The 112,454-nt window shown below is 35.6% G+C and overlaps 8 protein-coding genes and 2 long non-coding RNA genes across 14 annotated transcripts; 3 read left to right on the top strand and 7 right to left on the bottom strand.

The window, feature by feature from the left end:
* The first annotated feature begins 13,953 nt into the window (after positions 1–13,953).
* On the top strand, positions 13,954–21,255 carry LOC110797903 (beta-galactosidase 8). Its single transcript, XM_022003031.2, has 19 exons — positions 13,954–14,762; positions 14,844–14,939; positions 15,187–15,299; positions 15,417–15,483; positions 15,610–15,702; positions 15,907–16,050; positions 16,155–16,243; positions 16,470–16,575; positions 16,676–16,763; positions 17,002–17,120; positions 17,685–17,849; positions 18,196–18,398; positions 18,539–18,648; positions 19,022–19,131; positions 19,223–19,336; positions 19,655–19,753; positions 20,278–20,489; positions 20,571–20,904; positions 20,993–21,255. Exons 1-19 carry the CDS (start codon positions 14,583–14,585, stop codon positions 21,098–21,100), a joined length of 2,550 nt encoding a protein of 849 aa, XP_021858723.1. The 5' UTR covers positions 13,954–14,582; the 3' UTR covers positions 21,101–21,255.
* A 667-nt stretch (positions 21,256–21,922) lies between these two features.
* On the bottom strand, positions 21,923–28,609 carry LOC110797904 (probable pyridoxal 5'-phosphate synthase subunit PDX2). Its single transcript, XM_022003033.2, has 7 exons — positions 28,451–28,609; positions 28,223–28,350; positions 27,878–27,965; positions 27,476–27,549; positions 26,678–26,866; positions 22,370–22,467; positions 21,923–22,287 (listed from the first exon to the last, which is right to left on the bottom strand). The coding sequence occupies exons 1-7, from the start codon at positions 28,500–28,502 to the stop codon at positions 22,134–22,136; spliced, it is 783 nt and encodes a 260-aa protein (XP_021858725.1). The 5' UTR covers positions 28,503–28,609; the 3' UTR covers positions 21,923–22,133.
* Positions 28,610–32,452: 3,843 nt separating this feature from the next.
* LOC110797905 (lycopene beta cyclase, chloroplastic) lies at positions 32,453–34,438 on the bottom strand. The gene has a single exon (XM_022003034.2). It carries the CDS (start codon positions 34,062–34,064, stop codon positions 32,568–32,570), a length of 1,497 nt encoding a protein of 498 aa, XP_021858726.1. The 5' UTR covers positions 34,065–34,438; the 3' UTR covers positions 32,453–32,567.
* Positions 34,439–40,088: 5,650 nt separating this feature from the next.
* On the bottom strand, positions 40,089–43,573 carry LOC130468004 (uncharacterized). The gene is made up of 3 exons (XR_008928242.1): positions 42,029–43,573; positions 41,310–41,373; positions 40,089–40,313 (listed from the first exon to the last, which is right to left on the bottom strand). It is a non-coding gene; the product is annotated as an uncharacterized lncRNA (long non-coding RNA).
* A 3,974-nt stretch (positions 43,574–47,547) lies between these two features.
* Positions 47,548–50,204, bottom strand: LOC130468003 (uncharacterized). Of its 2 annotated transcripts, XR_008928241.1 has the most exons (4): positions 49,827–50,196; positions 49,476–49,699; positions 48,757–48,820; positions 47,564–47,760 (listed from the first exon to the last, which is right to left on the bottom strand). It is a non-coding gene; the product is annotated as an uncharacterized lncRNA (long non-coding RNA). The 2 variants fall into 2 exon arrangements; XR_008928240.1 differs by having other exon boundaries at positions 47,548–47,760; positions 49,476–50,204.
* Positions 50,205–52,015: 1,811 nt separating this feature from the next.
* LOC110797907 (4-hydroxy-3-methylbut-2-en-1-yl diphosphate synthase (ferredoxin), chloroplastic) lies at positions 52,016–64,074 on the top strand. Of its 2 annotated transcripts, none has more exons than XM_022003037.2 (20): positions 52,016–52,280; positions 52,692–52,921; positions 53,603–53,760; positions 54,602–54,708; positions 54,870–54,970; positions 55,052–55,128; positions 57,057–57,176; positions 57,306–57,536; positions 58,015–58,131; positions 58,227–58,301; positions 58,389–58,466; positions 59,238–59,297; positions 59,410–59,472; positions 59,608–59,752; positions 59,834–59,972; positions 60,395–60,472; positions 60,566–60,725; positions 60,827–60,925; positions 61,029–61,133; positions 63,687–64,074. In XM_022003037.2, exons 2-20 carry the CDS (start codon positions 52,714–52,716, stop codon positions 63,786–63,788), a joined length of 2,223 nt encoding a protein of 740 aa, XP_021858729.1. In that variant the 5' UTR covers positions 52,016–52,280; positions 52,692–52,713; the 3' UTR covers positions 63,789–64,074. The 2 variants fall into 2 exon arrangements, with proteins under 2 accessions (XP_021858729.1, XP_021858730.1); XM_022003038.2 differs by lacking the exon at positions 52,016–52,280 and adding an exon at positions 52,308–52,464.
* LOC110797906 (ABC transporter A family member 7-like) lies at positions 63,942–75,636 on the bottom strand. 2 transcript variants are annotated; one of them, XM_022003036.2, is made up of 18 exons: positions 75,353–75,636; positions 74,565–74,928; positions 74,393–74,472; positions 74,168–74,312; positions 72,045–72,164; positions 71,849–71,973; positions 70,769–70,927; positions 69,776–69,938; positions 69,556–69,681; positions 69,384–69,467; positions 67,908–68,275; positions 67,169–67,369; positions 66,748–66,857; positions 66,550–66,634; positions 65,545–65,673; positions 65,366–65,471; positions 65,158–65,246; positions 63,942–64,449 (listed from the first exon to the last, which is right to left on the bottom strand). In XM_022003036.2, the coding sequence occupies exons 1-18, from the start codon at positions 75,428–75,430 to the stop codon at positions 64,150–64,152; spliced, it is 2,832 nt and encodes a 943-aa protein (XP_021858728.1). In that variant the 5' UTR covers positions 75,431–75,636; the 3' UTR covers positions 63,942–64,149. The 2 variants fall into 2 exon arrangements, with proteins under 2 accessions (XP_021858728.1, XP_056693270.1); XM_056837292.1 differs by having other exon boundaries at positions 74,565–74,622; positions 75,353–75,615.
* Positions 75,637–78,767: 3,131 nt separating this feature from the next.
* LOC110797908 (ABC transporter A family member 2-like) lies at positions 78,768–84,391 on the top strand. 2 transcript variants are annotated; one of them, XM_022003040.2, is made up of 17 exons: positions 78,997–79,136; positions 79,231–79,267; positions 79,819–80,050; positions 80,161–80,330; positions 80,410–80,595; positions 80,703–80,798; positions 80,887–81,087; positions 81,267–81,426; positions 81,538–81,764; positions 82,217–82,334; positions 82,426–82,502; positions 82,597–82,686; positions 82,802–82,945; positions 83,037–83,345; positions 83,441–83,521; positions 83,613–83,792; positions 83,880–84,391. In XM_022003040.2, coding segments are annotated over exons 1-17 (2,583 nt in total). In that variant the 5' UTR covers positions 78,997–79,134; the 3' UTR covers positions 84,153–84,391. The 2 variants fall into 2 exon arrangements, with proteins under 2 accessions (XP_021858731.1, XP_021858732.1); XM_022003039.2 differs by having other exon boundaries at positions 78,768–79,267.
* A 5,441-nt stretch (positions 84,392–89,832) lies between these two features.
* LOC110797898 (early nodulin-20-like) lies at positions 89,833–90,917 on the bottom strand. The gene has a single exon (XM_022003024.2). It carries the CDS (start codon positions 90,555–90,557, stop codon positions 90,030–90,032), a length of 528 nt encoding a protein of 175 aa, XP_021858716.1. The 5' UTR covers positions 90,558–90,917; the 3' UTR covers positions 89,833–90,029.
* A 3,681-nt stretch (positions 90,918–94,598) lies between these two features.
* Positions 94,599–100,887, bottom strand: LOC110797909 (protein disulfide isomerase-like 1-4). Its single transcript, XM_022003041.2, has 12 exons — positions 100,137–100,887; positions 99,124–99,253; positions 97,542–97,707; positions 97,291–97,409; positions 97,111–97,191; positions 96,202–96,288; positions 95,986–96,060; positions 95,763–95,831; positions 95,584–95,664; positions 95,350–95,484; positions 95,113–95,169; positions 94,599–95,001 (listed from the first exon to the last, which is right to left on the bottom strand). The coding sequence occupies exons 1-12, from the start codon at positions 100,715–100,717 to the stop codon at positions 94,840–94,842; spliced, it is 1,743 nt and encodes a 580-aa protein (XP_021858733.2). The 5' UTR covers positions 100,718–100,887; the 3' UTR covers positions 94,599–94,839.
* Positions 100,888–112,454: the final 11,567 nt, after the last annotated feature.

The raw sequence follows: 112,454 nt of genomic DNA, 5'->3' as shown, positions 1-112,454 counted from the left end.
TCATACATAAATGGTAAATAGAAAAGGATAGAAAATATAAAAGCAGAGATATTTTAGGACAAAAGTTTTTGGACGGGAAAATTTCGCATCAAAAAGTGACATGTGTTACTTCTGATGTCTGTTTTAATATAATGTAATAAATAGATTGCAATTATGCAGCTGTAACCAGCAAGCGTAACTCCAATCCGGTTTGCGGTTCAGGTTCGAATTTGGTTATATGGGTTAGATCTTGTCAAGTCTATGTATAATGTGTTCATTGGGGTAGGTTGGGGCCCGTTAGGACTTTATAAGTAAGTATAATACCCGTAGGAAGAATTCTAAACCTCAAATGGCTTGTGTCTAGACACAACTGATCCAACACAACAATCTTTAGTACCAACACCGAATATGTCAGTACCAAACGCAAAGTTGTTAGGAAGTATCAATACAAGTCATTTGCGTTATTGGTACTGATATAACATGTGTTGGTACTAAAGATGGTTGTATTTGAGTCACTTGTGTTTATATAGACACAAGTCATTATAGACTTAGACTTCCATACTCGTAGAATTTATACATAAGTTATTTTTAAAGTATATCATATAATAATTATATCATATTGTCTTAAGGAAGGGATTTAATTGAATTTAATATTTATTAAATGTATTTTAGAAAAGAGAAATCATTTACATATTTCTAAAAGAAGTGGGATTTAATTTTTACAGGGCTCTTCTCCCGTGGCGGTACGGGAATTATGGAGAAAGCTCGAGATTTGATCCACATTTTTTCTTTTTTGTTGTGGACATTCCATAGCCAAAAAGGAAGCTCGAGGAAGTCCTTTTGTATCATATGTAGTAGTAGATGACAAAACATATAACATGATAAAAGAAAAAGGAAAATAGTAAAATAAATCGGTTTTGGTGAAATGAAAATGAGCAGTAAATGAAGGAAATGTGTCATTCACTGTGATACTCCGTATTTTGCTATCATCAAAGGATCACACGAAGAAGGAGAAGTATGGTTGAAAATCTTCCACCAAGTCGAGTCTTTGGCTTGAAGAGTACATGACATTTATGCATGGGATAAGAGTAGAAAGAGAAGTGAAGTAGCTAGAGCATGGTCCTTGCACGGACCGTGCAACCCTTGCATCTCCTTGAATCATCCACCATAGATAGCAGCGATGCATAGACCGTGAACATTTGGCATGGGTCGTGCAATACTTGATGCATGATCCGTTGCACGGACCATGAAGCAAGTCAAGCAAATGATATGCCACTTTATGCGATTTCGCGGGACGACCTCGATTCACGGGTTATGCAGCTCTGATGAGCTCTGTGCGGACATGACTGCTACCTCACTTCTTGGGCACATGTTCTCCCTTAGTATAAATAGAATGTTTCCCTAAAGACCATAGGTGAGGAGTGTGTAGTAGTGTATTTTCTTTGAATTTTTTTGTTTCTTAGGTTGCATACTCTCACCACTTTATTGCTTTCCCATTTTAACTCTTAATTATCCATAATTGCTTTTATTGTCTTTTGAATCCTGCACTTTAAGGAGCAAGATCTCCTCATTCGATTCAAGTATTTCGTTATTCCATAGCTTAATCTTGCTATTGCTTTTATTTATAGTTTTCTTGCAAATTTTTGGGTTTTTAATGCATGATTTTTGGTTGAGTTTCTTTACCCAAGATAGAGAGTCATATTTTCATGTATGGTTTGCTTAGATCTTCTAGGCTTAGTTTTATTATGTGTGAGTTTCTTAGTCTCAGGGGTTGGGTGACCCCTAATAGAATTATGGCATGAAACTTATTTCTCTTTACTTTTGTATGTAACCTTGATGTTTGTTAGGCTTTGCTAGTTGTTGTGGGATTATGTCCTTGCTTGAGATGGGTGTATGAGCATGCTAGATGGACTTAGGTTGATCTTATTTTTTTAGTTGTTCCAAACCCCAAAGAAAAGTTGTGATTCATGTTTTATAGTTGTTCTCTTAGATAGGCATTGAGCTAGCACAGAGCCGTTGACACCGAAAACGCTCCCTTTGATACGGGAAAGCGCCAGTTCTTTTTGTAGACCATAAGGCAGTTATTATAATTTTGGTGTTGAGCCTCATTTCTATTTACTTAGTTGTCACCGTGACCATCGGGAGCCTAGGTAGGAAATCAGCAACACAACTTTAACTCTCAAGCCACACCGTGACCATTGGGTGGGAATGGTTTGTAGTAGTGCACAATGTTCCCTAGACTAACTTGTAATTCACCATATGGTCTGTTGGAATTTAAAGATGGAAAAGCGCTCAAAACCTGCCTGCCAGGTTTTGGAAAACCGGCAGGTTTCTCAAAACCTGCCTGCCAGGTTTTCCGAAACCGGCAGGTTTCGAGTGTAAGTTGAAAATCGGACTTAAAAGGCATTTTTTGAAGTGAACCGAAAACCGGCCGGTTTTGGAAAACCGGCAGGTTTCGAGATCGGTTCTTGGTGTTGTCCGTTTTTTATCTTCTCTTTGGATTCCTCCTTTATGATAACCTTTTAAGTATTATTTATGGACAATTATCATTCTGATTATGGTGATTAAGTTGGTCCATTATTTCTCTTGATTATGGGGGTTATCAACTCTTCATTATCATGGGTTTATGGTTGATTAATATCATTGAATTCCTTTGAAACCTTTGATTTCTTTGGATTGTTTTGTCTCCTCCACACATCCTATAAGTACTCTTCATTTTCTGAGTTGTTGGTACACACATATATTGATCTCTTCCTCTCCTCCTCCTTTCCCTTTTGTTTTGGATGGAAGAATTTTGGTTCATGATTAAGTCATGAATATTTGTATCTCTTCAAACCTTTTCCTTCTTATTCTTTTGGGCATAAGTTTATGTGGCTCCATCTCATCACCCAAAAGTGCCTTTGTGTGTTGAGAGTTGTGTAAACCTTGGGGAACGAATCGGTGGATACAATTGTGCACCCCGGTTGCACCGAATCTCGTTTTCAAGGCAGTGGTTTGGTTACCACGGCGCAACGATTTCCTAAACTCGTTCTTATTCTTATTCTAGTATTTGCCTTGAAAACCCAATTATTACAACAATTTGAAAACGAGATATATTTCAATGGCTAAATACTTCTTATGATTTTTGAGGAAATTTATATTTGTGAGTTTGAGTGAAAGATAAAGGGAATTTAGAGGGTTTCCAAAGATGTTTTTCATTCACGTTTTTCTGGGAGAAGTCTCAAAGATTGATCCGGATCGAGGGTCATCCGTGGTCCGATTGTCCTGAAATTTTGACACAATATCCGGGACATCTTGGGCTTGATTTTCAACGGTCGGATTGTCATTGGATGATCGAGATCTTCAGTTACAACTTCAACAACGAACCTGATTTTTCTGGATACGGAAAGTCAAAAGTAACGTCTTGGAAGAAGATGATTGATGAATGGTGGTCATGATATCGTGATGGAGGATTGATTGAAGATTTTGGAATGTCTTACAATACACATACTTGATTTAATATCAAGGGAGGTTCATTCTAAACTACTTCTTTTAATAAGATATTATTCTAACATGTTCATTTCTAATAGTCATTTCAACAAATTATATTTTGTGAAGATGACAATATTAAAATTGATTTTTATATTGTCAAATGATGTTTGTTGGAATGATTACTAGAAAGTAGAGTATTTGAATTATTTATGATGTATGAACATGTTATTGCACTCTACAGTTTACTTTGGTTTCATGCATGTTTAATTTCATGAGGAGACCTTAGTTTTATTAAAGTTATGTTTTTAATCTTTCAAAGACTAATGTGAATTATTTGTGCATTGTCATATTTTCCTTGGTAGAGGAATTTTGGGCTTGTGACTTTGTGTACTTGCTTTACTAAGGGTATTTAATAAGTAGTTTTATTCTAATAGTGATTAGATTATTAGCCTTGTACGTTGTCATTTCAAGCGCTAACTTGTCATAGTAATATTGGTGTATACGTATGATTCCAAGTTCTTGTTTATCACCATGAATATTGGGTATGTAACTTCATAATCAATGGTTTCTTATGCATTGTTGGAAATATGCATATTTAATTCCTTAGAGTTTTTTGTGTACCCATTGGAGCAAGTTATTATAAGCTTGTGATGACCCCCTAGAACATAAGTGTTTGAGTTTGTGGAAGCAAACTATGTTAACCCTTTTCCTTGGAATATGTTGAGTGAGTTTTTACGTATAATATTTTCCTTGGATGTATACCTGATTATTCGAGTCACTACACTTTTTGGAATTTGACCATTAATCTTGTCATGATTGGTATGGTGTTGTTTAATGAATTTTCTATGGTTGAGACTAAATAGCCTTTTTATTTGTGTTGGTGTTGGAATTTCATTAAAGTTGGCCAAAAGTTTTGAGACTTGAGTTTTAAGGGTTTATTGATCTTAAAATGGTTTTATGGGAATTGTTGAGTACATAATTTTATTATGGCATTTCTCATAGTTTAACCTTGTTGAGTGATCATTTTATGATCTTAATTTTTGGGCTTATTATTTCCATGTTGGGTTTAAAGTGTCTCTTGCTTGATTGTTCTATTTTCTTCTAATTCTTTTGTTAGTAGTGAACAAGTTGAATTTAGAAGAGACTTGAAGTCAGAGTTTTCAAGGCATGAGAATTGCCCGTTATGCTAAAGGACGTTTTTATGTATGCCTTGAATTTGTGTTGTGTTTTCAATTCCTATGAGTAAGACCTTAATTCCGTGATTTGTCAATGGAGACTTTTTGTCGTTAACCTTTGAGGGAAAGATTTTGGGAGTAAGTTAAGCTTACTTGTGAGTTTCGCAACCTACCTAAGGAATATGAATATCTAGATGTTTTCTTGAAAGGGTTTGATGACTATTCACCGGATGGTTATTAGGAGTTTCAAGGCTATACTTGAATTGGGAGAACCTTATCAACGTAAGGGAGTGAGATTTTTTTTATTCTTATTATTTTGTGAACAAGTTTTATATCACTTAGATTTTTGAGCAGTTTAATTTTCATTCCTATATTGCATGCTCTTTTATCATAGGTATGTAAAGTGATTGTTCTAAGTGGTAAAACCATGAGTGATGAGTTCCCATGCTTGAGGATAAGAATTATGTGTTTATGGAATTCATTATTTGTATTGAGGTTATCACCTTTGTAATGGTACATGTACCTTATCAATATCTTGATGCATATTGATCGTGTAGAATTTTAATTCTCATAGTTTTTTGAGTAGTGACTTGTGTGGAGAATTCCAATTCTTAGTTTTCCAAGGTGATAATATATTTGGTTGTTTTACTCTATATGTTGGTGATGTGCTCCAATTAGTTTTACATCACATGTTGAATATTGAGTTTCAAACCTTCATTGAATTCCATGTCTTCTCCCTTGAAAGTTGAAAGTGTTATTTAATTAAATGGTTTTGATTAATATATGAAAACAAATGTTTGGTTTTCATAGTAAGCCATTTTCTTAAATTTTTGAGAAGTTTTGTGAAATATAAAATCATATCATTTGTGGGTGTGTGGAATGTACTATTTAGCACCAACCTTTAAAAGGACCTAAAACGTTATTTAGGTAGTGATGCTAATATGTTTTCCACTATGATAATGATATGCATTGTTGGTATTTTGACATAGCAAGTATTTGTGAAATTTCTTTGAAATAATTGACTTGGTTTTATTTTCACAAATTTTATAGTGAACGTGAGTTTACTTCATTTTTCCAAAGTACCATGGATAAGGTATAGCGGTCTTCATTTGCATTATTTTCAAGGTATGTTACTTTGAAGTTTTCGATGCGAATTATAGAGGTTGATATTGATGAAGTACTTTCACTAAGAGATGCTATGTTGATCTTGAGGATCATACTTTAATTTTTGTAAAAGAGGGTTATACAAAAGTGTCCCATCAATTTTAATTTGTTTAACCAAGAACAAATTGTTTTATGATTTCTAAACCATGTGTGCTTTTGAGTAATCATATATTATCCTTGCTTGTGGTTATATTTCTAACGGAAATTGAAATGCAAGGTACGCACTATGGTAAGAATATTTAATTGGGACTTATGATGATCCTTGAAGATTGAAATGTCGAGGGGGATAGGCTTTATGCCCATTTGAGTAAATTAACAAGCATTACTTGTTTATCCCTATGACATGTGTTGTAATGCTTGGATGAGGTTGAGTCTTTGAACTCTTAATGGTAAGGTGCTAGTAGAGATGCACTTTAAAGAGAACCACCGTTTGTATGAGGGTTGAGTTGTATAAACTCTTAATGAATCTAACATATTGAAATGGACGCATTCAACTTGTGGATTCACCAACTAAAATTATTGAGAGGTTGAACATTATATTATGTTCTTAATGAATTTATGGTCTTGTGGGGGTTGATATAGCTACGAGGTAGCTCTTGATGGTTCACTACAAGTGAACATATTTCAACCCCATTGACTAAGTGCTATTTTGAGAAGCACTTGAAGATTCACCTACATGGTTGTGAAGACTCGCCATCTTCTATGGAAACTTGGGCGGTTTCCTAGAGCTTCCATGAGAACTAAGGTAAACGCATGGCTTAAAACGCGTACACTTTGCGGAGTCCACATAATCTTTGGAGTGAGGTATGTGTTGTGGGGGCGTGACTTAAATCTTAGAGTTTCAAGGTTAGTCCACTCTTTGATCAAGGACTTAAGGGTTTCAAGGTTCGTCCACCCTTGGGTTTGTAAGTCATAATTCACTTCACTAAGCATTTGGTTTCAATTTACTTTATGTAACACCAAGTGTTATGTATTAAGCTCCTCTTATGCCCAATATCTTCCTCTTTCATTTGGTATCTTTTCTCATCTTTAGTGGGGGATTGTTGGAATTTAAAGATGGAAAAGCGCTCAAAACCTGCCTGCCAGGTTTGGAAAACCGGCAGGTTTCTCAAAACCTGCCTGCCAGGTTTTCCGAAACCGGCAGGTTTCGAGTGTAAGTTGAAAATCGGACTTAAAAGGCATTTTTTGAAGTGAACCGAAAACCGGCAGGTTTTGGAAAACCGGCAGGTTTCGAGATCGGTTCTTGGTGTTGTCCGTTTTTTATCTTCTCTTTGGATTCCTCCTTTATGATAACCTTTTAAGTATTATTTATGGACAATTATCATTCTGATTATGGTGATTAAGTTGGTCCATTATTTCTCTTGATTATGGGGGTTATCAACTCTTCATTATCATGGGTTTATGGTTGATTAATATCATTGAATTCCTTTGAAACCTTTGATTTCTTTGGATTGTTTTGTCTCCTCCACACATCCTATAAGTACTCTTCATTTTCTGAGTTGTTGGTACACACATATATTGATCTCTTCCTCTCCTCCTCCTTTCCCTTTTGTTTTGGATGGAAGAATTTTGGTTCATGATTAAGTCATGAATATTTGTATCTCTTCAAACCTTTTCCTTCTTATTCTTTTGGGCATAAGTTTATGTGGCTCCATCTCATCACCCAAAAGTGCCTTTGTGTGTTGAGAGTTGTGTAAACCTTAGGGAACGAATCGGTGGATACAATTGTGCACCCCGGTTGCACCGAATCTCGTTTTCAAGGCAGTGGTTTGGTTACCACGGCGCAACGATTTCCTAAACTCGTTCTTATTCTTATTCTAGTATTTGCCTTGAAAACCCAATTATTACAACATGGTCATGCTCGAGTGGAGTAAGAGAGACCTTTGTTTTCATAGCTATACTAGTTGAAATCCTTCTTTCCTAGTTCTATCCTTTAGTATAAATTACCCCGTTTGTGCAATTCATAACAAGATGTGCAAATAACCCAATCATCGATATGATTGTGTTTTAAGTGAAGTATGGTAGAGATTACATGTGTCTTGCTAGTGTAGAAAACTCCTTGATCCCTGAGAGTTCGACCCCTTACTTACCCCTTATCTAATATACTTGTTGTAGTGTTATAAGATTGAGTCAAGGACAAAATTGTGTTACTTGCTTGGAGCTCTTAGTGGAACGACCACTTTGGGCCTCATCAAGTTTTTGGCGCCGTTTTCGTAGATCAATGGATGTTTGTGGTAGCTTATGTGTATTGTTAGTTGTGGATTTGTTTTTGTTTCTAGTATTGTTGTGATTGTGTGCCTTACTTCTTTCCCTTTTTGGACTAATCTTTGCTTAAGTTTCATGTTGTGCATGGACTTAAATGAGCAAGGGTGAGGAACATCACGAAAATTAATGGACCAAGCAACAAGGAGAGACATGAAATGAGGCTTCGAGTTGAGGTTCTATTTTGTGAAGTGGCTAAGGATTAATATGTTTGGAGGTAGTCCCGTAGAAGAGATCTCGGGGCACATTGAAACATTTCTCTTGAAATAGAGACGGGAAACTAAGAAGGAGGCCCCGAGGACTCTTTGAGACTGGAGGAATTTCTATAACCTTGAAGGGCCAAGCTAGAGAATGGTACGAGAGAATTGGGCCACAACTATCAAGGCTTGAGAGTTAATGAATTCTACCTTTAGGATTCGTTACACTCCATTTGAAGTTGTTCAAGCTTTCAAGAACGATGATGAGATTTTCTCAAGGAGACAACGAGCCATATCCAAAGGCTTGGCAGAGATACAAGGCTCTCAAGGACAAGTGTCCTTACGGGATCCTGGAGTAGCTCTTTGTGAGAACCTTTTATCATGGCGTCAACCCAAGTGAGAAGGAAACCATGAATGTGGTCGCGGGAGGCCCAATGCTATGTATCCCTCTCGAAGCGGTGAAGACCATCTTTGAAGGAATGACCAACAATCCTAGCCATTACAAGAGAGCTCACAAGGCTGAGCAAAGGTAGGGGTAAAAACATTTTGCTTCAAGGTAGAAGGATCCACCATCAACCTCAAAGTCAACCTTATGAATAGGGAATCTCCTTTCACACTCGAGCAAGCACGCAACAGCAGCGCGCATGCGCTGTGCAACGCAGACACAATGCGCCTATGCTTGGGAGACAAGTTACTTGTCACGCAAGTAAGTTGGGCGCAAGATAACCCTTACCTTGTGCACGGGGCGTGTGGGCGGTTGTCTTATTTTTGGATATATTTCCTAAAACCTACTTCAATCAGAAGGATTTTGGTTTTCCTACTCTTATAAATATATACTTAGGGCTCTATATAATTTAATAAATGAATTAATACACAATGGCAATTGACAAGAGTATTTTCTTTTATGCTTCGACAATTTCTTTTTAGCCTTTCCTTTTCTGCTCTTTCTCCTTCTTTCCTCTTCAACTGATTAAGATGAATCAGACAAACACCCTTTACTACTCTCTCATGATATTTCATTTTCACTAACATCTACTACAACACAATCTTCATCTACCTTATAAACTCTCTTTCTCTTCCCACCCTTCTTCACTTTTACACTTGGTTTCTACCCAGGTATCATCCCCAATATTAACTATATGCTACTCTTCAATTGGAAACATAAACACGAAACAAATAGTATCTTACACCAATTTACTTGCACGCAAACAATAATATGTAACACCAATTATAGTTTGAAACCTAACCCCACAATTCTTGGTAGCAACCGCGCATTTCTTCGCCTTGCGCTCCATTCAAATTCACCCTACAAGACAAGATCATTACATTCCATATTAAGTACATTACTAAAACAAATGATTTTTGACCATTATTCATATTGCATTGGCATATAATATTCAAAATTTGCCAGTACAATGTTCTTACTTTAATTACTTCTATTTTTGCTCTATTTACTTCAATTTTATTTCTTATTTAAACAACCCTACTTCGACGTAGATTCAACACTACATCCTTCAATTACTTACAAAATTTCAACAATTTACTCGAGGAATTCTTCTATGAATTTAATTTCCCAAAAACACCACCCTTCAAAAGTTTTAATTCGAGGAATTATTATATAAATTTAATTTCAAGAAATTTACATGCAATTTATAATTTCTAGTTTATATTCAATTTTCTTCTATCAAATTCATGCTAAATCACTCCTATGTTAAATAGCATAATTAAATTAATTGAATCTGTGGTATAAATTCGTATGTTAATGGAATCACATACAAATCTTGGTTTAAGGTTTACACAATGATTATTGGGAAACCTAAGAGTTATGGCCACCATCACGAATATCCACAAATAACTACCTAAATTTAACAATTTAACAAATTCAAAGTTTGGTATTTACTCACCTCTTCAACAAGTAGTAACTTTCCACCACCACCTTCGACTCAAAGCACGTTGATGAAAACAAAGTAGATTGAATACATGAGGTTTTCGTGACGAACAACAAATTCAAGGTATCCGGCGACAACGAATATCAACGAAATAAATTGAGGGGGAGAGAGAGAGAGAGAGAGAGAGAGAAAGCATAGGAGAACTTGAGGGGCGGAGTGGTAAGCTCGAGTACACCGTGGAACTCCAATTCCATGCGGATGGACGTGACTAAGACACATGAGATTTTTCAAAATCCATGCGCAATTACCTAATTGTCCCTGTTATAAGTGGTGGAACCAAGGGGGGATGGCGGAGGCCATGACCCCCCTATGCTTTGGATATATATTAATTTCTACAAGAAGCTAAGATAGATTAGTAAATGGTAGTTGAGATGGTTTATGAAGCTGTTTTTGCGATCTTGGGATCCATTGGTCTTGAGTTCAAACCCTCTAGTCTGATTTTTATTTAAACTTTAGCATCTTTTTGTGTTTTATTAAGTGAATCTAAATGTCTTTGTATCAATTTAATGATTCTTATTTTCTTTCAATAACATTCTTTTTATCCTTCCTCAAACTTTTCCATTGAAATTACTATAACTTGCGTTTTAACAAAGTTAATCATGAGCTTTGTCATATTTGAACTCCCTTACGACAAAGTACTGCTCTTGAATTTAAGATTTTTTTAAAAAAAAGTTTAAGATTTTATTTTGTTTATAGTTGTGGATTATTATTCTTAACATTTTTTTATTCACGATGTTCCTTTTACTTCGTAATATTTTAATTTTCGTTTATAAAATTTTGGGAATTTCATGCTCATTTTAAATACAAAAAAAAAAATACTCAAAGTTTAGTCAATGTTAATGCTCGAGATGTATTAGTTTGGCCACTTATTTTAAAATTTTAGCTCTGCCACTACATGTTACGCAACGCGCGGATGGTGCAGGGGCCTGCACGTAGATCTACGTGCACCTGCACCAAAACGCAAAAACATTAAAAGAAAACGAAAAAGAACATAACAAACTAAACAGAAAGAACATAATAAAGTAAACGAAAAGAACATTAACTAAAACCTGAAAAGAACACTAATGCTAAAAAACTAAAGAAAATATACAAAAATGAAAATAACATATTCTCTCTCCTGATAAACTATAAAAAGAACAATTATTTTTCAAAAAGAACATCGTGTGAAAAATACAACAGAAAAACAAAAAAAAAAATATTATCGATAATGTTATTAAATATTAAAAAACATAAATAAGTTAAAAAGAACACAAAATAATTAAAAAAAGAACAACAACTTTTTTACAAAACAGAAGAAAAAAGAACAAAACACATGGAAAAGAACAACATTTTCTTTTTCCTTATCAAACAAAAGAACAGAATGAAAGGGACGAAAAGAACAACAAATCTATGTTATTTTATTAGTTGTATTTGTTCTTTTCAAACCACTTAGTGTTCTAATTAAAAAGACGAAAACGACGATATTTTGATGCATTTAAAACTAGATCTATATTTTTATTTAAATGTATTTTTGTTCTTATCCCACGCATCAGAACTATGTTCTTTTATTAAGTGTTATTTGTTCTATTCAAACGATTTTATGTTCTAATTAAAAAGACGAAACGAAGATTTTTTGATGCACTTAAAACTAAATCGATATTTTTTTTAAAAGTATTTTTTGTTCTTTTACCACAAATCGGACTATGTTCTTTTTTAAGTGTTATTTGTTCTTTTCAAACCATTATATGTTCTTTTTTAACAATCTATGTACGTTGATATAAAAGAACAAACTATGTTGATTTAAAGAACAAACTATGTTGATGACACAGTAAAAGTAAAGTTGTGAAAAGAACATAACAACTTGAAAAAGAACATTAGAGGAAAGAACAAGGAAACGTACCTTAATCACTTGATCAACATGTATCAGGAACATCAATATCTTTTAATAAATCTTAAAAAACTGATCTCAATCCTCGGAAAATATCACGCTCTCCAGAGATTCTCTTGCTTCGAAAACTAACCAAATTGAACTAGTATTTTTTCTTAATTCACTCATTTTCAACAAACAAGAAACATTCAGAAGGAATTTTAGAGAGAGAATAAGGAGAAAATGTTTTTTTACTCTATCACTCACCATCTAACTCTTTCTCTTTCAAAAAATCTCTCTTATGTTGAGAGAATATAAATCATCTTCTCTTTCTCTCTCTAAAATGTATTTATAAAATGACTAATGGTTATGACTCATATGTACAATTATTATATATATAGTTGCTGAAAAATAGAAAATGAACAAATAGGAAGTAGAATCAAATAATTGAAGAACAAAGAAGGAGAAAGAAAAAATTGTTAAAGAGTGCATAATGAGAACTGTGCACGTGTTTTTATTTTGTTATTTTAACAGAGTATTATAAAAAGAACAAATGAAAAGACTAAAAGAACAAATATAGAGACTAAAAGGAACAAGTCAAGTACTTTGTCCCACAATAACATATGATTCGGAATCATCATTTTCATCATTCTGTTATGAATTATCAAGCACATTATTCTTAATATCTGAAAAAAATAATAGGTTAACATGTATAAAAACAAGAAAAAGAACGCAATCAAAGAAACAAAGGATAAATAAAAAGTAACAAGAAAAATAACACAATAAAATAAAAAGAACAAGTTATGAAACGCAAATAAAATTGAAAATAATAAAAAAGAAGAACACAGTAAAATAAAAGAACAAATTATGAAACGCAAATGGTCTATTTTTCTACTATAATGAAACTGTTCTTTTAATACGAGCATAGTGAAACTGTTCTTTTAATACGAACATATGTTCCTTTAATAGGTAAAAATGTTCTTTTCTGGGAAAAAAATCGTAAGTACGTAATCAAAATCTTCAAAATCAACGATTTCAACAAAATCAGCGTGTTATTACATAATTTGATTCATTAAAATCATCAAATTCATCAAAACACGATTATTACACAATCAAAATCATCAACATAGTCAAAATCATCAAAAACACAATTATTACAAAATCAAAATCATCAAAACATACCATTTATTATTACAAAATTGAAAAATTACCTCCCAAAATCAGATTACCAGCTGCAGAATTCAGGTTTGAGGAAGAAAAATCAATTTAATTTGATGTTGAAGCAGAAAAATCAACGAATTTTTGGGGATTTTCATTACTTTCTCTCTCTAAAACCCATTTAAGAAAACCTAGTTCACACTTTCTCTCTCCTCTTCATAGTTTGAATTCAAAATATAAAACCCAGAAGAATATATATCGCAAAAATAACAACGAATCAAATAAAAACGCGATAAACATAGCTGAAAAGAACAGAGCCTTTAATGTTCTTTTGTCTAGGGGAATTGTTCTTTTGTTCAAGGGCATTGTTCTTTTTTCTGGGAATTTAATAAAAACGCGCGTTTTATGTTTAATGTTGGTCGTTTTGATCCCGGTGCACCTAGAGCTACGTGCACACGCCTGTACCATCCAATTTGCGCATGTTACGTGCGACATTTTCTAAAACGAAATACCACCTCGCCAACCTCAGGCAAGAAAGCTAATGGCATAATTACATTCCCCACCTCAAGCTCAAGGTGGTTGGTTACCAACACACAACAGACAACACCCATTGAAAAATCATCTCCCATCAATCTTCATCGTTTAGTTGCGGGACCACTCTATATTAATGTGTACCCTCAACCACTTGATACTTCCCTCAGCTCCTTACTTCCACTTAGCTTCCCTAACCTCACTTCCCATATTCCCCTCAAAAAAAAAACCCTCACTTCCCATATCTAAACAAAATTAGTGCAGCAGCTTGCCAGCTTCATTTACATGACTCACCCGTCACCACGTACTATATTCATTCTCCATTATCATTTTACTTTTATGTTTCTTAAATTTAATTTAACCGATGACAAAATGATATTATTATTATTATTATTTGTAAAATACTTCCGATTTGATTTTGTTAGCATTTGATTCATAATAATAAAAATAATAATAATAAAGCAGTAGATAGTATACTCCTCACTTCTTCAGTCCTCAATCCTCAATCCTCATCTATCTACCTAATAAGTAATAACCTGTCATTTTCAAAGAAGCAAAAGATTTAACATATAGCAAAGCCTAAAAACAGAAACCCAAAACAAGTTTATCTTCTTTCCTTGATCACATTTATAAATTCTCCTTTTCAGTTGTCTTTTAATCTGAGTTTTGTTTAACAAAGCGGCCAAGCAACTATTTGCTTTCCTTTAATTTATCCCTGTTACCTTAGCTTTAAACTCAACATTATGATTTCTTAAGTGTTTTTTGTGGGTTTTTCTATTACACTCCACATTTTTCTTTAAATATCAATCAAAAATTAAAAAGAGTAGAATTTTGGGTTATTGTAAAAAAGATGATTACGATGAAAAAGAAGATATCGATATCATTAATGGTGGTTTATTTGGGTATTGTTGCAACGACGTCGGTAGTTGTTGCGAGTAATGTGACGTATGATCATCGTGCTATTGTCATTGATGGAAAACGCCGTGTTCTTGTCTCTGGCTCTATTCATTACCCTCGCAGCACTCCCGAGGTATATATCAATGTGTCATTAATTCACCATTCACACGCTTCATTTTTTCAGTTAATTTTTATTTTACTTTTTGGTTAACAGATGTGGCCTGATCTCATTCAAAAATCTAAAGATGGAGGATTAGATATAATTGAGACTTATGTTTTCTGGAATTCGCATGAACCACTTCGAGCCCAGGTTTTATTTTTTATTTTCTTCGGTCTAAATATAGTTCTCATTTTGCTTTATTTTATTCTTATTATAGTTTGGATTAACATAATTTATGTAGAAAATGATAAAATCTCACCTGGGTTTTATCTTCTTCTCATTTTTAGAAACTTTACCTTAATTAACTTCTTTCTCAATGACAATTCACAGGAGTGTTTCCTTAATAATTGTTTTTTTTAATTCTTTTGTTAATTTTTATAATTGGTAATGAATGCAGTATGATTTTTCTGGTAGAAAAGATTTAGTCAAGTTTGTCAAATTAGTTGGTGAAGCTGGGCTTTATGTTCATCTTCGGATTGGTCCGTATGTTTGCGCTGAATGGAATTATGGGTAATTTTTCTCATGTAAATTTGCTATTTATAGTGATCATTACAAATTTTGTCATGATATTGTTTTTTGGACATTTTGAGGACTAGTGAGTGTAATTTAGATGTTATGTTAATGCAGTGGGTTTCCTCTCTGGTTGCATTTTATTCCTGGAATTAAATTTCGGACCGATAATGAGCCATTCAAGGTCCTCCCTCTTTACCCTTGTTATTTCTGATTTTGGATTCATAGCTTCCAAAAATATATTGTATAAAGAAAATGAAATTAGAAAAATCCTGTTACTGATTTTTTTTTGTAAATGATGATGTTTTAGGATGAAATGCAACGATTCACCACCTATATTGTGGATTTGATGAAGAAAAATGACCTTTATGCGTCACAAGGAGGACCCATAATCTTGTCTCAGGTTAGTTCCATAATTTAATAGCACTATTTATGATGAATGTTAAAAAATCTTTGGTAGTTGGAAGTACATCTCATAATTATACATATCTAATAATAAAATTTGTATGTCCTTGACTAATTTAAGTTCTGATGACATGGGTCAATGATGAGTTGATGAGTATTTGGTGATACTTGATAAGGATAAATTTTATTATGGCAATTACAGATTGAAAATGAGTACGGAAATATTGATGTAGCATATGGGTCAGCTGCAAAATCATACATTAAGTGGGCAGCAAACATGGCTGTGTCGTTGGATACCGGGGTGCCATGGGTTATGTGCCAGCAGGCAGATGCTCCTGCTCCCATTGTAAGCCGGCATATCTGAAATATGTAAGGTATCTCTTTTTTCATAATACAAGAAAATAGTTCTCTAATCTTGCTTCTTGTTTCTGTTATTGTCTTTATGTGCAGATCAATACGTGTAATGGATTTTACTGTGATCAATTTACACCGACCTCCAATAATTCGCCAAAATTATGGACAGAGAATTGGAGTGGATGGTGAGGTTTACGAGCTGAGTCTGTCTCATTTTCTTAAACTATGATTCTTTTTGGTGTTTGTACTCTGCATTTTAACTGGAATAATATCTAATCACATGATTAAACAATAAATAAATCGGCAATTATTCGCTTCTGATTATTTTATTCCTCATTAGCACATCAAGAAAGAGAATTCTGTTTCAGTGCATTTTATGGCTTTTGATGGTTAGTCTTTCTGGGGTGTTAGGTTTACTTCCTTCGGCGGTAACATACCTTATCGACCTGTTGAAGACCTGGCTTTTGCAGTAGCACGCTTTTATCAACGAGGGGGTACAATGCAAAACTATTACATGGTAGTAGTCTGCTCCTTTTTGATATATTAGGGAATAATCACTGCAAAAATATTGAAAAATACTGATGTATGAACTTATATGTCTCATTCGTACCATACAGTACCATGGAGGAACCAACTTTGACCGCACCTCTGGTGGACCGTTCATCTCTACAACTTACGATTATGATGCTCCAATTGATGAGTATGGTATGCTCATGCATGATCTATTGAATGCAATACTTTATCATTAAAGGGTCAATTCATGTTACATTACTAAAATCAGTAGTGTAGAAGAAATATTTATGCCATTGCAGAAATATAACTTCTCAAACGTCTATTTAAGTTACAAGATGCTCAATCTTATACGTACAATTTAAAAATAATCCTTTGAAAGGTTATTTTTGACATCTTTCTTTTTCTTTTTAAAAAATAAAATAAAATTCAGGCATTATCAGGCAACCAAAATGGGGCCACCTAAAAGATGTGCATAAGGCAATAAAGCTCTGTGAGGCAGCAATGGTGGCAACTGATCCGACGTACCCTTCTCTAGGTCCAAATTTGGAGGTACGATACATGAATCCGTCATTACAGATTCTCCAGCAATATTTGGTCTCTTTTTCTATCTTTGTGTATAATGATACTCTTCTTTTGCTTAAGCTCTCTCCTCCCTATTTCCAATCCTTTCCAAGTTCTAGAAGCTTGACCATCTACTTATCCTCTGCAGACAGCTAAAAATAAAATCCGAATTTTTTTTTAATTTTTGGAACTCAAGGACTATGGCCACTGATTCATGGCATGCTTTGAAAGAATTTACTATTCAAAGAATATAAATACCAGGACAAATATATTATTCTTATCATATTAGCTTGTGTTTATTTCCGAGCAAATTCCTTTCTGTTCCTTTTTCTTATGTTATTAACCAAAGTAAATACTTTTTCCTGTAAGTGTTATTAACCAAAATATAGGTCATGTGTTAATGTGTTATGGTGTTCATCTTTTTTAACCAGGGTAGTTTCTCATAGTAACAGATACCTTCTTGAACATATTCAAATTTGGTTGTGTTTTGCAGTTCTAAGATACCCTATTGAACATATTCTCATACTTATCAGATTTAGTTTCTATTTTCAGGCCACAGTGTACAAAACAGAATCAGGATTATGTTCTGCATTTCTGGCAAATTTGGGTACAAATGCCGATGCAACAGTGAAATTCAATGGCAACTCATATCAGTTGCCTGCATGGTCCGTTAGTATCTTGCCTGACTGCAAAAATGTGGTTCTCAATACTGCAAAGGTGTGTCTTGTTTGTCATAAACATCTTATTATTACTAGTTCATCCTAGGATGAGAAAACAAACTTTTATGTTAAGAGGATCCCTTTCGAAAACAAATTTATTACTAGTTCATCGTCATTGCTTTGCATGTATTATTGAATATCTGTATATCATGGAAGCAACCCTTCTATGAAATTCTAGGCATCTTAACAAGTTCTTCACCTGACTTATTTGGTGACAACATACCACATGACCTTAAATCTTGTTAAATGTTTCTAACTGGTCATTGCTTCGATTGGATTTGTTCTAGTTTCCCACATATCACCAATCAGAAGGAAAACAATTGATGAAAATTTGCTTGTGTCAGATAAATTCTATGGCGATGCTTCCAAAATTCATCCCCCACTCTTTGAAATACAACCTTGATTCTTCTGGAGAAATTCAGCAAACGTGGGGTTGGTTTCGTGAACCAATAGGCATATCAAAGACGCAAGCCTTTGTAAAACCCGGCCTACTGGAGCAAATAAATATTACAGCTGACAAAAGCGACTACTTGTGGTATTCATCAAGGTATTGTATTCAAGTTGTTCCTTGGTTTAAAAACATCTCTTCTTCTTAATCATTATTAGTTGACATATCATCCTTATCACCATTGTTGGGTTGCTTTGAATGTCTTTGACAAATGTACCTTCTTTGATGTTGTATTGCAGCATTATTATCAAAGGCAATGAACCATTCCTTCAAAATGGATCTCAGACTGTTCTTCATGTAGAATCACTAGGTCATGGTCTTCACGCTTTCATCAATGGAAAGCTTGCAGGTAGAGATTACAGTTTTATAATCACCACTATTGATATAAAACAGGTTTCCTTAGTAAGTTTAAAGTTTCCGTGCTGTAATAAAATTGGTAATCGGATCTAAGCATTTGCATCCTGTCCTTTAGTAACATGACTATATTTTGACAAACATGTTAGAGTGATGAAAATCCTTTAGTTCCCTGTTTGGTTCAGATGTTCAAGTGCAGAGAACAAGTCCTTAAAGTGCATAACAAAAATGTGCTGGAAAGCAACAATTAGTTTAATTTGGAATGTTGAGTTTATTTCCAGTAGCAATGCTTGTCTTTAGTCAGCTTTCCATTTCTTTGGTTTCTTTTAATAACATTGCTTTATTTTCTGGCACTTTACTATCTGTAGCTACCAGATTTGGCACAGCAGGAAATAGTAAGATTTCAGTGGACATTCCTGCAATATTGAACACGGGAAAGAACAAAGTTGACCTCTTAAGCTTGACTGTGGGACTTGCGGTCAGTAATATTTAATAAACAATTGAGTAGCTATTACAACCATGATACGTTGATAACCTTTAACTAGCTACTTAAATCCATTAAATTGTAGAATTATGGAGCATTTTTTGACTTAGCCGGAGCTGGTGTTACTGGTCCAGCATTGCTGAGAAGCTCCAACGGTGGCCTTACTTTGGACCTCTCCTCACAACCATGGACGTATCAGGTTTATTTTCCGGCCTTTAGTAATTTTTCCACTATTACTGTTATATTGTAGTACGTACTATGGTTTCTATATTCAAATTATTGAGAGGCTGGGTATAAAGTGCACCATTTAGTCACTAAAAGCCCTAAGCTTTATAAAACTGAAGCAGAATTAGAAGGGAAAGTAACACGAGAAAGACAAAAAAAAAAAAAAAAAAAAAAAAAAAAGGAAGAAAGTGGCAAATCAGTGACCTGTTTCAGACACTACTAATCCTTAATTTGTGAATTTCTATTTCTGGACATTTGATTCATAAATTTTCTTGTCTGTTTAAAAATGCAGGTTGGACTGAAGGGTGAGGACTTAGATTTGGCCAGTGGAAGTTCCTCGGTTTGGGATTCCTCTGTCTTCCCTAAGAACCAGCCTCTAACATGGTACAAGGTAATCATGTACAGCTTAATGTTCAACACACTTCAAAACCACTTTCATTCTTCATAGAATCACAATAAATTATTGCATCTGGTACTCCCTTTTACTAGCACATCAAACTGTGATGGGGTCATTTTAGAGTATACAAGTATGTTATATATGCTGCATATATATCTCATATATAACATTTGCTTTTTCCAAATAATTGTAGCCCTGAGTATGCTTGTCCGACCTCTCAGTAAAGTTACTCATCTTTTCTGTGACATTTTTGCATTATTTTTTCAAATGGCTATGTGTCAAAGGGAAATGTATCTTACGATGTGTTCCTCTGAGGGAAAGCCATACGTACGTACATATCTTAACCCAACTTCTAATATCTGAAAGTGCTAACATCTAAAATATTGTATATAAAACTAAGATAGTGGGAGGTTTTGAAGCCAAAGAAGAGACAGCCTGGTTGAACTTGTACCTTTTAATTAGTTGAATTTGAGCACTTAATTATTATGGGATGCTAATCCTGAAAATATTTGATTCAGACATCATTTGACGCTCCTGATGGAAATGACCCAGTTGGTCTGGAGTTCACAGGGATGGGAAAAGGTGAGGCCTGGGTGAATGGGCAGAGCATAGGACGCTATTGGCCAGCTTTTAGCTCTCCAAGTAGTGGTTGCTCCGACAATTGTGATTACAGAGGACCTTATAATGAAAAAAAATGTCGGAAAAATTGTGGGAAACCGCCTCAAACATTGTAAGCATTAGGACTAATTTGCTTTAGAACCATTTGAAAAACCTTACATTATGAACCAGGAATATAATGAGTGAGTTACAGGTATCATGTACCTCGTTCATGGGTAAAACCAAGCGGCAACATCCTTGTGGTGTTTGAAGAGATAGGTGGAGATCCAACAAAGATATCTTTGGCTACTAAAAAAGTAGGGAGCATGTGTTCCCATGTATCAGAAACTCACCCAGCACCAGTTGATATGTGGAATACAGATGAAACAGATAAGAAATTAGAACCTATGCTTTTGTTGGAATGCCCTTCACCAGATGAAGTCATTTCTTCAATCAAGTTTGCAAGCTTCGGTACTCCTCAAGGCTCTTGTGGGAGTTATACACATGGTAAATGCAGGACATTCCGAGCACTGCCACTCGTGAGGAAGGTGGGACAACATATTAATTCCTTTGTATTTTCTTCTTCCTTTTTCTATGCTTCACAATTATCCGTTGACCATCAAGTTATTCGTACAGGCTTGTGTTGGAGCTCGCAGTTGCAAGATTGGAGTATCGATCGACACATTTGGTGATCCATGTACTGGAGTGAAGAAAAGTTTAGCTGTAGAAGCTATTTGTGGATAGGTCATTTAGTATCACCCTTCCTAATTTACGAGGATTTGAAGCTCAAGCTTCATTCTCTTCCTTTAGTACTATACATTGTTCAATAAAAATATACATCCATTGTACATTTGTTCTCAGTGATTTCCAAGTAGTGAAACCAAAAAATATTTCTCAAATTCTAAACACATCGACAATCGACACATTGCTCTATCATTTGAATCATTTGTTCTTCTACTTTGTGCATTTATACAAATCTCTCGGCTGCAAGATTTTCTTGCTGAACCATTTGTTCTTCTACTTTGTGCATTTATGTGAGGAACTTTGACTTATTCGTCTCAAGGTCCATCGTAATCCGTTTCTGGCACTTGTTTTGCTAAACAGTGACAACTCTTTCAACCTACCTGTGAAGTTACTCACAGTCACAGCTACCCTAAACAACCCCTTGTACAATTTCATATTCCCAAATTCTTACCACAATTTTAGATTCCTAAATTCTTTGCAGAAAAACATGGCAAGAATTTAAAATTTTTGAGAGGCTCTTCTCATTTGAAAATTTACTATCAAGTCTAATTGATTTACTTTAACCAAATTCCTTGTCCTATATATACAGGCTCTTCTCATGGACACATTAGGTTCTTGCTGTTGTAGCAAGCCCATGGCTTCAACAACCAGAGCCCTACATATAACCATTTTACATAAAGAAATAATTAGCAGTATTTCTAATATCTTGAATGATTGCGAAGATTTAGTTTTGTGCCATTCTCGGATTACGAAGAGCATATAAAAGTGCACTATGGAAAAACATTCATGCATATACTTCGCTGAGAAAGGAAAACAAGGAAATGCTACATAGCTGTTGAAATTCAGCCATTAAACTTACTGACAGAAATTTTGATAAAAGCAAGGAATTCTGGGCAGTGAATACAGGGTAGGCATAGTTACTATACCAAATTTCTAATTCATTTTATAAGCAGAATCCAATATGACTATATCTTCCTGAGACTATCCTAATAAAATCTTTGAAATTAGAAGCAGGCTATAAGAGAATACTCTGCTAAGGCAAATAAATGGGGAGTTCAATTTTCGGATCTTGCAAGGCACTCGAGTCTCCTGATTTGATGATATTGCTTGAGGTCTCGGTCTCGGTCTCGGTCTCGATCTTGGCCTCCTCACTTTGATCATTTACCATCTTTACGAAGTACATATGCCTAAACAACAACAATTTTATTGTTGTCACCTTCAAAAAATAAAGAAAAACAAACTTCACTGATTGACATGTTTGATACTTACCATCTGCTATCAGCAGTCAATTCTGGATGGAAGGCCGTTCCTAGCAGATTCCCTTGCTTTACAGCTACAGCCACTTTATTTAGACATTCAGGATTCACCTACAAATCATGACATGAAATGTTAATTGAATTATTAGTTTCCAAAATTATTATATACCAATACTTGTTAATTTCAACTAGGGACAAACTGCTACTTCGCTTTAGGTGTAAATAAAGCCTGAACCATACAGTTAAAATTGATCCTAAACAGTTACAACATCTGATGTCTGAATTTTTCTGCACTATTTGCCTGTTAATACACGTAAAACAGTGCATTCTAGCCTTTGCGCATGCTGTTGGGCTTTTATTTCTTAATATCAGAAATTGGCACACATAACTATCACCCGGTCTGACAAAGGTACAACGTAAAAGACTTTTCTTATCAGATCTATGACATCCACATCAAATTACATCATCAGTGTAGCATTTGTTACTCTCTCTAGCAGATACTTCATTTTTTTCTTCTGATGCTCGATACTAGGTCTACCTGTAACATAGGATATACCTTCAATTGTGTGGGTCTTTATGTAATAATCGTCAGCCTCGACTTTTTGCTGAAGTTTTTTCTTAACACTATTTGTTTTTTATATATGTGAAGGAAGTTTAAAACAAAAGAAAGAAAAATGAACTCATTCAGGATTACGTAAAAACACAAATTAGAACACTTGCTAAAGAGGAGTAGAGCATTCAGTCATCATATCAACAAACACGGCTCAAAAACTATGCTGCCAAAGCAGTTGCCATAAAATTTGACAAATATGCACATAATAGACTCATCGTCTATGTTACTAAGAGTACTTTTAGCAACATCCACGCATTTGGATGTCAAACAATTTTATATAATTTTCCCCAGCATTTGGTCTTCAAAAATGGTATACTCAGGAGGAGAGAAAAGAAGAAAAGAACAGCAAAAAAGTTGAAAAAAGAAGCTGATAGAAGAAGGTTGAAGATGATTGAATAAATTGGTAATAAAGCAAACAACTTCACAGCTTTTAAGAGGCTGGGACTCTCCCCTACAGAAGGAATGACATCAAAATTCCCAAACGATTCTCTCCCTCTTACTTCCCCTCCTATTGTAATTTTCAGATTCTCTTCCTTCTTACCTAACTACATCTCCCGTGTCGTTTTGCTAGCGAAACAAACTCAAATTGTACAGTCCAAGATGCTCGTTTCACATAAGTGAAGCATTACGGGAAGCTTAGATTGACACTTAGCACGATGCAAGAAAGGGAAAAGCAAGAACCATTCCTATGCGTCAAATATTTATTGCATCAAAGCTCTTAATTTCATGTTTGAATTTGCCACTGAAAATCAGGCACCTATAGTACCTTTACGCCTTACAAATGAACCCACTGATTTACTGGGTCGATTGTGAATCTTCTTGCGCTAAAGTTTCTTCAGCTTACACAAGTACGGAGCCAAGACAACATATGTCTGGTGTTAACCAAAAAGAAACTTCATGAATTTAGGCAGGAAGAATAGCTTATAATGGTATATATGATCAAGAAATATAAGGCCGTAACCTAACACATGGCTTTTACACACTCTTTTTTTCATAAATACTGAAATAGAAAGGTCTAGGAGAGTTTTGAAGAACTGTTCTACTTCTAAACCAGCATCGACACTATCACTTCAAGGAACTTTTAATCAAAAACCACCCATAACCCAAGTACGGTATTATTCCCAAAAACATCCCTCCAAGAGTCCAAGGTATTCACTATTCAGTCACCTAAACACAAATACTGAATTTTCCTTCCTTTTGCCGCATTTCGCTCAAAGGGTTGAAGGGAGATAGTGCATCAAGTTGTTCGCAAAAGGTCTAGGAGAGTTTTGAAGAACTGTTCTACTTCTAAACCCGCATTAATCGTATCAAATCAAGGAATTTTTTTTTTTCAAAACCCCCCCATAAACTCAAGTACGGTATTATTACCAAAAGCATCTCCAAGGAAATCAGTCACCTAAACAGTACCCCTAGGCATTTTCCATACACAACTGTTACTGTTAGTAAAAATCATTATTGGTAAGAATCATGGGTTGTACTTTTTGTTTCATGTTTTGATTTTTATGCTGGAGTGAAAGGTTAATGACTTAATGCAGGGTTGCACGTGGGTTAATCATTATTGGTAAGAATCATGGGTTGTACTTGCAGAGTTGCAGCCATAGCGTTTAGATTTAAAAAGACGAAAGAACAACAAAAACAACAATTGCTATCGCAATCAACATGTATTCCTTCTCAAACAAAAGCCCCCCAACATATTTTTTTCTTCTCTCGCCTTCCCTGACCTTTGATCCGTAAAAACTAAGATTTCGGTTGGGCACGACAATACCAGCGATTTGGTTCGCGAACCACCGCGAATTGAATCGCTGGAGAACCCTGATTCTACGGGCGAACTGGTTTGAGATTCGCAGGGGTACCCGTGAATCTGGTAACGCTACACCCACCATACCTAGTTTACCCACTACCACCAGCCACCGCCTTATCTTCCTCGCCCCCACATCGACCATTTTTGTAATTCCCCACTCTTTCAATTCCCCTCCACTTAAACTCTTTCCCCTTCCCACCTCTCCCTTCCGTGGATTCATCTTCGTCACCACCACTACAACCACAACTTTCTTTGCTAACAAAGTTAGCCCTTCTTTCTTCCGGCGGTGTTTGGAAGACAGGAGATTGTTGGATCAGATTTAGGGGAAAAAAAGGAATTTGGAAGGGTGCAAAGGAGAAACAGGGGTTAGAGGTGGGGTGGAGGGGGGGGGGGGGTGCAGTGTTGTCGGGAAGGTGTTATTGGGATTATGGGAGAGAGGGTGTGCGGAAGACCAAATCAAGGTTGGATTTAAGTTATAACTAATTGGCAATTTAATGGAAAAATGCAATGGGGTGGTGTAGGAGAGACAGAATTACATAATGCTGTTTAGGGTAGTTTTGATTATTTATTTTCATTTAGGGATGGTTTTGGAAATAATGCTTCTACTTAAGGGTGGGTGATTTCTTTTTAAAAAGATCCTGAAATTAAACTTGAAAGTAAAATCTTAAATTTCTCACTCAGCTAGGTACAATTTCCTAATTAGAATGGAGAAATTTACGTGTCCACAGTCGTGTGAAAAGACTCCTAGCAGGCTCAAACTAAAGAGAATTAAAAGGGAAGACTCTAGCCCATAGATATAATCATAATTCAAATAATCTCAATGGTTCTTTGTAAGTTTGTATGACTAATCCACTTTATCAATGGCTCTTTTTAAGTTTGTATGACTTATCATCATCACTAGGAATCCCATTTTACAAGGAAGAAAAACCAATCACCAAAAATACTATTATTTTCCACAAAACAAAGAAAATAAGGAAAAATAAAGTTTGTAGGCCTGTGCATAGACTAGCCAGGTTAAGCCTAGAACTAGTCTGATTCGGTGGCTTGAACTAGCTGAACGCATGGCACAAATAGCTATGAGCTGGTCCATTAAGGCTAGACCTAACTGAGCCTGATGGTTGACCAACCTAAAACTACAATTACCTAGAACCTGTTGTTAAGAGGACCAGAGAACTCCCAAGCATATACAAAAAGGACACTTCATGTACATCTATTCTTCTCAAGGCCCTATATCTACCGATTACCCTGCAGGGCAGACACCACATTGAGCCTGAAATGGAGGAGGTTTGCAGCAGGTAGTGAGCAATGGAAACCATAGGTAGACTCCAAATGATCGCATACCTAAATTCACAACCTTTGGAACCTTACACTGAGGATACAGACCAGCACCTTGTCAAGGTTCCAGTCCTGCCTTCCACAATAGGCCTCTGATAAAAGGTGATTCTTAGCTTGACTAACAAGGGAAAGCTTGAAGAAGGGAACTGGCAACCACATACTCCTCCTTGAGTATGTTCTGCGTGCCCTCAATCTGATCTGGTCAACCATAATAGACTAACTCACTAAGTTTGTGGAATAATGAGGTATACAAGGACTATGAAAATATAAAATCTCTGGTTATCAGCTCTTTAAATTAGCCACCATGATAAAAACACAATAAATATCCCATCACAAACTTTAAACAATCTGAAACCCCACGGATTGATATGCACATTGTGCATGACAACTGACATCATCATGCCATTGAATCTTGTCCATGAACATATATTTGTTTTTAACTCTGTTACTGCCCCACCAGTGTCCGTAAGCCTCAAAAATTAGAACATCAAATCACCAAGTCCTTTGAGAACAGAATAATGTTCCAATTTCAAGGTACAAGAGGGGGGAAATATTATACAGTATGCGCTAACCTCTTGAATCTCCTTTGCTATGTCTGAATTCTTTACTTTGTCCGGAACAGGAACTTCTGCCAAAACATCAACTTCCGGACCAACTTCAAGGATAGCAGGAGCACGGATAAATACACCACGGAAACCTGGAGGGCCCCCTTCTTTATCTGCTATATGAGGCACAGAGATTTCTGCCTCAAAACTCTGAATCTGCAAGAAGAAAATTGCTTTAATAATAAGACCCCCAAAGATAGAAAATTTTAGTTGATAGCACTGCCAGACAAATTAACAAAGTTCTAAAGAGCTTGGATTTTCAAAGAAATCAAATGCTACAATCAGCTAGCTTATGAATGTCCCATTAGATACATGACAGCGTTTAAGGCTATAATCAATTTTATTTTTTAAAAGTTGAAGCTGCAAACAGTAGAACAATTCAAATAAGGATAAATATCCATGTGAACTATTCAAGCAAGGTAAAATCATGCTGACAAAACAATCCGAATTTGTAAAGTTATACTTTAGAGTTCTAGACACCACAACCCTGTCTGCACAAAATGATCAGTACTCTAAACATCAGAAAATGAATAACATAGATATCAAGAATTCAAGACATGCACTAAAATCATTAGTTCTCCATCAAATCCATCACAAACAATGCCATAACAAACTGCAACTTCACAGCCTTTAATAACGAGAAGAGAGATAAGACATCGCAATTTAATCAACAAAAATTAAAACCAGCAACAGATGCAAAATCGAACAAATCATATTACCAAAACAGTCAACACTTAACAAAGAACAAAAGCTGGCCAAATCTACCTGGCTACCAAAGAAGTTCCTGTGAACTGTGCAGTCAAGACCGCCAACAAGTTCCTGCCCACCAGCTTTCTGACCTGAAAAACAAAAGTCCCTCAGGATGATACATGTCATAATTCAAATTCCTTTGCTAACAAGAATGTCCATTATATACCCAAGTGTTTCATGCACACATTATTAGCAAATAAGCAAAAAATAGTATTGGGTGAACCAAGCATCCGGGTGTCTAATGGATATTCCCCTTGCCAACCCCCCATTTTAATTTTGAAGACATCTCATGTGATTAAAAATTCCTAGCCATTCGCGCTCGAAAATAATACCCGAGTTACATTCGGGCCTTGAATATACAGATATGGGAGCCTTATTTGACAATATAGAAAGAGAATTGACAAGAGAAAACTGTACCAACAACTTTATTTGCCAAGAAAATCAACCCTGCACATGTTCCCCACACTGGCTTCCCCATCTTCACGAATTCCCTCAATGCAGGAAACTGTTAACACAGTCAAATCAATCATTGTTTTCTGTATTCTCATTCCGCAATCAACTCAAAATACGGAAAAAAATACTCTGCACAACTTTCCCATTTCAAAATTCACAAAAATCCATCAAACACTCCAAAAACATTTTAAAAAAAATTACAACTTTCCCAATTTTATAATTCGCAAAAACCGATCAAAAAAATAATATAATAAATTTAAGCAACTCAATGGAAACAAAAAGTTAAAAAGAAGAAAGTAAAGAAAATACCATGTTGTGAAACTCGGCGAGTTTAGCCATGGTGGTACTTTCACCACCAGGAATGATGAGGGCAGCAACATTCTGTAACTGTTCAGGCTTCCTAATTTCCACTCCTTTCACTCCTATCCTTCTCAGTACTGCACATTGAAAATTCAAGAGAATACGAGTACACAAAAAGGGTAAATTTTTCAGCAAACATGTAGACGGGATTCGAGAAAGTTAAATAATAGGGAGTACCTGCTATGTGTTCGTTAAAAGAGCCCTGGAAAGCAAGAACACCAATTGCCATGTTTGTGTTTGTGTTTGTTCTTGTAAATCAAAAAGAATGTGTGTTGGGAGTATTTATATGATGGAAATTGAGGAGTGGAGAATGAAGCAAATGTTGAAGCCGTACGTTTTTCTTTTGTTTTTATAAGTCGTAGCTGCTACTAAAGCCTCATGCCGCCCGCAAATTAGATTCCAAATCGGGTTCTGTGGGAATGTGTAGGATGTTTATGGTACACTAGAATTAAAATGACAATAAAAAAATGAAATTTTGTGAAATATTACTTTTATGTTTGGTGGCTTTGTGAATTGCTACCTTTAAAAAAAATTAAAATTTAACTATCTTATAAGTTTGGTTTGTTTGACTAACACTACCTTTGACGTTTTCCGTTAATGTTTTCCGTCGTGTATTTCTTCTATTCTTTTAAATAGCTCCGTTCCTTTACCGTTTTGTTCATTTGCCGTATTAAATAATCGTTGTAAGGGGTTCAAAGACGAAAAACATTAACGAAAAACGTCAAATGGTAGTGTTAGTCAAACAAACCAAACTTATAATGTAGTAAAATATAATTTTCTTTTTAGGATTTTTCGGATAAAATCACCTTTTAAAGTTGTCACTTTTGAAATAACCACCTTATAAGTTTTGTTTTTTAAATAACCACCTTAAACTTTCTTCGTTAAGGAAATCGCCACCCAATTTTAACTTCCGTCAAAACTGTCGATAATGGGATCCACATCCAACGATTCTTTTTAACTTTCCCTCCTTTCTTCCTTCCTTCTTCCTCCAATTCACTTGTTCCTCCATTAACAAACCTTGCTCAAATTTTTTTCCTCCAAATTCCCCCAATTTAATCAATTTCTCTTCCAATTTTCCAAGTAATTTTATTTAGCTAACAAATTAACATCTTGTTAACATCTTTTATAAACATTATTGGCGCTATTGCCACATCCCCTTTCTTTGCTACATACGACAATGCAAGATGTCCAACCCTTGAATCTCATCCCTAATTGCTTCTCCCAAGATTTCACTGTCAATTACTCCATCATGCAATTCCTTTCCACAACTGAAACAAATACACCAGGGTCATAGTTTTCTGCACCCTGCTCGATTTCCCTGCATGAGAAAATCTTCAGCTGTCGTGCTCCTTTGTGTTGGCCTTGGATCAGAGCAATTTATTTTTCGAGCAAAATTCCCCCATTTTTAATAAAATATTCCTCCTTGGACTCAAATTTTGGCATTTCTTTGTTCTTAATCTTCTTCTCATACTTCACCTGATTTTGACCCATCTATATATATCTTGATTACTTGATGAATGCTTCCTTGTTCCGGCTCTAATTTTCGCTCACACCTATGAAAGGAAAATATGTTTAGGAGATTGTCAATTACTAAATACTAAAAGGTAGATGATTAACATTCAACACCAATTGGAATCATCTTGTCTTTGGGACATTTTCACAAACAGGTTGCAGGCATGATAAAACTATTGAGATACAAATCATCCCAATATATAATTTTGACAATTTTTTCCCTTAGTTGTTCTGCATCATCTTCTTCCCCTACTGGATTTTGACCCAATTTGTTTTGAAAATTGTTTCTTTGTTTTGAGGAAAAATTTTATGCATCTCAACACAACATATTGCAAATCAACAGGAAGAAATCTGACATTTGACCGTTAATGAAATTATTCAGTAAATTGCAGTAAGAGTTTCAGTATAAATGCAGAGAATTGACCTATGATTGAACCATTTTAAAATTGGAAGAGAAATTGATTAAATTGGGGAAATTTGAGCAAGGTATGTTAATGGAGGAACAAGTGAATTGGAGGAAGAAGGAAGGAGGGAAAGTCAAAAAGAATTGTTGGATGTGGGCCCCACTAACGGCAGTTTTGACGGAAGTTAAAATTGGGTGGCGATTTCCTTACCGGAGAAAGTTTAAGGTGGTTATTTAAAAAAAACTTATAAGGTGGTTATTTAAAAAAAACTTATAAGGTGGTTATTTCAAAAGTGACAACTTTAAAAGGTGGTTTTATCCGAAAAATCCTTATACAAGAAAAGTACTTGGAACCTATGCATTGCATATAAAGGCAAAATAATTGTTGGGTGCAAGTGGGTGTACAAGAAAAAGGAAGGTACACCGGAATCTGGTGGTTACGTCTACAAGGAAAAAATTATTGCAAGAGGTTTCACATCAAACGTTTGCCTTGAGTTTGATAAAAGAAAATGCAAACGGACTTGAAGGATTTTGTAATTCGGATTATGGAGGTTATTTGGATGATCGGGAATCTATTTCCGCATATGTCTTTACTTTGGGTGGTACGACCTTGAGTTGACAATCAACACTACAAGATGTTGTAGCTCTTTCAACTACGGAGGTCGAGTTTTTGGTGATTACCGAAGCATTCAAAGAAGCAAAGTGTCTCAAGGGTCTAGTGGGAGAGTTTAGTCCATGCATGTTCAAGCTTGGTGTCCGTATTTTGTGATAGTCAAAGTGCTATACATTTGGCTAAGAACCAAAACAAATTCTACAAGAAAATCAAGCACATTGACATCAAATACAACTTCTTTCGAGATGTGATAGCAAAGAAAGAATAGATTTCTATCGAGGAGAATCGCGCCGACATATTGATAAAGCTTTCGCCGACAACTAAGTTTATTTTATGCGTGGACTTTCCATTGTCGATGTAAGCCCATGAATGCCTGTTGGGAGTATGTTTGGAGCATAGTTTTGTATTACATTATGAGGAAGTGTGGAGGATTCGATCAATTCAAGGTGGAAAATTGTTATGTGTGTCTTGAGTCCTCCTTGAAGGATGTTTGAGTCATTATAGTGGAAGGACTGACTTAAAATGGACATATCTCATGATCTACTCATTAGATTGAGCTGATTCAAGTTGGAGGTGAAAGTTTGGTTCAATAGCTTCCAACAGATGGTCATAAGCTCGTTTGGGATGAGAAACGAGGAAGTTCTTACTATTTTACGAGAAGTTTTCCTGAAGTAGGGGAGGTTCGGACAAACCGGTATTAGGTTCGACCAAACCTGCTATAAGTTCAACAGGAGCCTTTCGTGGTTCGACCGAACACATAGTAGAAGAAAAGAATCAGTGCTTCATTGATTTTGGAGGTTCGGCCGAACCATATTTAGGTTCGACCAAACCCGACCTTGGTTCGGGCAAACCTGTTATAGGTTCGACCGAACCCTTCGGGTGGACTGTTTTTCTTCTCCGCAAGCTTCAATCGACGTGACATTTTCTTGTCCCTTTGATTGTATTGATGTCTAACACTATAAATACCAAATGTAATGAGATTTTCAGATAAAGAGAGAGAAGTGTACATAGATGTTGAAACTCTAGATCTAATCATACCAAGAATACTCTCATCTTCATCCTTTGGGAATTCCTCTTTGTAATTCTTCTCCATTGAAGAGTAATACAAGCTCTGAATCCTCCCCCATGGTGGATGAAGAGTTAACCACCTTAAATTTGTGTGTGTTTTCATTTCTTAATTTATTTTTTATTATTTATTTCAACATTAAATTGTCATACAAATCAGCATTCAATCCTAAAAGGTCCTTCATGAACTAAAGGTCATTCGGGAAGCACTACGGTTGGTGCAACAATATGATTTAGGAGGCAGAAACCACAAACAGAGATTATTCGATAGCGGTTGACATGTTAAGGGAACAAGATCTTATCCCTAACATTTATCTGAATGATGTCAATTATTGTAGGGAGCTATGCAAGCAGATGAAGGAAGTGCAAGTTAAGTTCATTGGGAGGCACGGCAACAAACTAGCGGATGTAAATATGTAATAGAGAGAACTTCTGGACAAAAAGGTTCAAAATGGAACTCAGTATCACAGGTAAGATCCATAATGAGACAGTACATGTAGATTAAGAAACAACATTACAGATCAGTTGAAAGCTTCAAACAAAAGGAATACAAGTACATATGAAGAAGGCAATACATCCAGGAGAGTGCAAAGAAAGTAATTCACAATTTATATTATATTATATTTATTATACATCTACAAGCTGAAGGAAATGAGCTGTATATGTATGATCACAAAAGATTGAACAATATCTAAAACATATTACTCTTTATCTTTGACTAAGTTGTTGACCATATTTATCAAAGGAAGAGTGCCTTTTGTCATTATTTCTAGCCTAGAAGAATTAGAAGCATGACCAAAAAGGGATAACCCGAAAAATATAAGTTCTGGAAGATATAGACGAGAGGACAAGAATCCATGCCAATACCGCGGTTCTAGATCGAAAAATGCATCAAAAAACTTTCTTGTGCCTGGCAAATCAAGTTTGAGCAAAATGTCCATGCCAAAGCAGAAGAATTCCCTTTGTCGTCTCCTCTCAATTGGCCATAAGTCTTTCCAAACTCCTGCAGATAATTCACTTGGGCTTCCTGAACCAAGGTACTGAACAATTGCACTTGCAACAATTGGAGCTGCTGCTAAGGTCCTTGCCACCATATAACCAGTAGAAGGATGCACCATACCTGCAGTCCCACCAATTCCAACAACTCTTTGTGGGATTACAGGAAGTGGACCACCCATAGGGATTACACAACGTTCATCTTCCTCAATGCTCTTCACTTTTATGCCAAGGTGTCTCAATCGAGCTTCCATTCTTTGTTGAATATCTTCCATAGCAACTCCAGGTCGAGCTACAAGCGAGGTTTCCTCCAAGAATATTCTATTTGAAGAGAAGGGCATTGCATATAGAAATGTTGGAATCTTTCTATTTTTCTCTTTTAATTCCTTATTGTCATCCAAGTGTGAGTCTCTCCAATCCATAAATAACATCTTATCCACATCAAAAGGGTGTCCTTCAACTTCAGCCACAATTCCATAAGCAACTTGGTAACCTGGATTGTATGGCTTATCATACTCAACAAGGCATCGAGCAAACCCCGTTGCATCCAAAACAACAGAAGCTTGGATTCTGACTCCATCATTGCATATAATTACAGATTGAGATTCTTCATGTATCACTTTTGTCACTTTTGCTTGATGGAATTTTACCCCATTTGTTATACATTTTTGCATCATTTTGGACTTCAATAGCTTTCTATTAACCCTTCCATATGGCCTATCAAGATTCTTCTTCAACCCCTCATCAATGTAAACAACAGCACCCGACCAAGTAGTATCGAGACAATCAAGCAAATCCATGGCTTCAAACTCATCCACCCAAACACCATAGTTATTAGGCCATATTAATCTAGGGGATGGATCAATCGAGCAAACCGAGAGACCAGCCTCGGAAACTTGCTGCGCAACAGCAAGTCCAGCAGGGCCACCTCCCACAACAACAAGGTCTACCACCATGTTCTTTGATGTCTCATATAAGGGCAGCTCAAATTCAAGGTTTTCCTTCTTGGTCTCTGGAACTAATTCCAAAAGGGTACTTCTGCTTGCGCTAACAAACCCAGTTTTGCACCATTTTTTACTGGATTTTCTAATAAAATGCTGATTTCCTTTTGAAACTCTCAAATTAGACCATTTCTCTGAAAACCCATGAATTATAGGGCTCCAAAGTTCAAGCTTAGTATGAATCTTAAGCAAAGTACCCATTTATTCTCCAATAAAAAAATTAAAAAATCCCGGACTGGGTATCCTCCAAATCTTCCAAAATTACTCAAAAAAATTAACACTACAAAAAGTTAACAATCATATAAAACAGATCCCCACTTCACACACAATTGCAATCATAAAAACCGATAATTGAACCCAAAATTTGGAATAAAAAATACAATCATAAAGAATGTTTACCGGCTAATGAAGATCAGACGATAAATTTATCCTTTATTAGTGGAATTTGGACGGTTGAGGAGTTGCGCAGTTTTCCACCATGAGAAGGCAAAGTAGCTGTGTGAGTGTGAGGAAGTTGGGTGACTCTGCACCTTGTGACTTGTGTGGCGCTCGCGTCAAAGCACTTGCTAATCAAATGGATTTTTTGACGTTTTCAAATTTATTTGTTGTAAAACAAAACAGTTCGAAAGTTAAAGTTGGGGTGTCATCTTTTAATGTTTTCACCTTTTACCGTGTGAAGACTTTGGGATATCTAATTATATACGGAGTATTTTGTTTTTTAGTTTTTTTTCCCTTAGAGAGAGGTGAGGACTCTCGTTTACATTTATACAAACTTTTAGAAAAGACCGCCTAACAGTTAGACCACTTTGTTGTCACCTAATGGAACTGATTAGTTAAGCACTGAACCAATTAGTTAAACAATAAAATTGATTAATTAAACAATGAGATCAATTAGTTAAGATTTTATGAGTTTTAGTTAATAATAAGTTTGTTAATAAATAATAACTATTCAACTCATAAATTTAACTATTTGTCTTTATACCTTATCTATTTTGCTATTCAATTAGTTATGATTTTATTAATTTTAGTTATGTTTTACACTAATTTAGTTAGTACCGAAAAAGTGGTCTAACCGTTAGGCGGTCTTACACAAAAGCTTTTGTAAAATTTAGGGGTGTTCATAAAAAAATCGTAATCGCGAACCGTACCAAAAATCGGAAAAATTGGATTAAACGGGCGTAAATCGAACCCAAAAAATAACATAAATGGTTAGGGTAACAGAACCGACAAAATTAACGGTTAAACGGGTCGGTTACGGTTACGAATTTTGACAAAACGATTAACCGAAAAAACCGAAATTTATGTTTTTAAAAAAAGTATTCATTTTAATTTTGGTGGTGGTGACAAAATCACTAAGTATAGGTAAAGTATTTTAGTAAAAAAAAATGTTTGTTTGTGAGCTGCTAGCTCAATTAGGTCATTACATCTTAGGCTCTTAGCCCATTAGTCCATTATTGGAAAAATGAGTACGTGACTTCGTAATTTTGTTTTAACATGATGAGCTTGTGTACTTTTTGGCGTTGTTTGGACTTATTTTTATTTGACTTGATCTTCTGTTTAAAAATGTTATTTCTTGTAAAAAAAATAATACGATAAATGCGATACCAAATAAAAATAAAAATAAAAACTGAATAGCGGTTTATGGTTAACCGGGTAACCGTATCAAAACCGCGGTTAACCGTTTAAACGGTACGATTACAGTTGATGAAAATGTCTAACCGAAATTTTCGGTTACCGAACCGAATCAAGTTTCGAGACGGTTAACAACCCATGAACACCCCTAAGTTTAATGAAGAAAAGTGTGTAAAATTGTATAAATGGAAAAATTCCTTAATTTTAGCTAGTTTGATACTCCGTGATTGAAATGGAGAAATGAGTAAAATGAAATGTGTGGAAGTACGTGGAAATTAACTAGTTATATTTTGCGTATTTTATTTTTCCACACTTTTTCCTATAAGTGGTGGGAAAATTGTGAAAATAAATTTTTTTTGACGGGAACGAACAATATCATTAATAATCAGTCATACTACATCTACAATGATAAAATAGATGTGCATAACACAAAATCAAAGAAAATACATAGTGTTACAATCAAAACAATTCCTATTATGCATCCTAAAGCATAGTTCGTACTCCACCGCTTATATCCTGACGCGAACAGTGATTTTTAATGTTTTCACATCTTTTCAAGTAGAATCCTTTGAAATTTGCGCACGAACCCTTCGCAATATGTCAGAAAAAAAAATAAAACAAGTGAGAAATATTAATAGTCCATTTTCTATAGTGTTCCTTAATAATTAGCCAAACAAATAAAATTTAGCATATTTCTTTAGATTTGTTTTCTATAGATTTCCATAGTTTTACTCTCACACTTCTACATGAACTTCGTTTCCAAACACAGTATTGATGCAGATGATTATAAATCAAAAAACTATTATGATAAATAGTACAAATCGCATGGCATAATCATAAATAAACAGACTTTCAAAATATACATTTAAATTGTTTTCATTTAACCTCAAATTTTATTAATCTAAATTCAAATTTTATTCATGTAAAATCAAATTTTATTCATTTAATTTACTTGGTTCGCTTTTCATTTAAATATGTGTTTGTTTTGTCCTCGAGAGACCCTTCTTTATTACAAAAAATTACCCGGAGCTTTGGTTTTATAACAAGTTGGAATTAATTTACATAAGCTTGTTTTCCCACAAGCCAACCACCTGGACCTGGTGCATGTTTCACACTTGAAAGGGGATCATTCCAACATTCTGGTTTGCTTGTGTTCATCTCTGACGCACTCTCTTTTTCTTCTGTTAGTAGAAGTCTAGAGCAAATATCAAATCTTTTTTCTTACTTTTCTTTTGGGAATTGGGGGGAAGGGGGCTTGGGGTGCTTCTTGGTCAACTAGAGGAATCTTCAATCTTAATTCCTCTTTTATTTATACTTGCTATCTCTGTTTGTTTGATTTTTGGTAGCACACTTTTTTCTTCCTGAATTGGCGAAGTACAATACTTCATATAAACGTTTAAAGTGGTCTGTTTTTAGAAGGTGTATATAATAAGTTGGATTGTTCTGTAATTAATTAAAAATGGGATTGTTTTAAGCAGATCGGCCAAAGGTGAGATTTATATTATCATTTTTTCTTTAATTTATTACTACTCATTTTAAAAATATTATATTTTACATTTATATGGTAAGATATAACATACATATATAGTAGTTAGCTAAGATGGTAGGAAATAAAACTTTAATTCACGAGGTTCGATGTTCGATCCTTGCTACATGTCATGACTCTTATTAGTGGTGACATGGTGTAATAAGGAGGATCTACGTGTCACATATACATTCTAATAAACGCCTTTTAATATATTAGTATAGATTTGTTTTTTCTTTTTGTTGTTTGCTATTTTTTACAGTTACGACGCCTCTTCCACTTCATCTTCCTCTGGTCCTCATTCAACATAATTCACCAATAATCCAACGGAGTATTCATTAGCCTCTTCAACTACATCTCTCCCTTTAACACTCAATATTAATTCAGCATATAATTTATATATTCTCCCAACCTTTAAATTGCACTTCTATTTAAATCATATATTCCCATTAAAACTACAAGTATGTGTCTAAATGTGAGGAGAACTTATTCAAGCTCATCCTATTTGCTTTGTCTACTTTCAGGGAATTAGATTAGGAGCCTTTGGACACTATTTCACGTATTAAGTCTCCCTATTAGTCACTCTAAGGGGGTGTTTGGTATGAACAACGTCCACTACAAGAATTTGTATCTTTAACGACCTAATTACGAAGGGTGAAAAATCCCGTCGCAAAATCCTTTTGCAATGGGGCTAACAACCAAACAAAGACGGGAACAATCGTCGTAAATGTCTTTTACGACGGGTTAACGACGAGATTTTTCATTAACGACGGCCCTTTTTATGACGGGTTCACGGCATGAAATCCCGTCATTAATCAACGATTATTGACCTTTAGCGACGGGATTTCCCGTTGTTAATGGTACAATTTTTGTAGTGAACGGAAATGAAATGGATTGGAAACATATTAGAATTGGAAACGGTAATGATTGTCGTTGTTGTTCAAGTTTGTTTGGTTAAGAAGTGGAATGGAATCACTTGCATAGATTATTAAACATTTTCCTTTCCTACAAAAAATAAGTACGACAATAATATTATCATTGCAGTTTTTTTTGTTAACTGAAGTTTTCACATCCTGACATTTATCATCCATATTTTTTTATTACTCGTATACTCCGTATTAAATTACTCCTTAATAATTAAAATGCAAAATATAGTTGATATAGTATTATACGTTTCCATTTGCAATGGAGAGAGAAAATTTGAGAAACCAATTAAAAAGAAAGAGCAAGTGAGCTAGGAGGCAAAATAAAGAATGCATTAGTCATTAGTCATTAGAGGAGGAGAGTAAGGTCAATTTTTACCGCTAAGGAATCCAAGGTAACAAATGAGGAGGACCTGTTATCCTTGAGGAATTGATTGGAATACTAATGTTATCATACCAAACAACAAGTAACAGATTTGCTTATCTGATTCCGTTTCCAAGCATCAAAACAAGCTAACTAAATATGCTACTCCCTCTTTTTCTAAATGTTTTTCCCGTTTCCCGATTCGGCGTTCTTTTTTGTTCTTCACAGTTGGAATCTTTACTATTTTTGGCCATTATTTTTTCCAAAAGACCCTCATTCTACAATTTAATTTCCTATCATATCCTACATTTATTTCATCCACCTACCCAATTATTCCCATTGATTTTTCCACCCACCTTATTTAATTCATTCACACCCCCCAAATTCATTCAACCACTTTATTTTATGATTCTTTTAATAAAATATGTGTATCGTTATTCCACGTTCTCGTTCGCTAAAAACGCCCGCGTATTTTACATGAAAGGATATTTGTGAATTTATAAATTCTACTCCACCTCTTGACATTTTACCACCATAATCTGCACCACCTCTGTTGCGCACCACCGTCTCCACCACCATCATCTTCACCACCGACACCACCACCTTGAACACACCACCGCATGGACGACGACGTTCCTTCAACGTCGTGGTCGTCGCCCATGTGGGCAGCCTCGTTGTTGAAAGTTCGATTTTTTTTATTCAACGCCACTGCCGCCTAGAATTAGCGCGGCAGACCATGGTGGCCCGCCCAGAAAAGGCGGCACCCACTATGGCTCAACCGCATATCTAGGGTGGCTGAGCCATGGTGGGTGCCGCCTTTTCTGGGCGGGCCACCATGGTCCGCCGCCGCCAATTCTAGGCAGCAGCCCCATATTTTTTTTTAAAAAAATATATTTTTTCACGCCGCTATGTTTAGTTTTTTTTAAAAAAAAATTATTCTTTAAAATTGTATTTCCAGTTTATTTAATTTTGTAATTCTTAAAAAATTATGACATTTTAGGGATAGTTTTAAAAAATCTGCTCAAAAAAATTGTAAAATTTGTAAATAATCCGGAAAAAAAAATCTAAAATTTTTCAATTAAATTAATTTAAATCTCAAACAATTTTTTTTAAAATAGGGGAGCCGCCCAATTAAGCGGCCAAATCCATGGTTGAGCCGCCCAAAATTAGCGGCGGCGACCATGGCTCAGCCGCGCAAGATCTGCGGTTGGGCCATGATCACCGCCGCTAATTCCGGGCGGCTCAACAATGGACACGGCCGCCAAATCTGGGGGGCGTCGTGTTATTTTAAAAATAAAAAGAAATTGAAAACTAACCGGTTAAAGCAGCGAAGCAGGCGGTGGCTGGGACGACATCATCGACGCATCTTCCTCTTCGTCGTTCCTCTCTTATCTTTGTCGGCATCTTCCTCTTCGTCGTTCCTCTCTTGTCTTCGCGACAGTGAAGGTGGTGCAACGTGGAGGGGATTGCAGCACCAAGGGGGAGGGGAGGTGGAGGTGCAGTGCCAAGGGGGGAGGGTTATGGGCAACAATAGGTGGAGGTGTTTGGGTGGACCATGGTCAGTTAAGGGTGATGGGAAGGGGTGAAGGGAAAGAAGTGAAGGAAAGGGTAATTTCGTACTTTCATTCAAAATACACGGGCGTTTTTAGCGGATTAGGACTGTAACACCCCGACAATTCTCTCTTTTCTAAAATAACCTTTTAATATAAACGTAGAGAATTATCAAGGCATTATCGCCCGTGTGAAAACGTAACGGCTTATTCAGAATTTTGCAGCGGAAAACATAAAACTAACTTTAGGTTTATAAATAATCGATTACAGGTTTAGTCCCAAAAATCAACCAACAAAAATAAGGAAATATAAATAGTATGACAAGTTTAAAGTCCAATTAAGCAAACCCAAGTCAACTTAGCAAATCAAAACTAAATACAAGCTCTCTATTCCCGATCCCAATGATGCAACATCTTCAAACCTGCAGATGGACAATGCTTATTGATCCTTAGAGACTGCTCACCAAAGATTGGGTCATCACAGGATCAATAAGGCATAGCCATGATCAACATGCACAAGCAAAAGCACGTAATCAGCAAAGCTGAGTACTACATACTAAATCAATAATAATCCTAACATGATTCTATTAAACGAGCAACCCTAACATGATACTAATGAACACAAACAAGGGCAGATAAAACATGATAGTTTGACGACCATACTTGACCAGACTAGACTAGGCTAGACTTTTAGCAATAATATTATTTTAGTTGAAATAGACAATGGACCGAGTTGACCATCCAGAAGTCTTCACTAAGGAAGACGAGGTACGGGCGCGACTCCGTAACCTCAGTGACCTGCGATATCGAGGAACGTTTAAATAAAAATAGGACACGGTGATCAATCCGGTCCCAGAAAAGGCCATGGGCTACCACCATGAACCCCAACTCCTGTTTGTCCGTCACTTCAGACGTGCACAGTCTAAAGCTATTGCTATTCAGTTTCACTTTACATGATTTACAAATTGAGATTCCGTTATGACTCAACCATTACATAAGACAGACAATTCACCTTTGTTCACAACTGTTTTTATCTTGGAATTAAGTAAGTGATCATAAAAGCATAAATCAAGACTCATTCCAACTTAACCAACCTTTCCTTTAACCATGAGCAACCCTGTATATGGGCATAGAGTTTCAACTTACTAAACAAGGTCCTCCGCCCTTATAAAGTAGTGAAAAGATAGAAAGGGAACAACAACCAATCGATCCAACCCAATCATATAGAATAATCTAGTGTTCCCAACCAACATGTTTGTATCAAACATCCATACTAACATGTTACAGTTCTTATAGTGCAAAATAAGTTCAATAAGTTTGTCCAACAGTATTAAACATGCACATTCCATATAACCAAGTTTGTCTATAATATCAACATCACCAAGTTCAACAATAATATCAACATGATTTCAACAATTAGCACACATTCCAAGCACGCAGGTATGTACGTACCTTGTGTAAACAAACTGCAAGACCACTTTAATAATTCAAAAGTCGCCTACGGAGAATTCTCCACCTAACAACAACCAATATAGACTCATATCAATTCATATTGAATTTTCAACAACATTAGGGAGCTTCAAACCCTTCCTAAACATAATTAGAACATTTTTCAATATCGAAACTTGAATATTTGGTTTCCTAGCATCATAATTATTATATTAATTATTGAAATTCGTTGAAAACTTTCAAAGCATCATACTTTAAATTTACAGCAATCTAAAATAATTAAAAGCTTACTCAAAATATATTCGACATCTTTAAAATCATAAAAATAATAACTTTAATAATATATAATCTTTCTATTATGATTTAAAGCCTTTAAAACCTCAAAAGTCACACTTTACTACTTAAAAGCACTAATTTAACCAATATAATATAATCTGAAAATTAGTAACTTTATTATATAATTCGTATAATCTGAAATCTATAATTTAAATCATAAAACTATAACTTTAATTCAAGAAAATATAATTCGAATTAATAAAACATGATTAAACCCTAACTTATATTTTAATCAAAAACTGAAAATTAATTCGTTTATAATCTCAACCCAAATCTGAAAATCATGTTCAAACCATAAAAATTATAAATTTAATATCAAGAACATAATTTAAATTAACAACTATATTTAATTAAAATAATTAGTTACTTAGGGTTTAAGAAATAACCAAGAATTAAAGAGGAGAGAGGAGGCTGGCCGGCGGAGCACAGGCGGCGCAGCACAGGGCGGTGGTCGCGGGGAACGGGCGACGCGGCTGGAGCCTGGTGGTGGTGACTACGGTGGTCGCACTTAGTCGTGCTTGGCTGCTGTCGTGAAAATGAAGAAACAAGAAAGAGGATGATGGAAAACGTTGGTTGGCGAGTTGGGCGGTGCAGCAACAGTGCACGGTGGCTGTGATGGTGCGGCGCAACCAGTTGCGCAGTGGTGGTGGCGGCAGAGAGCAACAAAAACAACCAAGAGGATAAGAATAAGAACGAAGGAGAAGCAAGAACAATGAAGCAAGAGATGGAGGAGTTACCGGCGTTTGAAGCTGCGGTGAGGGACAACGGTGGTCTCCGACGACTGGTCTGGCGGCGTGGCGGAAGCAACAATGAGGTTGAGGGTTGAGGGTCCTGGTTCACGTGAAAGTGAAGGAGAAGGGAAGGGTTTTGGGTTTTGGGTTTTCACGTGAAATAGAAAGAGGAGGGAGTAAAGAATTTGAGTTTTTGTTATTTGGGCTTTATCATTTTGGGCTAGAACTAGGATTGAGTTTAAGTGTTTGAATCCAAAACCCATTAGGATTGTTTTCCAAATTCAAACGGTTTTTGTAATTCGATTTCTTTTCAACAAAAAGTTCTAAAATAATTTTAATTTCATAAATCGTTGAAATATTTAAAACGTATAAAAATAAATATTCGTTACTTAAATATTTATTTCAAAATTCGTAAATTCTATTTTAATATAATTACTTATACGTTAAAATATATTAATAAAATGTATAAAATTACGGGGGATTACAATCTACCCCTCTTAAAAGAAGTTTCGTCCCGAAACTTGACACGAAAATTCACACATTTTTCAAAAGTTTTCAACTTATTCTTACTGTAGAAGTACTTTGTGACACTCTTGTGCACTCTTTTGCCAACTCAAAGATGTTTGTGTTACTCAAGAACACCTTTTTCTTATGCGGAGAATTTATTTACTTTGCACCAACATGTTTAAGTTGCTAAAAATGAGCATAAAATGCATAAAATACCATAAAAATAGGTAAAAAGCGCGAATTTATATCGCATTCTAACCCTCTTAAAGAAAACGAGTTACGCCCTCGTAACTCATCTCAGGGAATAACTTTGGGTATTTCTTCCTCAACGAATTATGTCCTCAATACAATATTCTCACTAAACTCATTCCAACAAGTAAGACTTCTATAATTCTTTCCATACAATGCCTCAACATGTGACATCGTAATGCTTGCATGGTAACTATTGATGCACGAAAATTCAATCGAACCTGGGTGGCTTTCCCAATTACCCTTAGAGTCAATAACACAGGTTTTCAACATAAATTCCGTTAGTAATCTCAATCTGTCTATCGGTTGCAGGGTGGAAAGAAATATTCATTTTCAATGTTGTCCCCAAGATTCAACTGGACCTTATTGCCAAAATTTCAGACTTTTGTTCTCGGTAAGGATCTTATATGTTGCCCTATAAAGGTAATGTCTCCAAATATTCGTAGATAACACCATAACAGCTAACTCTAGGTCATGGGTTTGGTAATTAGCCTTATAAGGTTTCAATTGACGCGACAACAGCTAAATCTAGAAAGCTTCCTCACATTTCTCACTTCACTTGAATTTCGATTCCTTTTTCAACAAGTTGGTCATTGGTTTTGCTTTCTTCCAAAAGTCTTTCACAACCTCCTATAATGGTCATCTAGGCCTATAAAACTTCAAGTATCGGACACGTTTTTTGGAGTAGGTCACTCACTCACAGCTTGAATCTTAGCATGATCTACAGAAACTCCTTCTGTTCAACTTTTCCTTGATACCGAACCTCATTACACTTTTCATGGGTGTATAACTTTTGGGCTTAACTCTTAGCTCTTGCACCAATTCATGTATTTCTTTTCATCTTTTCCAGCCAACAATGATTTCCAACGATCCTGGACCACTCAAATCTTCTCTTAAATTTATTCCCTTACGTAACATAGTTCTCAATCAATTTAGTCCTTCACTTTTCTGTCGGTGTCACTTATACACATATGACTTCAAGATTTGTATACTTCATTTAATAAAACTAGATTCTTCCTAAGCGTCTCCAAGTAATCCTCAAGTGTTTGTCATGCTCTTTCTCATTCCTTGCATAAATAGGGATATCATTAATAACATCATAACGAACTTAATTCGGAATTCGTAGAAAATCTCATTCATCAAATCCATAATTAATGCAGGTGCATTGGTTAACCCAAAAGACGTTACTCTAAAACCCATAATGACAATGACGAATCCTAATGAGGTCTTAGACCCTTATCAGCTATTCCCAATTGGTGGTACTTCAAACGCAAATCAGTCTTCGAGAACACACTCGCCCAATTCAATTGATCCAATATGTCATCTATCCTAGGCAAGGGATACTTGTTATTGATGGTGTTTAGCTCCCTAAAATCGATGCATAATTCCATACTCTTATCTTTCTCCTTAACAAACAACACAGGAGCTCCCCACGGTGATGCACTAGGCCTAATATATTCCTTGACCAAACAACTCTTACAACTGTGTCCTAATTAGCTCATTTCAGGAGGTGTCATGCTATAAGGTTCCTTGGATATAGGTGTCGTTTCAGGATTTAATTCTATAATGAACTCAAAGGCTCTAGCAGGTGACATACTCGCAATTTCACTCGGAAACACATCAATGAATCCATTCACAAAGGTAACATCCTCGATTTTCACTCCAACTTCTTTACTCCCATCTAGCACCCTACAGAAAAATAGTTCACGCTCCCTATTCATAAATTTCCTCACTCGCATTACAGAAATAACCAAAGGTTCTTGGACTACCCAAAACATCTATACGAGGTCAATCTTCCAATATGGTTCCTTACATTTACTTTCTGAATTTCACAGTACGTCTATCTTAGACTTGTACAAACTTAGTCAATTCCATCCTAAGGTTTATGAATTCTTGTGCCTTTTGCTTTCTCATAAAAGGTAGGGTAAAACTTTCCCTTAAGGCAGTAAAAAAAAACGAATCCCAATTGAATCTCTCAACAGCGCTAAGTCTAACCCCATTTTCTCTCCACCATAAATCAGCTTCATCTTCCAAGTACAGTACAACTTGACCCACTCTCATGTTCTCAAGACAATTCAAATCCCCAAACAGTTTCTCGAACTCTCTAACCTAGTTCTCTAAAAAGTAAGATCAGTTTGCTTCTTAAAGTATGGTGGCTTAACTTTGGTTAGTCTCTCAAACATGTCCCCAGTAGAATCAGGACGCTCAGTTCTCTCTTCAGCCAGTCTTCCCGCCAAAAGGCGAATAGTAGCAACTAACTCACTATTGCTTGACATTCTAGTGTGCGACCTAAAATTAATTACTCTACGATACATAACTCATATGTCCCCTCTACGAAAGAAATTTAGATTTGATCATAGAGATCGCATCAACAAACACTTATTCAAGAATGTACACCAATAATAGAGCAATCATCGTCACTCATTCAAGAAAATATCCCTATCAAGGACATACAATTTGAAAACCAATGAATGGAAGTTCAATCACAACAAATAAGTAATAATATTCCCATTCGCGTGCCCAAAATAAACTTTTGATCATTTGGATTATCAATAATCTAACTCTATTCCTCAAAAGAATGTTAATAACAATTTCTAAACCATAATAACGCACTTGTCCTCAAATTAACATAAAGGTTCTACGACACAAACATAAACTATTGTTGTTGAATAACGAAACTCTCAAACTGGAAATGAATACTTTAACTTCTATTGCTAACTCTATAAAGGCTTATTATATCCTTGAAGAGAATAAAGAATAACTCAAACTCTTATTGCTTTAACTTTAAACCGTTGCTGATATGCCACTTATTCTTTAAAACATAAAAGAACTAACTAACTATTACAACTTCAAATGTTTAAGGCATCTTGCCTACCTATTCTTTCCTTGGAAACTTGTGGAGTAAGATCTAGATCTTCAATATTCGTCGAATTCTTCTTCCGAGTATGAGTCTTCTTTCATGTCTTTATCTTGATGAGACTCACTTGCCACCTCACCATCACCTTTAGGTTCCACATCCGACTCACTAGGAATCTCAATGGTAGGCTCATGGGCCACTGGGTTAGGGTTATTTGCCTCAACCACTACATTCTCATTCTCCACGGTTACATCATTTCCCTCTAGATATTTACAACTCTAATAGGTTCATCTATAACTGCATCCCAAGCATGACTCCATGAGTTTCTACCCTCCTTGAACCCATTTTCTACGACCTCAATAATGGTGGTCAGGATCTCTACGTCATATCTCTACCTACCATCCCTAGTCCCATACTTAATCAACTTTGGTGTTCCATCATCAGAATGCATGTCTTTAAACCTATATTTGAGTTCTAGGTATGGCATTTTTGGTTAGGTAAACAATTAATGATAGTGGCTGCTATGATATCCTTTCTCATTAAGATAGGTTGCCCTTGAACTTTAGCATAATATTCACATCCAAACACAATTTTCTTCACGTAAATATCAGGGGTTTCTATATCAAGTTTCTCGAAGGATCCTATGTTGGTATACTTGGAAAGAAACATTTTATTCCTGAAATAAACAATTCAAGGTCTCACTAACGATTTTCCAGCCAAATCATAAACAAAGTTCAATAATGCAATAAGTTTGGTGGAAGCAAACAATTCTTTATGCACATTTAAATGTAACATTAAACAATTAGCATACGCACGTACATAACAATCAATTTCTTATGCTAGCATTGACTAGCTACTAATGCACATATAATTCTATCTTATATGCCCTTCTTATACTACCCATCTCTCATAAACTAAAGCATTGAAATAGTTTAAATAACAAATTAAAAGGACGATAATATAATAAAATTATAACATAGAATAAAAATATAAAATAAATAAAGTAAAATAAATTAAGGAAATGCGTAGCGAATAAATTCGAAAATAAAGTTATTAATTCGAAGAAGATTTATATATATATATATTTTTTTTAAATAACGAATTCTAACTCTTGAAACAATTTAAAAAAAAATTGAACTTCTAAAAAAAATTGTACTCCTTTTTTTGAATAATAATTAATAAGAAAAAGAATAAAAATTTCGAAAGTCAATTTAATTCGAATAAATAATTTGATTTCGAACTTAAATAAGAAATATTATATACTTTCAAACAAGATAAAAGGAGATCTGCCCCCCCCAAAAAAAAGTACCAATTTTTGAACACTATAATACGTAGAATCTCGATTTTTAAGAAATTTATTTTAAATAACTAGATAGTTAGGCGCCTAAAAATTTATTAAAGTAAAACCTTAGCTTCTAGATACCACTTTGTAACACCCCGACAATTCTCTCTTTTCTAAAATAACCTTTTAATATAAACGTAGAGAATTATCAAGGCATTATCGCCCGTGTGAAAACGTAACGGCTTATTCAGAATTTTGCAGCGGAAAACATAAAACTAACTTTAGGTTTATAAATAATCGATTACAGGTTTAGTCCCAAAAATCAACCAACAAAAATAAGGAAATATAAATAGTATGACAAGTTTAAAGTCCAATTAAGCAAACCCAAGTCAACTTAGCAAATCAAAACTAAATACAAGCTCTCTATTCCCGATCCCAATGATGCAACATCTTCAAACCTGCAGATGGACAATGCTTATTGATCCTTAGAGACTGCTCACCAAAGATTGGGTCATCACAGGATCAATAAGGCATAGCCATGATCAACATGCACAAGCAAAAGCACGTAATCAGCAAAGCTGAGTACTACATACTAAATCAATAATAATCCTAACATGATTCTATTAAACGAGCAACCCTAACATGATACTAATGAACACAAACAAGGGCAGATAAAACATGATAGTTTGACGACCATACTTGACCAGACTAGACTAGGCTAGACTTTTAGCAATAATATTATTTTAGTTGAAATAGACAATGGACCGAGTTGACCATCCAGAAGTCTTCACTAAGGAAGACGAGGTACGGGCGCGACTCCGTAACCTCAGTGACCTGCGATATCGAGGAACGTTTAAATAAAAATAGGACACGGTGATCAATCCGGTCCTAGAAAAGGCCATGGGCTACCACCATGAACCCCAACTCCTGTTTGTCCGTCACTTCAGACGTGCACAGTCTAAAGCTATTGCTATTCAGTTTCACTTTACATGATTTACAAATTGAGATTCCGTTATGACTCAACCATTACATAAGACAGACAATTCACCTTTGTTCACAACTGTTTTTATCTTGGAATTAAGTAAGTGATCATAAAAGCATAAATCAAGACTCATTCCAACTTAACCAACCTTTCCTTTAACCATGAGCAACCCTGTATATGGGCATAGAGTTTCAACTTACTAAACAAGGTCCTCCGCCCTTATAAAGTAGTGAAAAGATAGAAAGGGAACAACAACCAATCGATCCAACCCAATCATATAGAATAATCTAGTGTTCCCAACCAACATGTTTGTATCAAACATCCATACTAACATGTTACAGTTCTTATAGTGCAAAATAAGTTCAATAAGTTTGTCCAACAGTATTAAACATGCACATTCCATATAACCAAGTTTGTCTATAATATCAACATCACCAAGTTCAACAATAATATCAACATGATTTCAACAATTAGCACACATTCCAAGCATGCAGGTATGTACGTACCTTGTGTAAACAAACTGCAAGACCACTTTAATAATTCAAAAGTCGCCTACGGAGAATTCTCCACCTAACAACAACCAATATAGACTCATATCAATTCATATTGAATTTTCAACAACATTAGGGAGCTTCAAACCCTTCCTAAACATAATTAGAACATTTTTCAATATCGAAACTTGAATATTTGGTTTCCTAGCATCATAATTATTATATTAATTATTGAAATTCGTTGAAAACTTTCAAAGCATCATACTTTAAATTTACAGCAATCTAAAATAATTAAAAGCTTACTCAAAATATATTCGACATCTTTAAAATCATAAAAATAATAACTTTAATAATATATAATCTTTCTATTATGATTTAAAGCCTTTAAAACCTCAAAAGTCACACTTTACTACTTAAAAGCACTAATTTAACCAATATAATATAATCTGAAAATTAGTAACTTTATTATATAATTCGTATAATCTGAAATCTATAATTTAAATCATAAAACTATAACTTTAATTCAAGAAAATATAATTCGAATTAATAAAACATGATTAAACCCTAACTTATATTTTAATCAAAAACTGAAAATTAATTCGTTTATAATCTCAACCCAAATCTGAAAATCATGTTCAAACCATAAAAATTATAAATTTAATATCAAGAACATAATTTAAATTAACAACTATATTTAATTAAAATAATTAGTTACTTAGGGTTTAAGAAATAACCAAGAATTAAAGAGGAGAGAGGAGGCTGGCCGGCGGAGCACAGGCGGCGCGGCACAGGGCGGTGGTCGCGGGGAACGGGCGACGCGGCTGGAGCCTGGTGGTGGTGACTACGGTGGTCGCACTTAGTCGTGCTTGGCTGCTGTCGTGAAAATGAAGAAACAAGAAAGAGGATGATGGAAAACGTTGGTTGGCGAGTTGGGCGGTGCAGCAACAGTGCACGGTGGCTGTGATGGTGCGGCGCAACCAGTTGCGCAGTGGTGGTGGCGGCAGAGAGCAACAAAAACAACCAAGAGGATAAGAATAAGAACGAAGGAGAAGCAAGAACAATGAAGCAAGAGATGGAGGAGTTACCGGCGTTTGAAGCTGCGGTGAGGGACAACGGTGGTCTCCGACGACTGGTCTGGCGGCGTGGCGGAAGCAACAATGAGGTTGAGGGTTGAGGGTCCTGGTTCACGTGAAAGTGAAGGAGAAGGGAAGGGTTTTGGGTTTTGGGTTTTCACGTGAAATAGAAAGAGGAGGGAGTAAAGAATTTGAGTTTTTGTTATTTGGGCTTTATCATTTTGGGCTAGAACTAGGATTGAGTTTAAGTGTTTGAATCCAAAACCCATTAGGATTGTTTTCCAAATTCAAACGGTTTTTGTAATTCGATTTCTTTTCAACAAAAAGTTCTAAAATAATTTTAATTTCATAAATCGTTGAAATATTTAAAACGTATAAAAATAAATATTCGTTACTTAAATATTTATTTCAAAATTCGTAAATTCTATTTTAATATAATTACTTATACGTTAAAATATATTAATAAAATGTATAAAATTACGGGGGATTACAAGGACGTCGAATAAAAACCCTCAGTATGTCTCCCTTTCCTTTCTTTCTTTATTATTTTCTCTCTCTTTCATTTATTGAAAAAGTAAAATCTCTTACACTTAATCGTTATTCTTACACCCAACAATACCAAGATTCCATTTTTCTAAATCTCCTCCCTGATTCCAACCGGGAAGAACATTAAGGAACGAAGGGAGTATAACAATGCTAAAAGTTGTGCATTTATCTTTCATAGGATAAGTTTTTGCATTTAGAAGTGGGTGGGGAGCACAACTTGTTTCTAGAATTCCATCTAACTTTATGTAAATGGTTACACGCTTTATAATAATAATAATAATAAGGCAAATTTGCAAAAACAACATTTTAAAACCTGTTTTTTGCGAGAAACAACCTTTATTTCTATTTTTTTTGCGAAAACAGACCTTAAAGTAAAATAAACTTAGACAACCTATTTCGATTTTCCGGTGTTGACCAAAAATTTCTAGCCTTGACTTTGCCGGTTTTGCTATCCCCACCCCTTTTCCCTCCATTTTTCCCCTTAAAACAAAAATCCCAAAAAAACCCCCTCAAAGTTCATTCTCTCTCCGTTCTTCTTCCCCCATCAATTTTTTTTCCCTCTCTTCCAAGGTAGATTTTATCTTAATTCAATTGTAATCGTGTTGTTAAGTTATTCTTGTTGTTCTTGAAGTTCTTGTTGTTGGATTAAGGGGCTTTACCTTGTTGCCTCCGAGAAAAGAAGAATGCAAAGCAAAAATCTGGGAATCCTTGTGTTGTTGAAAGTAGAGCGATTTCTCTATCATTTTGAAGGAAACACCATCAGATGATTTAGTAATAGTATGAAGATTAGCAAGAGGTGGACATTTCTCACTGGCTTCTGAATAATGACTTATCTTTATCAACATCCTCTTCTTCATCATTTCAATCTTGTTGGCGTTGTTCTCAAAATATATCTCTACTTCACCCAGTCGATTATCACCCTAATAACCCACCGTTTTCATCATTTTTGTTACTTTTCTGTGAATTTACGAAAATAAAATTTGCCGGAAATTCGAAAACTAATAATAAAAAATTGAATTAAGGGGTTTTGGGTTCGATCTGGACTGTTAGGGTTTCTGATTTTCAATTCTTCTTCGTAAAGTTCAAAATTCATTCACTCTCTATTCTTCTTCCCCTTTTTTCCCTCTCTTCCTTGCAAGCCTGTACCTTAGAAGCAACAATTTCAGCCAAATTCATTCAGCAGAGAGGGGACAAAATTGTTGGGGGATGAAGAACAAAAAGAGAATGAACTTTAACTTTTTTTTGGGGGCATTTTTATTTTAAGGGGGAGAATGGAAGGAAAGGGAGTGGGAATAGAAAAACCGGCGAAGTCAAGGTCGGAAATTTTTGATCAACGCCTGAAAATTCAAATAGGTTGTCTTTCACAAGTTTATTTTACTCTAAGGTCTGTTTTCACAAAAAAGAATTTAAAAGGTTGTTTCTCACAAAAAAAAAAGATTTTAAAAGATTATTTTTGATAAATTTGCTTAATTCAGAAAAGGTGGTGATTGACACGGGCAATCGAAACAAAAAACGGCGCCCTTGCGCAAACTTTATTCCGTGCTGTGACATTTTGACCCCACAATCCCAGAAATGTAACGTTGAGTTATCCAATTGGAAAAAATACTCTGTAAAACCAAATTAATTAAAATAAACCAAATTAATTAAAATAAACCAATTATTTTACCAAAATAAATAAATAAATAAACCAATTGTGTGGCTTATGCAATCAGCTAAGATACTGAAGCAAACTGCAAACACATTTCTGTCTTCTTCCTTGTTTAGATTGCTGCCTTTCTCTTTCGTCCTAAAATTTCCCATTCAAATTTGTCATTCAAAATTCTCTAAAATTCCCAATTTCACAAGTCACTTTTGCTGCATACACACCACAATTTTTTGTTTTTCCAGATCGTTCCGTGTTTTGCTTGCCTTATTAAAACTGTAAGTTCAATTCCTAAATCCTGCTACATTTTTGTTTTGTTTTGTTTTTGTGGATTCCTTGGTGTAGAATTTTGGAGATTAGTTGTGTTCATAGATAAGACCCAAAATTGTGGTGTTTCTCCCCTAGTTTTTGGGATAAATAGTTGCCATTTGATACTTTCAGAAAAATAAAACAATTATTGAGGTGAATTAGCATTTTTTTCTTGATTAAATTTGATTATGCTTTGGGTATTGAAGAATTATGTGAACTTCAATTTCTACCTGTCTGGGAGTTTACCACTTGATCTTTTAAAAGAGGAGAAATAAGCATGTTTGGTTTAACTAAAAGAACTTTAATTAGAGAATTGTGTTTGTTTGTTTAGTTGATATTAATTGTTGGATTTTTGTGTTGGTTGTTTGTGAATTGTGCAGGAGGAAGTGATCAAGTTGAGCGATGGCGACGGGGATCATTCAAGCTCCGATTTGCCATGTCAGGACCAAGGATTGTGAGTTGAGTTTTGCTAAAAGTATGGACTTTGTGAAGATTTCAAATATCAAGAGAGTTAAGTCTCCAAGAAGTAAACATTTGGTTATTAAGAGTTCGAACCAGGGGTCTGATATTGCTGAGCTTCAGCCTGCATCAGAAGGAAGCAGTCTCCTAGGTAAAGCAATTCTACTAGTTTATGAAACATATTGAATTAATTTTCTTAAACTTCAGACTGTTTTAATGTCATTGGTGTTGCCACTTTGACGGATTGAATCTCGAGAGATCAGTTGCTAATCTTTTGTTTTACCACAGTATAACTTGTTTCAAACAAATTATTCACTTGCATATAGAAGTAGAGACTAGAAAACAAGCATGAATGATTGCAGAAGATTCTTTTGAAGAATCCATTACTTCTTTACTTGAAGTATGAATAATTGCAGTAACATAAATACTTCTTTTTTTCATTTATGTCAATTTTATTAGCAATTCATCATAGTTTTTGACATTTTGTTGCCTAAGAGGTGGGTAGGAGAAAAAGAAGAGAGTGGTATGTGTTCTGCTGACCTCTTTTCTTTAATTTCTAGGGAAATGGTATTATGAATTATGCAAGATTTTCCTAACATTTACATCTCTATCCCACAAGAGGGAGGATGGAGGGAAGAGAGAAATGTATGAAGTTGAAACTAGTTATCCCTTCTTAATTTCTGCTTTGTTTGATAAATGATCTCCATTGCATAATTTGGTGTAGTTATACCATCCACATTGATTGTAATATAGTGATCAGCTGTTGATAAATAAAGATTCTTGTCTTTTTTCCTACACTATTTTAGTTGGTATGTCATTGTTTTTGGTGCAGTACCTCGGCAAAAGTATTGTGTATCTCCATATAAAACTGTGAGGAGGAAGACATGCACAGTGATGGTTGGAAATGTGGCCATCGGGAGTGATCACCCAATCAGGATTCAGACAATGACAACAACGGATACGAAAGATGTTGCTGCAACAGTTGAGCAGGTTTGCTTCTGCTTTACATATGTTGTTCAATATTAGTATCCTGTCATCTTAAATCAGATATCATAGGTTGGAATGCAAAATCTAGTATCTCAGTGGAGACTGTTCCATTCATTGGACTTATTGAATAAAAACAATTCTTGAGTAACTTGGTAGTTGTTTTTTTACCTATATGCCTGGGAGGATAGAGATAGTACAGGTGAGGACCAGTTCTATAGTTGCCGAGAAATAAAATCACTAATCTACCTTGATTTACTCAGTTTCACTGATCAGTGTCCTCAATCCTTATCCAGTGATGGGCCTGATGGCTTGATGTATTTTTTTGTCATCTGTCTGAAAATTGTGTTGCTGAATAGAAATTTCGATCGTCTCTTGAGGTGTTTAACACTAAGACATAAGGAATACCAAGCCCGTTAAGCTGATAGTTAGACTATTCTTCCGTTGATTCATGATACACTTGGTGTCTTTTCTAAAAGTGTTATTCTTTTGTATAGGGATGAACTCAATTAATTATATTGCGTTCTGGTTCCTCTTCTTGAGATAATTTTATTTACTTAAATCAATCATGACCATATATCAAAAATTCAGCACTAGATACAATTATAGTTGAAAACTAGCTCTATTTTGCAACTTTTACTTACGCAAAAGTTGCAAAGTCCCCCTAGTGTATTAGCACGAGCTAGGATGCAATTTCAATTATGATATACAATATCTGAAAAGAGCAAGACAACTTTTAAGGACCTTATGCAAATCGATGGCCATTGCAGATTCTGCATGTTTACTCTGAGTTAGAAATTTGTCTTTGGTCCTTTCAGCCGGCCTTTTCTCTACACTTTACTTGCAGGTCATGAAAATTGCAGACAGTGGAGCGGACATTGTTCGAATAACAGTGCAGGGAAAAAAAGAGGCAGATGCTTGTTTTGAAATTAAAAACACACTTGTCCAGAAAAAGTAGGGCTTCACATTCCTCCCTGGCTGTGGTTATGTATTCTTTTCGAGTTTTCAGTTACTGTAGATCTGTGGCATCTGCCATTTGACTTATTTCTAATTTTTTATACATTTTTGCAAGACTTATTTATCTGCTAGCTTACCTATTTATTTTATTTTTGCAGCTACAATATACCTCTAGTCGCAGATATTCATTTTGCTCCTTCAGTTGCAATGCGTGTTGCTGAATGCTTTGAAAAGATTCGTGTTAATCCTGGAAACTTTGGTATTTGTCTCAGCTTTGGTCCTGTAAGTGTAATCTTGTGTAATGCCCTTACTCTGGATTAAATGATATGCTTTGTGACAGCTGATCGGCGGGCCCAGTTTGAGACGCTAGATTACACAGAAGACGATTATCAGAAGGAACTTGAGCATATAGAGCAGGTAAAATCGCATGTAGAACATGCACAATGGAAAGAGTGAGAGGGTTGAGGGATAGAACATTATGTTTTCAACATGATTAAAATGTTATATTACAAGTATGACTGTTCTACTCAGAAAGTTTTTTCTAGGTTCCACTGTCTAGTCTATTAAGCAAAGAGTATGGTTAAACTAAGAAAGAGAAAAGGGGAGAGGAATACAAACTATTTAGGAGAAGACATCAGGAATGAGCATTTGACAAAAATAACAGGAAAGGATGTAGAAATAGATACTTTGAGGGAAGGTTAACCAAGGATTTGAGAGTTTTATCTTGATTTTGGATAATATGTAATTAGGCTGCATGCATATAGATCTGCTGCTAGGCGTGTTGTTCTTGCTTTTGTTCAAACCATTGTCAAATACTCCCTTCGTCTCTATTTATAGTTCCCATGTCTCATGGGCACGCGTATTTAGGAGAGAAATTGTTGCGAGTTATCTTTTCTATTGAAGGTAAAAATGAAGATAGTGGGCTTCGTTTTAAATTTTTAAGTAGAGGTAAGAGAAAAGGTTGTACCTAGTTCACAAGCTTTCCGTCATTTAGCGCAGGGCCTGGGGAAGAGCCAAATGTACGCAACCTTACCCTTTCTTTCGACCTAGCAGATAGCAAGTAGACACTAGACCATCGCGGATAGCAAGTAGACACTAGACCATCGCGGATAGCAAGTAGTGATGAGAGAAAGTAAGTGTAAAAAATGTACACAAAAGCAATTTAGAACAACAGTTAATTGTGTGGATCCCATTCAAATGAGAAGTAGAAAATTGAAATAGAGTCATTCGCTTGAGGAGATATGAGAACTTAAATAGGGACGGAGGGTGTTCCTTTTTATTCTTTTCGTATCAGTCTTAGTAAAATACATGTGTTTGGAATAACAACAAAGACAATTAAGATACAAAAGCTTCAGAACCTACTTTTTCAAAAGCAGCCTCAACATTGGTTACCCCATTGGTGAGGTCTGGAGAGTTCCACATGCATGAAACCTTATCATAGTCACTCTAGTCTAAAAGAACTGTGTGCTTGCATCTGTTGTATTCCAATCTTACTCTCTAATTTCTGAAACAGGACTTACACACATCTTATGCTTCAGGGCTTGAATAGCTACCTTTCAAACTGTGATTTCAGAATTGGTAATTTTATAAAAAGAAATCAGTATAATGATGGAAGTTTATCTATTCGGTTATTCTTATATTCAATTCTGTTGTGGAGAAGTCAATTTATCAAATATATATATATATATATATATATATATATATATATATATATATATATATATATATATATAATTATGTACTATGCTTGGTGTATTAACAATACCATACTTCATCCGTCCTCTTAATTGCAACTTTTTACTTTCACACTTGTCAATGCACAAATATGACCAGTAAATATCTCTAGTTAAATTTAAGTAAATGCTATATAAAGTTGATATTTAGAAAATATGTTTAGACTAATCCGACAACCTTTCAAGTAATAACATTTGTTTTTTACTAGTAAAATATCGAAGTTAATTAATATAGTGCACAAGTCAAAATGTTGTGATGGAGGAAGTGTCATCATTTCTAAGATCTTATTTACCACCATCTGTACAATTACCTGTCACTTCCTTTAGTATCTGAATTTCTTAAAAGAATTCAATACTGAAATCATAGTACTGAAATACTTGTATTAGTTACGCACGCTGTTCAAGTTCACTCAAGTCAGTCAAGTGTGCTAGGGACACTGAACAATTTTGCCCTTTTTTTAATTCTTTGTAAGCATTTCTTTTCATTTGGATGAATTTTGTGTTCTAATAATTCTCAAATTGCAATGTATGTATTTCATGGTAGAGGATAAGATCATAAGAAGTAACATAATAATGTGTCGACCCCGTCTTTCTTTCTGGACATAATACCAGGTTTTTACTCCGTTGGTCGAGAAATGTAAAAAGTACGGTAGGGCAATGCGTATTGGGACAAATCATGGAAGTCTTTCTGATCGTATTATGAGCTATTATGGGGATTCTCCACGTGGAATGGTAAGCGTCACCATCTTTTTCTGTAGCCATTGGTAAATTGAATTAGAGTGAATAGTGCTACTTTAAGTTAAACCATATCTGATATCGATTTTGGCTTGGTTTTGGACTTCCTTCTGTGACTTTAAACAGGTTGAATCTGCCTTTGAGTTTGCAAGAATATGCCGGAAATTAGACTACCACAATTTTGTCTTTTCCATGAAAGCAAGTAATCCAGTTGTCATGGTTGAAGCATATCGATTATTGGTTGCAGAAATGTACCTACAAGGATGGGACTATCCGCTGCACTTGGGAGTCACAGAGGCAGGCGAAGGTGAAGACGGACGGATGAAATCTGCTATAGGGATTGGGACCCTTCTTCAGGTACATCTCGAGAATTTTTATTTGCTGATAGATATATGATCCACAGCATGGGGTCGATGGACATATATCTTAATATCATATGTTTAGTACTTACAATGGAATTAAGATTTGGTAGGGCACATATAATTATGGAGATAATTCAGGAATGTTTCCATCATTAATGTAATAAACATTCGTTTAGCCAGTACCGTATGGAGGGAACCTGAACATGCTTAGGTTATTAGGTTGCCTAAAAAATGTTTGTCGCAAATATGAGCTTCCCGTGTGCTTCCTTAAATTTCCAAAATCACTAGTAGCTTATTCAATATAGTAGTGTGCTAAATTGAAGATCAAGGTTAGTCAAGTATGAGATTCCATCACAATTGAATTGAGCATTCTTTTCTTTTTTTTAAAGTTGCAGACACTTTTTTTCTATCCAAAGAAATGTAATCCACAAAAGTTTTATTGTGACAAGTCTCTGGAGATATTATTGTTGTAGGATGGCTTGGGAGATACAATCAGGGTCTCCCTTACAGAAGCACCAGAAGAGGAAATAGACCCCTGCAGAAGGCTGGCCAACCTTGGAATGAGAGCAGCTGAACTTCAGCAAGGAGTGGTATGATTAAAGGTTCTTGGGGTTAATTTGATGCTAGAAAAGTGCAATGTTCAATGCTTACCACAACTCTGTTTGTGGCTATAATTTTCTTACAGGCACCTTTTGAAGAAAAACATAGGCATTATTTTGAGTTTCAACGCAGAACCGGTCAATTGCCAATCCAAAAAGAGGTTCTCTTAGGATTCCTCTGATCTCTTTCCGCACCCTTGGGCTATTGATTCATTCCATTTGAATATATAATGTTTTATTGAGCACAGGGTGAAGAAGTGGACTACAGAGGTGTCCTACACCGTGATGGTTCAGTTCTCATGACTGTTTCCTTGGATCAATTAAAGGTGATATTCTTCTTCATGTATGCTCATCTTGTGTGTTTGTTGTTGTGTCCTTGTGTATATTCCAGGAGTATATATATCCTCTTAGTTTTTAGTTGTTCTATTATAAGTCCGTGTCAAATTTATAAGGGGGAGTTTGGTTCACACACTGGTATGGGGTTGGAATCACGAATGATATCTAGGTGGTAGGGGTTTGAAACTTGATTCTTAATACCATGTGTTTGGTTCAGTTTGGGGATGGATTTTCCCTTTTATTTGATACCTGGAGTAGAGGTATGAACCAAACCCACCTCCCCCCTCCCTAGGTTTCTAATCCCCATACCTTGGGGATTTCAGGCATGAGTTTGAAACTCTTAAATTGTCCAACCAAACACATGGTATGGGTTTAGACCATTCTAAACCCATACCTCATACCTAGGATTCGTGAACCATTTATCAGGTATATGGGTATATCTAGAAATGTTTGACTTTATTCTCTCCCTTCAATCATGTAGCTGTGCCGTAATTTTGTTCATATTCCATGATAGTCATTTCTTGGTTGGATAAATGTGAACTACGTTTCTCCTAATCTTTTAATTTGTAAATATTTCTTTATATCCTACATGGTAGTGAAAAATGTGGGTTAACCCTGCTTATTTTGCTTTTAGATGTGGCCTTTTGTCCCAGATGCTATATTCCAGAACCTCATCATTTCATTTGATTGAGATTTGGCGAAAATTTCGTCAGCTACCTTGAACCCTTAGTTCTAACTGTGCTCATTATATTTGATTTTAGACGCCTGAACTCCTATACAAGTCACTAGCTGCGAAGCTTATTGTTGGCATGCCCTTCAAGGTAAATTGGTATACAAAGTAAAATTTAATTACCCTGGCAAATAATAATTACTCTAATAGCTGCCTGATATGATTATATTAGAAATTTCCTGACTGAATAAATGTGAAATCAGGATCTGGCGACTGTAGATTCCATTTTACTGAGGCAACTTCCACCAGCAGATGATGCTGATGCAGTAAGCAGTCTCCTTTTTGGTGCTTTATTTCTTTCTTTAGTTTGTTTATTCAATTAGTTCATGCAAGCGTCAATTTATCATCAATTTTTTCTAAGGCAAATCAATTACTTTGTCTGCTTTCCTTTTTATGATTAGCGGCTAGCTCTCAAGAGACTAATCGATATAAGTGTGGGAATTATAACCCCTTTGTCTGAGCAACTTACGAAGCCCTTGCCTAATGCCATTGTTCTGGCGAACCTCAAGGAGTTATCAACTGGTGCACATAAGCTTTTACCTGAAGGTGATTTGTTTTGCAGTTTCTTTTTATTTGCGGATTAACATTTTAGAGTATCCTATTCAACTACAGATTATGTATCTCCAGGAACACGCTTGGTTGTGTCTCTGCGGGGTGATGAGCCCTATGAAGAACTGGAGATTCTCAAAGACATAGATGCTACAATGATTCTTCATGAACTGTCTTTCGCTGAAGAGAAAGTCAGCAGAGTCCATGCAGCTCGAAGGTACTGTTAGTGATACTTCTGGAAGCTTCTTGCTCATGAGCTGCATTTTCATCTGAAATAAAAATTGGCTAAACCTTTATATAAAGAACAGAGAAACAATAAGTAATCCTGTTATAACGAAATATGATCGTCAGAGCTTGGGAAAGAAAGAGTGAGACTGCAAAAGGCAGTCAAAAGGATACGAGAACTAAAGTAATTTTCTTAGAGAAGAAAGATAAAGTAGGCTAGAGAATAAGAAGAGAACAATTTGTTCTCAAAGGAGGAAAGAAGAGAGAGATGAGTTTGAGCATCATATCTAAAGACTCGTGATGCACACTCTTTTTCATACTGCAATGATTTTTTCAAGTTTCTTTGCCCTCTCTTACTCTCATTTCACTATTTTTGTTTCGGTTCATAATTTTAGATTTTTGTACCAACTGCAGGCTATTTGAGTATCTATCAGATAATTCTTTGAACTTCCCTGTAATACATCATATCCAGTTTCCTTCTGGGATTCACAGGTATTTCAAAAATACAACTTCTAAGTTAAGGCATCAGTATAAGATTCTACATCTCATTGTTTCTCTATTCTCTAATCTTATTTGTTATATCAGGGATGATTTAGTCATTCGTGCTGGTACCTACGCTGGAAGCCTTCTTGTAGACGGGCTAGGGGACGGTGTACTCTTGGAAGCTCCTGGGCAAGACTTTGAATTTCTGAGAAACACATCTTTTAACTTGCTTCAAGGTTGCAGAATGAGGAATACCAAAACGGTAAGTTTTCTCTAGGGAATGCTCCTTTTGTTTTAATATTTCCAAGTTAGACTTATTGTATGTGGAGATTTTAAGGCCCCTTGCGTTATTTGCTCGTCCAGGAATATGTGTCTTGTCCATCGTGTGGGAGGACACTTTTCGACCTCCAAGAAATAAGTGCAGAAATAAGGGAGAAGACGTCGCACTTACCTGGTGTTTCTGTAATATTCTAAAACTCATCAGATGATGTTTATATGACATTTAAAGAAAAAAGAAGATTAAATAGACAAGATTTATTTCCTGAACCCTTGTCGGTGTGTGCAGATTGCAATCATGGGGTGCATTGTGAATGGTCCAGGGGAAATGGCTGATGCAGACTTTGGTTATGTTGGTGGTTCTCCTGGGAAAATTGACCTCTATGTCGGCAAGGTATGTCCTATTAGTTTTCCTTGGTTGAGAATTGAGTTATTAGGTACATATTAGAGTACCAAGTATTGTTTTTTCTGTTGGACTCCCTGTTGTTAGTGGCATTCTCGTTACCTTAAAAAAAATAAGTTCTCGGTCCAATAAGTTCAGATAACTTGGAACCAGGTCTTATAAGGTCAATAAGCTCAAATCAGGTCCTATAAGTTCACTCTCTTGCAATCATCTCTGATCAGGTCTAATAAGTTCCAATCGGGTCTTATCAGGTGTAATCTTCTAATAAGTTCAGTTTAGATAAGTTCAGGTTTCATCCGGTGAAGAGCCTGCACCCTTAGTCAGTGAGGTTGCACGGTTGCATGTTGCATTTAATATGGCGTGCATCTTTAAAATCCTTCTTGTGGCATATACTATACAAAATTAATATACAATTCTCGCTCTTGTCGCTCTTGTCGGTCCTGTTTGGTCAGAAATATGCGGCCTTAGTCTTGGATTTTCCAGCATCCTCTTTTTTTCTCATCATCTCTGAACCGTAGCTATTGTTTCAAATGAAATCGTAAAAAAATCTTTTGGACATTCAAATGCTCCCAATCATGGTTATTAAAATCGCGATTTAAATCATAGAATCTTACGATTCTACGATTCAAATATGTCATACGATTCGATTCACGATTCTACATGATTCTACACTTTTTTCTCGACTAGCGAAAACCTCGTAAATTTGAATCATGTAGATAAAGTAATTAATAGAAAAATATTTATAATTATTGCTTATATAACTATTAAACAACTATATATTTCAATTATTAAGTTCTTTCCTATAATATAAGCACTTTAAATGAAATTTGAGAATAAAATCTTGATTATATTTGTTTGTAGAATCTTACGATTCTATGATTCGATTTTACGATTCGATTCTAAGAGTACCTTCCAATTCAAAGTAGAATCACGATTTTGATAACCTAGCTCCCAATAGGTACTTTACTTTACTGTGAAGTACCTAGCCCCACTCAAAAGCAAAAGTGTTATAATCCAACCTTCCTTTCCTTATACTTTTCTTTTTTTCCTTGTATTTTCCTTATCTAATGCTTTTAGAACTTTTGTTTTAAGTTTTTAAGCTTTAGATAAGATTATTATGTTTCTGTAAATAATCGAGTGTTCACATGAAGGTTTTAGCTAATCCAAACAAACCTCTATGAGGGGTATGAACCAATATCACTCACCAGAAGTTATCTTGCTTAATTACTAGCGTTGATATTATGCTATCGCCCGTTCTTAAGCTTTCTAGACTCAGCATTGTGACTGCTATGCGCACACAAGTGCGTGATGGACGCTCGCACCTCTCTTTTATTGCCAATAGACAAGAGTGCCCCCTTCAGGTGCTTCACGAGCCGTACATGGTGTGCGCCATTACCGCCGACTAGGTAAAAGCGCGTCGCACGATCCGATGCCCAAAATATTCGCACCATGATAAAAAGCCTTTAAACAGTTGCATGGGTTAAATTCTGTGTTTTCAACCCTACCCAGTCCCCGTTGTAGGAGTCCCTTGCTTGGGTGTTTGTTTACTTATTGCTCCTGCCATTTGATAAGTAACCGGGTTATGTATGCAATTGTCAGTTATCAATTACTATATATTAAAAGACACACACCAGGATTGACATGTGTCATGTCCTTGTGAATCCTTAATATTTTTTTCCACCAAAAAGAATTCTCCGTATTTAAAGAAAATTATCATTCCTTTTTTTTTTCTTTTTTATAGGAAATCACTCATTATGTAATTGATAACTGATAGAAAATCACTTAAATGCAAAAGTGTTATAATCCAACCTTCCTTTCCTTATACTTTTCTTATCTTTCCTTGCATTTTCCTTGTTTAATGGTACGTGTCATCTCCTAGTGCGTCCTGTGCTTGTTTTTTTTTTAAATTAACAATAGTATTTGATATAGATATTTATATGGAAGTAATAAAAAACAAATAGAAATTAATCTACATTAGGAACATAGAAGTATATTATTAAGGCTTTACCATAGTTAAGCTTTAATAATTTGACTAAAAGACACAAATGCTTTTCGTAGTAGAATAAAATGACTCACTAAATATTATATCAGATATTATACGGAAAGAATATAAGAAAAAACAAATTAGTATGGTAGGAAAAGAATCAACAAATAAAATATTAAGGCTTACACAACACGAAACACACATCTTACAAATTAATAATCTCTTAGATATTGCATCAAATATAGGGAAAGAGTAAAATCAAATACAGAATGTAAATGATCTGCAGACATTATAATTAGCTGAAAATAATTTGTCTACTTAATACTCTTAGCATACTTAATTAAGACTATGCTGCACTCCTTTTTTAAGTCTGGCTTATGTTGCTTATGCTGCACTCATTTGAAAGAATATAACAATGAAATGAGATGCTCTCCCCTCATCTATACATTATTACATTACTCAGTGTGCTGTTTTAAAACACTAGCATTGGCTTGCTATATTATTGTCATTCAAAAAGGGTTTCCATGAATAGTCTGAAAAACAATTTGGCCTATTTGCAGACGGTGGTGAAGCGAGGAATAGCAATGGAGCAGGCCACAGACGCTTTAATTGATCTAATTAAAGAACATGGGCGTTGGGCGGATCCTCCAGTGGAAGAGTAGGCAAACCCAGTACTGAGAATTTTGATTTAGGATTTAGGATCATGCAAAATCAAATTAGCAAATACAGACCCTTCGATCATACTGTAAACTAAATTACCCCACACCATTTTATGGGTAATGGATGAGTTCTTCGAAATTATTGCCCCTTTGCCGTTTAAGTAACAAAGTTGCTGTTAGAAAAATCAAAGGAAATCTTATTTATTATTGTTATTGCTGTACAGGATCTTATTTAGGAACTCAACTGTATTACATCAAATATAGCTAAATGTGGAGAGCTGATTATATATGCTTGGTAGTATATGTATATTTGTATATAAGTATGGGACGTAACACTAATTGTAACAAAACTTGAATTTTGTGATCATAAGAGAACATCGGAAGATTGAGATTGACGGGCAACCTTGATAAAAACATCCTCCAAAGTGGTGTCTGCAAGACCCCATGCTTGGACTGTGAATCTCTTCTTCAGGTTCTCAACTGCTTTGAAAACATCAGAAATTCGGATTTCATGTTTAGGGATCTCAAACTTCTGGGTTCCTGAAATATGGTATATCTTTTGGGCATTTTGAGAGAGGCCTTTCGCCATTGTTTCCACTTCTGCATCATGCTCTGCAGAAGTCGTCATTGTGAATACAAAGGACCCTCCATATCTTCCTTTCAGCTGCCATTATATATACCAAAAACCATAAACTTAGTAATGTAATGTATCACACAGATGTATTTGGTTGACTTTATATACTCCCCCCGTCCCTTAATACTCGCACCGCTTTCCTTTTCGGGCCGTCCCTTAATACTTACACCGCTTCTATAAATGGAAATTTTCACCAATATTATACTATTTCTCACACTTACCTACTAACCCATCTACACCCCTACTCCCTACAAAAAAATCATTTAAAAATTCACACCCCTCACTCACCACTCCCCAACCCTTACACATTTCCCACTAATTATATTAAAAAATTACTCCACTATCAACTAACGCCCATTAAATAAATAAGTCAATTCAAGTGTCTTAAACTCCGCACCGGTCAAACCAGTTCGAATATTAAGGGACGGAGGGAGTATATATTAACAGGGTCCACATATGCTATACTAACTAAGTTCTGTGAATGTCATTATGCGTCCCATCTCAAGGATAAATTTCATTTATGCAGTTTCTCCGCATTTTACAATTGACGGGTATACTTTACCACCACCACCACAACCCCGTTAAACATCACACTGTTATTTCAAGTTCAGAGAACCACGGCCCCAAAATTTAAGCACAGGAATGATAATGCACTTTTTTCTGGGTTGCTCGCTTTGAAATCAAGGTACTGAGGTATTTTTGGCAGAAATAAGTTATTTAATGACAAGTAGAAATTACCTGTTTAGGGCCTCCAATACATTGCAAGCTGCCATCAACAAAAATGCCTATCCGGTCGCACAGAACTTCTGCCTCTTCCATAGAATGTGCTGAAAGAAGGAGATGAATATTAACCTTTTAAGTGAGGGTCAGATTCAGATGAACAAAAATCTAGGGTATGTATCTCCCTAAGCACAGTAAGAATAAAATAGTAAGAATAAAATAGTACTTGTAAGAATAATAGCTCTGTCTTGTTTTGCTTGCTTCACAACGTTCCACAGATTATTTCTTGAAGCAGGGTCTAATCCAGTACTTGGTTCATCCATGTAAACAACCTTTAAATAGGTAACAACATCAGTAAGAATTCCTCAAAGTACAACCAACAGAGTCAGGAAATAGAAGACCAACCTTAGGGTCACCTATCAAGGAAATAGCAACACTAAGCCTCCTTTTCATTCCTCCACTATATTTCCCAGCGAACTTGTCAGCAACGCCACCATGATATAAGTTGACACTTTTCAAAGATTCTTCAACTGCCTGCAGTTACATAATCATATCCAACACAAAGACATTAGATCCTTGCGATGACACTATATTTGCAACAACTAGCAGTTCCACACACAATCGTAGGCATAAAACATAATCTGCCCCTTCTATTGATAGACTGGCATGCATTAATCATTTTACGCCCCAACTAGACCTGGTAAACTAGACTTGCATGCATTAATCATTTTTACGTCCAGAATTTTGGTTCTCTCTCCATATGTTCACTGACTTTGTGAAGGTTTACTTTGATTTTGATTTTGATTTTCGAATTTGAAAGGGAGACAGGAGAGGAAGCTAGGGAACTCAGGAAAGTAGCGGAGGCAGGCACATGCGGGGTAGGAGACGACAGTAGGTGTACCGATGGTGTGGCAGGGATTGGGCATCCATGGAAGAGGGAGAAAGGGAAGATAAAAGGGGCGCGGAGGAAGGTCAGTGGTGGGTTGGCAGTTGATTTTTTTTTTAAATAGTAAATTAGGTTCATTAGGAGTTAATTAGTTTAGTTAAGGGAAAAGTTTTAAATCGATTTCTGTTCGGTTTCGGTTCGGATCAATTTGGGTTTCCGGTTCATTTCGGCTCGTTGTTTGGGTCAAAGTCAGGTAACGGGTAGCGTCACTCGGATCGGTATTTGGGGTTCAGGTCATTTTTGCCAGGTCTAGTTTTAACCATATCTGGCCCTTCTGTTGAAGCAACAAGGGCCTTCCCCTAGGGTTTTAGCGGCTTTTTCCTATGGGATTGGCTAAGGAACTTCCCAGTTTCCTCTATAGAATTTTAAAGTCTTTTAACCACCTTTTCACAAAAGTTTTTTCTAATATGAACATCACTACATGTGATAACTGATCTGTGCAGAAAAGGGAAAAAAAAACTGACCTGTGTCAAGGCAGAACCTTTTAGGTTCTTAAGTCGGCCATAAAATATTAGGTGCTCTCTTCCTGTTAGGGTCTCCCAGAGTAGGCTGAAATCAAAGGAAGAGTAAAAAGCAACCCTGATCAGTAAACGTCTGGAACTCAAGCGAAAAGTATACAGTACAAATTTACTAAGATACGAAAAAAAAAACTAGAAACGTACTCATGCTGGGGGCAAACACCCATGCTGGTGTATATTTCATTCATCTGAGAGCGGATATCTGAACCCTCGACAAATGCTGCACCAGATGTTGGCTCTGTGAGTCCAATCATCTAAAGTAAAAAGAAAAAAACGGCATCAATCTCCTTTCCAGTTTGCAACTATTAGACCATTACACCTTCTACTCATAAGTGTTTCATCTTGTCCCTAAATAGTACTCCCACTCACTATCTTTAGTACTTGTTATACATTTCTATTCCCAAAACAAACCAGACTATATTACATAGTTTTGTGGACACAAGAGTAAACCCTGATAATTAAAATTGAGAACATTTGTTACATGTGCCCTTGAAAATGTTGTATTCTCAACTCGGATTCAGAAGCCATGTACGTATGTTGCGAGCAAAGAGTGCAATGTTCTCACCATGCTGATGAAGGAGGTTTTTCCAGCACCATTTGGGCCAAGCATCCCAAAGCATTCACCACGAGGCACAGCAAGAGACATTCCTTTGACTGCAAGCTTTGGAGGATTTCCATCCCTTCCAGGATACATCTTTCTAAGGTTGTTGCAAATTATGGAAATGCTTGAACTTGGATCTGATAATAGTTGTTCCACCCTCTCCCTCTGTTTGGGTAAGCAGAAATGTGAGCAAAATAATACAGAAATACAATTAAACCTCGGCAACTAAAAGCATACTGTTTGTATTTTTCTCTAAAATAGCACATAACAACAACAACAACAACAACAACAACAACAACAACAACCAAGCCTTAATCCTAAAATGATTGGGGTTGGATAACATGAACCGTCATAAGGAACCGTCTACGGAACGTGAAGTAAGAGAAATTAAAGGTTATGTTAAAAGAGAGTAAACACGAGGCACGACAAAGAGGCAACACGAAAACAGATAGGCCGGGTTAAAGAAGAGGCAGAAAAAATGTTTTGAGAAAATAATACAACGCAAAAATATAAATCGGAAAAATGAGAGAAGTTTGAAAAGAAAGTAGAAAAAAGAGCAAGACATGGAAAAGAAGTCATGAAACAAAATACCCTAACTTCAAATATTTCAATTTCAGCTTGTTTTTCAGGTCTTCAAGAAAACTAGATACTTTGAATGCGGACTGCAAAGAATCATGCATATAATGGTAAGAAAGAGAATTACCTCTTGCACAACATCAGCTTTCTCCATGTCAACAAAGACTTTTGATCCTTGCTTTTGTAAACTATGCTTCCGTGAAACAGAGTTGGACTTCCTCAGCAAACTACGGAAAAAAAATAGAGGAGTTCTCTTCACACCACTCCCAGATGATACAACTTGATCAACATAAAATGCAATAGGGAGCACGACCAGCCACTCAACAAACATGATGATCAGAACCTCTTTCATCCCGTTGTTGCTGTCACCTAAGTTTTCCCACCGCATACCATGTGTGCCCATATAATCCCCAAGAAAAGAATATTGTCCAAGCTCATATAAACCTCGATACAGAGAGAATCCGGGATATAGCTCCATAACAATAATCCATCCTCCTGGAATGAAAAGTTCCAAAATGATTTGTACCACACATATTAACATTCAGATTAACCGACCAAGAATTGGCGCATAATCCCAAATCCTAGGAACAATGAAGCAATATAGCTGTATAGCAAGTCAGGCGACTCGGGCCTACACAGTATTTGCACTATATTCAAATGCAGTTTGTTATCCTTCTAACTTTCTAAGTGCTATCATATTTTTAAATACTTGTAAAGGCGTACTCATCAGAAATTTACAATCACACTTCTCACACTGTATAAGAAACCTCCTTTAGGAAAATCTCCCATAAATGATGAGGTTTTATCTTCAAGTGTTTATGTTACACATAAATCTACTAAATTCATCATATATGAATCCCATAGAGCCACCTTTTTTCTATTGTAGCATAATGTGTTGTACATAACAAATTAACAACTTAAACATGCTATCAACTCTGTTCCAGAGGAGCACGGGTATGACAATGCTGAAGCATATACTTCCTCCGTTCCTTAACTATTGCACCATGGTTGACTTTACGCTTTTCAACACATACTTAGACTCTTAATATCTCGAATTACATATAAGTAAAAATTATAAAAAGTTTATATTTAGAAAATTTATTTTCGAAACGAATCTAACAGAATCCCACATGACTACAATTTTTCCCAGGTATGAATTACAAAAGATGACCAAAGGTCTAGTGTGAATAGTGTAAAAAACAAGATGGTGTGATATTTATGGAAAGGAGGAAGTTTAGTTTTACTGATTGGCAGGCTGCCTTTTCTCATCATCATTATCATTACCCCCATTGCCTCAAAAAGGCTCCCGCAAGAAGCGGGTAAGGGGGGGATCGAGTGTACGCAACCTTACCCCTGCATTTGCAGAGAGGTTGTTTCCAATTGACTCAAAAGCGATAATGGGACGACAATGGGACGACCATCTTCTACTTCATGGAAAGGAAGCGAAGAGGTTTTAAGAGCCATTTTGATTTAGTCCATTACATCCTACAGCCAAAAGAACAAATGAATCTTTGGCTGCTTTTTCTATTGAGAAATAATGAAAAGTACAAATGGCCGAAATAAATTAGTTGAATATATATAGAAACAAATAATGACAACTTACTTGGAAATGAGGTATCTTGAATAAAATTTTGAAATAGGAATCCTCCTAATAGTCCAGTGCCAAACGTCAGTAAATAACCTACAGCTGTAAGAAATTGGACAACACATTAGAAGATTTAGAACCATAAGAAGACAGTTACTATAAGAAGGCAGTATTGAGTTCACAGTCACACCTCTTGCAGTTAAAACATTCGAGAATAATGGGGCCACGAGAAATGCCATTGAAATCTGCAAGTTTATATAAATGAAATAAAATACAAATTGGATGCCGTAATCATTTGTCGTAAAGATTTTTAGCCCTACAGAGAAAACAATACAAGCCATGAGAGACAAATATAGAAAAACACTTACTGCATGTCAAGAAAGAAAAAACTTATGTTAGAATTTGTTTACCAATAAGTGATCCGAATATCACAAAACATAACATGTAGATTAAGGACAAAGCTAGAAAGTAAGCATAGGAAATTGTCCAATATGGGCCATCACCAAGCCCATGCATTTTCATCATGATACGCAATCGCTGCTGTTTTTCATAAACCAGAGCAGTCAACACAACCTGCACCAAAATACAGATTTCTTAAAATAAAAAAAAATTAACGTGAATTTCTCAGTAAGTTACTGCCAAACATCAGGACATATCTTTTACGTCAAACTGCATGCACAAAGCCTACCACTACATTTGATGTACTTGTGTAAATTAGAAAATCAAAAAAGATGCTGGAGAAAAAAACTGATCAGCAGTATGATTTCCGCTATTTTATCTCATTTAACCTTAAAGTAGAAGAGAGTGGGGGAATGGAAGTGTCGCAGATTCACAATGAGCCTCATCCTCAATCTTATCCTTTCTCCTTCAAGTACATAACTGTGGTTACCCTCTTACGAACTCATTCACAATCTAATTTGCAAGAGAAACAAATAAGTTATTTTCTCTGAGCTTCTGACCTATTGAAAGGAGATTCTAATAAGTATCCAGTCTTACTCAACATGTCTTTAGTCAATACATTAAACACATCGCCAGTTTTCTATAACAGCGGCCACAGAAGATCCATGACTTGACTAATGTAACTCTGAATATTTCTAGTGTAGCCCTGATTGCGCTTATTATCCATTATTTTGATGGTTTGCTTAGCACCCAGAGCAAAACCGTGCCTTTTAAACCTCAAGTTCTACTGTGCCGACATTAAAACTAGTTTTACAATCTCCAGAAAGATCTAGAAAGAAAATAGAGATAGAAAATTCAAACAAACACGGCAATATAGCTACTATGCACTATAGATTTATCACAAAACATTGAAGGTGGAAGACAGGAGTGATTTTACTAACAAAGTTTCACAAGATGAGTCAGATGTTGCTAAATGGTGCCCCAACAAAGTCATGCATACTTACAGGAAATAGTGCTATAATGACATATGTGAAAAACTGTCCACTGAGGAGAGATGAAATATCAATACTAAGCCGAGTTCCAGGCTTTGGCATTTCTTTGATAAACTCGAGAAGTATTTTGGTACTAGCTCCGTACACCATCTGTAGGTAGGCATTAGAAACCTGCAATATAAGAAATGAATTAGGTCCACAGAAACAAAAAGTAGCTAACGATAGCACAGGGATTAAGCGAATATAAGAGACCTAAAATATTCTGCAATGAGGTTCAGGTGACAATGTACCAAAGCATTAGGTCTTAAATTACTGAACCCCATAAACGGTATTGCTATTTTCAGAAGGCCATACTGACAAATAGTAGCTATCCAAATTTATTACTGTCATAACTTGTTTATTGAAGAGTTACTGAACTGCACTGAACTTTAATTACGTCCACTGACTGGAATCAGTCATCAAATTATCCATAGCCCTCAAAATAAGCATAGATATAATTTTTCTATTAGATCCTTATTAATGGTTGGTCATCTCTGCACTCTTCCATCACACACTCTAAGTAGGTTTATTGGAAAATTTAATCATAAACCAGTACGAAATGTGACAACTTTTTATGGTTATCTCAAAATAGTACGAGTACATGTGATAAGACTTCTCAACCTGTTACAAACAAAAACAAGCAAAAACCAGAACTATAACAGTGGTTTCCCAATCGCTATCCTCAACTATAAATTGGCCATATTCTCTTCCAAACATGAATGACCTGCTCATCATAAAGTTCAAACCCCAAATAGAATAGACTTGTGAAGGGTCTGACATCTCCATGTACCTAAACTTTGAAGTGCATTATGAATTTATGATCATCTCATATCCTTGCAGAGTTGCAGTTGATGGAGAAGCACAAGTTGCAATGAGTAATTACAATCTTGAGGTTGGCAACGTGAAAACATAAGAGAGGGGCATACTTGGCAGGAAATAAATGAGCCAAAATACTAGAACATTATTTTAGAATCAGACAAAGTCATCAAACAGAAAGAATATCCCAATGGGTGCTGAGATAAAGACAAGCAGCTGTGAATACATAGCAAATACCAGATTGACTGAGCGTGCTACACGTAGCAATGCAATGCGGGAAAATCCAGAGTCATTCTTGTATGTTGCATTATACCATATGCTCACATTAAAGTTACTCGTATTTGAATTGAGGAAATCATACGCTGTTAAAAGAAATAAAAATATAAGTCCGGGAAAAAGAAGAGATTGTTCAACAATTGGTTTGAAAATGTACCTGCCACAAACTCATTGATCTTCCTTTCTGGGTTACCTTTACGGTAACCCTTGTAAAGCTCATCATTAATATCAGAAGAACTATTGCGCCATAGATGAAGACCTTGAGCACATGATACATCTGCATAGAAGACACATGATAGTTAGAATAACACGGAAACTGTCAGGGAACGAGAGAGAGAAACTGCATTAACAACGCAATGAAATATTTATACCATAAAATTATTACAGACTTGGGCTTTAATTACTAATGATGATAAAGCCAAGTTTGTTATTAATATCTTAATATTAAGTTATGTTTTCTTGCTAATCTATAGGCATTGAATTTTCTAGCAGGCTATACGGGTGATAGATTCGTTGAAGACTAGAAGTGAAGCAAAATGTTGGAAGAATCAAAATAATTTTTCAAATCATAGGGAAAATGAGCAGAGATGGGGTATTTCAATTCCTTCTCAAATTATTCTTTTTATTCAAAAATTAACATAAAAAAAAGACAGAAAAATAAGGTTATCAAAAATAAAAACAAAGGCAAGTACTAAAGGATGAAGGGACAAACGCTTAAGAAAAATATGCTGAAATGCAATACGAATTTGAAATTTTGTTAGACAGGGTTAGTAGGACAGTTTAATGATGTACCCTTGCCTGGATAAGAATAAGAATATCGGATTTAGGCTATACAAGAGCCAAATGGAGAAAATCCTTCACTTGAAAGTACAGAGCACAATAACAAGTGTCTGAAAATGCGATTTGAACAAGATTACTTCTTTACAGTACATACACACAAACACGTACCCATATGCACTCACAAGCACATTCCATACGCATTCACACAAAGTAAGGTGGAAGTGGAAGAAAAGGAAAGATGTGTATATGTCATATTATATTCCATTCTTATATGAGAAAAGGCATGTTTGAAGTTAGGAGATTTAAGAAAATTTATGAAAGAGACAAACATATAGAAACCATTGCAGCTCATACAATGTTCATATTTGGTATAAATGCCACAAGTGTAACAATAACGCATACAGTGAACCTAACACAAATTCCGTGATAAAGAACTTTGCCAAAGATATCTTTCAAGAGGGGAGGGCATATTAGAACTCCCCCAAACAAAGCCTTCTCCTCCCACCAATAAATGATTATTAAATTATTCATAGTAAGTACTCACCAATTAGGTGACCAAGATATCCACATCATGTCTGAGATTTCCAGGTGAGCAAAAATGAGAATATTCTCCTTGATACGCAGTCGTTATAGATGGGAATTTGGGTCTTTTAAGGCTTTGTTCACCACGATTAATCAGATGGGTGAAGACGGTTGAAAATTAGATAGTCTAAGAAAGTCAAAACCAGTATACAAAGTCAAAGGCTGAATGTATTTTGTTGAAAACTCTCAGCAGAGATGTCTAATGGAAGTAACTAGTTACCACCATCAACAAACAGATCCCTTGAAGGGGATGTGGCTTTTGGGTTTTTAAGTCCTTTTGTTACTAGGGGATCCCCAAAAGTACATGGCGCCATGGTTATTGACAAGTTCAAGAACTTCTTCTCACTTTACCAAATCAAAGGCAAATAAATGAGGATGAGAATGAGGATCACTAGATGTAAGTACAGATACCAAAGTGTGAGGAACGTCTAGTCTCCAAATTTCAAAAATGCAAAAGGCCACCAATATCTAACATACTAGATGGTAAAAGCTTGTGGAACTGTTAGTGCCAGTGTTCTCACACCTCCTAACAATGTGTAAAGTCTCAGAGAGCTTATTGTACCAATTTTACGAGAAAGTGTAATATCTCTCCAAGTCACCAACTTATACCCCTGTTTTCAAGCACAACTAGTCTCTTTCTCTGAAGATTTGAAACTATTCCATGTTCAATGTGTATTACTATCAAGCAATAGACAACAAAAAAAGTGAATATATGTTTGACATATGATATGATGCAATATTACAAACGTGAAATGAGAGTGTTAGGAATATTCCTTCAGAAGATTGCAAGGGCACATAACTCAACATCAAGTCGATGCCTCTGCACCATCCATCTCACCAAAGAATTAAAAGCTAAAGTGTAGGAATATTCAATTTCATAAACTCAAAGGCTATAGAAAGTTAAAGAAGTAGTTATACCTTGCTGCAAAGTTGACGAGATAATATCTAAAGGCAAAGAAAATGTCAAGCTAGACTGGCAGAGTGGTTGAACAAAGTATAGGGGAAGGCCTGAGGTGTAAGCAGGATCCAGAAAATTCTGCGCTTGTGGCTTCGAAGCTGATCCCTGAAGCAGTTCAATGAATCAAGATTTGGTATATTTCATTAACAATTAGTAAAGAAAGAGTGTGATGCCTAACCACTTACCAAGACATTGTTGGCCAAACTAAGTAAAAGGTTGGAGGAGTTCACAGGCGAAGATGTAGGAAACAAGTTGCTGGCCAAGCCTATACAGATCCAAAGTCATATACTCATATAATTAAATCAAGTTCCAAGAAACAACCAGAAGTAAAATATATAGACAGATAAGGAGATATACCTAGCCCTAACGTTCGATTATTTCCAGTCACAAGTAGAGTGACTGGACAAGAACCTGTCTGTTTACATGACTCATTAGGCAAGTCTGGAAATGTAAGACCTTGAGTTCTAACAGCACGACTTTCAGGATTCGGAACTTGAAGCAATGCAGGCCATTTTTGGGGGATAGGGATTGAACAACTGACAGCTTGATCCAATGTCGAATATTGAATCCCACATTCAGTTGTACCATTAACTTGAACACAACCACATTTGTACTTTTCTTTGTTCAATTGGTTGTCTATCACTCGTTGTAACACAGAAAGAAGAATACAAAGTAAAATCGGGAATATTACAAGACAACAATTCGAACGTTTATTTCGTCTCTGCAATACATGGATAAGAATAAAGCAAAGTTTAGACAGTATCAAGCAATTCAACAACTAAAAGTACACCCAAATTCTCTACTTCAGCAACACTTCCCTCCTTCCATCCAGATTCAGTTGTCACATTACCAAATTCAAATTACAAAATCAACGCCACTATCAAGTATCAATGCCTAACTGAGAAAATAACAAACACAAACCTACCAAAACAACAACACTAACGGCATTCAACACCATCATCAACATTTTATGAAGAAAATAGAACAAACAACCATCTAATCTAATCACAGAAAAAACATAAATAACCAGATAAATTAGAAGACAAGACACCCATCATTGAAAACACCCTAAAATCATAAAATCTAAACTCAATTAACATTATTTTAGATAAATTACACCCATCAGATTTACAGAAAAGACGTACCTGAAATATTAAATTTTTCCGGAGAAGAGCATTGGCCTGAGTAGAAAAACTGGCGCGTCCATGTGAAGGAATTGCCATGGATTTTTGTGAAACTGACAATTCAAATACTGGATTTGACCGGTCTTGTAAGAAGGGTGATTTTCTGGGGTTTTAAAAAGTAGTTCTTCAACGCAACACATCGAACTGTTCTTTCGGGTAATTGCGTTGAACTTTCCAATCTGCTTAGTCAGTTAATCGGTTAATCCTAATTACACACGGAAGTTGGTTGCAAACTTGCAATCTGTATTGCGGCATGTGTATTGCCAAAGCACCCAAAATAGAAAGTCAACCCCATCCACATGTGTAAATTCTTGGCCACGTTGTTGCTCGGGTGCCCATGCCCGTTAATTTTGACCCGTTTAATTCACCTTATTTCTTATAATCTGATATGAACTTCTTTTTTTTGTTGATCTAATCTTATATGAACTTATTTGTTCTGATCTAATCTGGTCTGATCTTATCTAATTTGATTATTAAGAATTAAAATGTTAAAAGAAAAACCTACAATCTACTATTGTTAATAATTTAATAGGTTAAATAACTATAATCATAATCAATGTTACTCATAAAATTAATGTCATTCAAATTTATAATAGTGTTATTGTAAATTACTTATTATTGATTTGAATCTGCTTATGATTTCACTACTTCTTTTCTAGATAGACCTTGACTTATTCATCTAAATATTGTTTATTATGAATATATAAACTCACAAGTGAAATGTATTAACATAAAATATTGTACAAAGTATGAATATTAATATTAGTAAACAAAATAAGAAGAGGACAAAAAAATATACCTATTGTATTAACATGAATTATTTTATTACTCCAATATGAACATGAAATATTGTATTAGCAATAGCATTAACATTAACATTAACATGAAATGTGTATTAATATTCTGATGTGGATATGATCTGAGCAGATCGGTTCAGATCTAGACATACTTGTTCTGATCTGGACGTATACGATCGATATGGATAAATTGATTTTGTTTTAGACATATCGATTTTGATTATGGACATATTAGTTCTGATATGAATAAAGAGGCTATGATCTAGATGTGTATGACCTCAAAAGATCGGTTACGGTCTGGACATGATCTAAACAAATTGATTATGATCTGAGCATGATCTAAACATATCGATTATAACTTGTATATGATCTGGACATGCATATAGGTTATGATCTAGACTGATCGATTTTGATCAAGACATATTCTGGACAGAACGGTTCTGATTTGGACATGATCAAACAGATCGATTTTGATCTTGACATGATCTAGACATATCAGTTTTGATCTTGACATGATTTGAACATATCGGTTATGATCTTGACATTATCTGGACATATCAGTTCTACTCTTTACATGATATAGACAGATCGATTCTGATCAAGACATGATTTGTACAGATCGGTTGTGATCTATACATGATTTAAACAGCGGTTCAAATTTCGACATATTCATTCTGATGTGGTTATAATTTGGACGGTACTAATAAGCACTAATATTTTAGATGACAACAAGAAAGTTAGTTACATATCTTTTGTCATATTACTATTCATACAATAAAACAAGTTTGAATGGATGGAGTGAACATTTTAGACTTCATTTCACTTTGGAAAGTATATACGAAGTCTGGAGTATTACTTTTCGTTACAAATAAAATGACTTTAAAAGGATTTCAGCAAGTCTTACAAAGTTGCAAGTTACAGGTAGAGTGACTTTTACAAAGACTTTTCTTTCTTGTTTAAATTAGCTATCTTGTTTTGGACTTTTCTTTTGGAACATGGTTGGGTAAAGGGAGTGACTAGTATTCGCTCTGCCTAACTGAAAATTGGATTATTGAAACTAATCACAATAAATACAATATGCAACAAAAATTATTCAAAATTTTCGGAAGAAAAATTAGATATAATATCTAGTTAAAAGCATCTAAATAGTGAAATAATGTAACATGCTATTATATGAAGAAAAGTCTAAATTATAGTACCAAAGTAAAAATAAATAAAAAGTGTGTTTCACTTCTTTTTTTTGCTCGCAATGTACTTTGTTGATCACATGTTTTATGCTCAATTGATTTACAACATATAACTAACGTTATAGGATAATTCTCAATTAAAATCATCATGATCATCTTCAAAGAATGAGAGTACTTTTTCCTTGATCCGATTGCGTCCAAGGCTACATAACCGTAAAAATTTCCTATAAATTTTAAATATAATATGAGCTAATTAAAATCAGAAGAGTATTTAGTTATAGTAGAGATGAAACCTGTTGAGGTACTAATTTTATATCAGTAGTCAAGCCGTCTAAAATGTGTTGTACTGCAAGGTCATGTAGTATTGTTACTCTCAAATTACCAATTTTTATCAAATATAGTAAGTCGAATTAATAACCTATAAAACTCTAAAGCTACACATATTATTTTACCAAAAATATAATCATAAATTTATTTCAAAATGACAATGCTATATCTTCAAATGAAAATACTACTATGAAGTACGAACTACTGTAGAACTACAAAATATTATTTTACCAACAAATTAGCTCAAAAAAATATTTACTCCCGGGTCAATATCGGATCGGGTCATATTGGATCGGTTAGTATCAAATCGGTTCATATCGGAACGGGTTTTTCGGGTTAGATCGAGTTTTTCGGTTTAGATCAGATTTTTTAAGTTTCGCGTTTTGATTAAGTTATTTCTCTTTAAATTTGATGGTCACTATCATAATACTATCATAGCTTTTTCCTATAACACAAAAGAGTATAAATTAATAAAAAGAAAATAATTAAAAAAATTATATAATACTGAGTAATAATATGAAAAGCTAAGAAAAACTTGTATTTAAAACTAACTGGTAAATTCAAGTTGCTCTTTGGTTCGGATTGGTTCGGGTTAATTAAAAATTTACATTTATCTTCGGTTCGGTTTAGTTCGGTTTCGGGTGAAGATCGGTTCGGGTACTTCAGTTCAGGTCATTCGGATACCGGGTCATTTCAGGTCAAATCACTTCCGAGTCGGTTCTATTTGATTTTCGGTTTAATTTCAAGTCATTGCTTTGGATTAGTTTCGGATTATAGATCGGATCAATTTGGTCGATTTTTCGGGTCTGGGTCAGTTTTACCAGGTCTATTAATTAATTAATAGTTTAATACGTACGACAATCATGTTCATCGTTAACCACCTTAAAATATAGTTATTCCAGCCCATTTGTAATTTATATTGCCCTTGTGGCTCATTCGCACCAAAAAAATAATTCCAGGAGATCCAACGCGCCTTCAGCCTTTCACATGCCAAACACGCAAGTAGTGACGCAATTTCCTTCTACCTCCCTTCACACAGTCAAAGTCGACTCAAATCTGTAAAATTTATTTATTTAAAAAAAATAAACCCAAACCCCATTCAAAATCACAACGAATTAAACAGAACAATCTGAAAATTGCGAAATCAAACACCAACACGAGCGGCTTATCCAAATTGGTACCTGAAGCGAATAATAATGGAATTGCAGAAGGGGATTCCATTATTATTCCAGCAATTGAAAGCTTTATTCCGTAAAAACGCATTGCTTTCATGGCGTCACAAATGGGCAACCACCCTTCAACTATTTTCTTCTTTAGTGTTCATCTTCTTGATGTTCTGTATCCAAAAATCTATTGAAGCCCAATTTAAGAACACCAGTTTATTTGACAATGTTATTGATCCAACACCGCTTGTTTCGCCTTCGATTCCGCCATGTGAGGATAAGTTCTTCGTTAAACTCCCTTGCTATGATTTTGTTTACAGTGGAGCTTCCAATGCTAATATCAATCGTATTGTTTCGAGGATTAGGGCTAATAATCCCGGTCGTCCTATTCCTCCGTCTAAGGTAACCCCTTTTTTTAAAATTTTTTGATGGGATTTCCCGTATGGAATCAATAGTGTCATCTGAATTACTAATACGAATTATTAGAAAACATTAACTTAATCCGTAATGTTTTTGATAAATCATACCCAATCACGTTATAGAGGAAGAATAAGTCCAGTAAAACAAGTAAGGATGCACTTTTAACTAAAATAAGTTATAAATTTAGATGAGTGAAAATCAGGTGAATTGGATGCACTAATGCAACATCAATTATAGCTAATAAATAAGTTGAAAGTAAACACAATTTGGACTTAATTGCACTCTAAAAAGTATACACAATTTGATCCCAACACTAACTACACAATTCACAGTAATATTGATATTCTTTCTAATGATTTAGGATTAGTTTAGTTGTTCTTACATCATGATTTACTGCTGGTTGTATTATATGAGAACTTAAGCTATACTTTTATCATGTTATGGCAGAATTAAATGCTAAGCTCTATAGTAGTATAACATTTCCCCTATATCTTTAACTCTTTAAGGATGTTTAACGATAATTGGTTATGCAGGTTAGGTCCTTTGCGACAGAAGCTGAGGTTGATGTATGGCTTCTTAGAAATCCCATGTATTGTCCAGGAGCACTGCATTTTGTAGAGCAAAATAGAAGCATAATAAGCTATGGTGTTCAAACTAATTCCACGGCAGTACAAAGGAGAGGAAAGTATGAAGATCCTACCTTCAAATTTCAGATTCCACTTCAGATTGCTGCAGAACGTGAGATTGCCAGGTTTCTTATGGGAGGTATCCTCCATTTCTATATCTCTTTATCATCGTTTTTTAAATACTATCAAGTATTTTTTATCTTCATGTATATCTAATGATGCTTTATCTTTTATTTCCTGCTTGGTAAGATCCAAACTTTAGCTGGACTGTTGGTTTAAAAGAATTTGCGCATCCTTCAGCAGACCCCTTCTCCACCATTGGCACTATCGGTCCAACCTTTTTCCTTGCAGTTGCCATGTTTGGTTTCGTTTTCCAATTAAGTTCCCTAGTTATGGAGAAAGAACTAAAACTTAGAGAGGTTATTTCCCTTTTCTGATAAGAGTTCAAATGAAATTAAAGATTACATGCATGGCTAATATATTTTGTTGCTTTTTCAGGCGATGAGTATGATGGGTCTGTATGATACCGCCTATTGGATGTCATGGCTAGCTTGGGAGGGCCTTCTTGTGGTTGTTTCATCAATTTTCATTGTACTATTTGGGATGATGTTTCAATTTGATTTCTTCACACACAACAGCTTTGCAATCTTATTCCTCGTGTTCTTTCTTTTCCAATTGAACATGGTAAGATCGAGTGATATTTATTGTTAAAACACTTTTTTCCATCATCATAATACTACTACAAGTTATTTCATCCACTGACCTCTTCCCTGCTCATTGCTATATGTCAGACTTCCTTTGCATTTGCGCTATCAGCCTTCATTAGCCAGTCATCTTCAGCCACTAACATAGGATTCTACAACTTCATTGTGGGCTTAGTCACTCAGGCTAGTTTCTCTAATCCCTTTTTAGTTCTGAGTTAAAAGTTGGAGAAACCTAGAAAATTGTTGGCTGATGTTATTCTATATCGTGCAGATTGTGACAGCATTTGGCTTTCCATACAGTGATAGGTTTTCTCAAGCATACAGAATTATATGGTCTTTCTACCCTCCAAATTTGCTGGCCAAAGCTCTTCAGATGCTCTCAGATGCTACTATGACACCTCAAGACCCTGGAATGAGCTGGAGTGGACGGACAAAATGTTCGCCCAATGACGATGAATGTATTCTAACAATGGTGAGTCAAATCCTATGTATCTATAATAAAGTCCACTAAAGTTAGAGTTCCCCTGTTCATTTGCACCAATGTGATTTCGATCCTTTTGGCTCCTGTCCTACATTCAAATATTGTCCATCTTTTCGTAGGCTTCTCTGCTGTATTAGGGCTAACCATTAAGTACTTGTATTCCGTGACAGAATGACGTCTTCATATGGCTGTTAGGGACGTTTGTTTTGTGGTTTGTTTTGGCTCTTTACTTTGACAATATTATTCCAAACCCTTATGGAGTAAGAAAATCCGCGTTCTACTTCTTGTACCCTGGATATTGGACTGGAAAAGGTGGAAGCAAGGCACAAGGTAGCAAGTCTTGTACTTTCCTTTTACCTTTCAGTACTTCTCTCAAAATTCAACTGTTCTAGTAGTTAGCTTTTTTGGGTAAACTAACTGCACTTAACATGGATGCATCAGAGGGGGGTATCTGTACCTGTTTTCGTTCTTCCTTGCAAGTTGAGCAAATAACTACTGATGATGAGGATGTTCTTAAAGAGGAGAACAATGTAAAACAGCAAGCAAATGAAGGTGTTGTTAGTTCAAATGTTGCAGTCCAAATACGTGGCCTTGCAAAGGTTTATCCTGGATCAACAACCCTTGGATGCTGTAAATGCAACAGGACTCCTCCGTATCATGCTCTCAGGGTAAACTGAATCTCAGTTTCTGTGTCAGACAATAGCAATGCACTATGTTACATCAGAATGGACAAAAGTCACAATTCAAAGTTATGAACTATGTTTTCATTAAGATTTGCCTGTGTTTTTTGTTTTTTTGATAGTGTTTAGATTTTCCTGTTAAAAACAAGGAAAAGTGTCCTGAAGATAAACACGAGAAGAAATTTGTGCTAAAAGTTTCTAGAATGATTTACTTTTTCCTATGTGCTGCTTAGTCTGAGAACCTAGTTTTCAATTGAGCCTTAATGAAACAACCAAACCTCAGGTTTAGGCTTATGGTATTGTTCAAAATACACGTAACATTTCCCAGGAGAGATCATGTTGTATATTGTTCTAGGCAATTTCTGCTGCTGATAAAAAATACTTAAATGTTAAAGTTTTTTGTATACAAAAACAGAATAACTTATTTGTCCTTTCTCCAGGGCTTATGGGTGAATCTTGCTAAGGATCAGCTATTTTGCCTTTTGGGACCCAATGGCGCTGGTAAAACTACTGCTATCAATTGTTTGACTGGTATTTCACCTGTAACCGGTGGAGATGGTAACAGAACTAACATCTTGTCTGAGAATTTATACTTTTTGGTTAAGATTTATTTACTATAATTGAACCCATAAATATTGTTGATCGACAGCATTGATCCATGGGAATTCCATCCGAAGCTCTGTTGGCATGTCTAACATTCGCAGAATAATAGGCGTGTGTCCACAGGTAGTCTTCCGATACTGTTTAATTTTACACTTCCAAGTAGTCAAACAGGATAACAACTTCCAAGAACCTGATCCGCCTGTTTCTTGCAATCTAGTTTGATATTCTTTGGAATGAATTGACTGGTCAAGAGCACCTCAACCTCTTTGCAAATATAAAAGGTCTTCCTATGGCTGCAGTTTCTACGGTATGTTTTCCTAACCAATTTGACCATTCACTGTCGTCTGTCTCTATTCCAGGTGCCTTTATATGACAATTCTATCCATTTCAAATGATATTTTCATCTAAACTGTGATATTCAGGTCGTTAAGGATTCATTGGAAGAAGTGAGATTAACTAATGCTGCGAAAATGAGGACTTCAAGTTACAGTGGAGGAATGAAACGTCGTCTAAGTGTCGCAATTGCACTTATCGGTGATCCTAAACTAATAATTCTGGATGAACCTGTATGTATTCATGCAGTTGATCAAAACTTTTGTATTCATCTTATTTGAATAAAGCATATATATATGCTATAAGTTGTAATTTGAACTGCAGACAACAGGTATGGATCCTATTAGCAGGAGGCATGTATGGGACATAATAGAGAATGCAAAACGAGGACGAGCCATTATTCTAACTACACACTCCATGGAAGAAGCTGACATATTGAGTGACCGCATTGGAATTATGGCCAAAGGAAGACTACGATGTATTGGAACTTCTATCAGATTGAAGTCACGCTTTGGAACTGGTTTCATAGCCAATGTGAGCTTCGTTGAGAACCTTAATGGAACCCCTGTACAAGGAGAGGGAGATTCAACTGATATGAAAAACCAAGAGGCTGTCAAGCGGTTTTTTAAGGATGTATGTTATATATGGACCCGGAATTTCTTATTCTTATATCATCTCCATGATTCATCTTATTAGCGTCTAAATTTCACTTAATTGTTTTGTTGCAGCGTCTAGGGGTAGCACCTAAAGAAGAGAACAAATCCTTCCTGACTTTTGTGATTCCTCATAAAAAAGAAGAGCTATTAACGGTGAAATTCTTCATGTTTCTTTTTTTTGTTACCGAGTTCCTTTCTTCTTATGATGTTGCTGATATCGGTTAGATTTATTCTTTTAAAACAGACGTTTTTTGAAGAACTGCAAGAAAGAGAAGGGGAGTTTTGCATAGCAGATATCCAGCTTGGTCTGACAAGTCTGGAAGAAGTTTTCTTAAATATTGCAAGACAGGCAGAGATGGAAAGTGCTGCTGCTGAGGGAAAATTGGTCACCTTAAATCTGACAACATCCGAGACCTCAGTTGAGGTATGCCAATGGATGTGAATAATGTGATAAGATTACAAGTAAATGATGGTTTTCTAACCTAATTTTGACTTGATATTCTGTATACAGATACCCGTTGGGGCCGAGTATGTGGGGATACCAGGAACAGAATCTGTAGAAAATCCAAGAGGAGTGATGGTACAAGTGTACTGGGAACAAGATGATTCCGGTGCTTTGTGTATTTCAGGTCACTCCCGTGAAGTTCCCATACCTTTAAATGTGCAGATACCAACACAAGCACCATTCACTAACTCTCGCCGAGGTGTTTTGGGTCGAACAGAGAAAATTCATGGTGTTGTTATAAACACTGACCAGATTCCTGATACAATATTCCACAGATAGAATGAATATATTCCCAGGTTCACTGGGGCATACATGATATCCTATACCATTATTTAAGCTAACATAAGTATACATGTTATTACACATACAAATTTTGACTTTATGATATGATCGTGTTCTCTTAAAGTCCACCTTGATTCAATACTGTACAAATAGTCTGCTTCACACTAGTTTGTAGTGTAAAAAAATTGGTTTACTGGAAGCCGAAATAATATAAAGTTTTCAACAGTTTTTCTTTATGTTGAGTAATCCTTGTGATATACGAAGTAATATTTTTGATAGACCAATTAACTTTTTATTTCACAATTTTGTTTTTTATTTACTTGTCCATACATAGTACATACTACATAGTAGTATTACATTGATAATCTGTTTTGCCTATAAACTACGTTAGTAACACTTCGTGAGACCTTTTTTTTGACGAACTAGCTAATTATGCTCCATAACTCAATTCAACTATGTCAAACTTTTATGGTGGGAAGCAGTTGACTTAGCTTTTTGGGTTGATTGTAATTCTTTTTTTTCTTACAAGGAACTTTATAAAGGTAAATTAAGGGTGCATTTGTTGCGATTTAATACAATAAAATTACAAAGTTGCAACAATAATGTAATTGGAATAAACTTATCTCGATATTGTGATGAACGAAGTAAACAATTTAGAACGATTATTGCGTCGTGGCCGAACCACTGCTCTAAAAGACAATTTCGCGCTATCTCGATATAGTAAAACACTTGCGGTTGTCCTCCAGGGTTAACACGACATCAAGACTTGTGTACACTCACAAGACTTGATTGGGGACCAGGGTACTTGCTCAAAAACGGAAGAGATATTAGAGGTATGATGAATGTGTTTGCATTTTTGTGAGATGTGTTATGTGTTGATGAAGTCTTGATTATATATTTATATAATCAAGAAGACGACAATTTCAAGAGTCAAAAGAGGGGAGTTACAAGGAGATATTAATGCTTAAATGCTTAATCAGTTCTCAACGGGCGATCTCTATTCTATAAGGGAACTCCTGAGGTTAATTTAATAATTGCACTTTTGGTGTCCCCCTATAGAATAGTCTATTATACCCTCGCTCACAATTGATCACAATTGATTATTAACAAATCTCGTCTTAAATTAAATCAAAAATATTTATATCATAATTTCCCTTTTTAGGGTTTACAAAAATTAGGGGTTTCTAGGGCGAAAATAGCCAATTTTCTTCGAAAATTTAGTTATTTCCGCCCCTTCTCTTTCAATTCTGTTGTGTTTTTGCGTTAGATCTCAATAAAATTACATAGTTTCAGTGTATTAAGTACTCCTATGGTGGGTTTGTTTGTTTCAGTTTAGTAAGTACCCCTATGGTGGGTTTGTTTCTAGTTAAGTTTTGTGTGTTTAATTTAATTCAGATTGTTTCTTTGGTAAAGATTTATGCGGGATCGAAGAGGATGTCGATCTTTCGACTACAATCAGATGAATCAGACGAAAATCATATTTGTCACGGCTACAACAGATCTATAGACCCCCTCGTCAATGAAGGTTGTAAATCTCAGCGATATAAAAGAGGGTATACAGAATGTTTGATATACTACGATCGTAGCTATGGTGAAATGAAGTTTTTATTTGATTCGATTGTTATGTATTTGTTAGATTTAAATCTTTATGTAGATGTCGTATGACTTTTTATCAATGAATTAATTTGTTTATCAAAAAAAAAAAAATCATAATTTCCAATTTGAAAATAAATGAAATAGATTCAGTCATCTTTATGATTAATTATTGCAATTATAATTAACGGAACAAATATTCTATCATTCTCATCCATCATAATGCATGAAATAGTTACAAAAAAAAATAGAAAATTATACTCCGCAGTTCTTGAATAGTATATGACCAAAGAAATTAAGCTTTTCATTAAAATAATTAATTGTTTTTTAAACCAAAATCGTGATGAATAACATGTATAACATTTATTTGACAACGAAAATCACGTACAAATTGGAGTAAATAGATATTTTTAACAATTTTCTTAACTTTTCTACCATGCATTTGTGATGAAATCCCAATAGGTATTAAACTATTGGTTAAAATAATTTTTGAAGAAAAATAAAGAGGTAGTTATTCTACGATAATAAATATTGATTTATTAATGTTAATTTACATGCATATTGTAACAGACTAACAATCATAAAATTCCTCGTAACAATGACAACCAAAACGGATGGTTAAAACAAAGAATATGTAGGCCCACGACCCACTCCATCCCACGTATGAGCCCGACCCGACCCGGCTCGGTACACGTGTGTGTATGTTCCCACCAAGACCTCTCTTCCACTTTCTCAAACAATCAATACTACCGATCCCCAATAAATAAAGGAGTAAGGATGGTATTTTACCAATGTTGGACAAAACATCCTCACTTTTTTCACTCTCGTTTTATGGGCTTCTTTGAACATAAATAACTTCCAACAATCCCCAACAGGTTTGAAGATGTGAAAAGAAAGAAAGAAATTGTTTTTGGACAAAACAAACAATTGAATATGTGTCAATGCCTTGTGACTTGAATTGACACTTAGTGACATTTAATCTAGGATCCCTTTCCTACCAAGTGACTTTCATCTTAAACATAATAGGAGATTAGAAACCCATCACTCAAAGCACACAATTGAACATGTATATTAATCAGAATCTCTGCCAATAAAAGTGACGCATTATACTGGTCATACGTCTGTAACCTGTACGCTCATAGGTGCTCTAGAGAATAACCCATGTCACAATTTGCATAAGAATCGGCAACACTTCCACACCTAAGTAGGTAAATCTCATCAAGTGTGAGCTATTTTCATACCGGCAAATATATGGATATGGGTTCATTAACAACCGTATGCTCAACCTCTTTCCGGTAGTAGCCAACACATTAAAAACATCCACGGATGGACACAAATTAAATTTTTGTGCTTTCGAATTGTTTAATAATGTTTCCCTTTGAACTCTTTGAGAGTAGGAGTTCATTACTTATAATCCATCCAATGGGCCTCAAGCCCATCCCTTTCGATGTTTGTGCTTTAATTGGTGTGCAAAAGACGATAAGGTATTAAACTAAAACCCTAATCTCGAATTTGATGATTAATTAGTAAAATATTTGTGCTTTTGTTGATTGGTAACCCTAAAAAATTGATTTGTTGAAATTGATGCAATTTGGTTGATTAAACTATGAATTTGAGCGTTTTTCTATGAATTAACAAAGGAAAAATTTGTAATTGGCCTTGTCACATGAAATTACTTAATTAAGCATGGGTTTATTTAATTTCCTACCCTATAATTTGTCCCTTATTACCCAACAATGTAGGTGATTAAGTATGGTATTTTGGTCACGGTCGTGTTTGTGTCATGTTCTTCTTTTATTTTCGGGTTTCGTGTATTGTGTTCGTTCTCGAGTCGTGTTTCTGTTTTAGTTTCGTGTGTCGTGTTCATTGCAATGTGGTTTTATTTTCGTTTTCTCGGCACCATGGCACACTTGTATGAGGAGGAGTTTGCTGATCTTAGGATAAAATTAGGTGGGGAGTTTAGGGACACAACATTCAAAGGCAAGAACATTGTGGAGTATGTGGGGGGGGGGGGTGTTTACTTAAAACCGTATATACATAAATAAATAAATAAAAAAAAAAAAAGCAAGGGAGTGAATGGACTTTGGCAAATTGTAGTTGAGGGGTTCAAACACTCTAATCTACATATACCATCAACTGTGAGGATGTTTTATAGGATGAAAGGAAGGACATTGACCACTGGGAATGTTGAAATTAAGTGTCAAGAGGACATTATAGGAGCTGCACAGACAAAGGATATACATGGATACATTGAGATTTTATCCTTAACAACATTTGAGCAACCCCAGTTACCACAACTTCCTCTTACACCCTTGTATAGAACCAAACTTCCGGGGTTTTCAGAGATATAAGAGGGGAAAACATGCCCATAACCAATCTAATCAACCCAATAAGACCTCCTCAACATAATCCCAACCAAGTAACTCTTCCTCACTTAACTCAGCCCACCCAAATCCTTCACAATACAGAGCATCTACTCAAACTGAAAGCAGCCCACCCAAATCCTTCACAATATAGAGCATCTACTCAAACTGAAATCCCTAATCCTATCACTCAAAGCAACCAAACCAAAGGGTTTTTGTTTAGTGGGATAGGAGAGGAGAGTGAAATTATCTTCCATGCGGAGCATTAGAAAGAGTGCAGTAGGTTGTTCTTCTTCCTCCCAAAGGCCATAAGCTGGTGTGTTGACCGAAGATGAGTGGTTAGCTAGCCTATCAAACAAACAACCATCTCCACATCCATCTCCACAGCCCTCTACACAGCCTTCTCCACAACCACTGGCACGAACACTGAAAACACGCCCTAGAGGACTCCAAAACTTAAGAGAGTTGCACAGAAGAAGAGAAAGAGGGGGGGAGGGGGGAAGGCAGTCTGAAGTTGGTGGTAGGAAGAAGAAGAGGGGAAAAGCTAAGCTAAGAAGAATTTGTTTGAAGGGTCATCAAGTTCAAACTGTGTGATTTGGATATAGAATGGATTGTAAGAGAGGAAGATAATGACGTGTCTTTGTTTCTGCAAACAAAAGCTAGTATTGATCTATTTAGGCAGCTAAGACACAGTATTGGAGGGAATGCTAACACTGGGGATGATGGTGTTCAACGGAATTTGAGAGATCTTGAAGAGCTTGAGGTGAATAACACTGAGGAGCTTCATTTGGTCAGTGATGAGCTGAGGAGTGTTGCTGGATCTGGTTTTACCCACTCCTTGATTGTTTGTTTATTTTTTACTTTCCTTTGACCTAACTTAAACCATAAATAATTCGATTTATGGCAATTTTTACACTTCCTTGTTTTTTTTTTATTGTCAACTACCTCACTTACGTCATTATTATATCAAATTCAACTATGCTTTCCTAATACTTATGCCGATCAACATGTGACTCCTAAAAACGAAAGGAGTAAGAAAATTTAGTCAAAATTAATGTATGAATAGTGCAAAAGTCATGTTGCAAATATTATTGAACTAAAAAAAAGCAAAGTGTTGCAACTAAAAAAAAAATTGGAAGAAGTATTTTTCTTAAAAAAATGATCAGCGTAAAAATAATATTAAAAAAATCTAAAAAACAATAAGCTTAAACATACAATAATAACATAATAATACAATAAAAAAACTTAAATGTTTGTCTAAAAAACTTGTCATCCATCAACTTGTTTAAAATTGATGGGTGCTAGACTTATTCAGATATTATCAAAATCATGACTTGTTTGTAGAGATAGATATATTTACTTATTTTTATCGACATGCACAAAAATGACAATTTTATGAGTAAAAAATAATACATTATCTTTTGCAAAAATTTGCCAATGACAAACAAGAAACCCTAGTCTACCAAAATTCAATTGACCCAACAAATCACACCTTTGCTTCGAGCCGAAGGATAGCAATAAAGAAAAGGTGGATCTGAGGCAATTAAATTTGAAAAACTCGGAAATTAAATTCTGCAAAATTAATTCTACCATTATTATAACAGATTAAACATCTATAAACAATGATCAAATCACTGAAACAATATATTAATTAATTATAGAACCAGAGAGTTTGAAATTGACTATAATCTGAACATAATCGAATAATATTTGACTCCCTGTTTAACAATTAGTCCAATAATAGACTAACAATGAATATTTATTCAAATCCAAAATCCAATAAAATTTTCTAATTATACTATTACATGAACAATCTCCTCTCCTACTAAAGTATATTAATCGACAAGTAATTCAAAAAACAATCAAATTGTAGCCAATTCAAATCTAAAGAATGTATATTTGATCAAATAAAATAAAATCAAATCATAGTAGTTCTTGTGTTGTACCCATACTGAGTTCTTCGGAGATTATCTTGGCGTTTCTTGTAAACCCACCCAGCGCAACCCACCGCCGCCACTCCAACCATAACTCCAACAACGACTCCCGCTTTATGGCCGCCACTCATTCCACTAGAAGGCTTCTGTTCTTGACTCTGTACTTTGGCAACCTCGTCCGCCGCCGAAGACGGTGCTGTAGAAGGAGAAGGAGAAGAGTCGGATTCTGGTAACGTCGCTGGGGATGGAGAGTCTGATACGGCGTCGTGTGAAGGAGAAGGGGATGGTGAAGAGGAGGAAGGTGGAGACGCAATGTCTGAAGGTTGTTGAGATAATGGAGGAGAAGAAGTAGGCGATGGAGGAAGGGAGATTGGTGAAGGAGAGAGAGAATCCGAATCAGCGGGGAGTTGAGGGGATGGAGACGGAGAAGGTGGATCTGCAGAGACGACGAAGTGAGTGTGAAGAGAGAGGAAGAGGAGAGAGAAAAGAAGAGTTCGCCATTGATGAACCATGTTTGTAAAACTGTATAGATCTGAGAAATGGTTGGTTTAAACTTTGAAAGGGGGGAGTGGAGTACTCCGTATATAAGAAGAGGAGAGAGAAAAAGAGAGTCAATGTATTAAGAAGCAAGGAAAGTGTGTTGGGAATGCGGCACCCAATCTGGGTCAAGTTTGGAAAGATGATGATAAAAAGGAAGTTTCTGGGGAGATAATGAATGAATGAATGAATGAATGAATGAATTAATGAATTAATGAAGGTATTTGAAGGAAAGAAGGAGACCTAAAATTGACGCAATGACGCAGTTTTGGAGGAGAGCGTGAAGTCGGTGAAGGAAGACAGAGAAAAAGAAAGAGGTATTATGCGGATTCAGTTTCTTAAAAATCTTAATGGAATTACGCCGATTTATCCGGGATTCTTTTTAATTTAAATCGTGCCTTTTCTTACTTTGCAAACTAACTAACTAACTCGTTTTCGAATTGGGTTTTTTTTGCATCCACAATAACTACAGTCTGCAGTTGCGTGTTGGATTGATTTCGTAATTTCATCGCTTTAGAATTAGTTGTATAGCATGGCCCTGTTTGGCAATCACAATTTAGCGTTTACTTATTCATCGAACAGGTAGATACATTTTCTGGATTTTTTTGAGTTAGATTTATGGTTGTTTCATTGTAAATCTTGGTCAAGAGTGGGCATAATTGACATTTACAATTTTGTACTTTCAAACGTTTCACCAAAAGTTGCTCTAAATTGAATTTGAAATTGAAATTGAAATTGGGAGGTTTGTGTTACCTCTTCGTACCAAACACTATTATTAGAGTATTTGACTAGTCAAAGTGTCAAACCTCTAATTTTGCACCAAAACTCTCTCTAAGAAACAGGGCATTATTTGCTCTTTCTATTTTACTTCTTTCTTCAGTTCTTAATACAACACTTTTTTTTTTTATTGGCCTTGGCCAGGACAAGAGAAAGCTACCTTCACATTAACTTTGTTTTTAGGCCGGTCCATATATCGTCTTTTTCGACTCTATAGTAAAAAGCCTTGATGTTACGGAATATTAGACACACCGTTAGTGGATTTCTGTCAAGTTTGATTTGAGTTTAAATCAGGTGAAATAATTTGAGGTTTCAGATCGAAAAATCATACACGGTTCGATTTTATGATAATGAATGGGCCATAAGAAACTATTGCGTTATTTTTTATATTTATTTATGTTGAGGGAGCAACCCAAGTCATAATTTCACACATGTACTTCGTATTATGTTTTTTTTTTGACAAGGAGTTCGTTAAAAGGATAAATTACCACTTATCGCTAGGAAAACTGAAAACAAACATCATACAAACCACAAGCTAAAATAATATTACATGAAGTAAGAACCCAACCACCACCAGATTGCAAGACCAAAGCCGAGAGACATTGTACTCTTAACACGAACTCAAACCCTGCAAAACAAAAAATTTACCAAAGCTCCTTCCAAGTATTTCAAAGGGTGTATACCAGGGGCCACTTGCAAACGAGCAAAGAAGGAATAAGGAAGCTGGATACAAGCTTTAAATTAACCAAGCGAAAGCAACATACTATACTTAAATGGAGGATGTCAAGAGATTGAACTGGAATGTCGCACCATGCTAGATAGATATCGGACAACTTTTATCCACAATCCACTCTAAGAGACCGGACCTAACTGATCTTCCTAGAAGTCTTGAGGCATTTCCCAAGGAGACACCTTTCTTAGTGACTCCGAATCTCCGATACAAGAAAATTTAGGGTTTTGCTTGCCCCAAGCATTGAAGTTAATGATTTTAATAACGTTGACGGACGTCATCACTAAGACCCGGGACGAAACTGACTAACATTGAGCCAACCCCAACCGACACTCGACCCACAACAGAGACTTCAAACACAATCCTCACAACAAACCAAAACCCTGAATATATACAAGGCTTGTTCATATTTTTATATTGTTCACAACATTGATTGTGTATTAAGATATCAGTGTGATTGTGTGAATTAGGACGTTGTTGAATTGTTTGTATTGTCCAGTTGTCCCAATTTAAGCCAATCGCTACAAAGGCCAAAATTGATTAGGATAAATTCACATTCACTGACCTTTGCGACTTTGCTCTTCCAACTAAATATCTTCCAACAATTCAAAAGTAGTGAAGATAGTTAGAAAGTATTCCATCGAAGAAGGAAGTAAGTCAATTCCAACAATATCTTAATAATGTAGATCTATCAACCCACTCAATATAACTCTTAATAAAGTAAGAATAGGATGGAACCATATTATAAGAGACGGCGAGAGTACATTATTCCTCATTTACTCGTACTAGAGCTGTCAAAACGGTTATTAGAGTCGAGTCCGGGTCTGGTCATCTCGGGTCTCGGGTCATGATTTGGTCGGGTCTTGTCGGGTTATTTATCACCCGGGTGCAGGTCGGGTTCAGGTCGGGTTCGGTCAGGTTGATTATTTGTCGGGTTATTTTTTCATTTCGGTATAGGTCGGGTTCGGGTCGGGTTTGGTCGAGTCTTTTTCTAGTCGGGTACAATTTCGGGTTCATGTCTTAACGAGTCGGGTTTGAGTCAGACTTCTAGCGGTCAAGTTCGAATCGGATAATTATTGGGTCGGTTAAAATTCAGGTGGGGTTCACTATCGGACACGAGTTAAGACTGAGTCTGATAACTATTAGGTCTAGTCAAGTTTTAACCTTATAATTACTTTTATAAATTTGGTTAAATTTGGTTTAACGCTTTTTACTTGTTCTAGATTAGGTAATTATAAAAGATAATATTAATTTGATTTAAGTTATTATTTAGTTAGGTCAATGACAAATTGGGCTGTCAACATGTCACGTAAAATCAGGTAACTCGTTGTCACGAGTTGGGTCAATAACATGCTTCATCGGGTTATAATCGATTTGGGTTGACATCGGGTCGGGTGTTGAATCGGGTTCGGGTCATTTTCCGGTCGGGTGTCAGGTTCGGGTCTGGGTCATGCATTAACGGGTCGAAATCGGTCATCGGTTTTAACGGGTTGGATACGGTCGGGTTACGGGTTTCATAGTTTAACAACATTTTGAGTCTCGGGTCGGATCTGGGTCCTTAAAAATACAGGTCGATTTAGGTCGGTTTCTCGGATCGGATCAGCTTTTGACAGCTCTAACTCGTACTATATATACTCTGTACTCCCTCCGTCTCTTTTTGTTTTTTACGTTTGGTATTTTGCACGCGTTTTAATGACTAATTAATGTGCATTGAGATTCTTCTAAGTTTTTCATGTAAACGAGGAAAATTACGCTTATTTATAATGTTTTCACTATTATCAAAATTCTGATATTGGGAAAATGAGAAAAAGTTAATGTCCCTATGGAAAAGTGTGAGAGATTAAATGACTCAATGGATTTAATTGGTTAAATAATAATTGGACACAAATTTTGATAGAATATTAAATTATTTATGTGATAATATAAAAGGAAATGTAAAAAACATTTTGGGACACCAAAAAAGGAAAATGTAAAGAACAAAAAAAGACGGAGGGAATATTTCTTAAATGTTGACTTTGCGTGCAATGTCAACTACTGGTGGGTATTGAGGGCATTAATTTGTTAGATCTTGATTAGATCTCAGGTGTCTGGTTATCACCTTCGCCATTGTGGTTTAATTGATAAAAATTTGGGACTCATTTTTAGCATTACTCCCTTGTCCCTTATCATTTTAGCCACGTAATCCAAAAGTGCCATGTTAAAAGTTGCGTAAATTTGAAAAAGACAAAATTAGCAGGAATAAATACACCTATGTGTGAGTAAAATTATTGGCTCATGGTCCCTTTTAGTATTGGACAAACTTTTAAGGAGGGACCAAAATGATAAATGAGGCAAAAAGGAGTAGATATCAACTTCAGTCATACGAGACTTTAATCAGATTCATTTTCTTAATCATGAGAACCGCAGATGAAGCTTTTTTCCATTTTTACCAAATTGATGATTTGGCCCAATCTCGTTTAACACTAACTGAAGCTTTTTCCAGTACGTGAAACAATTGCAAATTAGGTAGTGAACTGAAAAGTAAAACACTCCCACTAAATTAAAGCAGGAATTGCAACTTGAGTCTCAAACTGAAACTGCTACCCAAATGGTAAACATCATCTATTACACCGATGGCCTGCAAGGATTAGAAGGATGCAAAGTTTTTCTACAACTAACCTTCAACTACCTTCCTCCTACTGCTCAAATTACTCTCTATGATGCTATCCACTGGAATGTGTTAATATAAGCTTACTGCGCGTTCACAATTCTTACAATTCATCCTTTAAATCTTTGGCATTGTCACTCTCGGATGAATCTGAACCCACTGCCTTCGGAGTTGATGTGGGCTTCGAAAGCTTGAATGGTATTGATGCATGTTTCTTCAAGAACTTGTAGAATGCCACGACTGTACGATCTGTGTCAACAGTAATCTGCAAAATTCACAAAATTCATGTGTAAAAGCAAACACGTCCAACACACCAAGCGAATTAAAAAAGTAAGTGAACTTTAAATACTGAAAAGATTCATCAGTAGAAACTTACAGGATCGAAGCTTTTATTCCCAGCTGGAAAGAATAAGATTGTCGGGAACCCATCAGACTAGAAAGCAGATAAGTATGTAGTTAGTAAAAAGGTTCCAGTCACCCAAGAATAGGACAGCAGTCCTAATCTTCACAGCCATAACAGATAAATTGATGCAATCTCAACAAAAAAATAGGCTACTCGACAGACGTATTACAGCAAAGGCAAAAACTGGAAACGTGTCAAAAGTCCTGCTACCTTAGCTCTGGGGTGCTCATTTGTTGTTCCATCCATTTTAGCTACGACAATGGAGTCAATTCCTCGTAAATGCCTAGCTAGTTTATTGTATATGGGCTCTAATGTTTGGCAGTGACCACACCAAGGAGCATAAATCTGATAAGAAAAAGCATTTAAGTAAGAACCTGTTCCCACAAGGAAACTAACAATGCTCATAAATCAGGTACAAGTATATTTCTAAAATGAGAATAGGACCTCAAGCAGAACATCCTTTGACTCGTCCAGGACTACTTCATCAAAGTTGTTCCCTACTACTATCTTCACATCACCATCATTCTGTTTGATACAAAACACGGAAGTTAGATCAAGCAATTTCAGTTAGCATCGCCAAAACTCTTCAAAATGAATGACGATAGAAAATAATAATGACTCACAGTTTCAGGGATTGGATCAGATTTGTAAAAAGGTTTCAGCTTGTCTTCCACAAAACCTTCTCCAAAAGCCTATATCAAATGGTGGAAACAGTGAGAAGACCCACCATTAACTCTTCAAATATGTAGTTTAGAAAGAAATACTTCGTGTAAAAAAAAGAGGATCAATATGCAGATTTCTGGGTTATAAGATTTTTTTTTCACAAAAATAATGAACTTCATTTACCTTCAATTTGTCCAAAGTTACTTCCCCGTCGAGAAAGAATTTCTTGCCATCATCATTTCCTGTGTATCCAATAACCTGTAGAATTGTACATAGGAAATTAGGGACAGGATGTTAAATGCTACGAAAATCCTAATCCCCATTCTAAAGATACTAAAAGCCTAAGAACAATAGAAAACAGTTAAAAAATACAGCGCATGCATAAAATGAATCTTGTACCGTTGGAGCATCTCCTGAGACACCAAAAAAATCTGCAACGGGTTTGCCAGTATCTTCGTTGTCTAGTTGAACATAAACAAAGATAAGCTGCATCACATCAATAAGGAGAATAATCAGCAGAGCAAGAGATTAAGTTCATTCCTTTTGTATAAAATGAAGAATTCTTGTATAAGTGCGATAAACCATAAGCAAAAGGCAGGTTAAATGACCAGATGAGCTTTTTTCTGTTCCAAAACTCAGCAGTGTGAGTTCAATCTGTCACTATTGCTATAATTGCCTTGAAGATAATCACCCGTTTCTAAGGAATTTCTGTTCAAGTCAAAGCTCAAGCACAGCTCTCTAAAGCCACATACAGTATGTGACATACTCTTTCCTACGGACTATGGGAGACCTTATTGCTTATCCAGTCTCTTTCAGCAGTCATTCATCAGGAAATCAAATAGGAGCATGCTCCAAAATATGCTACGAACAACCTACAACAGCATGATTTGTATAGAACTAAAAAAAAACTACCCATCCATAAACTTCCCAGCCAATACAGTCTGAACGAGAAGATAGACGTAGGATAGAAGGAAATTTGCTCTATCGAAATTCCAATCTGACTTTAATTGCACCCAAGAACTCACACAAGTGGAGATGAATAACAAATAAGACGCCAAGAAAGAGGTGGGATATGGCAAATAAAAGAGGCCACAAGAAATACTGTACCGCTTTAAAAGAGACAACTATACAGTAAGAACAAAAGGCGTTCATCAAAATAGGACTTGCATAGAACATCTATAGCCCTGGAGATCAAACAGATCCTGGAATGGAAGGGATTGCTCATACCAATAGACACAACAAGTATGTAACGCAGCATATTACATTCCCTTTAAAAGACAGTAAAGAAGATCACATCAACCATGTTACCTTTCCTTTAAAAGATTTGGCAGCTTCCCGGAACGTTGGAAGAACCTTGTCTGAATCATTTGAAGTGGCAAACAGCAAGATCTGAGCAAACAGTAGCATGTTAGTTGTAGTGCAGGTAAGCCACATCTAAGTCGGTTAGGGTGATAATCAGATTTAAGACATAGATAAACCAGATGTCACCTGCTTCTTGATCTGACTTTCAAATATCAAAGAAGCACTTTCTCTAGTGAAGGTAGTCACCAAAGGAAGTTTATTGGAAAAGACAAACTCGGAAATTGCAGATTTTTCAAATTTGCCATCTGCACATTAAACCATTGAGGAATTTACTCTTGTACGATACTTCAAAGATCAACTGGGGGGAGATAAAATATAGAACCAATAACAGAACAAACAATTAAGTAAACATCAAGAAAAGAAAATGAACAGCTCACCAAAATGATTAAATTTCTCAACATCCTTTTTCAGCAATACTAAAGCAGGCAGTTTAGCTTCAGCGTCAATCTCAAAAAGCTTTGCCACATTGGGCTCCACGGTTTGATAAAAGCTCACATCATCTTCAAGCCTTGAAGCAGCAGAAAGCTCATCATTTTCGGGGCCCTGAATATAACAAGTTTACATAACATTAGATAGGAAGGCAAGCAGGGGGAAAAAAGACTATGCAGTCTAAAAACTCAACCGTTAACAAAAAAAATCAGGGTTAAGACACAAGTTAAAGAGTACATATCCAGCTAGGATATTCACAAACTTCAACTAAATAAGCCAACTGTATTAGATTGCAGCTACTAACCTGAGAAGAAAAAGCAGCCCACAGTTTCTGTTTTCCTTTATTATAGGAATTTCAAACACAAGTTTTATTATAATGGCTAGTTAGACATATCCACCATATCCAGATCATAGGGCTACATGAGCCTTCTTAAATATCTAACCATGAGACAGCCTAGGCTATTAGGCAGCAGCTTGATATGAAACCCTCAACTGCACAACCTTTATAGTTTTTACCTATGATACTCAGACTCATCATTTTACCCTAAGTACTGGTGTCAGATCCTTGACACTCGGGCATGGGTACAGACACCCCGACACTTCATTTTGGCCTAAATTCATGGAAAATATTCACAATTTAGCTAAGTCTGGTATGTGTCCGACATAGTACCCAAGTCCGGTGATACTACAAATGGAGGACAACAGTACAACAGCACAACATCAAGCAATACATGCTTAAAGATTCTTGTTTTGGGTCTGATACAAATCCAATGCCAACTAGTTTTAAAGGGAAATAAGTTAAAGTTGTACAAGGTTTACCAAAGCTAACATAGCCGGGATATGGAAAATCAACTTGGCTTAAACATGCTTGAATGCTATAATAGTATACTCACATGAATGATGGGAAATATTTTGGCATAGCCTGCAACACCTGAAAGAAATATCCCATTGCAAAAGGGGCATCAGGAGTTCCTATCCTACTCCAGGTGGCATAACGTCAAGTTCAAGTAAATGTTTCCCCTTCAGTGGCCATTGGCCAATATAACTAGTAAATGTTTCCCATCAGTGGCCAACTGGCCATTGACCAATTGGTTTAAAGTCCATCATTTTGATTCCAAACTATGTAACTGTCGTATATCCCATCATGTTACTAAATTAACAGATAAAAGATAAGTAAAAATAAATTAAACACTGGTGCAGGAGGTCAATTATGAAATGAACAAACTGAGTCCATGACAAACCAACTTATTTGATGACCGAAGAGAATGAAACCCAATGTATGCTACACGAATTGCTTCAGACTAACAATGTCCAATTGCCAACAACAAATGAACATGCTACCAAAGAGACATTTAAAACCGAGATGTGAAAAGCAAATGGCCATAAACCTATCAAACCATACAAGTATACGACAAATATTATTATGTCACACACTACACAAAGTCACAAACTGTAAAACCCATATGTCAGTATCTCAACTGCATAAAGCTATCAAATAATCACTTGATAACGCAAAGGAAATGGGATTACCGTCAAAGATTTCACATATGCCAGAACAACTTTTTCATTGGAAGTTAGAACCTTCTCTGCTTCCTCTGTTGTTGTAATGTTGTATACACTAGGCCCTGTCTTCTTTTTAATCCATGTCACAATAGCTTCCCTGACAAAATATAAACAACAATAGTAAGTCCAAATCCAATAATTTCAACATCAAATTTACCTAATTAACTGATGCAGTGTGTTTTTGTCAATAAAAAGGAAGAACAACAATCGAACACTCAGGAAATATGATATAGAAGATGAAACTCGACAAAACTGTAGCAGTTCAGGAGGCTCTTGAGTTAAGACAACAAAAGCTATTACCATCCCCAACCCGGCCACCCCCACCCCAAAAGAAAAAATGCATGATAAATGATCCCAGATTTATTTTCATTATTAACTTTCCTCATTCAAATCAAAGAATCCTCATACTTCCATCCCAAGCTCATACATTAAAATTGAAAGCATTTCCAAAAAATGCGGAAATGCCAAATCAAACAAGGCAATAAACTCCTCCAATCATAAACCCACGACTCACCAAATATATATGGTACAAATTTCAACTAATCAATAATCAATCCACTTTTACGAATTTATTAAGTACTCACTGTACTCAGTATTCTAACATAATCAGGAGAGGGCCAGTTCCATTCACTTGATCAATTATTCATAACATCTAAACAAATTTCTTAATTCACAAAATGGGAATCAAGTACTCCGTAGTCCGTACCATGTAAAGTAAAAAAAAATCAAGCCAAATTTATTAATTAATGAAATGAAATAAGAATCTTCCCGAATCACAAAACAGGAAACTGAATTACTAAAATTGAATAATAGCACGAATCAAAAACCCCCAAATCATTAATCAATCACCTTAAAATTAAACTGAAAACTAACATTCCTAAAACCAAAATAAAATCAAACAAAAACCAGATTAAATATTTAAATTCAATTAAAAAAAATTGAATAATCAATTGAATAAATAAACCAACAAATAATCTTACTTGGTACGTTGGCCATTATAGACCTTATGTTCGCCATCAACAAAGAAATAAACAGTAGGAAAACCCTGAACGTCAAACTGATGAGCAAGCTCATTCTCTTCAGTCGCATCAACCTTCGCAAGTACTACATCGACGCCATCCGATTTAAGCTGAGTAGCCGCGGCGGCATACTCCGGCGCGAGTGATTGACAATGTCCACACCAAGGCGCGTAGAATTCCACCAACACATACTTGTTGCCTTCAACCACATCCGTAAAATTCCTCTCCTTCAAAACGACGACGTCTTTTTCGTCTACTTGAGGGACCGCGTACTCCTCCGATTCTTCATCATCGCCGCCGAATTGCGACTCATCAAAATCGCCGAAGTTTTCGTCGTCAAATTCATCTGCCTCTTCTGACTCGTCGTGTTTGTGCGGGGACGTGACATCGGCATCACCGGTGTTGTCATCTTCTTCAAGGAAGCTGAGGTCTTCATCGAGATCATCATCGGCGACGGTGTCGATGGTGGAGAGAGAGGGGGAGGAGAGAGAAAGGAGGAGGAGGGAGGAGAGGAGGAGGGTGAGAACGAGTCGACTCGGCATTGTGGAAAACGCGTGATCCGAGGTTGGGAAATGTGAAGGAGGAAATGGTGGAAGAAAAGTGAAGTGAAGTGAGATCTGAAACTTTCTTGGAGTGAGTGTTGTTGTAATAGGGCTTAAGAAGTTAAGAGTGATACTGTAAATCAAATCAGATTTAATTTTTTTTTTTAGTTTTGGCAAATGCTAAATAGGGCTAGTGACGTTGGTTAAGAAATATTTCCCGAGTCCCGTTTAATTTACCTTATTCACAAATTCTTATTTGTTGTACAATAAATATTGTACATCGGAGTAAAAGTTAACTCAAAATGCTTAAAAGTTAAGTTTATATATGTAAAAATTATCTATTTTTAAATGATTTTTTTTTTCATTTTAATAAAACTTATTTCTTCAAAATCACTAATAATGTATAAAATTAATCATTTAACCCTTTAAAATATTTATCTATCAAATATTTTTTACTAATATAAAAGTTAATCAAAACTAGGTAAAGTTACAAAAAAATGAGAAAAGTTATCTTGGTGTACAATAAATTTATTGTACACCTTGTGCGCACAAGACCTTTTGTACCTTATTTCTACTGATTTGATATGACTTATTTTTCTGATTATATTTGATTTGATCAGATATAATCTAAACCAATCTGATCTGAACTGATCTATCTAAATGAATTTGATTTTTTCAGAATTAAGATGTCCATAAAAATCTACGGTTGTTAATATTAAACGATTTACAGGTAAAATTAATGTTATTTATTATGAAATATTATGCGAATGCCCATTATACCCCTAGTATCTTTCCAGAATATTCAAAATCTTAGAGTTTATTGTTCTCCAAGTAAACCATATTATATGTTATATATACTTAATTGTTCATGAAATAATACACACAGTTGTTTCTCCCTATTTCTCCTCTATTTCTCTTTATTTCATAACACGTTATTAGCACCAAACCCTAACCGAAGATCCATGAGAAACCATCGTTGCTTTATCAATAAGATGGGTCTTATTACCAAGTTGATCGCTAATGATCCTTTTATCTATAAGATGGGTCTTTTTTCGAAGTCGATCGATAATGTCTTCATAGCCTGCAACATCAGGTTAGTTATTTCGAATGTATGGTTTCGAATTACTAATTTGTACCATAATTTCCTATAAACCCTCAAATAATATCTGCAAAAAGTTGTTAAATTTGATGATTTAGCATTTGGGTGTTATGTCAGAATTGCTACTTTTTTTTTGGCAGTTAAGAACTGCTACATTAATTTGGATGATTTGATAGACAAGTTGATTTCCATTTTCCATATGCTTCCTTTATAATTGGCGATATCTGCTAGTTTATTGTGATTGGAAAACTTAATATGTTGTTTATAAGTACAATCACTATGGGTTGTGTCAAACCAATTGAGATTGACATGAGTGGTTAAGGGTCTCTTGCTCCTTAACCAAGGTCTCGGGTTCGAGCCTTGGGAATGGAAAAAATCTCAATTGGGAGGGATGCTGCCCATCGAGGTACACATGCAAACTCCCGCGGGAGATTAGCCCACTCGCCGAATGCTGTGGGAACCCCTCGTAGTAGAACCAAAAAACTATGGGTTGTGTCAAAGGACCAACTCAACCAAAAGCTTAAGTTGATGGTTGAGTTGGTCCTTTGACATGGTATCAGACTAGGTAATCTCCAACCCTAATAGTCGTTCTTCTACCTCTTCTCTTCATCTTCCTCTTTGAACCTACGTACTATTTGCAACCATGTCTGACTCTTCGTCCAAATTTCATTATGCACTCTCCATCACCAACGTCAAATCCCTCATCACCATTACTTTGGACAATGAAACCGATCTTTATCATTCATGGTCTGCTCTATTCAAGGTTCAAGCCCGGGTGTAACACCCTAATAATTCCTTGCTTTTATAAAACCATTTTCCAACTTAAAATAAAGGAATTACTAGAGTATTACCGCCACCGTGATAACGGCTAAGGCTATTACCAGAATTACGCAGCGGAATTAAATGTCAACGAACTTTTAAAAAACATAATAAATGAAATATCGAGGCCTCCTACAATTTGGAACCATAATGGCCCAAAACCCAAAGTATAAATAATTCAAACATAATTAAAATATTAAATAAAATAGTTTCAAAGAACGAAAACATGCAACTCTCTCAATCATCTCAAGCCACATGATTTCGATCGTACTTGATCTACCAACCTGCTATATTAATCTACTCCCCAACAATGCAAGTGCAAATGATGGATCATCATAGGGTCATTAAGGCAAAGGCCATGACCAGTAACACACAAAGCACGTAGTCAGCAAAAGCTGAGTACTTACAAGAATAGAGTGAAACAAAACTAATACATCCATCACTCACTAAGTACTAATCAACATGCCAAAAGCCATATAATAATTAACAACCAATCATGAATACAAGACTCGACTCGTGACTCGACTCTTGATTCACAATTTAATTAGAATAAGCTTCGAACGGGCCAAAAGAATAATCCACAAAGGGAAAAAGGTGATGGGAGCCAACCATACACCAAATATAATAATAATAATAAAAATCGGGCCATACCGAGTGTCGGGCCATACCGACGGAATTCCTGCGCATAATATAAATGAAACAACGTCTTGTATCATTAGTAGGAGTACGAGCTTTCCGGCAAGACTCCCCCCATTGTTCATACTCAAGGTATATACGTTCCAAGAGTTTTGAAGCTTGTTCGGGTTGCACTTTACATTTATTAATATTTTATTCAAGGCGAACTCAAGACTCGACAATGTACACACATACAATTAATAAACGACAACCAAAACAATCTTATTTTAATGCTTTAAGACTTGTGATCAACCAAACAAGACACTTGTGATATTACTACCATGTTCCTCCTCACCAAAGTGAGACTCCACATCATGCACATTAACATGAGGGTTGTGCCCTTGCACGACAAATCCTAATTCATTTCATACATAATATTCCCAACTGAACCCTACATGTGCGGTGGCTTACGTGAGCTAACCTTTCACATGTGGTAAAATAAATAGTACGACGAGGTACAGATAAATGGCTCAAAGTATGCTAGACATCCCGTACAATAGCATACAAATAAATAATCCATCCCTTGCATGTGAATTGAACCATACATGCATAAATATTGAACAACATGATTGACAATGAAATCCATACTCATAATAATTTCAACATGCTTGTTCAACAATTAATCCAACAAATTCAACATCACAAATCACATGCTCGTTCATCAAAATAAACATGATTCCACATAATGTAATTCACATCATCAACAATCATGTAATGTCATTGACAAAAAGGTGTGATATCCCTAGACTTGTACGTACCTTGAATACCTAAGCGTAGGGGCCACTTTGCAATAACGAGCACTCAACTAGAAATCACCTCCTATCATCAAAATAATGAAACTTAAATTATTTCCATGTTCATTAAATTTCCAGCAACTTTATAAGAATTAAAACTTCCTTTAGACTTTAGAATTCAATCGTTTTTCAATAATAAAGTCGTCTCAATTTGCAAAATCAATCCCTAGTACAAAAACATACTTTTTCCGCATTTAAAATCAATAAAAATCAACACTTTAAACCTTTATTCAAATCTGAAAATATAATTGATTATCATAATTAAAATCATCACCTAATTATGCTAATCAATTGACTCATTAGGTCTAGGTTAAAACCCTAACTTGAAAATCCCAATAACACTAGTTTAATATCATAAAAATCCATGCTTTATTAAATAAACAAATCTGAAAATTCATCCTTTAATAATTAAAACAAACCTAATGAATCACAACACACAAATCCCCAAACCACGGTATTCATAACCGGTTCCCAGCATTTTAATTACTCAAAACAATATTAATATAATAATTTAAAATACGGAAGTTAAATAGAATAGGTAAGGAAGAAGAGAATTATATAAATCCGGCCTATAGCACGGAACAATCACGAATTAGGGTGATTGGGCGAAAAAGGAATTGAATTACGAACACAAACAACACACACGTCGTGTGTGCGCGCGCGCAGGCGAGAGGGGCAACGAGCAAGGGCTGCGCGCAGGGGCTGGGCGCGAGGGCTGCAGGCGCGCGCTGTGCGCGAGGAGAGAGCGAGAGAAGGCGAGTGTGGGTGCTGGCGCGCGAGGGCGAGAGAGGGAGTGTGGGTGTGGCTGGCGCGAGCAACGCACACAACAACAACAACAGCAGCACAGCAGCAGCGCGAGGGCGCGCTGGCTGGGTTCGAGCAAGAGGGAGGGGCGAGCAGCACACGAGGCACGACCGTGCTCGTGCTGTGCGTGCGGGCGGACCGAACCAAAGAGGAGAGAGAGAGGGGAGTGTTGGGCAAGAAATCAAAAAGGGGCTTTATGAAATTTTAGGGGTTTATTTAATGATGGGGAGTCCTATTTATAGGCTCCCTAATCCCTTGATGGGCTAGGCTTAGGATATTTGAGTTGGGCTTAGGAATTAAATGAATTGGGCTAGTTTAGGATTTAAATTGAACTGTTTGGATTGGGCTCGTTTAATAAAACGAATTGGACTTTTTATTTAAAACCCGAAGCTTTAAAAATCATTTGCAACTCATTTAATTTCCCGACTCAAGAATTAAATTTGTTTCGTAATTAATTAAAATAATAAATATTCTAATTAATTAAAATACATTAAATACATTTAAATATTATTTAAATGCTAATAAATCGTAAAATGCTTTATAAATATAATAAAATATATTTATAAATGTTATAAAAATACGAGGTATTACACCGGGTGCACAATTTGCTTCACCACATAATTCCACCTACCGAAACTGCGACCAAGGGTAAGGTGGATGCACTCCGGGAAGCGGATACTGATCTCTACGATCGTCTGGATGCCGCTGTGTTGCAATGGATATACGGCACCATTTCTCCTGATCTTCTTCTATCTATATTGGTCAAGGACGACACGGCCGCACAAGCATGGAAACGGTTGGAGACCGTCTTTCAGGACAACAAAGGTTCACGAGCCACTCAACTCGAGGAAGAATTAGCACAAGTCTCTCTTGCTAATTTTTCTACCGCAGAAGCTTATTGCACCCATGTCAAGTCATTGGCCGGTCGGCTTGCGAACGTGGATGCACCGATCTCAAACAGCCGTCTGGTCTTACGGCTCGTTGCGGGACTACAAGAGGCATACTCCGGTATAGTGGATTATATTCAAAATCAAGACCCCATTCCTCCTTTTGAAAGGGCTCGTTCTCGTATTAAACTAGCCGAACGAACCATGAAAGGTAGGGCAGCTAAGGAAGACGGTGGTGCTACTGCAATGGTGTCTACGGCAAGAGGCTCTGACACTACTGGTAACAATTCATCCCATAATCAAAATATTTTTTATAATTCATCAAATGTAAGGCATCACAACAACAATAAAAACAAAAAGAAAAATTATGGGAAGGGCAATAACAACTCCAACCACGGGAACCACCGTGGTGGAGGTGGTGGTGGCACACAGCCAACCGGCAGCGATGCTGGCCAGACATGGCAGCCACGGCCAGTTTATGTTCTGTATGTGTATCCTCCTTATGGGCAACAATGGGTGGCCCCCCCATGTCCATACCCTGTAGCCCAAATGCAACCTCCGCCAAGGCCTTCTCATGGGCCTGGCATTTTGGGCTCTCGCCCAACACAACAAGCTTATGCAATTTCTGGTATGAATCCAACATACGGTTACACACCAACCGATATTGAAGCGGTTATGCACACTTTTGCTCTCACTCCACCAATTGGAAATTGGTACATGGATACCGGTGCAACATCTCATATGACCTCGGATCAAGGTACTCTCTCTTCTTATTTTAATTCGAGCAATAATAATCATCACATTGTTGTTGGTAATGGGCATGTAATTCCAATTCATGGTTACGGAAATGCTAAATTCCCCCCACCACATCCTCCCTTAACCCTAACCAAAGTCTTACATGCACCCAAACTCATTAAAAACCTTATTTTGGTCCGAAAGTTTACCACTGGTAATTTGGTTTCTGTCGAGTTTTACCCATTTGGTTTTTGTGTGAAGGATTTGCGGACGGGGAACCACCTAATGAGATGTGATAGCACTAGATACTTATACCCTCTCTCCAAAATTTGGGAAAATACTTCAAAATCTCACTCGGCTTTCAATGCCGTGACTTCTGATCTTTGGCACAATCGTCTAGGGCACCCGGGGACTCGTGTTTTAGATTCTCTTCGTTTAGAAAATTTCACTCAATGTAATAATGCCAAGCAATCTTTTTGCTCTTCTTGTCCTTTGGGGAAACATATAAAATTACTTTTTTATGATTTGAAAACGTTTACTGCTTTTCTTTTTGATATTATACATAGTGATTTGTGGACATCGCCTTTAGCAAGCTCTAACGGTCATCGTTACTATGTATTATTTCTTGATGATTTTAGCAAATTTCTATGGACCTTTCCCATATCTAAAAAATCACAAGTCTTTTCACTATTCACTACATTCCATTCTTTTGTAAAAACTCAATTTGAAAGGCCCATTAAGAACTTTCAATGTGACAATGGTAAAGAATTTGATAATGGACCACTTCAAATGTTTGCAAAATCAAATGGTATGCAATTCCGCTTCTCTTGTCCAGACACATATCCTCAAAATGGAAAAGCGAACGTCATATTCGTTCCATAAACAACATCATCCGCACCTTACTTGCCCATGCTTCGATGCCTCCATCTTTTTGGCACCACGCTCTAGCTATGGCCACTTATCTCTTGAACATTCCCCCCACCAAGGTGTTACATTCTCGTTCACCAACTCAAATTCTCTACCAAAAAGACCCCACTTACTCGCATCTCAAGGTTTTTGGGTATCTTTGCTTCCCTCTATCCCCATCCTCTACGATCAATAAGTTACAACCACGGTCCACCCCCTGTGTTTTCCTTGGTTACCCCCCGATCATAGAGGATACAAGTGCTATGACATTTCAAGCCGAAAAATATTTGTGGCTAGACATGTTATCTTTGATGAATTAGTTTTATATTTGCTAAAATCCACACTCCAACTCCTCATTGCTATAATTTCTTGGATTTAAATGAAATAATGGAATATAACCCATTACCCATTCATCACATGCACAATATTGATGCAGTGGCCCGTGCTGAACAGCCCAATCCAGAGCCCAATCCGGAGCCTAACTCCCCTACTGCACCCCCCGTAAATTTTTGGATGTACCCGTGTACAGCCAGAGCTGGCTGTACCCCATCCAAAACGACATCGTTTTGTGTTGTTTAAATAAACATTAATATAGTGGTATAAAAATGAACATTTACTATTTTGGAAATGAACATTTATTTATTTATTGGAATAATTACTTTTAATAATCCAACCTTTAAGCGATTTTCCAAAATTAATCCAACCTTTTGATTATTATTTATTAATCTAACCTTTATACCCCTTTAACTTTTATTACTCCAAAAAACTTGGAACCGGCTAAACCTGTTTTTCATTAAGTCTTTTTCATTACTCCTCCACCCACCTTAATCAAGATAACTTTTTTTATTATTCTTTTTTATTTTTATTCAATCATTCATCTTCAACCGTCTAACACCATTACCCACATTTTCTCTCCTGCATCTTCATTTTTATTTCCAACCATCATCAACACCCTCGCCCCCATTCACACCCTATTTACAAATTCCAACCTCATTCAACCTCCCATCAAAACCGATAAAACACTCTCCATTCGCGTTGGGCTGGTGTTGGGGTGGTTATGGCCAGGCGGAAGAGGTTAGGAGAGAGAGTGGGGTGGTGGTTTTCCCTGGGTAGAGTTGTTTTCGGAGTACATATCTTGGTGTAAGATTATCTCTCAATTGCTATTAAATTTCATGGGTTACTTGATTTATTAATGGCAGATTAAGAAGATAAAGATAATTGTTGTTCAACTGGGAATAATGTAGACATCTGCTTGGTGAAGTCTTTTGTAATTTCTTTAATAATCTCTTGTTATTATGAACTTGTTATGTGCTCGATTTTCTGGTTAATTCTATCTTCTTATTAACTTATTAATGGCGGAGTATGAGAAAGAAGTTAATGGGTGTTAAATTTATTGATTATAATGTCGAAATTGATTTGGGGGTTTTTATAATTAATTTAGGATACCATGATTTTCCTGAAATTGAATTTGTATTCATCGATTTGATTGTATTTGTAAAAAAATTGTGTCTTGAATCCTATGGTTATGACGAAGGAACCAAGATTTGTTGGCACTTCAATATCTTCAAATGTTCCCAGCAACCCATTTATACGAAGAACTTGAAATTGTTAAAAGAGAAACGATATTGATGAAATACTTTTATCAAACTTTCCCAAAAAAAATCCAATTTTTTATCAAATGTTCAAGTATTCCCCTCTTGAAACTCATATGAACCGTCCAACAAATCAGAAACCCATTTTCTTGGAGAATGAAGCTAAGTCTTCAATGGAGGTGAAGGAAGATGATGAAGGGGGATGAGGTGTGAAAGAACAAAGAATCAGAGAAGTGCAGAGAAAGAAAAAAAAGAACAAGGGAGGAATTTAAGGAATCACGTGAGAAATGGGCCCACAGGCAAAATTGTAACTGTTACATGCCACATCATCAATTATGACCGGCTTAACCTGGTAGGTAACCTGTAAGGAGCAATACAAGTTAAAGGGGTATAAAGGTTGGATTAATAGATAATAATCAAAAGGTTGGATTAATTTTGGAAAATCGCTTAAAGGTCGGATTATTATTTTGGAAATAAACATTGACTATTTTAGAAATGAACATTTATTTACTCTTTCAAAGATGAACATTTATCTAATTATTTGGAAATCCTCATTTGTTCAACCAATTTAGAAATGAATATTACTGATTGTGAAATGAGTATTTACTAATTTTCAAATGAATATAAACTATGTTATTACATTGAGCATTATATTTACATATAAGGTGTAATGAAATTATGTCAAACAACATAGTTTACCAAAAAATGAACATTTTAGCCATTGCCTATGTAAAATTGTAGTTGAATTACAAGATGCTGGTACAAATCATCCTCTTATTTTTCTAAATCTTGAATCTTACTTTTGATGTAGTATTGAGTTCTCGTACTTCTGAATGTGTCTATGAAGTGTGATTTGAACACAATATTTAACCTTCGTGGTTTCAATTTCCTCATTGTTGTAGGCTGAAAATGAAAAGTGTAAGTAATTTGATATGATGATCACAACTAATTTAAAAATGAACATTTACTGATTTGAAAATGATGAGCATGCAAAATGTTTAAATGATAATATACAAGAATAATCAATGTGAATTAAAAAATATATACAAAAAATGTGCTTATACTTGATCGAACATTCAACATCTTATAAATGTACATGCTCAAAATGAATTTTAACATGTTGAACTGTTATCATATAAATCAAGCACAATTAACATCATAATCATTTTATAAATGAACATAACACTTCCTCAAAATGAATATACACAATTTATATATGTATTATTTACTAAAGTCAATATGAAAATGTGTTTTTGAAAATAAAGAGAGAACTTATAAAAAAATGAACTTAAATAGTTATACATTGAACATCATACCTCTTACTTTTTCATAATTTGAACATAATACTTTATGATAATGAACATTTTATTATCAGAAAATGAACATTTTATTATCCGAAAATGAATATTTTATTATTAGAAAATGAACATTTTTAAGTTCCACAACTTAATCAAGTTAACCATGATAAGTTTATTCTTTATAATAAGTAGATGTGAACATCATAATCTCGGAAAATGAACATCATACCTCTTACTTTTTAATAATTTGAACATAATTTTTTTTGATAATGGAACATTTTATTCTCAAATGATGAACATTATTAAGTTGCATTACTTAGTCAACAAACACAATTTTAATCTTAATAAATAAGAATATATATATAAGCATTTAAATATTACAAAATGAACATAATCATGCATTCGATCATATGAACCTCGAAAAAATATAGATCTAAACAATAAACAACATTTTAGATCATTTTTGGGAAAAAAAGTTGGCAAGAAAATTGAGATGTCAACCAGATTTTATTTAAATCACTTACATATTAACAAAATCAATTTTAAGAAAAATAAAATATTATACACAACAAAATGAACAATTTATTCTCATAATATGAACATTATAAAGTTCCATAACTTAATAAACAATTATGTATATAATCTTCATAATAAAATGATATGAACTTCAGAATCTTACAAAATGAACATAACTATATATAAATATGAATATTTTGAAAAATCTGGATCTGAACATAAAAATTTCTAGACCCGATTTTTGAAGAAATTTTGCAAGAAAATGGAGATAGAATATGGAGATTCAACCAGAAAATTTCTAAACCCCATAAAAATTGATGTGCGCACAAATGTATAACATAAAAGGAAAAATCTATTGAGTTATCAAAGACATGCTTCTAATCAACATGTAAATTCAATCAAAAAAAAAAAAAAAAAAAAGAAATTAACAGCAAAAAAAGGAGAAAAGAAGTTTACCGCTAGTGGCAACGACTTTGTTGTCGTGAATGATAAGGGCAGCGCAAACGCAAGCGGATTTTCCGATTGTCATTGTTACTTGAGAAAAAAAATCACGTAAAAACGTGGAGAGAAAAACTTTTGAGGAGAGAGAAATTTAAGAGAGAGAAACTTTGAGGAGAGAGAAAACAAAAATGAGTGATTTCTGGTTTTTCAAAAATTTATATGCAATTTTTTTTAAAGAAAGCACATGCCTATATAGCTTTTTTATTTTCTTCGGGAGGGGGTACACCAATAGATGGCTATACCCTGGTATAGCCATTAGAGATATCTGCACCCCCATCTCCACCAAAACCAATTCGCCAATCCACTCCCTCCTCTCCTATTCAAATCAGAACTGGGATCCCACCTCCTCAAGCCCAAACTCCCCCTTGCGGTTCTACTGCTTAGGTCCGGACTGGGCCATCATCTCCCCAGGCCCATTCCGCCTCCCCACCCCTTAACTCTCCCCAACCATCTCCACAGAACAACCGGCCTAGCCCAATTAATCCCATCCTTCATAGAATGACCACACGGGCTCAAAATAGTATATTTCGACCCAATCAGAAGTACTCTTCCAATTTTAACACCGAGACCACCAAATTCATCTCTCCCATTCCAAAAAAAAAACCTATTGATGCTCTTCGTGACTCAAATTGGAAAGATGCAATGCAAAATGAATTTAATGCTCTAATTAAAAATAAGACTTGGGAATTAGTACCTCAACCTGTTGATATGAATATTATTCGTTCTATGTGGATTTTTCGTCATAAAAAGAAATCTGATGGTTCTTTTGAGAGGCATAAGGCCCGACTTGCAGGTGATGGCAGGTCTCAACAAAAAGGGGTTGATTGTGAAGAAACTTTCAGTCCGATTGTCAAACCGACCTCCATTCGAGCAGTTTTGAGCATTGCATTGTCTCATTCTTGGCCTATTCGTCAACTTGATGTCAAGAATGTCTTTCTACACGGAAATCACAATGAAACTATTTACATGCATCAACCAATGGGGTTTAGGGATCCTACATTTCCCCATCATGTCTGCTTATTGAAGAAATCCTTGTATGGCCTAAAACAAGCACCTCGTGCATGGTATCAACAATTTGCAGATTTCGTGGCTACTCTTGGCTTCTCTCACA

Source organism: Spinacia oleracea, chromosome 2 (assembly GCF_020520425.1).
Source record: "Spinacia oleracea cultivar Varoflay chromosome 2, BTI_SOV_V1, whole genome shotgun sequence".
Lineage (NCBI taxonomy): Eukaryota > Viridiplantae > Streptophyta > Magnoliopsida > Caryophyllales > Amaranthaceae > Spinacia > Spinacia oleracea.
Note: the sequence above shows the minus strand (reverse complement) of the source record. Positions and strands in the feature narration are given on the sequence as shown.

Bases quoted from the DNA above. Each gene is read 5' to 3' on its own strand.
- LOC110797903 (XM_022003031.2), top strand. From the start codon at position 14,583: ATGATTACGATGAAAAAGAAGATATCGATATCATTAATGGTGGTTTAT. The intron at 14,763-14,843 runs GTATATATCAAT...TTTGGTTAACAG, and splicing joins ACCCTCGCAGCACTCCCGAG to ATGTGGCCTGATCTCATTCA. The intron at 18,649-19,021 runs GTAGAGATTACA...TACTATCTGTAG, and splicing joins CATCAATGGAAAGCTTGCAG to CTACCAGATTTGGCACAGCA.
- LOC110797904 (XM_022003033.2), bottom strand. From the start codon at position 28,502: ATGGCAATTGGTGTTCTTGCTTTCCAGGGCTCTTTTAACGAACACATA. The intron at 27,966-28,222 runs GTATTTTCTTTA...CTGTGTTAACAG, and splicing joins TCGCCGAGTTTCACAACATG to TTTCCTGCATTGAGGGAATT. The intron at 27,550-27,877 runs GTACAGTTTTCT...TTTGTTTTTCAG, and splicing joins CTTGGCAAATAAAGTTGTTG to GTCAGAAAGCTGGTGGGCAG.
- LOC110797905 (XM_022003034.2), bottom strand. From the start codon at position 34,064: ATGGGTACTTTGCTTAAGATTCATACTAAGCTTGAACTTTGGAGCCCT.
- LOC110797907 (XM_022003037.2), top strand. From the start codon at position 52,714: ATGGCGACGGGGATCATTCAAGCTCCGATTTGCCATGTCAGGACCAAG. The intron at 58,132-58,226 runs GTATGATTAAAG...ATTTTCTTACAG, and splicing joins CTGAACTTCAGCAAGGAGTG to GCACCTTTTGAAGAAAAACA. The intron at 58,467-59,237 runs GTGATATTCTTC...ATTTGATTTTAG, and splicing joins TTTCCTTGGATCAATTAAAG to ACGCCTGAACTCCTATACAA.
- LOC110797906 (XM_022003036.2), bottom strand. From the start codon at position 75,430: ATGGCAATTCCTTCACATGGACGCGCCAGTTTTTCTACTCAGGCCAAT. The intron at 74,473-74,564 runs GTATATCTCCTT...GGATCTGTATAG, and splicing joins TAATCGAACGTTAGGGCTAG to GCTTGGCCAGCAACTTGTTT. The intron at 72,165-74,167 runs GTATAACTACTT...TCTTCTATGCAG, and splicing joins CTCGTCAACTTTGCAGCAAG to ATGTATCATGTGCTCAAGGT.
- LOC110797908 (XM_022003039.2), top strand. From the start codon at position 78,899: ATGGAATTGCAGAAGGGGATTCCATTATTATTCCAGCAATTGAAAGCT. The intron at 80,331-80,409 runs GTTATTTCCCTT...TTGCTTTTTCAG, and splicing joins AAGAACTAAAACTTAGAGAG to GCGATGAGTATGATGGGTCT. The intron at 80,596-80,702 runs GTAAGATCGAGT...GCTATATGTCAG, and splicing joins TTCTTTTCCAATTGAACATG to ACTTCCTTTGCATTTGCGCT.
- LOC110797898 (XM_022003024.2), bottom strand. From the start codon at position 90,557: ATGGTTCATCAATGGCGAACTCTTCTTTTCTCTCTCCTCTTCCTCTCT.
- LOC110797909 (XM_022003041.2), bottom strand. From the start codon at position 100,717: ATGCCGAGTCGACTCGTTCTCACCCTCCTCCTCTCCTCCCTCCTCCTC. The intron at 97,708-99,123 runs GTAATCCCATTT...TGTTATATTCAG, and splicing joins CATATGTGAAATCTTTGACG to GGCCCCGAAAATGATGAGCT. The intron at 96,061-96,201 runs GTACAAGATTCA...ACAATTCTACAG, and splicing joins TCTCAGGAGATGCTCCAACG to GTTATTGGATACACAGGAAA.